The sequence below is a fragment of the Pteronotus mesoamericanus genome, unplaced genomic scaffold (genome assembly GCF_021234165.1).
Source record: "Pteronotus mesoamericanus isolate MK-2021 breed Mesoamerican mustached bat unplaced genomic scaffold, CSHL_Meso_final contig_1193, whole genome shotgun sequence".
NCBI lineage: Eukaryota > Metazoa > Chordata > Mammalia > Chiroptera > Mormoopidae > Pteronotus > Pteronotus mesoamericanus.
Window position 1 is genome coordinate 2,678,931 of NW_026555039.1, and position 117,494 is coordinate 2,796,424.

The 117,494-nt window shown below is 65.1% G+C and overlaps 4 protein-coding genes across 6 annotated transcripts; 3 read left to right on the forward strand and 1 right to left on the reverse strand.

Annotated features, from left to right (window-relative positions):
• The first annotated feature begins 3,612 nt into the window (after window positions 1-3,612).
• Window positions 3,613-39,475, forward strand: CFAP74 (cilia and flagella associated protein 74). Its single transcript, XM_054583737.1, has 38 exons — window positions 3,613-3,700; window positions 4,001-4,085; window positions 4,218-4,361; window positions 5,397-5,495; window positions 6,304-6,408; window positions 6,872-7,045; window positions 7,634-7,744; window positions 8,033-8,135; window positions 8,869-9,026; window positions 10,050-10,248; window positions 11,336-11,524; window positions 12,586-12,759; window positions 13,224-13,342; window positions 14,472-14,538; window positions 14,962-15,051; window positions 19,293-19,457; window positions 20,501-20,657; window positions 23,966-24,030; window positions 24,509-24,631; window positions 26,860-26,981; window positions 27,901-28,029; window positions 28,432-28,519; window positions 29,035-29,208; window positions 29,797-29,930; window positions 33,345-33,621; window positions 34,639-34,737; window positions 35,374-35,540; window positions 36,016-36,147; window positions 36,336-36,445; window positions 36,565-36,620; window positions 36,726-36,845; window positions 37,068-37,223; window positions 37,877-38,006; window positions 38,131-38,285; window positions 38,471-38,607; window positions 38,707-38,863; window positions 39,053-39,187; window positions 39,374-39,475. Exons 1-38 carry the CDS (start codon window positions 3,613-3,615, stop codon window positions 39,473-39,475), a joined length of 4,995 nt encoding a protein of 1,664 aa, XP_054439712.1.
• Window positions 39,476-41,685: 2,210 nt separating this feature from the next.
• TMEM52 (transmembrane protein 52) lies at window positions 41,686-43,491 on the forward strand. Of its 2 annotated transcripts, none has more exons than XM_054583479.1 (5): window positions 41,686-41,785; window positions 41,872-41,915; window positions 42,032-42,073; window positions 42,646-42,824; window positions 43,012-43,491. In XM_054583479.1, exons 1-5 carry the CDS (start codon window positions 41,717-41,719, stop codon window positions 43,164-43,166), a joined length of 489 nt encoding a protein of 162 aa, XP_054439454.1. In that variant the 5' UTR covers window positions 41,686-41,716; the 3' UTR covers window positions 43,167-43,491. The 2 variants fall into 2 exon arrangements, with proteins under 2 accessions (XP_054439454.1, XP_054439444.1); XM_054583469.1 differs by having other exon boundaries at window positions 42,921-43,157.
• Window positions 43,492-43,797: 306 nt separating this feature from the next.
• Window positions 43,798-70,855, reverse strand: CALML6 (calmodulin like 6). Its single transcript, XM_054583749.1, has 4 exons — window positions 70,685-70,855; window positions 44,348-44,522; window positions 44,136-44,286; window positions 43,798-44,046 (listed from the first exon to the last, which is right to left on the reverse strand). The coding sequence occupies exons 1-4, from the start codon at window positions 70,853-70,855 to the stop codon at window positions 43,875-43,877; spliced, it is 669 nt and encodes a 222-aa protein (XP_054439724.1). The 3' UTR covers window positions 43,798-43,874.
• On the forward strand, window positions 59,820-116,608 carry GNB1 (G protein subunit beta 1). 2 transcript variants are annotated; one of them, XM_054584094.1, is made up of 12 exons: window positions 59,820-60,071; window positions 85,777-85,825; window positions 98,570-98,669; window positions 101,770-101,808; window positions 103,246-103,352; window positions 106,510-106,573; window positions 107,373-107,535; window positions 111,302-111,368; window positions 112,711-112,912; window positions 113,497-113,713; window positions 114,752-114,867; window positions 115,447-116,608. In XM_054584094.1, the coding sequence occupies exons 3-11, from the start codon at window positions 98,613-98,615 to the stop codon at window positions 114,856-114,858; spliced, it is 1,023 nt and encodes a 340-aa protein (XP_054440069.1). In that variant the 5' UTR covers window positions 59,820-60,071; window positions 85,777-85,825; window positions 98,570-98,612; the 3' UTR covers window positions 114,859-114,867; window positions 115,447-116,608. The 2 variants fall into 2 exon arrangements, with proteins under 2 accessions (XP_054440069.1, XP_054440078.1); XM_054584103.1 differs by having other exon boundaries at window positions 115,450-116,608.
• Window positions 116,609-117,494: the final 886 nt, after the last annotated feature.

The window sequence follows — 117,494 nt, forward strand, 5'->3', positions numbered from 1 at the left end:
TTATATTTTTGCCTTGACTTAGGTTTTTGACCTGATCCTTTCTTATTTTCTTGTCAATTTTTCAAGGTTCTTAAGGCGACTCAAATACAGTTCTCTGCCGCATTTTTGGTTGCTTTCAGCGTGCTGGTTGGCCGCTGGCTGGACGCATGACCAGAGTGGGAATTCCAGCTGCTGCTCTCACGCTCGTTCAGCGAGTCTCTGGGTTTGATCCTGCTCAGGGCCGGGGTTTTGGGGCCCAGGGGTGCCGCCTGCGGGCGGGTTCCCAGGGGTCCTCTGCTCCCCATGCCTGTGGCATTGAAACCATCTCTCCTCCCGTTGGCCTGTCCCTGGCCGGTCACGTCTTGAGGTGACGGAGTCCCCCACTGCCGTTTAGTGACGACGCAGCGGGGACGGGACCCCTGGTCTGGAATGGTGGCCCGCTCCGGAGGCTCGGCGTGCGCGGGGCTGCCCCGGGCTGTGCACGCCTGACGTTCCGCTTCCGGCCCCTCGCCACCTGCGGGGGCATCGACCAGGCTCTGCGAGGTGAGCGCCTGGGATTCGAGAGCCCAGAGCCAGTGGCGTCGGCCACGTGGTCTCTTGCGCAGAGCCTCCGAGTCCTGCCCTCACGCGCTCGTCGGGTGCCAGGCTTTCCAAGGGGCAGGAACCCTCTTGGCATTTTACAAGGTTCTTTCAAATTCTGCCACTCGGGACTTGAACGCACATTTGTTTCTCTGTAACATTTTAAAAAATTAATTATGGCATTGAATTATTGATGGCTTATCTGGGAGACACTATCAGGCTTTGAACGTCTTTTTCAGTGACTTGTCCTGAAGCAATTTCTAAATGAAGCCACGAGACACAAGCTTGTCGGCAGGCGTAGGGTCTCGTAGGGAGCATCGGCAGTTACGGCCCCGTGTGTGCCAGGTTCCCGCAGGCGAGCTGCCGCGTCCGCGACGTGGGGAGTGTGAGGAAGGCTCTGGGGCTCAGGGAACCGGCTTCGGACCGTGGCCGGCGCGAGCCTTCTCACAACCGCAGGCTGGAACGCACGCTCGCCTCACATGCCCATGCGATCTGTCCTCACAGCCTCTGCCCCCGCGTGACCGCCCCCCGAAACAAGCCCAGCAGCATCTCCCCGGCCCCGGCCCCGGCCCCGCGCCCTGCCTCTGCGCCCGGGTCTGACGTCGGTCGTTTCACACGGTGCCCTGGGGGCCCGCCCGCGTCGTCCCAGGCCTTGCTCCTTTCTATTGCTGAGCATCATCCATTGACGGAGTGCGTCCCAGCGTGTTCGTCCGTCCCCGCGAGACGGACGAGTGTTCGGGCCGTGCCAGTCAGGGGCTGTTGCAGACCAGGTCCCGCGGACACTGCCACACGGCGCTTCTGCGAGCTTGCTCGCTTTGAAACCGCATTTCATTGGTGGCGCCGTCACAGCTGCCCCGGTGTCCGCCCTTTGCCCTCTCCGCCCAGCACTGCCACCCCCTCCGGCCACCCCCGCCCTTGTTCAGGCCCGTGGGTCATGCGTGTAAGTCCTGCAGCTGCTCCATGTCCTAGTCCATACTGTGCACCCCCCGGCTGCCCTGTGACTCCCTGTTTGTACTTCCTAATCCCCTCCCCGCTCACCCATCCACCCCCACACCCCCCTCCCATCTGGCGACCATCAAACCGCCCGCCGTGTCCACAGTTCTGTTCTTGTTTGTACAACGACTGATAAATTGTTCTTTATTTCAATTAGCATAGCCTTCGGTTCTGACAGGATCTTTTTTATTGCTGCTCAAGTCCTCACGCAGTTCCTTGAGCATCCTTATAACCAGAGTTTTGAACTCTGCCTCTGATACAGGGCTCATCTCCATTTTGTTTAGCTCTTTTCTGGAGTTTTGATCTGTTCTGTCATTTGGGCCATGTTTCTTTGTCTCCTCGTTTTGGCAGCCTCCCTGTGTTGGTTTCTATGTATTAGGTAGAGCTGCTTTGAGTCCCTCTCTTGATAGCGTGGCCTAAGGTAGTAGGTGTCCTGCACGGTCCCGTGGTACAGCCTCCCCTCTCACCCAAGTTGGGTACCCGATGTGCACCCTCCGTGGGGGACCAGCTGTGCGGGGCAGGGTGGCGGTGCCCCGACGTGGTCTGCAGCTGCCCACTGGGTGCGCAGGCCCTGGGGTTTCGGGGGGTGCAGGCCAAGCTCAGCCCCCGCCTGTGTTCTGCCCGGGGCCGTGCTGCCTGAGCCGTAAAACAGCCTGAGGTGGCTGCTGCTTGTGCTGGGCTTGGGGGTTCCCAGGCGAAGCCAAGCTGTGAATCGAGGCTGCTGCTGCTTGTGCCAGGCCCCGGGCCACTTAGCAAGACGGATGGGGGCTGGGGACTCACTGAGGCCGGCTGCCGCTTGTTTGGGAGGATTCAGGAAGTTGGGAAGCGCGAGCTGAGACCAGCCATTCATATGGAAAAGGTGCAGTTAACAGCTTGGGTGGGCCAGTAATTTAGGTGGGTCGGAGTTGGGGGGGGGGGGGGGTCTCCAGGCAGGTCACACAGTGTTAGTCAGGTTGGTGGAGTCTCAGATATGGCTCCAGCCTACCGGCTCTGTGGGGGGAGGGTTTAGAAAAGGGACAAAGACCTCTGATCACCTTGATGTCCGGCACCCCAGTTCCTCCCTTTAGGCCACGGGTGCCCTTCAAGCGGCCGCCCCAGCGCTGGAGCTCAGAGGGAGTGAGTCTGAGCAGGAGAGGCCGTGTGTGGGCTCTTTAAGAGGACCTGCTCGGGGCTCCAGCAGTTTCTCCCACCAATTCAATCCCCTCTGCTCTTCACAGCTGGAAGTTGTGGGGCCTTATCTTCCTGGCACTGGGACCCGGAGCTGGGGGGCTGGTGTGGGACCCGCCTCTTCTGCGTCTCGGTGACTCCTACCAGTCTGGATGGTTGTGGTTTCTTTCATTCCGTAGTTGTCAGACTTCCATTCAACTCATTTCCTGACAGTTCTGAGCGGCGGTTGCTCTATAACTTGGTTGTGACTTTGATGTGGTCGTGCCAGAAGGTGAGTCGGGTCTGCCTGTGCCGCCATCTTGACCAGAAGTCAGCTTTTGTCAACATAGTTTTGTAAGGCAGTCCGCTCCGTGGGGCTCCTGGGCCCCTGGGTGGCACAGGTTCACAAGCAGCTGCCCGCCGTGTTCCAGGGCGCCTGTCGCGTGGTTGGCCGCCGGGCGGCAGCGTGCCAGCCCCCTGCGCCCCGGCCCGCACTCAGCCCCGGGCAGCCGTGGCCGCGGGCGTTCTCAGGAGCGCGTGGCGGCACCTCCTGCGGTTTAACTTGCGTGTCCCTAGCGGCCGCTGACGCTGCAGCCTCGCGAGCGCAGGGCTGTAAGCACGCCTTCCCTCACGGCGCCTGTTCCGAGCAGCCTGCCCCTCCCAGCGGGCGTGCGGGCTCCGGCTCGTGGTGTTGAGGAGCTCGTCGTGTGTCCTGGCGGCCAGCCCCGTGGCGCACGAACACGCTGCAGATGTTCACCTGAGCCCAGGGCTTGTCGTTTTGTTTTCTCAATGCTTTTCACTAGGGAAGCTGTTAATCCTTATGAAATTCAATTTTGTAGGTTATTTTTTTTTAATGTATGCTCTTGTTCACCTGTATTTTGTAATCCTTTTTCTAGCTAACTCCTGTCTCCCAAGATGGAAGAAGGTGCTCGTCTGTCCCCCGAGGTGGAGCGTTTGGACCACGTCCCACCTTTGGGGGGCGGTGCTACAGGTCTGCTCACAAGTAGCGCGCATTGTAGCACAGAGGGTCGCGCTGGCCTGAGAACCAAAGGGTCGCCGGTTCCATTCCCAGTCGGGACAGAGGCTTGGGTGGCGGGCTGGGTCCCGAGCAGGGGGCGCGTGAGCAGCAACCACACACCAATGTTTCTCTCCCTCTCTTTCTCCCTCCCTTCTCCCTCTCTAAAAGTAAATAAATAAAAATCTTTAAAAACTATTTAAAAAAAGATTTATTCTTGAATTTAAGTCTTAAATATCTAGATCTGCTTTTTTTAATTTTTTTTAAACCTCTCACCTTGATTTCTAGAAAACGATGGGCTGGAGGACCCGGAGTCCAGGGTCGAAGCTCCTCCTCGGGGAGCCAAGGGCCGTGCCGACTCGGGGGACCGCGGGTAACAGGCAGGGGTGGGCCGCCGCCGTCCCCGCCGAGCCTCGGGGCCTGGGGGCTGGGCTGGGGCCGGTGGGGGCGAGTCACCCAGGGTGTGCCGGCCCCGGGCGGCAGCTGGCGCCCTTCGTGCGTTCAGTCCGAGGAGCGCGCAGAAGGCCGGAGCGGACCAGAGGGAGCAGGCGGCCGCCCAGGGCCACATCCAGGCCTCATGGCTGCGGAAGGAGCTGAGCCGCCTGGACAAGCTGCGCGCAGACCAAGAGCTCTTCATTCAGAAGACGAGGTGAGTGGGGTCCTCGGCCTCCGGGCGGTGGCTTCCCGCGCCTGCCTCTGGGTCCTGCTGCTCTGGCCGCCCCGGTCGCTTCCCAGCCTGCTCAGCAACAACAGCCACTGTGCGATCCCCAGACGTCTGTGAAGAAACGGCTCAAACACACGGGAAAGCTGGAAACAATTGCACCGCGGCCCCCGCGGGCCCCTCCAGAGTCGCTGTCGGCCTCTGACCACTAGTCCCTGTGTGTGCACCTCTGTCGGGCTGGTTTTAGCTGAGTTCCTGGGAAGCAACTTGCAGACATCACACCTCTTGACCCCTGAATAGTCAGCGTCGCCTGACATCCCAGACCCTCCTCTGTGCGGCCTCAGCGCCACACGCTCCCAGCGATTCGCTCCTGCCCCCCAGGGCCGCTGCTTCGAGGATTTTTTTTTTTTTTTTTTTTTTTTTGAGAAAGGGGAAGGGAGAGAGGAAGAGAGGGAGAGAAACATCCATGTGTGGTTGCCTCTCGCACGCCCCCTACTGGGGACCCGGCCTGCAGCCCAGGTACATGCCCTGACTGGGAATCGAACCGGCGACCCTTTGGTCCACAGGCCGGCGCTCAGTCCACTGAGCCGCACAGCCGGGGCTGGTGCTTTGAGCTTTCTGTTGTGACTGAGGTGACAGGCACACCGCAGAGTGACATTCAGAGCCAGGAGCCGACGCAGGCCCCACGGCCTGGCTGTCCCGTGGTCTGCGGTCTGGACCCCTGACAAGGTGCGGCTGGTGCCCGCTGTGCGCCCAGGCCTCCCGGGGAGCCCTCAGGGCCTGAGCCCCTTGTTGGGCCGGTTCACGGCCACCCCCACCTGGGCACAGGTCACACGGGCGGCCCCTTGGCAGGGCTTTCAGAAAACGGACCAGACCCTGCATGCAGGGCTGGCTGTCGGAGAAACCCCTGACCAGGAAGAGACGGTGTGGCCACAGCCACTGGCCACGGCCCCTCCTGAGGCTGGGCAGCGGGCCGAGGGCTGTGTCCACACCGCTTCCCCGGATTCTGGCTTCCGATCCCAGAGAGGAGCTGCATGCGTGCTGCCAGCGGATGGACGCCATCGCCAAGCAGCAGGAGCACGTGGCCGCCGAGGCAGCTGCAGAGAGAGAGGCCAACAACACGTAGGTCCTCGCTCCGGCGGCCGGCGCGGGGGGTGGGCGACCGGGAGGCCGGGAGGAGAGAAGCCTCCCATTAAGCGCGAGAAATGGACAAACCCAGAGCAGACAGCTGCCACCAGGGGGTGAGGAGGGCGGAAGCCGGTGGCCGGGGAGGCTCCCTGAGGGGGTGACCCCCAGGCTGGGCCCGGCTGAAGACAGCAGGCTGCTGCGATTGGGGAAGACTGCTCTGGGCCGTGCGAACGTGACCCCCCGGGCCACCCAGAAGTGGGGCCGGTGTCCTGGAGCCCGAGCCGGGAGCTGGCAGGGGACGACCCTGGGACTGGCTTTGCCCCGTGAGGAGGTCCCACGGGGGTCTTGGGGGCCGCCCGCCTCTCTGTGCCGCCCACCCCTCCCTCCCCCCCGCCCCCCAGGTGGAAATGGCTCCCCCTGAGGTCAGAGCCGGCGGGGATGGTGGCACAGTGTCCGGGGCGCCCGCGGCGCCAGGACGGGGAGGGGGTGACGTGCGAGAACTCACAACCCGCACGCTGTCTCGGTGGCGATGGCCGCTCGGCTGCTTCCTGGCATTCACCGAGGGTGCTGGGTCCTCCCAGGCCCCAGATCTGGACGGGCCTGCCACTCCGAGCAGCTGCCCACCGGGGGGGACCGGCCCCCGCCCTGGAGAAGCCCGCGGAGAGCCGGGGAAAGGCAGGCCCGGGAAGGCGCTGCTGGGCCTCCCGGAGGACACCTGGCCTCGAGGCCCGGGGGCCCTGCTCTCGGTGACTCGGGCCCTGACACGCTGCCCCCTGTCCCCTCCCGCCGCCGCGGCACTCAGGGCCGCCGCGGGCCGCCTCCAGGCTGTGTCCCGACGCCTGTGCACCGAGCTGCAGGACGAGAGGGACCTGCAGTCGAAAATCCGGGCCGTGCTGAGGGAGAGCGAGTGAGTGCGGGGCGGCTCCGCTCCACCTGCCCGTCTGTGTTGAGACCACAGGTCCACGCCCTCCGGCCCGTCCGCGCGGCTCAGCCCACCCCTCCACCTGCCCGCGTCTCCCAGGACGCCTGTCCTGTCCCAGCGCGGCGGGAGCCCCTTTCAAGGGTGGTGTCTCCCACCTGGGCCCCTGGATGCTCGCAAAGTGGAGACCCAGGTTCCGGCTGGGCTGCCCGCAGGGTGAGGGAGGCTGGGTGGGCGGTGCTGCGAGCGATGGGGAGCCCCGGTGTCCGGCGATGCGGGCCCCAAGGGCTCGCGGGGGGGCTGACCCACTGGGGTGCCCGACCCACTGGGGTGCCCACTGTCCACTCGTGGTGCGAGGAGCCTGGGCCCTCCCGGATCCCTGCGGTGGGTGCTCAGCCCTAGGTCGCCAGCCCCGTAGCCAACATAAAGAAAAGTGCCTCTCCTTCGCAAGGAGCGCCCTGTGGCACATCGAGATCCAGGAGGGCCAGCTGGAGGCGGCGCGCACGTGTGCCCTTGAGGAGGCGGAGGCCGCCTGGAGGCGCCGGCAGGTGCAGGCGGCCGAGCGGCTGCGCAAGGAGGCGGACGCGCAGGGGAGGGCGGAGAGGAACCGGCTGCTGAGGACCAGGTGGGTGGCCTGGCCCCCGGGCCCTGGACTTGCCCTTCCTCAGCCCTCCGGCGCCGGCTCCCCAGCCGGCTGGTCCCTGGTCCTGCGCCGCGGCCCGGCCCCTCCCCAGCCCTCCCCGCGGTCCCTCCCTCTGTCGCCTCACGGCGCCTGCACGTCCCGTCCCTGGCTCCCCAGCCGGACGGGCACCCGTAAGTGTGCACAAGCCCCGGGCCCCCACGCCCCCACCCGCGGGGGGGGGGGGCGTCTTCCCCTGGTCCCGGGTGCGCGCGCGCGCCTGCCCCTCCACTCCCAGCCCCTCACTGTCACTCGGCTCTTTGTCCAGGGGCCTCCGAGACCCCAGGAGGCCCCTCCCCCGCCGCCCCACCCCGCGCTGGGCCCCACCTTCCTGCTGCCCCTGTGGGTTCCGGGTCCCCTGGGGTCCTGGTCCCTGTGCTCCCCACCCCGGCCCAGCCTGGGTCAGAGCGCCCCTCTGGGGCTCCCCGGGCCTTCACGGGCCTGCTGCCCGCGGCGCCCACTCCGTTGGCGTGGCCGGGGGCCCCGGGCAGGAGGGCGGGCACGAGCCGGAGAGCCAGTGGTGCGTGTGTGCAGGCACGCGCTGCGCCTGCGGAAGGAGCACGGGCTCCGGCACCAGAAGCTGCAGGAAGACGCCAGGAAGAGCCACAGGACCGCGGTGCAGTTCCTGAAGGCCTCCCTGGGCAGGTACACGTTCTGGGGAGGGCGGGGCGGGGCGGTCCAGGCCCCCCTCGCCTGCCTTTGTTATCAAGCAGCCACGTTAGCCTATGAAGGAATAAATCTGTGTCTTTAGTTTTGGGCCACTTGCCTGTGTGTCCAGAACGGGACCCCAGGACGCACGGGCCTCCGGCCCAGAAACACGGGTTTCAGGCCACGTTTCCCTGTAGTTTGCCCTCAACCGCCTTGCTTTGTCCGCGCCCTTTAGCACCCTTGCACTTGCGGGGGCCTGCCCAGCTCACAGCGCCCCTCCCCCAGGGTGCGGGAGCAGGAGCGGGAGCAGGAGCTGCAGGCCCGCGAGCACCTGAGGCGGCGCATGGACGCCGTGCTGGCCCTGAAGAACAGCATCGCCGCCAACCGGGTGCGTGCCCGCCATGCACCCAGCCCCGGCCCTCCCACCGGGCGGCCTCACCCCTCAGGGCCCCAGCCTAGCCCTTCCAGGCAGCAGTCCCCGCCCTCCCTCCTGAACCCCGCTCCTCGGAAGTGCCTCCTGAGTCCTCATCGTGTGACGCAGTCACTCCGGGGACGCACAGGGCGTCTGCCCCAGGCTCCCGGGCCAAGCCCAGGCCGGGCAGGAGGAAAGCAGCAGGGCTGTGCCCCTGGGGCTGAGTCTTGTGGGAAGAAAGGAGGCAAAGGACCAGGGCTCGGGCCCTGCCTGGGGCCTCAGGGTGTGAGCCGGTGAGGACAGGAGAGACGGGCGGGGCGGGGGGGCGGCAGAGACGGGCCGGGGGGGGGGGGCAGAGAGGGTGGGGGGCAGCAGAGAGGGCGGGGGGTGCAGAGAGGGGCGGGGGGGTGGCAGAGAGGGGCGGGGGGGCAGAGAGGGCGGGGGGGTGGCAGAGACGGGCCGGGGGGGGGCAGAGAGGGGCGGGGGGGCGGCAGAGAGGGGCGGGGGGCGGCAGAGAGGGCGAGGGGGGCAGAGAGGGCGGGGGGCGGCAGAGATGGGCTGGGGGGCAGCCTGTGCAAAGGCACCAGGAGAAGCGCGGCTGGGCCGGCCGCGGGGCAGGCTCTGGCCAGGCTGCGGGCTCCGGGTGGTGAGGGCTCCCGTGTGCGAGCGCACCTGTGGGGGCTGTAACCCAGTGTTTTCTGCCCCCCAGGAAACCCTCCGGAAGTTCCAGGCGTGGGGCCAGGCCAAGGCAGTGCTGGCCGAGCAAAAGGCCCAGGCTGAGAAGCAGGCGATTCTGGCCCAAGGCGGGGACGCTTTCAAGCGCCTTCTCCATCAACACCGGCGCCAGGAGCTGGAGGCCCAGAGCCGGTGAGGCTGCAGGAAGGGCCTGCCTGGTGGGGGGACACCCATGTGTCCCTGGGCCTCTCCCAGGACAGGCCTGTGGGATGCACCCTAGAGCTTCCGCCCGCCCCCATTCCTGCCAAGCCTCTCCCCCCACAGGCCCCTCCCTCCACCGGCCCCTGTGGAGACCCGCCCCCCCCTCCCCCGCAGGCAGGGCCTGTCCTGGGCCTGGGGTGCTCCTTAGGCACCCCCTCGTTGCCCCTGGCACTAAGCCCCGGGTTCCTGGCCCAGTTCCGGAGCTGCTTCCCACCCGGCTCGCTGCCCCGCCCCAGGCTCTGGAGCCGGGAACCCAATGCTCAGCACCCTGGGCAGGACGTTCTGGTCCCCCAGACCAGAGCTCGGAGCTGCCTTCTCGGCACAGCCTGCTCCCCTGTTCTCCCGAGAACCCCCCTGGGCCCCACCGGTCCCTGTACACAGGTCCCCAGGCTGCGGCCTGCCCTGAGGGGCGCGGCCCCCGCGGGCCTCCCACCCAAGAGTGGGGTCTGCCCCGCCCCCTCCCCAGCCCTTCTGGAGGGCCCGTTGCCCCCACTCCCAGCCCCCAGCCCGCACTCTCCCAGGGGCCTGCTGTGAGGCTCTGCCCAGGTGTGGCCCCTGGTCCCCTCGCTGTGAGAGATCCATTGTCCGGGAGTCGCGGGGCCCTGGGCGTCACCTCCAGAATTTTGCCACCATCCACCCTGGGGGCGGAGGGTCCCCAGGCAGCTCTGCCAACCCCCCAGCCCCTTAGCCTGGGGCAGGCCTGTGCAGGGAGGGTCCGGGGGAGCTGCTGAGGGAGGGAATGGCCTCAGCGCCAGGCACAGGGGCCGCTCACGAAGGGCCAGGGCTTGTGGGGACCTGGCAGGCGGAGGGTCAGGTCCTGGGTGCCCGGGAGCAGAGGGGTGGGGGGCGCGGCACCACTGGGCTGGGGAGGGCGGGGAGGGCCCGGCCAGCGAGCGGCTGCCCAGCTCCAGGCCGGAGGCTGCGCGCCTGCTCTCAGCCAACGGGGTTTCCCAGCGCCTTTGAGGAGCAGCAGAAGCTCAGGAAGCAGGAGATCGTGAGCCGGATTTTGAAGGAGGCGGCCGAGGAGGACAGGAAGGGGAGGCCGCGCTCTCCACCCAAAGCCGCCGCCCGGCCAGCGCTGAGAGACAGGACCTGGGACTACCTGGCCGACCTCAGCGAGGGGAGGGCTCCCGCAGCTCCCTGCTGCCCCGTGGTGAGCAGGCCAGAGGCTCGGCCCTGTAGAGGAGCAGAGGGACCGGCGGTCGTGGGCGTCCTGGGCGACGTGGGGGCGTCACGGGGTCACCGCGTAAACCTCGGGCAGCCTTGTGTCCCGACCCACAGCCCGAGCCGTGGGGGGTGTGTTCTGACGCCCCACCCCTGCCCTGTGGCTCCCTCGGAGGGCCTGGGGTAGTGTCGCGCGCGGGTGGCAGGCCACACGGGGTCTACCTGGAAGCTGGCTTGTCCTGGGTGACAGCGCAGGTGCAGGGGACAAGACCCAAATCACTGTGCCTCATCAGCCACGGGAGCCACTGGCTCAGGCCACCTTACCTGTCCCCGGGTAGCAGGTGAGGCCAAAGGCCCGTCACGGGCCACGGGCCAGGGCAGGGCCAATCAGAGCCGCGTTCGCCCCACGTGCGGGTAGGCCATCGCCCGCCACCGAAGACGGAACCCCCGGGAGCCACAGCCTCCCTCCCGCCCCCTTCCCACTGAGGCGGTCGGTAGGGCCGCCCCCTGAGGGCTGCCGCCTCACCTGTCCCGGAGGGCGTGGGCCGCGCCGGCAGCAGCCCCTCCCGCGCCTCCGAGTCCTCGCTGCGACGGCAGCGACCCCGGCACCTGCGCCCCAGCCGACCCGCAGCCAGCAGCACCCCTCGGGCTTCTTCACGTTCCGCCCTGCGGGGTCTTCGCGGGCGTTTTAGGCCTTTCCCCGGCCCGGGGCTTCGCTCGCAGCCACCCAGCCCGTCCCCTCCCGCAGCCTCTGCCAGCCGCCCCCGGGAGCCTCCGGCCCCGTTCCCTGGGAGCCCCTCCGTTCTCGTCCCTCTGACGCCCCGTCTGGCATGGGCCCCGCACTCTGTCCGGTCAGCCACCGGGGCTGCTCTGGCTGCGGTGTTTTCAGGGACAGCCAGGGACCCACGCAGCTGAGGCTCACGGCCGTCAACGAGGGCGCCTGTGTGGGCGCTGGGAAAACTGCCACGATGCACGGGGATACTTACATCGCATCTTAGATGGAAGAAAACCTACCCGATGGCATGTGCCCTGGTCTCTGGGAAAGCGAAAGAGCTTCGTTTCCTTCTTGCTGACAGAGCCAGCCCCGCGTGCGCCTGCCCAGCCGGAAGGGTGCCGTCGCTCCGGGGCCCGGACTCTCAGGGCTGGTGGAAGGCGTCTCCAGCGGATCCTTCCACGGGGACCCCAGGGGCGCCGGCCAGGAGGACAAAACACTGGCTGAGCCGGAGATCCCCGGGCTCTGGAACGAGGACTACGAGTTGCACCAGGTACTCGCTCGTGTGCTTCTGAGCTGTGGGCCGTCGGACGCCAGGCTCTGTCTTTCCTCCCGTCTCCGCCTTCCGCGTGTCCTTCGGCCCCGGCGCCCTGGCTCTGGCCTGGCCCACGCTGCGGCTCTGAGGCCTCTCCCCCCAATGGTCTCCTTTCTCCCCTCCCAGGGCCCCCAGGACCCCGTGCTCACGCCACGATCTCAGACCCACCCCCAGCCTCGTCAGGTGGCCCCACACTCGGGGACACGGCCGCGGGGCTCCAGGGCGGGACAATTCCTGATCTTGCTCTGCTTGGTCTTTGGTGCACGTTTCTAGAAAAAGGCACAAGTTCAAAACTTCCCCCAAAGCCCCTTTCAGGGAGCGGCGCCCGTCCAGAGTGCGGCGGTCCTGACTCTAGGGGGGCGGACACAGCTCCGCAAGCCGGGAACCTAGCGCGTGTCCAGGCCCCTGTGGCTGTGTCCCCGCGCCAGCCGGCCCCGCCCCGCGTGGCCCCGCCCACCCTCCGTCTGCGTGCCTAGTGGTTCCTGCCCCCTTGAGGGCCAATCACGTTGGTGCTGCTGGTTCAGGGGACACCTGTGCTGTCCCGCAGGGAGCAGAACAGCCGGGCCCGGGGGCGGGGGTGGTGACACCCCGCTCTGGGGCCAGCGTCAGCCCCTGCGACTGAGCCGGGGTCCCGGGTGGACCCGCAGGGCTCTGAGGAAGGCAAGACCCAGGGGTGGCTCTCTGGCTGCGTCCGGGAGGCCCCGCATCTGTGCTCCTGGCGAGAACGGTGCTGCCTCCAAAGCTGCTGGAGAACTGTTTCTTGGACTGATTCTAAAATCCAGAAAATTCCTGGCCTGCGGTTGTTTCCTGGAGATCCGCTGGGATCCTGGCTGTTGCTGCCTTTTCTCCTTCTCCAAAAGGCGGCCCCTGACTGGCTCACGCCGGGGGCTCTCCCATGGCCTGCCCTGCGGCCGCCTCCCCACCCCCCTCCACCCTGCGCCCTCAGGGTCCAGAAGGGGGCCCCTCCCCTGGCCAGGCCTCACTCTCCAGGCCAGGCCGCTGTCCCTGTGAATCCCCAGGTGCCGGAGGAGGGCGTGGACCGGAAGCCCGTGGGGGGGACCAAGATGGACAAGGACATCCTGGCCCGCACCATGGCGCGGCTGCGAAGCGGGGTGACCCACAAGCAGGTGGTGTCGGGGCGCGAGTTCAAAGGCTGCCCCTTCAACAGCAAGCCCAAGGTCATCCACTTCAAGGTGAGTCGCAGCCGGTCACAGAGGGGTGGGGTCACAGCGCCGCCGGCCTCTCCCGGGGCTGGGGGTGGCTGGGCTCCTCTCCTCGGGGTCGGACACCGGCCCCCGGCAGCCTCGGCCTCCTCCCTGGGCTGCGGGTCTGGGTGGCGTGTGGCAGCGCGCGAGCGCGCAGGTGTGGGCTCTGCGGGGCAGGGGCTGGGGGCCCCAGGCTGTTGCCCGCGCGCCCGCCACGGCCCGCGCCCGCCTCTGGTCCCCAGGAAGCTGCCGCCTCCGCGGGTCCCTCCAGCCAGGCGCCCCCTCGCCCTGCTCCACGCGCCCCACGGGGAGGCAGCCTTGGACGTGTCGGGACCTTCCCCGGGCGCCGCCCGCGGCCCCCCGCCTCCCGGGCGGCACAGCTGGGTGCCCCCAAGCATGCGCCGTCACGGCCGCTGGGACGCCTCGCCTAACAGTTTCCCCGGTTTCTCGAGGACTTCGACGTTGGCAAAGTGTACAAGAAGAAGATGACGCTGACCAACGCCACCTACACCATCAACTACTGCCGGCTGGAGGGCGTGGACGAGCACCTCAGGGACTTCATCCACATCGAGTGAGGGCGAGGACGGCCGGGGGGCGCGGGGCGGGGCTGCCAGTCCTGGCGGGGCGCAGGGTCGCCCCGAGGCCCCTGCTCCCCTTTGTCTCCACCGTAGCTGCCGCGAGTGGTGCTGGGAGACGCCGCCCTGCGCTGGGCCTGGTGCAGCTTCGTTTCCTCGGGCCTGCCCCCCGGGGATTCCCGCTCGGGAAGCGTCCCTTTCTGCTGATGCGGCTCTCCCCCGGCGCCACCGGTGCCCTGGTCCCTCCGGCCTGGACCCGCTGTCCCGCCCCAGCCTGCCCCGTGCCGGCGGCTCCCGGGCCTCCGCGCCATCGCCCAGCTCGCCCCTCTGTCGAGCTCCCGACGACAGGGCTGCCGGCAACGCGGCTCCCCAAGCCTCTGCTGCTGCTGCCACGTTTCTCGTTTCCGAAAGCTCTGAGTTGCTTTCCGAGCTCGCTGGGTGTCTCCCGCGTCTCGTCCCTCCTCCCGTCAGGAGCCCTGCGTTTGGTGGGCGACTCCGCGGCCCGGAGCTCGGGGCCCTGGCCCTGTTGCTGCTGCGCTGGCTCCTGCCTGCGCTTTCGCGTCGGGGGGACCCTCCCGGTGGGGCCCAGGCCGTGGGGACACTGCCGGCCAGGGACACGTCGCTGTGTGACATGCTGAGCTTGTCTGTCCGGACACAGCCCGTCAGGCCGGCCGCAGCCCCGAGACCATGGGCCTCGAGTCTGAGGGTCTCTGGGGAGCTGCCACCCCCTGCCCCGCCCGGGCCAGGACACTGGCTCCCCGCGAGTCTCCCGCAGGGCTCTTCCCCGACCACGGGCTCCCCCGGCCCCCGCCCCTCACATCGGTGTTAAAGCGCTAGGCCCTCGCCTGGCGCGCGTCCCCAGGGCCACCGCGGCGGCGGCTGCCCCCACAGCAGCGTTCCCTGTGGAGCCGGCTCCTGGGGGCTTTTCCCATCCACTCATTCCTTCCACCGTCTGTCCATCCCTCCGTCTGTCCGCTCACTCGGATGGTGCTGCAGGGCCCCCCCGCGGCCCGAGCCCCGGGAGGCAGGGGGCTCCCCGGCCCAGGGCGTGTGGCTGGCGGGCGCGGCGCGCGGCCGCCTCCGGGGAGGGCTGACCGCAGACGTGCCGTGTCCTTGCGTCCGCAGCTTTGACCCTCCCGGTCCCATGTCAGCCGGTATGTCCTGCGAAGTGCTCGTCACCTTCAAGCCCATGGTGCGTGTCTCAGTCCCAAACCAAAGACATAGAAGGCAGCTTTTCTCAGCCCGTCGGGAGGGGGTGGGGGCGGCTCCGGGGACAGGCGTCGCGAGGGGGGACGGGCGCCCAGCCTCTCGGCGGGCTCACGCGAGGCCGTTCTGCGGTTTTATTTCTATAAAACGGACTCTGTGTGTCCCTAAGTGCCGGACAGGGCCGCGGGCAAGCTGTCCAGCCCAGTGGCCGGCAGGTGCGACCCGCGTGGCCCTTGTGTCGGGGAGTCTGGGGGGGGGGCTGTCCTCCAGGCCCTGGCCTGCGTGGGACCCTTTGGGCCCTCAGCGCTTGGCCGGCAGCAGGTCCCGGCCCGGGGCCCAGACTGTGCTGTGTCACGCGTGCCGCCGGGGAATTCACAAACGTTCGTGCTGGTCGGGGCCTCGCTTTCAGATCAACAGAGACCTGGAAGGAAGTATTTCGTTCCGGGCTCAGACTGGCAGGTTCGCTGTCCCGCTGAAGTGCTCCATCAAGCAGTGCTCGGTGAGCCCCGGGGGGCGGGCGGGCGGAGCGTACGGGCAGAGTGTGCGGCCTGGAGGGGCGGGAGGGGCGCGTCTCCGTCCTGGCGCCCTGGCCCCGCAGCAGGAGCTGGGGCGAGGTCCCCGCAGCCGGCCTTCGGCAGGGCCCTCCGGGAAAGGCGGCGGGCGCAGCCCAGGTCGGAGGAGGCCGTCCCAGGGGGCCCCGGGGCGCGCCGGGAGCCGGGTCCTCTGTGCAGCTCGGAGGCGCCCCTCGCACTGCGGTCTCCGCGCCACCCATTGCACCCCGGGCTTGTTTCCCTTTGAGCTGGAAGTCAGTGTTTTCTGACCCTTGCCAGCTATTCCCCCTACACACCCCCCGCCCAGGAGCACCGGTCTGCCCCCGGCCCCCAGCCCGGTACTTCAGACGCCACGCGGCACCAGCTCCTGCGGCCCCTGCCCCCTCGGCTCCGCTTCCCGCCCCCGGGCCGTCCGTGGGCCGTGGCCATGCCCTCCTTTCTGCCGGCCGCGTGCTGCTGCGTGGCGTGTGCTCCACGGGCCCCGCACCTGCTCTGCTGCCCAGGCCGGGGGAGAGCACACCCAGGCCGCCTCCGCTGCTCCTCCGTGGCGATGACGCCACAGCAAACGTGGGTGGTTGTCTCCTCAAGATGCGGATTTCATTTCCTCCAGATAAGCACCCGGCAGTGGGAGCGCTAGTCGTAAAGCAGCCCCATTTCTAATTTTCTGCGGACCCTCCAGGCCGCTCTGTGCAGCGGCTGCCCACCCGCGTTCCCGCCCACGGTGCCCGAGTCTTGCCTCCCCGACCGCACACACTCACGCACACGTGCTGGTCGCGGGCCTGCTGACGGTGGCCGGCCTGGCGGGTGCGAGGCGGTGTCCGCGTGCGCCCCTCTGACGGCCAGCGCTGCTGAGCGCCTTTGCGCCGGCCTGCTGGCCTCTGCCTGGCCCTCTGTGGGGAAGCATCTGCTCGGGTCCTCTGCCTGCTTTGGTATCTGTATTGCTCAGTTTCTTGCTATTTGGATGAGTTCTTCCTGTGTTTTGGATCGTACCCCCTTATTAGATACATAATTTATGAATTTCACGTTGTCCAGGTGCCTTTTTGTTGTGTTGATGATTTCCTTCACTGTGCAAAATTGATTTTTTTTTTTGAGATTTTATTTTTAGAGAGAGGAAGGGAGGGAGAAAGAGAGGGAGAGAAACGTCATTGTGTGATTGCCTCTCACGCGCCTCCAGCTGGGGACCCGGCCCGCATGTGCCCTGACTGGGAATCGAACCGACGGGTCTGGGCGTGCAGGCCAGCACTCCGCCCACTGAGCCCCACCAGCCGGGGCGAACTGGTTCTTTTTCGTTAAGAAGCATCCCCAGCACAGGGAGCAGCAGAAAGAACGTGGCGGCCATCGACGCCTGCGCCCGCTGGACCCCTTGGTCGGCCGTTCCCCGTCTGCCGCCCCACCTGCCCGTGCTGGTCCCCTTCAAGGGGACTCAGCCACCATCCGGCGCCCGTGCTCCCCGTGAAACCTGAGCCCCGGACACGCCAGGGCGTTCTCCGCCAAGGCCACCCCACTGTTGCCCCCAGTGAACTGCTCGGCGCTTGGCCCTCGACGCTGCCCAGCAGACAGCTCCTGAACGCACAGCCGGACCAGCCGCGCTGTGTCCCCCGGCCACAGGCTGCTGGCGGCCCAGGGGCTCGGGGCCGCCCTCCCCTAGCGACTCGCAGGCCAACGCAGATCGCACGGCAAGGCCTTCCGTCCCCGTCCCCGTCCCCGTCCCCGGGCAGAGAGCTGCCCCACAGGCCAAGGGGGCGGGGGAGGGAGAACGTGGTCTGATACTCTGCACGGGCAGCACTAACAACCCTCCTCACTGTCACTCAGGTGCGCCCAGTTGTCCCCAAACCACTTTTATTCCTGTTAATTTGGAGCTAGGTTACAATCAAGATCACACATGGCGTTTGATTACTACGTTCTTAAGTCTCTTTTTCCTTTCCTTCCGGCTTTTATTGCGGTAAAGTACAGTAGCATAGAACTGAGCATCGTAACCATTTTTAAATGCACAGCGCAGTGGTAACACAGGCACTCACGCGGCGGGGCGGCGTCCCTGTCCGCTCAGGCCCCTGCGTTTGCAGAACGGAGCCCCGCCCCGCCCCCCGCCCCCCGACTTTCTGCCTCCGTGCCCGCCCCGCCCCGCCCACCGCTCTCAGTGCCTCTCTAAGTGGCCGCGTGCAGCGCTGGTCCCTTCGCGACTGGCTCCAGTCCCGTCCCCAAGGTCCGTCCCTGCTGCGGCGAACAAACGACAGGATTTCTTTCTGCCTCGGGGCCGGTGGACGCGCTGGCTGCTGTCACAGTGCCACTGTTCTCTGCGCCGCGCGGCCTTTCCGTCCCTCATTTCCTGCATCCCTGTTTTTGGGGGTTACTTGGTTTCTGTGGTGAGATGTTTCAATCCCTTCCTAATTTCCGCGTATGGGTCCTCCGCTGCTGCTTTCTGTGCGGCTACCGTGGGGACTGCATTGAACGTCCTAGACTTTTAGCCCCTGTCAGCGGCTGCAGACCTCGCTCCTGCGCAGCCGCGTCCCTCCCCTTCCGGTTGTCAGAGTCATCGGTGGCATCGTTACATCCTGTGTCCAATAACAAACTAGTAATTTTTTATATCCTCACCCGAGGACACGCTTATTGATTTTGGGGAGGGGATGGGAGGGAGACAGAGAGGGAGAGAAACTTCAGGGTGTGGCTGCCTCTCACACGCCTGCCCCCCCCCGCCCCTCCCCGCTGTTGGGGACCCAGCGCGCAACCCAGGCCTGTGCCCCGACTGGGAATCGAACTGGTGACCCTTTGGTTCTCAGACCAGCGCTCAGTCGACGGAGCCACGCCAGCCTGGGCTAGTAGGTTTTTATTTTTAAAAAAGCAATGAGTTAAAAAGCTAGTGTTACTGTAACTTTTGTTTGTAACGCCGCAATTTGCTTTCTACGCAACAGACAAATGCATTTTAAAAATTCCTAGTTTGGCCCTGGCCGGTGTGGCTCAGTCCTGTGCTCCAAAAGGTTGCGAGTTTGATCTCCGATCGGAGCACATAGAGGAGGCAAGTGATGGATGTTTTGTTTGCATCTCTTTCCCCACCCCCCACTTCCCCTCTCTAAAAATCAAGGAACTTTTTCTTGGATGAGGATTTTTTTTTAATTGTGTCAGTCCCTTAAATGACGGAGAAACCAAAACGTGGAGCTACAAACCGCTGTGGCCATGACGCTGGCTGCCCGGGCTGCCCACGGTCACCTGCCCTGATGTCCTCCGCCCCATAGCGCCTTCCTGTCACTCGTGTGCTCCCTGAGCGTGTCTTGCAGGGACGACGCCCAGCGGCCCTGGAGGGAGCCCCCCGCATTTGTGCCCGGGAGGGTCTCCGCCCCGCCCCCCGCGCTTCTGAAGGCCAGGACCCCGTCTTCCCGGGGCAGCGCTGTGCGCAGCTGCATCCGGCGCTCGGCCCTGGAAAGGCCCTGTGGCCGCGGGCCCCCCCCCACGCCATCCTGCCCCGACCCAGAGGCCCATGTCGCTCACGGGGCACGGCCTCAGCACCTGTCCCCTTGTGGCTTCTCAAGGTCTGCTGGCCCGTAGCCAGGGGACAGTTACCTGCCCACCTGCCCTGCGCGCACCACGCTGCACGCACGCACCCCTTCATTCCTCGTTCCTGCTCCTCGCCACCCAGAGGTCGACAGGGCCACCTGGCTCCTCGCGGTCTGCGTGGGAGGTTTGCGTTTCCCGGGCTTGTCCGTGACTCCCGGGTTCACGGGTTGTTGGCCTGTGACTGCTCGTGGTTCCCTCTCGTAACCACTTTCTTGCTGTAGAGTCAGTAACATCCCCACTTTCATTTCTGATTTTAATTCAAGTCTTCCATTCTCAGTCCACCTGGGTAAAGGTTTGTCGGTTTTGTTGACCTTTTCCTTCATTTTCTCGGTGGCTTTTCTGTCCTCTGTCTCGTTTCTCTGTTCTCATCTGTGTCGTCTCCTTCCCTCCGGGAGCTTTGGGTTCAGTTCCTTCCTCTTGCCCGGTTTCTTAGGGCGTCAGCGAGGCGCTGACGTGAGACCTTTCTTGGTTTCTGCTGTCCCCGGGCTGTGCGGACCCTGCCTGTCCTGCCGGGAGCCGGGCGCAGCCCCACCGGGGGCAGGCAGGGCTCCGCGTGCCCTCCGGGCTCGGGGTGACGGGGGGGCGGGGGACCTTGCTGCCGCCCTGCACCGCGCCCGGCTCACTCGGTGTCTGTCGGCAGCTGTCCCTGGACAAGGAGCTCATCGACTTCGGCAGCTACGTGGTGGGGGAGACCGCGTCCCGGTCCGTCACGCTGACCAACACCGGGGGCTTGGGCACCAGGTTCAGGGTCCTCCCGGCCTCCGAGTCCTGCGAGATAGACATCTCCCCGTCGGTCCTGAAGCTCGTGAGTGTCCCCCTGCCCGGGCGGCAGACAGCGCCGCCCAGCGGCTGACCACCCGGGTTGGGGGGTGGGGAGCGGGACGCCCCAAGTCGGGGGGCTGGCCTCGCGAGGAGGACCCCAGGGGCGGCCAGGCCGCAAGGGCAGTGGCCGCAGGGCCGTCCCCCCTCGAGCATGTGGTGACGGGGCCGGGGCCTCCAGGCCCGTGAGCCCCACGGGCCCCGCTCGCCAGGCGCCCCCCCAGCCCCAGAGGCTGCGCGGCGGGCGAGCCAGCGGGCCCTGCAGACGGCTCCCAGCACCCCCTGAGGCCTCGGGGGAGCGGGACTTTGCCTTTTTAAAACACGTCCAAGTTGGTGGGCACGTCCCCACGCGCAGCACTGAGCTCTCGCTCTGCAGCTGTGTCTGCCGCCTTGAGGGCTCTCGGCAAAGGCCCCCGACGAGTTGCCCCCTCGGAGGGGCAGAGCGGGGGCCTCCGGGCGACGGTCGGGGCGGCCGCTGCAGCAGAGGTTGGAGGGGCCGGGGGTGGTGGGGAAGGGGGCGGGCAGGGGGGTCACAAGGCCAGGCTTGCCGGGTGGGGACCGGGGCCCAGGCCCCGTGGGGCCCCATTCGGACACTGGCCCTGTGTCCTTCTGGCGAGAGTCAGCCTGGACGGCGGCTCTGCCCGAGCAGTGTCCTGCCTGTCGATCCCCCTGCAGCCCCTGAGCCGCACGCGGGCAGCGCTGCACCTCTGCTGCCGGCACAGGGACCGGGCAGCAGCGACCCCCGGGAGCAGAGGCGGGGCTGGACCGCCCCGGGCCTGCAGCTGGACCGCGGCCAGGAGAGTGCCGAGCGGGCGCCTGCAGGGGCCGCCCCGCTCGGGAGGAGAGCAGGAGCCTGCGCGGGCCCGGGGCGGCGCGGGCAGGGCGGGCGCCGCCAGGCGGCGGGGGCATCGACAGGCTGGAGTCAGCAGCCGCCAGCCCGCGTGGCCCTCCTGGTGACAGGGAGTCCAGGCAGCTGAGTGAGGAAGGCAGGTGGACAGTGGCAACAAAGGGGTCACGTTCTCCTTTTAGAGCAGCATCTTCACGGACGAAGACAAATTTTGTGAGAAAGGCACCTCCAGTGTCTGGGAGCAGCAGTTGGAAGTCATGTCCTCCCAGTGGGACGTGCTCAGCCAGAAAGAGCCAGACCAGGGGCGCCCGAGGGAAGAAGACGAGGGGCGCCCCGCAGGTGAGCTGGGGACCGGAGGCCCCGGGGCAGCCCCGCCGGAGCCCCCCGGCCCCGCCCGGCCCCACGAGGCTCTGATGCGCAGCTCAGGGCCCAGGGCTGGACAGAGCGGAACTTCCGGGGGTTTAGGTTCTTTGTTTTTAAAGATTTTATTTATTTATTTTTAGAGAAGGGAAGGGAGGGAGAAAGAGAGGGAGAGAAACATCGATGGGTTGCCTCTCGAACGCACCGTGACAGGGGACTGAACCCACAACTCGGGCCTGGACCGCGCCTGCGAATTGAACCAGTGACCTTTCAGTTTGCAGGACAACGCCCAACCCACTGAGCCACACCGGTCAGGGTTGGAAATAGGGTTTGGATTTCTACCAAAAAAAAAATCGATGGTGTGACTGTCATAGCATTGAACCCATGGACTGTGTTGGGGAGAACCAACATCTTAACAGCGCTATTTCGAGCCTCGCATGTGGCACACACCCCCGTTTACTGAAGCCGCCTCTTTTCCCTCCCCCCAGGAATGTTTTGCAGTTTACAGCAGTGATTTTACACCAGCGCGCACTGCAAGAATTTTAAAACATGCAACACCCGCCTATTGAGTCAGGGGCGTTCACCTTTTTCCCTCAAACTGTCAAACAAGAAAATGGCAATAGCCAACTCAATAGCCATCTGATGCGAATGAATCAAAATTATACCTGTATGTTTGTCAGATCAACCAAAAATCTATTTTTTGGTGTGCCACAGAATTTTGGTAATGCGTTTGTGTGCCGTGAGATGGAAAGGATTGAGAACCGCTGGTTGACAGCCCAGAGATCCTGGACGTTTTTGGTTGGCTTACACAGTCTCAGGGTCTTTGACTTTTCCCAGAGAGTGTAACCTATTTCCATTTATTGCAACTCTCAGTAAGAGAAGGGACCCCCCTAAAAAACGGAATTGTCCTCTGGAGGGCGGGCCCCTTGCTCTGCGTGCCTCCCCATGGGCAAGTGTCCCAGCCACCCGTCTGGGTCCGCGCGCCCGCCGGCGTTGTTGGGAGAGGCCGCGTGCGGCTCCAGGGAAATCTTTTTGAGACTCCGCGTGCTCTCCCGTTTCATGAAGGGTGGTTTCTGAGGGCATCTGCTGGCACCGCGCTGAGCGATCCGTTGTTTTTTTTTTTTACCAAAAGCGGCGTCACCCCCGTGCCCCACCCTTCCCATTCACCCCATCTCTCCTCAAGCAGCTTGTTCTTTGGTTCCCTGGATGAGACGTCCTCAAAGAAAAACGCGTTGCTGATGTGGAGGAGGTGAGACAAAATGATGGCAGAGGCACTAAAAAGTATAAAAATTGGTGCATTCAAAAGCTGTTTTGAGCAGTGGATAAAAAAGTCTCGATGGGTGGGCGGCCTCAGGTGGAGAGGACTGTGAGGGTGACCAAAGTAAAATACACAAATTTTTATAACTAAATTGTTTTTTGGGTCCCCTCTTGTATATTTGCATTTATTTCCCTCCATCTTATTTTGTGCTTTCTGTTGGTTCTGCCTTTTTTCTTTTCATCTCCTTTTCCGGCAGTTTAGTCTCTGCTGCTTTTCATACTGATGAGTGCCCTGGTCTCCAAAGTGGTTCCAAAACAGGGAGCCACGCCCTTCCGGAGCCATCGCTGGCCACCTTGCCAGAGGGGCCGTGTCCCCAGGCCTGTCCATTGCACAAACATGCGGCGTGATCGCAGGGTTTGGGGGTAGGTGGGGCTGCTTCCGACATGAAAATACATCCCGAAAGAGTGAGATCAAGTAGATTTGGACAATCCACCAAATAAAACTTCCAGAAGTAAGAATATGGTCCTTGAAAATGAAACCCAGTCAGTGCGTAAACTGGAGATTAGACATTGCCGAAGAGAGAATTAGTGAACTGGAAGACAGACCCAGAGACCATGTCCAAATGCGGACCGAGAGACAGGTGGAAACACGGAAGAAATGGCATGAGCCATGGAAGACAGAGCGAGATCACACTTGCCTGCAGGAGTCAGGAAGAGGCAGAGCGCAGAGATGCTCGCCAAGCGTTTCCGAAAACGTCGGAACACCGCGCACTCACACTCGGGAAGTGAGTCAATATTCCGCCTGACAGAATGAGGCAGGCGCCTGGAGCAGAGACACTGGACACAGAATCAAAGAAAACTTGCCGAGTCACCGCGGGGCCCAGCTCTAGCACTTAGGAGAACGCACCGTGTTCTCCACGAATGGGCCGACACGGGGGCCCCGCCCCCGCCGGCGAAGCCACGGCCCCAGCTCGGGCCTGGGCTGTCCTGGTGGCCACCCCCCCCCCCCGCAGCCACCTTCCCCGTCCCAGGTGACAGCTGTGGCCTCAGGGCCAGGTGACAAGCCGCCAAGTTTTAGGAGCCCCGCTGCCTTCACAGCTCAGCCCCAGAAGCGGGGCACAGCCCTGGGGGTAATAATCCGGCCGCAGGGGGAGTCCTGGGCGCAGAGCCCGGGGCTGGCTGCGGTGACGCAGCGGGGCCGACAGTGGCTTGGAAAGGACGCTGCCCTGGGCCTGGCCCGTCCAGCCGCGTCTGTCCACGTGCAGTCAGCAGAAACCCTCCTCGGAAGAGAGGGAACAGCCTCTGTTTTCAGGCCTTCCTGATAAATGGCATGCTGGTTCTTGGGGTGCCCCCTTGAACCCCAAGGGGCGGGTCAGAGTTGGCAGCCCACCCATGGGCTGAGAAAATTGGAGAAGACCAGCCGCATGCACACAGAAGAGTTGCCGTGAAAAATTAGGCTATGAAATTTGATTATAAAACTCCTTGAAAGACAATCTGGTTTAGAAGTGTTCAAGACTTCGCAGTGCGGGCGCTCCACCAGGTCACCAGAAAATGGCGGGCGTCGGGAGGGGCTCCCCCCAGAAGGCGGGGGGCGGGGGCGCTGCTCCCCTGCCGGGAGCCGCCCCTGCGGCCACTCCTCCCCCTGCCCCAGCCGCCCCTCCCCCGGCCATGCCCACTGACAGGCATTTTGCTGTTTCCTCATTTTAACACAGGCCCCACCTTTGAGCCCATGTCCCCTCCTCCTGCTGGAAAGTAAGCCGCACAGGCCGACCGGGGTGCGCGCTCCCCGCTCAGGCCGCTGCCCCGCCCTCCCCTCATGGGGGCTTTGGGCAAACCCCCTCCCGCCCATTCCCTGCTCGCAAGCGTGGGCCCCCACATGCCCAGAGCAGCAGGAGGCCTGCGAGGACGAGGCCCTCCCTGTGGGCTCCCTGGCTTTGGGGGGGGGGTTGGCCATGGCTCCGGTGAATCTGGGCGGAGCTGCCCCCGCCCTGCCCAGCCAGTCCTCCCGTCTGAAGAGCCTTCTCTTCCAGAGTCAGAGGGAGTGGCGGCCATCACGTTCTCCAACGGTGAACAGGGGGAGATCTCGCTGGGGGACGTGAGTGCGGCCCGCCTGCCCACAGCCCACCTTCCTCCGGCCGCGCCCTCCCGGTCCACTGCCCCCTTCCCCAGCTGGCCCTTCCGTGGGACCCGAGCCGGACTAGACTTGCTTGGCCACTGGGCTTGACTCCCCCGGGCAGCCTGCAGTCTGAACCCCGCCCGGCCGCCCGTGCCAAGCTCGGCCTGGCAGCACCGGAGCGGCCGGGGACGATTTCTGGGCGCAGGGCCTGCCGAGCCGAGGGGCGCGTGCTGGCGGCGGGCGTGCAGCCCGCCCCGCCCCTCCCCTCCCTCAGCCGGGGTCCGGGGCCGCACGTCCTCGTAGGGCCCGTGTCTGTGTGGCCCAGAGGACGATGCAGGCACGTGGGTCCTGCCATCGCTCACCCTCCGGGGGACACAGCCTGTGGTGGGGACGGTCGGGGAGGCCTGTGTGGAAAAGGGAAGCCGACGGGCCCTGTGACACGTGTCTTCCCACGCAGGTCACCGAGGGCGAGATCGGCCCCTTCAGCTCCGTCAAAGTGCCCATCACCTTCTCCCCAGTCACCCCTGGAGCCGTCCAGGCCAAGTTCAAGGTCATGTTCAAGAACCGGCAGTGCCCAACGGTGAGCGTGCTGCAGCTGTTCCACACACGCCGTCCGCGCAGCACAGCCGCCCGGGGCGGCCGCCCGTGTCTGCCACGCCTGGACCGCTGGCGCCGGGAGCGAGCCGTGACACACGTCCATGCACCCCACACACACGTCCACGCATGCACGCTCCTACACACAAGTGCACACACGTCCGTGCACGCACGGCCCTTGCTCTTCATCGCTGGAAGTGCCTTTCTCCGTTTCGTGGGGAGCTTTTTACTCATTACTTTCCGTCGCTTATTTTGTACAAGTCTATGAAGTTATGCTCAGGTGACGCCCGCGGACTCTCGCTAAAGCCTCCTGCGTGGCTGAAGCCGAAGGCGAGGCTGAGTGTGGCGACGTGTGCGTGGGCAGCCGTGTGCTTGCCGCCGGGCCCCGCCCTGGCCGTCCCTCGCGGCCGTGGTTTCGCGGGCGGTCCTTCCTCGTTTCCGCGGGGGCCGTCCCGTGCTGCGTCGCTGCCGGCGCACGAGGGCTCTCGTCGCCTGACCTTCCAGCCGCCCGAGCGTGGGGGCCGGGCCGGGCCCGCTGTCCCGCCGGCATTTGCTTCCCGGGCACGGCCGCCCTGTCTTTCCAGCATTTAGCATCTTTGAAGGAACCCCATTTGTCTGCTGGCCCCGGGGAGCATGCACTGGGTCCCGCTCCTCCCCTCGGGTTTGGCGTTGATTTTACCTCATTTTTTCCTCTGTCAGTTTCTTGGTTTTCACTGGTTCGCTCAAGGTGCTGTTTATTGCATTTTATCTCATGAGTTGGAAATGTCTTGCGTTCCACGGCCAGCCCTCCCTTCCCAGCCCGCAAGGCTCTCTTAAGGGTCTGTTTCGTAGCTGGAAGGAGGACAACCCCAGGACAGGCCGTGTCCCCAGCGGGGCTCCCCCCGCGCCTCTCAGGACCAAAGTCAAACGCACCTCGGGCCCCCTCTTACTTCCCGCTTTCTTGGCCCCGGACTCCTGGTCTCACTCAGCTGTCGCGAGAGTCCCTCGCCTCCCCTCCGGCCGCGCCGCCCCGCCCCCCGCCCCCGAGGCCCCTGCTGGCTCTGGGCCGCGGCAGCGAGTGCTGCAGGCCGCGCCACGGCCCGGCGCCCGCACCGCTCACAGCGCCCGCACGCAGCCTGGCCCGGGGCAGGGCCTGGATTCTGAGCGCGCCTGCCGGTCTTCGCGAGCTGGGTCCTGCCCGCCCCTCTGGCTCTGAGGACGCCGCCCACGGCCGGCCGGCCCGTCCCCTCGCGTCACCAGGACACGCCCAGATCTGCCCATCTTTCCCGCCCTGGCTGGACTCCTGTGTGGGCGGGGCCCCCGTTGCTGCTGCCCATCTGCCTCATGGACCCTCCAGAGTTTCCCTCCCTGTCCTCCAAGCCTCGGGTCTTTCTTTAGCCTGGCATGTCACATGTCACCTTGTCACCTGCTCTCCTGGCCACTGCCAAGGGCTTCCTAATGGTCCCCCAAGGGAGCAGGGTAGGCGCTGCCCCTGGGCCAACAAGGCCCCTCCAGCGGCGGCCGCAGACCAGCACAGCCCGCCCTAGGGACGCGGACTCCTGGCTCCCAGAAGCTCCACCCTCGCGGGCGTGTTTTCCGTTTATTCTGAGGGATCGTTTGTTCCTGGCCCCAGAAACTGCCCCCCTGAGGCCTTGATCTGGCGGCTGACATCGTCCAAGTGTCATGGGACGGCAGGTCATCGGTGGCAGGGCGGTCCCCGTTTCGTGCCCCCCGTCAGTCCTGGCGTCTGGAGGGAGCAGTCGCCCCCCGGCCTGAGGGGCTGCCAGGCAAGAGGCCAGCCCACAGGACACCCACGAGCCCCGCCTCCCAAGGCCGGGGGCTCCCTGGCGGGGGCGGCGACACCCTTCTCTTCCCGGGTCCCCTCAAGTCTGCAGGCTTCCGTCATGATTTAGTTGCGAAGGTTTCGTGACGTGTCCCCCTGTCTGGGCAACGCGTGACTCCGCAGCAAAAGCATTTCTCAAACGGCTGACGTGTCGGCCGTTTGGAAGCTGCGTGGTGGACGCGGGGCAGTCACAAACCCTCCCTTCTTTGTCAGAAAATTTTTATAGTAGGAAAGGTTTTCGTAATCACACACTGTGGAAAGTGCTGTGGAACTCTGAAACGTGGCCGGCTTAGCCACTAACGCTAGTTACAAAATCCGTCCTGCTGAGCTCTTTGTAAACACCGCTTTGCTGGTGCAAGTGCACGTTGCTAAACGCACACGTTTGACTCCAGTTGCATTTCGAAGTCATCGGCGTTGCGATCGACGTGCCGGTCTGGGTGCCGAAGCCTGATGTGGACCTGAAGATATGCATGTACGACCGGCTGTACCAGGACTCCATCCTCGTGCACACGCGGTGAGCGCGGCCCCCCGAGTGTGCTCGCCTGTCCCGCCCTGCCGCGGGCGGACCCAGGGCCGGGGCTGGACGCAGGCCCCGCCAGCCCCGGGGCGGGCGGGCGGGCAGCTCCCGGGGACGCCTCCGAGGCTCTGGCCCGCGCCCCGCGGTTCCCAGGCGGATCCGGAAACAGCCCCCCCCACCCCCTGGGCAGCCGCCACCTGCCTTCCTGTGGCTTCCAGATCCCCCCACCTGCGGCATGAACAGAGATCCGGCCGTGTGGCGAGGGGTCGGACGCGTCACTGGGTCTGGCAGAGACTCAGGGCGGCAGGGGAGGGAGCTTCTTGGGCAGGAGGAGCCCCGGGGGCCCTGGCGGGGGAGACGACATCGCGGAGCGCGGTGCCCACAGCTCCTCTGGCTGCCCCGAGCCGGGAGCAGGGGCAGCGCCGACAGGAGCTGCGGCCACTGACCGGGCCTAGCCGCCCAGCGGCCGCCGGGCACCCTGGGGAGCTCGTGCTGGGGGCAGGCCGGCGGGCGGGCACGCGGGGCCCAGCCTGTCCCAGACTGTGCCTGGGTGGGACGAGGGCAGGAGCCGGTCAGGCGGGGGCCCCACCTCCGAACACCCCCCCCCAGCCCCCTCTGACCCCAGACCCCACCCGGCCTTCGCACCCGGCGCCTGCCAGCACGGGGTCTTCCCAGAAAGCGCTCCGGTTTCTGAGGACCGACGGGGCCGTTCCCGTCACGGTGTTTCCATTTATAAGAATCCCCATCAGATCTCATTGCAGGAAAGCCGGCCCCTAAGGAGCGGGCGCGGGTGTCCCTGCTCTTCCCGTTGCAGCGCAGCCTGGTGGGGGGTGCCGAGCACCCTGGCTGGCGGGGTGGGTGGAAGCGGCCAGTCCTGCAGGCGGTTAAATGCCCCTGTGCCCCTCACACGCTGCAGGTCGAAAGCAGCCCTTCGCCTGAAGTTCGAGGTGTGCAAGGAGCTCAGGGGCCACATGGAGCTGCTGCCAGAGACGGGCTACATCCAGGCCCTGTCGTCCTTCTCGGTGCAGCTGAAGTTCCTGCCGCGGTGAGCCGGGGTGGGTGGGGCGCGGGGTGGGCGGGGGCAGGGGGCACGGCACGCTCCCCGGGAGGGGTCCTGGCGCAGAGAACGGGAGGCTGGTGCCACGGGTCTTTTGTAGCTTTTGTGGGATTTTTTAATTCATTGATTTGAGAGAGAGAGAGAGAACGTTGGCAGTGGGGAGAAACATCAGTTCGTTGTCCCACGTGTGGACATGTCACTGGTTGCTGCTGGTCTGTGCCCTGACCGGGGATTGAACCTGCAGCCTTGGCCGGCCAGGGCAACACTCCCGGCCACGGGCCCGCCCGGCCAGGGCTAATTGTGTGATTGAAGAGCACACCGTGGTCGGTTTCGCTGTTTTGCAAAATATAAGCAAGAAAAGTGCCTGCGAGCACCTGCCGTCCCTTCCAGACACTCCCTCCCCGAGGACGCGGGCCAGTATTTTGACAAAGAGAGCAGAGTCCTGGAAGCCCCAATGGTCATACGGGTAGCCGACCAGGTCTGTGGGGGCTCCTGGAGATGCTGGTGCCCTTGGGGGGCAGGGGGTGCTCTGGCACGGGGCTCTGGTTCCAGGGGCCTGGCCTGCCGATCTGCCGCCTGCCCCAGAGGCCCCTGCACAGTTGAGATTCAGCAGGGGAGAGGGTCGCGGATCAGAGGTTCTGGGTGCGGCCCAGGGTCCCCTGCACCCAGCCGCTGTGCGCCACTCACTCACAGGCACGCCCGCTCACACCCGTGCACACGACCCTCGTCACTCTCAGACGAGCCGTGCGATCCTGTGCTCATGTGCTCACTCACGCGCCCCTGCCCCCACCCCCCCGCCGAGCGCCTCTCTGTGGCAGTTGCTTCCAGTCCTTCCAAGTCCAGGGGCGACAGGCGAGCGGGCTCTTCCAAGGGGAGGATCGTGTCCGTGAGAGGGTGTGCCAGGGCCACAGCGGTGCTTGTGCCGCGCTCGTTTTTGGAAACAGTTGTAAAACCTGTATGTGACCAGAGACGTGCTCGCCCTCTGCGCTTCAGATCAGACCAGTGGAGTTCACCGTCCACGCCATAGTCACCACCTCGGACTTGGAGCTGAGCCCCTCGGAGGTGGACTTCGGCTACTGCACCGTCTATGAAGCTGTCAGGGCGCCCATCAGCCTCTACAACCACTCCCTCCTGCCCCAGGAGTTTGGGTTCGTCGGCCTCCCCAAGGTGCCTCGGGCCAGCAGGGCGGGCGGCGGCCGGCCCTCGCGCACGCTGTGCCCACCTCCGGTCCCTCTGCCCAGCCCTCGCTTCACGCCTGTTGCCCTGGTCGCGGCCTCACCCGGCCCTTCTCTGCCCCTCCCTCCCTCGCTCCTTCCCTCCGGCCCGCAGCCCCGCGGGACCCCAGGCTCCTCTGCCCTCCCTTCCGCTGGACCTCTCGCCTGCCCGGTCCTGCAGGGTGGCCAGGACGCAGCCTCCACCCGCTGCGGACCCTGCCGCCCATTCTCAGCACACGTGTGTGCTCACGCACACTGACACGTGCAGGCACAGGCTCATAGGCATGCTCACACGTGTGCACTCATGCATGCTCACGTGTAGACATGCACATACACTCCAATGCGCATGCACTCACAGACAGAAACATTAATACAGACACGTACACTCATGGGCTTGCACGCATACACATGCTTACACACTAAACACCCACATGCCACACACTGCCACGGCCCGGCTGCACGTGTGTCCCCACAGTCCCCGTGACACTCCCCAGCAGCGGACCGTGTTGTCACCGAGGTGCCCCCGGTGTTCCGTGTGCAGTGTGTGGACATCCAGCCCAACGACGGGTTTGGGACCATCCTGCCGCTGGAGACGCTGGAGTTCGACCTGATCTTCCAGCCCACCCGGGCCAAGGCCTACAGCTTCGAGCTCGTCTGCAAGTCCGAGATCAACCGGTGAGGTTGTGGGTTCAGTCCTGGCTCAGGGTGCATCAGGGAGGCAACTGACGGATCTCCCTCCCTCCCTCCCCCTCCCTTCCCCCCGCTCTCAAATCAAGAAATGTATCCTCGGGTGAGGATTTTTAAAACAACAATTTTAAAAAAAGTCTGCGGAGTCTGACAGCAGCCTGAGTTACTTTTTCCCTTGGTGCCTGAGGGACCTATGTCTTCTTATTTTATGAAGTCGCAACCCCACGACTTCATAAAAACACATGTTCGTGTTGGTTGTCCCGGACGGATTTTCCTGGGTGCACAGCGTGTCTCAAATCTTTGCTTCGGGCACGTTCCCTTGGGTTTTGTCTTCGCTGCCAGCTCTGGTTCCTCTGGGCTGCGGCCGTTGGCGGGTCTCCTTTGCTCCTTCCCCACTGGCGCTGCCTCCTCGTGGCTTCTCTTGGCTCCTTTGCCTTTCAAGCGCCTCGCCTTCCTCCCTCCCCTTCTCAGTCTCAGGGGACCCGCTGCGTTGCCTGTTCCCGGCCCCCGGCCCCCGGCCGGTTCCCCGCTCTGAGTTACTGCCTCCAACGGCGCTGTTTCCCTGGGCTCTGACCGCGCCTCCCGTCGCCTGGCGCCGGCGTCCGCTCGGCCCCCTGTGCGTTCTTACACCGCCGCATCCCTCCTGCGCGCAGCCGCTGCGGCAGGTTGTGTTATCCAAATAAATGTGATTTGCTCCCTACACTCTTTGTCTAAAACCTCTACTCCTGATCTCGGTTACTCTGTGTGGTCTCCTCGCGGGCAGGCAGTTCCGAAATTTCAGGAGGGGCCCGGACTGCAGCCGGTCTCCCTCCGTGGCTCTCGAGCGCCCTCTGCAGGGCGTGTGCGTGACGTGCTGGAAAGCTCTGCACCCTCCCGTCTTGCTTGGGCGCCGGCTTCGCGGATGCGGGACCTCCGCGCCAGCCCCAGGGCCACCCCGCCCCCCCGCGGTCTCATCCTCCACGCATTGATGCACGTTTTGTTTTTAGGTTTTCCTCCAACTTTACGTTTTTGTCATTGATCCACGTTGGCACATCTAAGGGCTCGATCTGGATGTTAAGTTTGAGGGCTTGAGAGTCATCAAAAGCAGTTTAGCAGGAAAGTCCTAGCTCCAAACACATACAAAGAAGGGCGTTTGAAAATCCACAATCCAGCCTTTTCTTTTAAAACTTAGGCCCCGACCGATGTGGCTCCGTTGGTCAGGCACTGCCAGCAAAGCCACAGGTCGCTGGTCACTCATTGCGGGTCAGTCCCCGGCCGGGCCTGCGTGGGTGGGGCAGCCTGTGGATGCTTGTCTTGCACACCCCCAACCAGGGGCCTGGCCCGCAACCCAGGAAGGCGCCCTGGCCGGGAACGAACCCACGGCCCTCCGACTTGCCACGGACACCCAGCCCCCAAGCCACGCCGGCCAGGGCCCTCCCCTAGCTCTGAAAATAAGTGTTGCAAATAAAGTCTCTTAAAAACAATTAGGAAAAGAGCATAGCAAATTAACCCAAAGAAATGAGAAGGAAAGACGTAACGAATGGGAATCGGTGAAACAAAAATCACGTGTTCAACAGGAAAGCAACAAAACTGTCTTTTTCTGTAAAGATTAGTAAATTCATTACTCTAAGCAAGACCAATTAAAGTGAAAAGAGAGGAATCACAAGTCACCGGTCTCGGGGATGAAAGGTGACGTCACCACAGACCCCATGGACGCGGGGAGACGGGAACGTCATGAACAGCCTCATACCAGTTGCTGGGACGATTTGGATGAAGTCGACACGTCTCTCAGAAAACACAACTTGCCAAAGAAGAAAAAGATGGAAAATCCAAATAGCTGAACATCTCCCAAGGAAATCAAGTCCAAAGTTTAAAAGCTTCCCACGATGCAGAGAGCAGGTGGCCGACACAAACCTCCCGGAGGACGGAAGGAAGGAGACCTGGCCACCTGCGCAGGGTGCCGCGGGGGAGGGGCGGGCCCCGGGGGGTCGGAGGCGGGCTCCGGGCCAGCCAGGCTGCTGCCACGCCGCGCCCATGGGTCCTCGGGGCCTCGGCCACGGCCATCGGCCATCAGCCGCCCGCGAGAACGGACGAGGCCGGGGCTGCTCTGACCGAGGGCAGCGGCCCCACCGGCTCCGCCTCGGAGGTTAGGCGGAGAGTGTCGCCGCATGGGGTCAGGGTGGGGGACTGCGTCTGACCTCAGCGGTGCAGGGCAGGAACAGACATCTTAAATGCCTGCTGCAATAGAAGCGTTTTATCAGCAAATGTGGCATCAACAGTGTGTCCTGGGACGACAAGGAACGGCCCCCAGTCTGTCCTCGAGGTCCTGCGTCACGCCTGCTGCCTCTGGGCCGCAGGGAGCCCAGCTGGGCTCTGTGACGCAGCCCCCCGCGGGCGCGCGCTGCCGTGCCTTCCCGGCCACAAAGTGACACGGGACCTGCCTGAGGTGCCGGAGGAGCGTGGCCCAACACAGCGTGGGGGGCAGGCGGCGCGCGAGCTCTCGGCGTACGAAGTGGCGGGGTTCACAGGGTTGAGTGGCGCTGGGGGGCGTCCCCGTTCCTGCCCCAGGGAGAGGCGAGAGGCCCCGCGTCAGTCATGGGGATCCAAACCAACTGGGAAACAACAGCTCTGCCCACCTTCCTGAGCATGGTGACATTAAACGTGGTGATCGTTACGCCTCCTCGATGCTTCTCGGTTAATTGAGCGGTAACAGTAACTTCAAAGATACGGGAGCCTGTGGCCGCAGCACAGAAAACCCTGCTCTGAGCCCTGGCCGGGCAGGTCTGTCGGTCGGAGCGCCGGCCCACGCACCGAAGGGCTGTAGGTCCGCTCCCCAGGCCGGGCACAGCCCTGGGCTGCGGGGTCCACCCTCCGCTGGGGCGCACGGGGGGCAGCCAATCTGCGTTCCTCACGTCGCTGTTTCTCTCAAATCAGTACATGCAGCCAGGGTGCGGATTTTTAAAACCTATCTTGGAACAGCATTTCAGCGTGTGGACGGACACCTTTTGGTCACAGACAAGGGTGGCAGGGTGGGTCACACCACCTGAAAGCACTGAGCACGGCACGCGACGGGGAGGAAACCCCGCGGAGGGCGCGGCGGGGGCAGGAGCTCAAAGGAGACACGCAGGGTCGACGCCCAGCGGCGCCGGCCGGTCCCTCTTCGTGATGGGCAGTGGGGGGGCTCGCTGGCCGCGGCGCGCGGACTCCTGCGCTTGGACTTCGGGGGCGATTTGCCTGCTTCCTGTTCTTGCAGCCTCCCCCGGGGATACGTGGGGTTTTCTGTTCATTTGCTTGTTCTGTGGGGGACAGCGGCCCTCAGGGCCCCGGGCGCCCGCCCGCAGGGGCTGGGCTTGGCCTGCTCGGCGCCCCCCACGCCCCGCAGCCAGGCGCCCGCGCGGACCTGCCTGCACCGGCCACTTGCAGGCGCTTCAAGCTGACGTGCCGGGCCGTGGGCGTCCAGCCGCCCCTGCAGCTGTCCCACCACCAGGTCAAGTTCGCAGCCACCTCCTTGTACGACACGTCCGTGGCCACCCTGTACGTCACCAACCCGCACCCGGGCGCGAACTCGCGGACACACCCTGCGCCCGGGGCGGGCTCCGGGGACGCCCGTCCCACGGGGCCCACGTCCTTCGAGTTCCTGCTGCCCCCGGGCTCGCCGATCACCATCTCGCCCTCCGTGGGGACCGTGCTGCCGGGGAAGGTGGGTGCGGGCCCCGCGGGGGGCGCCGGCGCCACAGCAGGGCTGGGTCCGCTCTGCCCGCGCCGGGACCCAGCAGGCCGGCCGCCGCGGCAGGGGAGAGGCCCGGCCGTCCAGGCGGGGGCGGAGCCCTCGGGGGGTGTGCCGTCCAGGGACCGCAGAGCGGGGGGCGCACAGGCCCAGTCGCCAGGGGCACAGGGCGTCTTTCGCCTCAATGGACTCGGGGCCCCCACTCGGCTTCTCCTGAGGGGGCCCCCAGTCCGCGTGCCCCCCAGGCCGACGCAGCCTCTCTGAGCTTCGCTCGTGGCCTCCATGACCCCCGAGAGCTGGGGCAACGGCACTGAGACCCGCTGGCAGGACTGCGTGGGGGGCACGCGGAGGTTCTGGGGGTCGGAGGGCCCCCGGGGTTTCGATCAGCGGGGTTATTTGAAACGCACTTCATCACATTCTGCAAACGCTGCTGAAGCAGTGGGCTCCACAGGGTCATCTCTGCGCCCCCTCTGTCCCCTGCCGGCCTCTCTCCCTCGCTTTCTCCACCTCCCGTCCCTGCCTCTCTCCCTCGCGGCCCCACGCACGCCTCAGCCCCCCCAACACGCGTGGCGCGCCTTTGCCCCTGGGGGCCCCGTGAGCCCACAGGGAGCTTTGGAAGGGCCGCGGCGCCGGTCAGGCAGGCCGGGTGCAGGCCTCGCCCCCAAATCTCAGAGGTTGAGAGTGGAGTTTCCTTCCTCCCTCGGGCTTTGTGGGCCGTCCGGGCTCCTGGGCGTCCAGGCCTCCTTCACGGGCCCCACCCTCACAGGCAGGACGGGCCTGGTGAGCACACGCTGCAGCCCAGCCCAACCTCTGGGGGGCGCGGTCAGGGAGGCCCTCCTGGGGGGGGCACACGAAGCTGAAATCCCCAAGAACAGACGGAGACCCAGGCCCGAGCGCCAGCCCCGCCGGGGAAGGGGCGCAGGGGAGCTGGGGGCAGCGGGCTCTCAGCTGGGCGGGCGCTAGAAGGACCCCCCGGCCCTCTCCCCACAGAGGTGCCTGGTCCAGGTGGCCTTCCGGCCCGTGCTGTCCAGCGAGCTGATCCGCCAGCACGCCATCCAGGCCCTGACCAAAGACGGGGAGATCAAGCTGGTGTGTGGGGAGTATGGGAGGGGCGGCGGCTTCCTGCACAAAGGCCCCCGAAAGACACCCCCTCCCCTGCCCCGCCCCGGGATGTCCCCAGAGGTCACAGCTTTTTCTCGGGAGGCCCCTCCCTCCTCTCCTGGAAGCATCACCAGGCAGGGCCGCCCAGAGGGAGGCTCGGGAGCAGGTGAGGCTTCCCCTTCGCGCGTGGACGGCAGGGGGAACAGGCGGCACAGCAGAGGAGCCAGCGTCCAGCGGCGCCGCCAGCCGGCCTAAGACTGCGAACTAGAGAGGCGGACGGGACGGTCCCGCCCGGCAGCCTACAGAGGCCGCCCTGGCGGCTGCAGGTGGACTCCCGCCGCGAGGGAGTCCGAAGGGGCGCCCGAGCTGCCTGGGGCGGGGGGCGGGGCGGGGGGGCTGCCGCGCACTCCCCAGTGCCCCGGCTTCCCTGCGGACGGAGGCGGGCACTGGAGTCAGCGCCCTGGGGCCCGCCCCTCCTGGACGCCCCTGGTCATCGCTGCCCCGGCCCCTGCTGCCCGCCGTCCTGGGGAGCCGCCTGCGGCCGGGGTCCCCAGCGGCCCCGCGCACCCCGCGCACCCCAGGCCTGAGCGCTGGGTGCGTCCATAGCCAGCCTCTCACCAGCAGCTCCGCAAGGACACGGCCACCCCAAGGAGGGACCTACGGAGACAGTCCCTGGCGGTGCAGCGGGGGCAGTACCGAGACCGGCTCTTCCGGGCCTCCACCTCCCTCGCCCTGGAGCTGCAGAAGCAGGACCTCAAGTTCAGGTGGGCGCCAAGGAGGCTGCCAAGGAGGTGGGCTCCTCCGGTGGGACAGCGGGCCCCGCAGGCTGCCCAGGGTGCTCCGAACCGCGCTGGGGCCTGGGGTGGGGCTGACGTCAGGAACGGCTGGATCCAGGAGCCGCCCCGAGGCCCCTCGGGCTCTTCCTGGGCACGTGCCCCCCGCCCGCTCCCCTGGGCCGGTGTCCCTGTGGAGAGGCTCGCCGCATGGGCTGGGGGAGACGCTGCCACCCGACACCCACAGCCCCGGCCTGCCTGGGTGGAGAGTGAGCCCCCGAGAGCTCAGGTGGCCCGGAGTCTCCCGCCAGCCCCAGACCCTTCCGGGGGCCCCAGGAGCACAGCTCCCTGGTCAGGCGCCCGACCAGGGCTCTGGGTCGGGGCAGCTCCCACAGGAATCGGGGAGGGTGGGGCGCGGGCAGGCGAGGCCTGCTGGGCGCCCGGGGGGCCTTGTCGGGCTCAGCACAGGCACCACTGGCCGGCTCCGTTCCAGTTACGAGTACGAGGTGGCCCGGGCCGCCCTGACCAGATCGTTCCAGGGGCAGTTTGACAAGTTTGTGGTGCCCTGTGTCGTTGCCAGCGGCGACGTCCAAGACAGGAAGGGGTCGGAGCCCCTGAGCTTCAGGTGGGGCGCCCCTGGCCGGGCGGGCTGCGGTCCGCCCCGGAGCCCCCGTCCCTCTCCCGCCGCCCACCCAGATCCAGGGCCTGAGACGGGGGGCCCAGCGGCTGGGGCGGGCGGGGCCCGGGCGAGGGGGCGGCGGGCGGCGGGGGCGGGGGCGGGCACCGCGCCTCAGCACACCCTGCCCCCTGCAGTCCCCACAACACCCTCTACTTGGAGCTGTGGTGTCCAGCAGTGGCGCCGTCCATCATAGTGACCTCTGACAAGGGCAAGACCGTCTCCAACTTCGGAGAAGTCGCTGTGGGTGAGTCCCGATTGGGCCCAGCGCCCCACCCCCTCCCACAGGAACCCAGACCCAGGCACTACCTGGGCCCCACGCCCACGCGGGCCTGAGGCTGCAGCCCGAGTCCCAACCCCTTTCAGGACACCGAGGCATAAAGAAGGTTTCCATCCAGAACATCACCTCCGAGGACCTGGCCGTATCCGCGCCTGCTCCTGGCCTGGGGGCAGGGCGGGGCGGGGCGGGGCGGGGCGGGGGGCGGCGGCCCGGCCCTCCCCATGTCTCCTTGACAACAGGCCCTCAGATGGACTTCTCTGTGCTGAACCCCAATGGCCCCTTCGTCCTGCTGAACCCCATCAGCAGGCTGCCCGCGGGGGAGACCCACGTGCTGGTGCTGTCCTTCTCTCCCCGGGAGAGCATGCTGGTGAGGCCCCGGCCCGCCCGGCACCCTGCGCCCCACGCTCCGCGCTGCCTGCCTGCCGCCACCCTGGGCTCGGGCCTGCTCCACCGGCTGGGCCCTGCCCCTCCCCGGCAGTGGGAGCAGCTGGGCGGTCAGAGCAGCCTCAGCTGCAGGGCCCCCGGCCCCGGCCACTCCCGCAGTGCCTGACCGCAGTCTGCTCCATGCTGAGGGACATGCTGTCTGCAGGCCCAAGAAACACTGGACATCATCACCAAGAGAGGCACGCTCTCCCTGACCCTCATGGGCACCGGCGTGGCCTCCATGATCACGTGCTCCATCCAAGGGGACGTGCTCCACATGGGCTACGTGATCGCCAGGGAGTCTGTCTCCTCCACCTTCCAGGTGAGGCAGCTGCCGGGCCGGTGCCTGTGCTGGCCTTCCGGGAGGGGCCCCGCCCTGGAGGGACTGGTCACCTTGCCTTGGTCGGAGAGCCAGCGGGGGTGCACAGCTCACCCCCCAGCAGCGGCCACCTCTGCCGCCCGCCCTGCTCTCTCCACTGCCGGGCCTCCTGCCTCAAGGTCTCTGCAGCGCAGTCCCTTCTGGGCAGAGGAGGAGCCCAGTGCGTGGCGGGGGTGGGTCGTTTGCAGGCTCCCTGCTCTGCCCACTCACACTGCCCTGTGGGCAGGCCTGGCTCCCAGGCCCCTCCTGCGTCCCGGGCACCCTGGCCTCGGGGGGTCAGTGCTCTGGCAGGAGGAACACCTGCTTGCTCGTCAGACTTAGGCCGGGTCCTGGCAGCGGAGCCCAGAAGGCAGACTCCGGGGAGCATCCGCAGAGGGCGCTGCTCTCCGGGGAAGGGGCGGAGGGTGGGGAAGAGGCAGGGCAGGACGTGCGGAAGGCTGGCCTGGCTGCGCAGGGAGCCCCGGGGTCGGAGGCCACCACGAGCGGCCCGCCGCAAGGCGGGGGACAAAGGCCTGGAAGCGGGCAGCAGAGCCCGCCGGACGTGGCAGCAGCCCGCGGCTGCGGTGGGCCAGGCGCTGACGGCCGCACCTCTGCAGCTGCAGAACAACTCCTCGCTGCCCATCAAGTTCTCCATGCGGCTGGACAGCCTCTCCAGCACCCGGCACGAGGACCGGCAGCAGCTGCCGAGGTTCCTCACCTCGGCAACCCAGCGGACAGACGTCGTGGGTGAGCTGGCAGACAGGGGAAGGGGGAGCTCTGGACGGGGCCGGGGGGGGGGGGGGGGCGGGGGGGGGGCAGGGCGGGACCGGGGCCGGTGCGGGGCGCGGGGACAGCCATGCCCGGCCCGCAGGCACGCAGAACCACAGCGGCCAGAGCGTCTTCAGCGTGGTCCCGGTGGAGGGCATCTTGGACCCTGGCGCGGTGCAGGACTTCACCGTGACTTTCAGCCCGGACCACGAGAGCCTGTACTTCTCCGACCGGCTGCAGGTCGTCCTCTTCGAGAAGGTGCGGCTCCCAGAGCCCAGGGGGCGTGGCCTCGCTGCTCCTCCCACGCAGGGGGCTGGACGCTCCCCGCCCCGCCCCGTGCCCCACCGCTCCCCACCCCTGGGGACGCTGAGCCCAGTGGGGGGTCGTCAGGAGAGCCGGTCCGCCACAGGCCACAGAACGAGCCCACCATGGTCCTGCCCCAGAAAGTCTCCCAGCAGATCCTCCTGAAGGGCGCGGCCCGCGAGCACATGATGTTCGTGGAGGGCGGAGACCCCCTGGACGTGCCCGTGGAGTCCTTGACCGGGATCCCCGCCTGGGACCCAGAGCGCAGAGAGGGTGAGCCTCTGGGGGCGGGCGTGCTGAACGGAGCCTTGGCGAGGCCCAGCTCCCCTCTGTCCCCCACCGCCCCAGCCGGCTGCTCCCCGCCGGTCCCTGCCAGACCCCAGCCAGGCCCTACTTCGCCAGAAGCAGAGGAGCCGAAGCCTATCCTGGTGACCCTGGACCACCTTCAGCTGGACGCGGACACGCCAGCCCCACCTGCCACCCGTGAGCTGCAGGTGGGCTGCATCCGGACCACCCAGCTCTCCCCAAAGAAGGTGACCACAGCCCCGCCCCGCCCACCCCAGCACCTCGGCAGCTGCCCTCCTGCCCCCGGCAGCCCCAGCCCACGTCGCCTGGCCGCTCACAGGGGTGGGTACTGAGAGGGTGGCAGGGCCGGCCCCGCCCATCCCCTGCCCCTGGGGCGCGAGCCTGGGCCGGGTGGCCAGCGGCTCCGCTGCCCGCAGACCGTCGAGTTCAGCCTGGACAGCGTTGCGGCCCTGCAGCACAAGGGCTTCACCCTCGACCCCCCCAGGGGGACCGTGGAGCGCGGCCAGACCAAGACCATCAGCATCTCCTGGGTGCCGCCCGCCGACTTTGACGTAGGTGCCTGGGCCAGAGCCTGCGGTGGCCGGAGGTCGGGCAGGGGGCCCCTCTGCCCACCCGGGGGGGGGGCTGCGGAGTGGGTCTGGGCGGGCGAGGCGGGCGGTGGGGCAGCGGGACAGCAGGCCTGGCCGGAGTGCTGTCGGCCAGCTGAGTGTCCTCTCCTCGCTCCCCACCTGTTGCAGCCGGACCGCCCGCTCCTGGTGTCCGCCCTGCTGCAGCTCAGGGGGGACGTGAAGGAGACCTACAAGGTCTTCTTCATAGCCCAGGTGCTGACCGGCCCCTGAAGCCACAGGAGCCTCTCCTGCGGCCCTGAGCCCTCCTGCCCACCCCCCGGAAGCCCTCCCCAGTCCGTGGGCCAGGCCAAGGCACCCATGGGCCTGGGACCCGGGCACCCCCTGCGGGGCCACACAGCCGAGACGCCCAGCCCTGGACCTGATGCGCCCCAGGGCCGAGAGCTCCCCCTCCTGTCTGCCCGCTCCTGCCTGAGCCCCTCGGAGCCCCGGCCCCACCGGCACCTGCCCAGTGCAGGGAGGAGCTGTCAATAAACCCTCCGGGAGCTCCGCGTGCTGGTGTGCGGTCTGTGCCACAGTGGGTCGTTCCCGGGTCTCGCAGAATGAGAGGTGGGGATGGGGCCCGGAGGGCAGCTCCCTGCTCCCCCCCCTGGCCAAATCAGTCCATAAAACACTGAGCTCCACCTGGGAGACTCTGAGGGACCTCTTGGAGGGCGGGGTCTGGAGTTGGGGGGGCAGACAACAGACAGCAGGGGCAGGGGGAGAGGCCCAGGGCGGGGAAGGAGACTCCAAAGCCAGGGGCCCTGCACCCTCCCTGCTCCCCCCAGTCCCAGGATCCCTGACGACCCCCAGCAAGGAGTGAGCGGAGGCCGGGACACTCCCAGCCAGGGCCCAGGGTGGGGCCCGCGCAGGGGTTCAGCCCCCCTTCCTGAGCTGAGTCCGGGCTCAGCTCAGCCCTCGGGCACAACTAGCCCTTTGAAATAGAAGCCTCCCCTCCCAGGCCCACGGGACACTCCCAGGAGTCAGGGTGGCACCCGCGCCCCAGCCCCTGCCTTCTGCAGAGCAGCAGGGCAGACGCGGCCCCCACAGAGCCCACCCACGCCAGGCCCCACCAGGACCGCGGCCTTGGCTGGGCACAGGCTCCGGATGCCAGCCCGCAGCGCCCTGCTGGCCCCTGTTTTCGTCGCCCGTGGGGCCTGGAAGCATGCCCTCTCCCTGACCGTGAGCCTGTGACAGCCACCCCAGGGCAACCCTTGACAGGGCTGGGTGGGCAGACCCAGGTTCCGTCCTACCCCTCCCTGGCGTGGACCTGCCAGAGCCCAAGCCGCCGCCTCGCCCTGTGGCGGCAAGATGAGAAGGCAGGGTCCTGCAGACCGGGGCCCGGCCCCAGGAGCAGGCTCTCCCTGCAGGCCCTTCCTGCCGCCTCCTCCTCGGGCAGGCGGCCAGCAGGAGGGGCAGGCGCTGTCCTCCAACGCCCAGCCTGGCTCTCCTACTAGGGGGCCCTGGTACCGAGTGGCCAAGGTCCTGCCTGAACTCGCAGCCCACCCTCCCTCCCGCTCCTGAGCTGGGCCTCGAAGGCACTTGAGGCCGGAGGAGGAGGGAGGGCCGGGCTGGAGGGGCGCTGAGAGTGGCCTCACAGCGGGGGGCGCGGGACAGCTCTGGGGCTGGGCCCCGACAGGGGTCGGGGTGGAGCAGCAGGTGCCTGGCAGGCCCTGGCCGCAGAGAGCCCAGGCGGGGTAGCCCTGCTCCCCAGAGGGTAGTCACCCCTCCAGGGGCAGAGATGCGTGTGGAATGTGCTGGGAGCAATGAAGAGGCAGCAGAGCAGCCCCAACAGGGCGCCGAGCCCGGTGGGCTGAGGGGCGGGAGCTGGGGGCTTCCTGGGAGAAACGGCCCCCAGCCTTCCCAGGCAGGATGGGCAGCGGGCGCCCGGCCCAGACGCCGCAGCAGCCACCTTCCCCAGGGGGAGCTCGGCCTCCCAGGCAAAGTGCGCCCGGAAAGCGGCCCGCAGCCCAGGACGCAGGAGGGCCAGAGTCGAGCTCTGGTCCCCGAGGGCCAGCCCCGCGCCGGCCAGCGTGCGCCTGCGGCGGACCTGTCGCTGACCAGGCCTGGGGCGCGCCAGGGGCTCGCCCGGCCTGTCGCAGCCCTTCGCCAGGAGCACCGGAGCACCAGGGCGTGCCCCGTTTGGCCGCACCGGTCCTGGCGGCCACCTGTTCCGGCCACCGCTTCGCAGCCCGACTGCCGGACAGGCTGAGGGTTTCGCGCCTGGGCCCAGAGGGCCTAAGATCGGGGACGAGGGGAGACCGACCCCGCGCGGGCGGTCCTTCAGGGCGGGGGGCGGGGCGGGGCTGGGCGCGGCCGCGGGGCGGGGCCTCTGGGGGCGGGGCCTCCAAAGTTCGCGGCCTACCCTGGGTGGACGCGGGGGCGGGGCCACACGGCTGGGGCGGGGCTGCTGCTGGGCGGGGCCTCCATAAAGCCGCGGGGCGGCCGGGCTCGCGCTCCGGGTCCGCGCCCAGCATGTCCGCGGGGTCGCCGGCCGCCCGTGGGCTCCTGCCGCTGCTGCTGTCGCTCCTGCCGCTGCCGCAGGTGGGTCGCCGCGCGCTCGGCTTGGGCTCCGCGGGGCGGGTCTGCGCCTGGCGCGCCCGAGCCCCAACTCATCCCTGTCCCCGCAGGTGACGCTGGGCTTCTCGGACCGCAGCTGCGACCCCTCGGACCAGTGAGTGGGAGGCGGGTGGCGGGAGGCCGCAGGGGCCTGGCCCCGCCCTTTGGGAAGGCGGGGCGGGGCGGCTGGCGGACCGTGCCCGCCTGCTCCAGGTGATGCCGTTCCCGCAGGTGCCCGCCCCAGGCCCGCTGGAGCAGCCTGTGGCACGTGGGGTAAGTGGAGGCCGCGGCGGCGCGGGGCCGGGTCCGCGCTTCCCCGGGGCCAGGCTCACCGGACCCCACACCGCCTGGTTCCACGGCTGAGCCGTGGCCAGCGCTGTCCCCCTCCGGGCCGGCGATAAGGCTCGGGGCCCTCAGCCGCCTGGAAGGCCGACCCCAGCCCCCTGCCTCCCGCACCGGCGGCGGCCTCCCCCTGTGGGTCCTGCCCCAGCCCTGGGCAGGCCGCTCCTCCAGAGCCCGCTTGCCCGCCTCCCGCTCCCTCCTTCCCCTGTGCTGAGGGGACTCCTGTGAACATGGTCGCTGGTCTGAGCACAGGATTGTGCAGCCGGCCCAGGACAGTGTGTCCTGGGAGTGAGCCCAAGGCCGCTTGTGGCCAGCCCCGGAGAGACAGCCAGGGCCAGCACCAGGAGGCCAGGGCTGGCCAGCGCCTCAGCCGGGCTCTGACCAGGGAGGCGGTGTCCTGCCTGGACAGCCAGCCTCTGGTTGTCTTTTCCGCGGTGGGTCCAGCCGGGAGCCGGCCCCGAGTGGCGGGGTCGTCCAGCGGCAGGGTCTCCCCCCCCCCCCAGGCTGATCCTGCTCGCCATCCTGCTGCTGCTGCTGTGCGGGGTCACGGCCAGCTGTGTCCGGTTCTGCTGCCTCCGGAAGCGGGCGCACGCCCAGACGCACCTGTCGTCAAGGCCCCAGCCTTGCGACCTGACGTTCATCCCCATGGACAGCGACAGCCCGGCGCACAGCACTGTGACCTGTGAGCCCGGCACCCCCGGCCGGTGGCCCGCCTGCCTGCGGGGGAGTGGGGGCGGGGCCAGACCCTCCCACGCAAACACTGTCTGCTTCCCTGCAGCCTACAGCTCCGTGCAGCACCCGCTGGGCATGCGGCTGCCCCTGCCCTTTGGGGAGCTGGACTTCGACTCCGTGACCCTCCCCGCCTACAGCCTCTACGACCTCGAGCTGCCTCCCTCCTACGATGAAGCTGTCAAGGTGGCCAAGCCCGGTCAGGAAGAGCCGCGCCCTCAGTAGCCAGCCCCCTTCCCAGGGCCTCAGGTCTGGAGACCCCGCCAAGGCCGAGGAGCCGAGCCTCAGAGCCTGACACCGCCAGCTGTGGCCCCGGTGCCCCTCAGGGGGGACGGGGAAGCGGAAGGTCTCCTGAGCTCCCAATGGCACCGGCCCCCTCGCGCTCCCAGGAGACCGCAGCCCACCCTCAGCATCCTTCCCCAGGGAAGGCCAGACGTCCAGCACATTGCTGCAGCCCTGGCCTCGTTGCCGTGCGACGCCAGGCAGACACACGCGTGAGTGCGCACGGGCTGCTACGTCCAGCCCCGGCCCCGGCCCCGGCCCCACCCCAGCCGGCCCTCTGCCAAAGGAAGCCCCGCAGGCCTAGGCCTCCGCAGCTTTTTGGAGAGAATAAAGTTTGTACCTAACTGGCGTCTGCCCGTAGGAAAGGGCTGGGGGAGGGGCTCTCGGGCAGCCGCCCCCAGTGCGGGCAGACGGGGCGAGTGGCAGGGCTCAGCCTGGGCCCGGCCCCACCTTTGGGCTGCTGTTGTGGGTGGTGTCAAGTGTCACAGCAGAAGTGACGGGTTGCGTGCCATGGGTGACTCTGGAAAACTCTCTCCCGCCTCCAGACCCACGTCTCCACGAGGCTGGAAACACTGAAGCACACAGGGGTCAGGTGGGCGCGTTTATTGGCCGCATCGCTGGGGCGGGGCCGGTGGTGCGGGCAGTGGCTCCTCCACCGGGCAGGCCGCCCACAGCCAGAGCAGCTGCTCCTACCGGACTAGCTTGAAGGACTCTCCGGTCATCATGGCCACGAACTCGGAAAGCAGAGGGCGTGACAGCAGCCTGGCCGGCCTGGGCTGTGAGCTCCCGGGGCCCGTCCCCTGCTCACCCTCGTGGTCGTCCTCATGGCCTCCTCCATCAGCTGCCCCGTGTCCACCTCACTGAGGGGCTCGCCCGCGTTCATGAGCACAGACCTGCGCGAGGCCGGCCCCCCACCATGAGTGGCAGCCCGCGGGGCGCCCGCCCTCGCCCGCCCTCGCTCGCCCCACCAGCCCCGCCCTGCTCGAGTGTGTCCCGGTGGAGGCAGCCCTTGCCCTCCTGGTCGAAGACTCGGAGGGCCACCCGCAGCTCGCCCTCCTGGTTCCGGGCCTTCTCCCAGGGAATCCCCGTCGGGGCCAGGAAGCTGTCGCAGTTGAAGAAGGCTTTGCAGGGAGCTAGGGCAGGGCGCACCCCTCCCACGCAGGCGGTGGACCCCGGGCCCCGCCTTGGGCTCACTGTCTCGGTCCACGGCCTTGGCCATGGAGGTCAGCTGGCTCTCTGTGGGGTTGGTGCCCAGCCGGCTCACGAGCCGCTCCAGCTCCCCCATCGTCACCTCCCTGTTGCCCTCCTCGTTGAACATCTCGAAGACCCCCTTGTACTTGGTGGCCTGCGCGGCCACCAGGCTCTCTGTCTGCAAGGATGCGGGGACACGGCGGCCTGCTCCACGGGGTCCTGCTGCCCTCCTTCCAGGGGACATGTGAGGCCCCAGCAGGGCGCGGGGCTCAACACATCCTTCAGAGCTCGTGGTTCGAAAGGGGGCCCCCAGCCCTGGCAGGTGCGGCTCCGTGGACGGAGCGCCGGCCTGCGAACCGCAGGGTCGCCAGCGTGATTCCCGGTCAGGCCTCAGGCCTGGGCTGCGGGCCAGGTCCCCAGTAGGGGGCGCACGAGAGGCCACTGTTTCTCCCTCTCACAACGATGTTTCTCTCCCTCTCGGTCTCCCTTCTCCTCTCGCTAAAAATAAATTAAAAAAAAAAAGGAGGCCCCAGCCTGGAGCTCCAGGATGAGGGGCAACAGGCAGCGGGCCCTGAGGGATGAGCAGGGCTCCGACCGGCCGCTGAGGGGGACGGGCACTTGAGCTGGGCTGGGTGGGGGGCGCCAGGGGCCCAGGGGCCAGGGCACGGGGCCGCGGCAGTGGGCACACGGTGAGGCCAGGTGAGGGGCACCTGGGACCAACGTGGGGAGGAGCCCCGCCCAGGTCAGGGTGAAGGCTCCAGGGCAAGGGGCTTCCGGGCCTGCACGCAGGCAGGGCTTGGGGACAGCCCAGCCCCTGGCCACCGCCTGCCTGCCCCCACCGTGGCAGCTTTGGGAAGGGCTGCTCGGCCCCGGCTGTGCCCTCTCCGTCCAGCCTCACGGAACTGCTTCCTTGGGTTCCCAGGGAGACCCTTATAGCCCCAGGCCCAGCCAGCCCTGTGCCCGGCGCCCCAGCCCCCAGCCCCCAGCCCCGCCCCAGCCACCGCCAGCAGCCCGCCACGGGGGCTCTGCCGGAAGGGCCTCACCATGTCTGTGGCTGGCTGAGAGGACACTGCACGGCGTCGCTAGAGCTTCTGTGGCAGAGCACGGGGACGGGAGCGGCGCGTCTTCGCTGGGCCCGGCGGCCCATGGCCCCCGGGGTCCAGATTCCGAGAACCTTTTATGGCCAGGAGATCCTGCGGCCCTATTTAGGGACAGGGCTGGCTCTTCCCCACAGGCCCCTCCTGGCCCGCCTCGGCCTGGGCACCGCCCGCCCTGGGGCCCCCTCAGGCCCTGAGTCCCCGCCAAGGCCCCCGCCCCGGCGTGGTTCTCCCAGGGCCGCAGCAAAGATGGACACCTCCGGCCGAGGGCAGTGGAGGGGCTGTCCCCGCTCTGCCGCCTCACCTTCCCTCCCTCCCTGTGGCAGGACCCTCGCCGGCCTGTGAGGGTCCTCGCTGGCGGCCCGCCCCGCTCAGGTATCGCCCTCAGGGCCGTGGGGACCCAGCACCAGCGCCGCCAGCACTGGCAGGTGCTCTAAGCCGGGGGAGGGTGTGAGCGCGGCCAGGGGTCTGCAGCCCAAGAGGAGGACAACTTCACCTGGCTGGGGGTGAGGGGGCAGAGCAGAGCGGGCCGGGGGGCCAGACTGGCCACTGCGAGGCCAGGCCAGCTTTCCTCTGGCCGGCAGGGGCTACCCTCAGGGAAACCCGACCTCCCTTCCACTCAGAAGAGCAAAGCTGGCTCCTGAGGGGGCCAGGTGCCGGCCGTTTAGTGAGCAGATGCCACAGCAGCACACATACCTGCACACGCGTGCTTGGCCCTCAGACACAGGCACCCCCCCGCAGGGCTCCCAACGCCCCTGCTGCTGCTCAGGGCTGCTGCTGCTCCCCCCGGGCACCGAGCACAAGACCTGCTGAGGGGCCCCTCCCACGCCCTGCAGTTCCTGCCCCGAGAGGGTCACTGTCACCCCCTCCCCCGCCACGTGCCATCCCCCGGCGTCCTGCTTGTGTGGTGCGCACACCTGCCCCGGCCTGTGGCTGCTTGATGAATCTGAGCAGGTGAGCCATGCCCTGCCCCCGCCACCGCCCGCTGCTCTGCCGGCTCGGCCGCCAGGGAAGCTGAAGCCACAGGGCCGCCAGCTGCTGAGGCCGCAGATTTGTGCTGACAGGGACAGGAGGGCCCCAGCGGGCGCCAGGCCACCGGGCGGCCGGGCGGGGTGTTGGCGGGGAAGAAGCCTGCTCCGGTTCCCTCCCTTGCACCATGCGAAGACTCTCCCGCCCTCCCACCTGAAGATCCCCGCGACAGGAGCCAGCAGTGCAGCACCGCTCCAGTGGGCCTCTCTGCACTGGAAAGAGCAAGCAACCACAGCCCGCGGAGGAGGCAGCGGAGGGCACAACGCGGGCGGCCGGGTGGGGCAGCCGGGGCCTCAGGGCAAAGCCGGGCGGCCTCTCGCCACCCAGCCAGGCTCCGGCGCCGGGAGTTCGCTCCAACGCCAGCCCGGACCGCGCTGCGAGGCTTTCTTGTTTTCATGTACCTGTTGATTACAGTGGTGGAGTCTGCATGAAACATCACTCTGCAAAAGGCGGGAACATTTGTTGACCCTCAATGACGTACCGCACTCTTTTTGTTTGTTCTCTTTTATTATGTGGGAGAAACACACATCACATAAAATTCGCCATCCCAGCCATTCTGCAGGTGGAACTCAGAGGCAGCAGGCACGTCACACGGCTGTGCGGTCGTCACCGCTGTCCCCTCCAGAACTTTCCCTCTTCCCCAGCTGACACTGATTCCACTTAACACTCGCCCCAGCCGCTCCCCAGCCCCTGCACCGCTGCCTGCTCTGTCTGCATGGGCCTGCCTCCTCCGGGACCTCGCGGGAGAGGGATGGCACGGCGCGTGTCCCTCTTGTGCCTGGTCTGGCTACTCCACGGAGCACGTCCTCAAGGTCCGTCCACGCAGCAAATGTCACAATGTCCTTCATTTTGTAAGGCCGGTTAATAACCATTCCATTGGGAGTTGTGTTAGAATTTTCCACCAAAATACAACCAATTATATGCAGATGCTGTTATTGTAGGGATTGGCTCACGTGATTATGGAGTCCAAGACCTCCCGGAGCTGCCGGCTGCGAGCCGGAGACCCGGGGAGCAGGCGGTGGACTGAAGGGGCGGGCGACGGCCTGAGAACCAGGAGCGCAGACGCCCGAGGGCAGGACCGGACGGAGGTCGCGGCTCAGACAGACAGACCTCGCGGCGCCTTTGCGCTCCGTGCGGGCCTCCAAAGCTCACCCGGGGCCGTCCACGCTCTCGTTCGCTCCGTCCGCAGATTCAAAGGCTTCTCGAGAAGCCCGCACAGACACCGCGCCCCATTCGGGTCCTGCGGTCCCACTACTTGCCGGGCGCTCGGCCCCGTCCCTTCGCTCGGCCCCGCCCCGGCACCCTGACGCGTCGTTCAGCCCCGCCCCCGGTCCGTCGCTCGGCCCCGCCTCCTCAGTCCTAGGTTTTGCCCGCCGAGGGGTCGGTCCCAACACCCGGCCCCACCCCGTCGCCGGGCCTCGCTCCCGGTCCGGCGACTCCGCCCCTCTTGGTCCCGCCTCCTTGCGTCGGTTGGTCGTGCCCTGTCACTCAATCCGAACCCGGAAGCGGTGCGCCAGGCGGCCAGTCCGCGCGTCTGCACCAGGCGGCGCTCGTGGGCCGCGCGGAGGCGGGGCGGGGCGGGGCCTGGCGGGGCGGGGCGGGGCCTGGCGGGGCGGGGCCGGACGGATCCGGGCGGGGCGCCGGGCCGGCCCCAGTTCCGGGTCCCCGGCGGTGGAGGTCGGTCTTCGCGGGCTGGAACCGGGCAGGGTCTTGGTCCGGGAAACGCACCCGGACCGCGTTCGGCCCCTCGTTTCAAAACCCTGCCCTCCAAGCCTCACTTTGGGTTCCCACAATCGCTAGGACAGAAAAAGGTGTAAACATCCCTTTCCTTGTCCCATAGGGCAGACGACAGCCCCGTCCGAGGCGGGAGCAGAGAGTGGGTCGGGACGCCCGCTGCGCGGTTGTGGAGCCTTCTCCCGACGCGACTTCCGTGCCTGCAGACACGTCCCCAGGCGGACCCCGTGCGCAGCAGGGCGGGCAGGCCCGCTCCAGGATGGCCCTGCTGCAGGGGCCTTGGCCTGGGCGTCCTGAGGCTCCCTGGCCTGCTCAGCAGCCTGGCCCGCCGCCCTGGCCGGCCGAGTGTCCTGGGGGTGCCCCTGCCCGGCGCAGGCCCCTGGCCTCACCGCTGCTCTGGGCCCCGTGTCCCTGTCCCTGTTCCTCGTGGGGTTCAGAGGCTTTTGTTTTCTGGTGGCTCCCCCTTATCTTCCTCTGTCTTTGTTTAAATGCGACGACAGCAAGGTCATTTTGTCCAAAAGCTAAAAGTTTGTTTTCAAGATTTTATTTATTTTTAGAGAGAGGAGAAGAAAGGGAAAAGAAGGAGAGAAACATCGTGAGAAACATTGATCCGCTGCCTCTCGCACGCGCCCTGACCCGGCACTGGACCTGCCACCCAGGCCTGGGCCCCGACCGGGCATCAAACCGGCAACCTTTGCACTTCGCAGGCTGATGCCCAAGCAGCGAGCCACATCGGTCAGGGCCAAAGCTAAGGGGTTTTAAATGCATCGGGCGCCTCAGATCCCTCTGCAGCTGCGTTCCCGAAGTCTCAGCAGCCGCGGAGGGGAGGGTCCTGGCGGTCTGTCCTGCACAGAGGGCAAACGGAGGCTCGAGGCGGCGAGGCGCCTTGCCAAGGGGACTGCCGCCCGCTCTGCGCGGAGCCTAGCCCTGGGGCGGCCCCCATGGGCCTGTCGGGGGCAGAGCCAGGCGGCAGGGAGGATGCACAGCCCTGGCCTCACGGTGCCCCAGGTGCTACCCTGACAGGGTTGACCCCCAGCCCCTCACCCTCTGGGGGGCTTCCTCCCCTCCCCACGGAGGTCCCCACACCTCAGTGCCAATCCAAAATATGACACGCACACCCCCTACCCTCGACCACCTGGGGCTTTGGGAGGGGCAATGGGGCAGGACAGACAGGCCCCCGTAGAGGTCTGATCTGGGAGCCTGAGCAACCCCCAGAGGACCCCAGGGCAGGCCGGGGACGAGCCCTGGGCAGGTGCCCAAGGGACAAGCCGGCACAGGCTCACCTGACGTCACAGCGACAACGCAGGGCCCCTGGCTCCAGGTTGCGTCCCTGTGGGCCCTCCTGCCCCCGCCGCCCTGCCTCCGCTGGTTTCCAAGCCGTGCAGGCCCAGCGGCCCAGCAGGGGCCCCGGGGTGCTCCGGGCTCCGCCCAGCACCCTGCTGCCTGGGGCCCCAGCCCACCGCCGACCGCCTCCTTCACCTTGGGCCTCCTGCCCTCGGGGACCCCGAGACCACCCCTCTGGCTCCACCCTCCCCAGGCCCCTTCCAGGCACACCTTGCATCACCTCCCAGGCGGCCCCTGGGCTGGGCCTCAGGCGCAGCAGGTTCTTGAAAAACAGCCCGTAGGCCCTGGGGCTCACGGGAGAGGAGGCCAGCTGCGCCTTCCAGACCGAGGTCCCCAAGGAGGGCCTGCAGGACTGGGACCCCTGAGCTGGGGACTGGGCCTGCTGCAGGGGCCCTGGGCTGCGATGGCCCGGCAGAAGGGCAGTTGCTGTCCCCTCCCTTGCCCAGGGCCCTTGCTGTGTGTCCCGCCTGACTTGGGGCAGAGCCTGGTGGCCCAGGGCAGGGGCAGGCAGGGAGGCAGAGGGATCCAGGGACGCCTTCCCTTCCAGCTGCCCCCTGGCCCAGCGCACAGCAGACACAGACATCCCCACAGCCACTGGCACCCTTTCCCGCTTCAGCAGGCGGCTGAAGGGGCTGGGCTGCCCCAGGTCATGCCAGGCCAGGGTCACCCATGGGGCAAGGGGCAGGAGGACCACTGCCTCACCTCCCAAGGTGGGGAGGAGAAAGCACAGGAGGGGCTGAGCTTTCCCGCTGCAGCAGCGAGACCCTGCACCCCTGTGCCCCCGGCCCGGGCCTGGCTGCCGAGGCCGGAGCCCTGAGCCCTGAGCCCTGAGCCCGCCCCAGGGTCCCACACCAGGGAAGGCGGAGCCCGGAGCCAGGAGCCCTGTGGGGGCAGGGGCCTCCCGTGGCAGGAGCACCGGGGTGGAGGTGGGTGACAGGAAGGGCCCCTCCTTCCTGCTGAGGTGCCCCAGGCCCGGCAGTCATGGCCCCAGCCCCATCCTGCCTCCTGGCTGCGTTCAGACCCCCTCACGGAGGCTCTGCAACCCTGCAGCAGACCCCGCTGTCCTGGCCATCTGATCCTGTGGGGGTTCTGAACTGGCCACCCCAAGATGTGCCTCGGTGGTGTGGATGTGAAAAATGTCCAAACCCGGAGAGAATTTTTATGAGTTTATTGGAGCCAAACTGACAATTGCCGGGGAGGGGGGGCAGAATCTCACGGGGTTGAGGAAATGCTCCAGAGACGGGGGCGTCTTTGCACCTCATTAGACAGGAGGGAGGGGGAGGGGGGTTACCGGGAGCCGCCGCAGGGGGCGGGAGAAGGCGGGGCGGGAACCTCGGGGACGGGATGACAGGCAGAAGGGCCAGCTGCGCCCCTCTCCTCCGCGGCGGGGGGGGGGGGGGCACAGGGCAGTGAGCACGAACGGGAGGCCCCGCGGGGCTGGCGGCCCCGTGCCAGCAGGGGAGCTGGAAAGGGTGCGACTCTGACCTGCAAAGAAAGGTCTGTGACCTCGATGCAAAGGGACCGCAGACAGCCTCCCTCCCTCCCTTCCCGTTCACCTTTGTCAAGTAAACATTGACCCTTGTCAAAGAAGCGAGGAGCCTGGGACGGGCCACCCGCTGTGACGCCCCGACCCGCCTCGGGTCAGGAACGTTCAGGTCCCGCGTGGCTACCGGCGACGTCTGACTGGGTCAGGCCCGCGCAGGCCGCCCCTGGGTGGCTGGGTTTCATGTGCGGTCCCCAAGCAACTGGGTTAAAGGCGAGAGAGCAGCTCACGCCCGTCCCTGACCTACCTACGAGACCGGCATTAAGGCCTCTCCCAGGAGCGACGATCAGAAGAGACTTCCTTTGGCCTCTCTGCCTCTAGGGCAGAACAGGTTCTTACTGAGTGATCACTAAGCGCCTGCTGCTCTTGTCACCCTGCAAAGACCGTCTGAAGCCCCCGGCACGTCACCTGGTCCCCAGCTCGGGACGTCTCACGAGCCCACGCTCCCTTCCCAGCTGCGGACCCCTCATGCCTGTGGGTCTCGGACTCTCAGGTTTGCGGGGCTCCCACACACATGTAGGTCTTAAATTTGGTCATTTTCTGTTGCTCATCTGCCGCAGGTCTCTGTCAGTATCACACCAGCCAGAAGAACCTTGGGCGGAGAGGGAAGCTGCTTCCTCCCCCACAGCCCTTTGTCTGCAGCGTCTCCACCCCTCCCTGGGGTTCTCCTCCTGCTCACTGGCTTCCCGCTCTCCCCTTGCGGGGACACCTGTGGCACTGGGCCATCCTGGGCTGCACTGGTTCCCCCGCGGCTCTTCCCGGGCCACCACGCCCCTTCCCCCTTCTCCGCTGCCAACTCAAGCGTCTGGGGCTAGAAAGGTCCGGGGCCCGCACACTCGCCTGGGGCCCTGACACCTGCCCCTCCGCATGCGCCTGGCTCACTGCCAGTGGAGCACCCCTGCCGCCACCTTGCCCTCTCGTCCCCGGCACACAGGGCCCTGCCCGGCCTGCCCCGCACCCCACACTGCCCTGCGCGCGGCTCCTCCTGCCGGGGGGACCGCGCGCCGCTCCCAGGTCACGCCCAGCAGGCCTGCGTCCACTCCACCGTGGCCCTGCACGCGCTGACTGCCACGGACCGGCCAAAGGACTGAGGCGGCCACTGTCCGATCTATGTTTTCAATTTTTTTATTTTTTAAAATGATTTTATTTACTTAATCTTTAGAGAGAAGGGAAGGGAGGGAGAAAGAGAAGGAGAGAAACATCCATCAGATGCCTCTTGCACGCTTGGAGTGCAAGACCCGGCCCACCGTCGGCCTGGGCCCTGACTGGGAATTGAACCAGCGACCTCCTTTGGTTCTCAGGCCGGTGCCTCAATCCACTGAGTCACACCAGCCAGGGCCAGTTTATCCTTTTTTTTTTCCAGAGAGTAAAGTTTTTATTCCCTCTCCAAGAAAGGAGAGTGGGACGGGTGGAGAGATGCACCAGCCCTGAGGGGCAGGGCCTGGGCTCCAACTGCATGGTAATCGGATTAAGGGGGGGCGGTGCAGCGGGGCGGGGGAGGGGGGCCCTGGCCGTTGGCGGCTTCAGAACCGAGGCAGCCACCTCCTGCCTGGGGCGGCGGGGACGTCGTGAGCAGTTGGTCAGTCACCTTCCGTTTTGCTTTTCAGTCATTTCCACTCCTGGAGACAAGCTTCTTCCTCAACATCGACAAAAGGCATCTTGATGGGGGTTCGCCCCGCAGCTGACGGGCGGGTAGGGTTCCCCACACGATGGATCCCGAAGGCAGCCGCGGGGGAGGCTGTCCGCAAGGTCCGGGGAGACGGAGCAGGGCTAGAGTCCTCTCTCGGAACCGCACAGAGACGGGGCGGGGGCGAGTCAGGGGCGAGCTGTCGCTGCCCGCTGCCCCGCTGGCCGCACGTCTCGGGAGGACGGAGGAGAGCGCGAAGTGGAAACATCCCCGCACGGGCCACCAAAACGTGAGGGTGGTCGATGACGCAGGCTGTGAACGAATTCACAAAGGGAGGAGAAAGCGTAGAGAAGCAAGTTTTTATTTGCTCTCCAAGAAAGGACAGCGCATGCTCCCGAGAGAGCCCACCGGGTATCTGCGAATCAGCTCTCTGACACGGGCCTGGTGTCCAGGCTGCACCAAGAACCCCCACAGCTCCACACAACCACAAACACACAAGTCCAAGTGTGGGCACAGGCCCCCACAGACACTCCGCCAAAGAAGAGGCCCACAGGCCCACCAGCCGGGCGCTCAGCAACACCTGTGGCCGGGAAATGCAAATCGAAGGCCCGAGAGACACCACTTCACACCCGCGAGGATGGCGGGGGCCGATAAGGCAGACGGGGACACGCGTGAGCAAGCACCTGGCTCCCTGCGAGGGTGGCGGAGGACAGCGTGGCGCGTCCTTCGGCTGGTCGCGGACCTGCCCCGTGATGCCGCGGCTCCACGCCTAGTAAACACCCAAAAGCATTGAAAACAGATGTTCAAGCAAAACGCGCACAAGAGTGTTCGTGGCAGCTCTGGTCATGTCGGCCAAAGGTGGAAACAGCCACGTGTCCGCCAGCAAGAGACAGGGAAACGAGGCGTCGTCTGTCCCCACGGCGGAACGGTACTGTGTCAACAAGCCGCGAAGCTCCGACCTCTGACACTCGCTACGGTGTCCACGGGCCTGGGAATGTCAGGCGCACACGCGAGGTCACGCGCGGCTCCCAGGACCGGCAAACTCACGGGGGCAGAAGGCAGGCCGACCCGCGGTTGGGGGGTCTGGGGGTGGGAGTGGGGAGCGGCGCTCACAGGGAGGGCTTCCCTCGGAGGAGGTGACAACGTTGTGGAACTCGACAGACGTGGCGGTGGCACAATAAAGTGAACGTGTGCCTGTCACTGAACTGTGCACTTCCAAAGGGTGGAAATGGTAAGTTCTACCACAATGTCAGACAGGAAAGGGGTGATGAGACAGAGCCCTGTGTAGCCAACCATCAAGTCCCTGGGAGGGCTTGAGAGCCCCTCCTGCTTAGGGGGTGGGGGCCGCCGTGGGGAGAAAGTTCCTCAAGGAGGCCCCTGGGCTGAGCAGAGGGTAGGCTGGGGACCGGGGCGCTTCGGTCACGGGGCTGAGTCCCTGCCCTTCTCGGGACCATCCCTCCAGGTCTGTGACCTGAGAAGAGACCAAGGGGCAATCAAGACACAGTGTCCAGCCGCGGCGGGTGCGGCTCAGCGGACCGAGCGCCGGCCTGCCAACCAAAGGGTGGCCGGTCCGATCCCCAGTCAGGGCACAGGCCTGGGCTGCGGGCCAGGTCCCCAGTGCGGGGCGCGCGAGAGGCAACCACACAGGGATGTCTCTCTCCCTCTCTCCAGCCCCCCTAAAAATAAATAAATACAACCTTAAAAAAGACCGTGACCAGGATGCCGTACCAGAGGACAGGGCCACCTCTGCCGGGCAACCGGGGGCCCCGAGTGTCAACACCCGGGTGGCAGATGTGCCGGGGGCGGCAGCGCGGGGTGCAGGGGTGCAGTGGGAGCGGCAGCCCCGGGCCCAGGCGGCCTGGAGGGTCCTGTCCCTGCCCATCGGTGCCACCGCCCTAGCTGTGCCCCGCCGGCGCCCGGGGAGGACTGCCCTGCCCCAGGGCACAGCCCCTCTTGGAACCGTCCCATCAGACGGCCCCTGGTCAGCGTCCTTGGGGCGAGAGGGCGGTTCCAGGGCACACACTGCCGCCCTGCGTCTGACCTGGCGGGGCTGGCAGGGCAGTGGCTTGGGGAGGCTCTGCCGGCTGTGCCCTTCTGTGGCCCCTTGGCAGGCACCCCGGGGCTGGACGGCCCACCGTCCCTCAGTCCCCGGCTGGCGCCACCGGGGCAAGCCGTCTACTCGGCAGGTCCTGGCCGAGCTGAGCCGGGTCCCCGGCGCCCCTCCCCCCGGCAGGGCCCTGGAGACCAGGGTGGGTCCAGTGGACGAGTTCCGGGGACCCCCACGGCTGTCACCCTGCCGGCCCCTGCTCCGTCCACACTGACGCCTGGGGGAAGGCGGGTGCAGGCCTCGGCCCCTGTGCCTGTGCTTCCTGCCGAGGCCCCGCTGGAGTAGGCCCAGGCCTGCAGGCGGTACCTGAGGACAGGAGGCTTGGGAGCAGCAGGGCAGGGGGCCCAGGAGGGGGCTCAGGGGCTCTGAGCCCCACGGCCCCGCGGGCGCAGCGGCTGGGCCGCCAGCCCTCCCTGTGCCCTCATCCCTCCGGGCGCCTCTCCGGTCCGCGTGAGGTGTTGGTGCCTGCGTGGGCCCCTCCGCGACCCTCCAGCCCTCCGTCTCTCTGGCGCCCTGAGCGTCTGCACCACACGGGCAGGGCCCCCGGCCGGCCAGCCAGGCCGGGCCGGGCGGGGTCTGCGGCTGGGCAGGCGGCTGCGGGAAGTGCGGAGAACAATCAGGGCCTCCCTGCCAGGGAGCCGCCCTGCAGGACGGGAAGTGCGGGGGAGGAGGAGGGGTGGGCCGAGTGCGGGCCTGGACTGCCCCCTGGGGCACCCTGGAGGCCTCCACCCTGGGAGCCTCCCAGGTTGCTGTGGGGGGTGGGGCAGAGCCCGCCCTGCCCAGCCCAGCCTCCCAGGCTCTAGCCCCTGCATCCGGCTGGAGGGCCCAGCAGGCCAGAGGCGAGGGCCAGGCCTCCAGGCCGGCCGGGAGGAGCCAGGAGGGCGGCCCCATCCTGCTTGCAGCCAGTGGGCAGGTGGGGACAGCTTTGTGTCCCCTGCCCAGCTGCTCTCCCCCAGGTGACGGCACAGCGCGTGGCTCTGGGTGCTGCCTGGGGTCCCAGCAGGGCGACTGGCTGTGTCCCCTGCATCCCCTGCCCCCAGGAAATCTGAGACAGCCCTTTCACAGCTGCCCCGGGCCCACTCGGACACCTCGGGGCCTTCAGGGTGATGCGGCAGCTGAGCCGGGGGTGGTGGGAAGCCACTTCCCCGCCAGGCAGAGAGAAGGGAGAGGAAACCCCGTGGGGTGTGGGGAACAGAGCCAAGCGGGAGCCTTGGCAGCCTGAGCGAACGCCTGGACCCAGCCATGCCTGACACCCGCCCGTTCGCACGCGGGCCGTTCGCTGGGCCTGTCTCTTGCCTCTCTTCCCAGAAGCTGGTTTACGCTTCTGCCACTCGCCACCCTGAGTCGTGACTGATTCTCCACGCTCCCGGTTGCATCCTTCTCTGTTAGAGAGGTTTGTGTCCCCAACAGAGATGTCTCCCTCTGTGAATGGTGACGTGGACGCCACAGGGCAGCCCAGGGCCTGCAGGGAGAGCACAGGCAGCTGCCTCCTCCAGGAGCCGCCGCATCGCCCGGGAGGCAGCTCAGGGCTTTGCTGAGTGGACGGTCCAGCTGGGCGCTGCCCGCCTGGGATGGTGGCCTCCAGGAGGGGCAGGAAGGGCACCGGGGCCTTCCCTCGGGTGTCTGCTCCAAGGCTGGGGCGGGGAGACACGCCCCCTGAAATGCAGCTGCTCCGTGCTTACCCACCTCCATCTCTCGGTACTTTCTGGTCCCCCCTGGTGGGTCATGAGCAAAGTGGGTGACCAGGCAGGTGAGGCGCTCGGAGGTCAGGTCAGCGGAAGCACGTTGGGGGTTCGGAGGACAAGGAAGCAGCCACACTCTGGGGCAGGGAGGGGCTGCTTCCACCGCATGGGGCAGGGGGGAATTCAGGGGCCCTTTGGGGTGTGCTGGGAGCCAGGGGCAATGACCCGCACCCTCCCCACGGTGACCTGGTTGCCACAGCACCAGCCTCTCCGCCCCTGATGCCTGTGGCCTCACTGGCCATGCCCACCTTCTCCAGCCTTGACTCTTCCTGGGGCTCTGAGGGGTCAGCCCATCCCCCCTCAGCACCCACACAGCTCTGCGGGCCCCCTCCCGCCCACCGTACCAGGGACTTTGCTTGAACCTCGCTGTCCCGCTGGCCGGCCCACCTACAGCTGCCCACCTGCTGCCCCTGCGCCTCCCCCGCAGACCCTCCAGCGTCCAGGCGCTGCACACCCACGGCGCTCGGCCCAGAGAAGGGATCTGGAGCAGCCCCCTCCTCTCCGACCCTGTTCGCCACCAGCCCTCCCTCGGGAAGCCCGCGGGAACTGACTGAGCGCCTCCCGGATTACCTACATTCGCTCCCTCTGCCTGCCTTCCCTGTCTTCTCCTCCTCCTCCTCTGGGGCGGGAGGCAGGGCCAGGCTGCTGTCTCACTTACCGGACGGACGCGGAGGCCGGCTGCTCACGTGACGCAGAAGCAGCCCGGCTCGGCAGGACCGGACAGACCCTGCGGGAGCACCCCTGGGGCCCTGAGACCCTTCAAAGCCAGGCTTGGCGTGCGGCCCAGGTGGGCCCCAGTCCTGTTCATGCGCACAGATTGTCTGAGTGATTCACATTTAACAGGACCGAGCTCTCCGTCAGACCAGCTCCCGCTAAAGAACAGATGGGGTGGGGGGGGGTATCTAAATTATGCATTTGCGCCCCCCCAGGATTTCAGTGAAGGCCTGGCACTCGGCTGAGCCCTTGGCTGCCTCCTCCCCTTGTGGGCGCTGCTCGCCCTGGAGCTGCCTGGCCGGCCTGGGTCTGGCTGGCCGGGTGCAGCTGTGGACTGGGGACCACAGGTTGACCTCTAAGCCGCATGTCTCCAGAGTAGGGGCGTGTGGCTGGGAAATCAGACGCCTGGGTTCCTGGCTGACTGGGCAAGAGGTCCCCCGATCCACCACTGGCTGATTGAGGCCCCAGGGAGGCGGGGCCCTGGGCAGCAGCTGGGGGCCAAAAGCTGCAGGGGGTCTGGGCAGGAGGGGGTTGGGGTTGGGGAGAGCAGGCTCCGCACAATGTCTTTCACATCCTTGAGGTCCGAAGGGCCCCGCCTGGAGGCTCCTGAGGGTTCCTGAGAGCCGGCCAAGGCCCAGGGCATGTGTCCCCAAGGCCAGATAGCCCTGCTGCCTGGGACCCTTCAGAGCACGTCAGGGAAGGATGGAGCCCCGGGCTGCACAGGGGATCTGGGCCTGAGGACCTGGGTCCCTGCTCCTGCCCTCCTGCCTTCCCCTCAACTTTGCCCCTCACACCCTGTCCATAAACACATAAAGGAGGGTTTCAGGTCGGGCCGCGGGGCAAGTTCCAGCGAAGGCCCGGCCACACCCTGTAGACTGACAGATTAGCTGGGGTGCCAAGGGCTGCCCCCGAAGTCCTGGGGCAACTGGCGTGGGCAGTAGTAGTCCAGCGGCCCTGCCCTGCAGCCCGGGGGTCCCTGGAGATGAGTCTGACCGGGATCACGGTGGGAGCAGGGGAGCCCTGAGGCCGCAGCCTGGTGCTGGCCAAGGACCTGGGCGGGCAGAGGGTTCTGAGGCGTCCCCCACGCCTCCTGACACCCCCACAGCAGCACAGAGGTGTCCACAGAGACCGCTCCCCCCCCTGCTCTGCTGCCCAGTGGGCCCCCTCCTCCTCCTTTCCCGTCCCTTTCTCCGGAGGAGCCAGGGCAGAAAAGAACCGTGCACGGAGGAGGACGGGGGACCTGCAGTTTGCGGAGGGGCCGTGGGCGCTGCCGGTGGTTTTAAGCAGAGGAGCTAAGCAATCGGTTCAGTCCTGGCTAAGCTGGGGAAGGTGAATCTCCCTGGTGGCGTGGGGGCCCTGATGGCTCAGCGGAGGTCACAGTCACTGGGGGGTGAGGGGTGGGGTGTCTGGGACTAGGGGAGGCTGGTCACCTGCGCGGGACGGTGTGTGTGCACCTACCGGGCTGCACTGACTGCAAGGACGGGTAATGACACCGGGGTAGCAGTAAGCGCGCCCGGAGGCCAGAGCCGGGCTCCTACGGAACCAGGGTTCTTGGAAGAAAAGGCTGAGTTCAGGGTTGGGGGCGGGAGCGCCTGCAGTGAGCCCAGTGCACACGCTGTGCCAGGCGTTGAAGAAGGGCTGCAAGGATGATGGGGACGGGCTGCTGCGTGGAAAGGAAGGGCCGCTGACATGGGCAACAGTCCTGACTGCGGGGGACAGGGTCCCTTGAGGTTGTGGCCTATGTAAGGGGTCAGCTGGGTCGCTGGCATGTCCTCCAGTTCCCCTGCCCCCAGCGCCAGGAGGGGAGGGAAGGGCAGGGGGCCCAGTCGGTGGGAGGTGCTGGTGGGGGGCGGCCTCGGAACCGGGAGGCGGAGGTGCGCTGGGCTGGCGAGGCGAGCGGTGGCCCCATCTGACCCACCCGCCTTCTCGCCTTTCCCGTCGGGGTTTTCCATCCCAGCGGCCCCGCTGACGTCTCAGCAGCACCTGCCGGGTGGGCCACCTCTCCTCCCGACAAGCTTTCCCGCGGTCTCACCGCTCCGCCCAGGCGGCCACCCCACAAGGGCCACGCAAGGCGGCGCTGCCCGAACCCCACGAGTCTCGCGGGCTCTTCGGAGCGCCGGCCCTGTCCACGGCGGCGGGGCGTCCGGGCCTCGTCTCGACCGGGCCCCGCTGGGCCGCCGCCGTACACGGAGGAACCGGCAAGCTCTCTGGAACCCACAGGCCTGAGGGTCAGACGGGCTGCGCGTGGGCGGGGTGCGGGGCAAGGCAAGACTCGGCTCCCACCCTGCGGCCTCCGCCCGCGTCTGCCTGGCCGGTCACCGAGCCGGTCAGCAGCGAGAGACCCGGGCCAGCGCCTGGGGCGCGGAACGCGGCAGGCCTCGGTGGCCCCGGAGCCGGTCCCCCAAGGCGCGGCGCGGCGCGGCGCGGCGCCTTTAATTGGCTCTCAGGCGCGGAACCGGGACAGGGAGGAAGCGCGCGTGCGCGCGCGCGCCGGGCCGGGGCCGAGGCGTGCGTGCGCGCGGCGTGCGCGGTGACGCGGCCGTGGGGTTTCCCGAGGCTGCGGACAGGGGCCGCCGCGCCCATCGATGGCTGGAGGCGTCTGAGGGCGAACGGAGGCGGCGGCGGCGGGCGCGGGCGCAGAGTGGAGCAGCCGCCGCGGGACCGGACCGAGCCTCGCCGCGCACCTGCCGCAGCGCCCGCGGAACGGCCCGAGCGCGACCACCTCCCGGAGCAGCGGCGAGGCGGCCGAGGCTACGGGGTGCGGGCGCGGCAGGCGGGACGAGCGCCGAGGTGAGCGCGGTGGCACCGACCCCTCCCGGCCTCACGGCTCCGGCTCTGCTGCCCCTACCCGGCGACCCCCGACCCCCGTCGCGTCCCCGCTCAGCTGCCCGCCGGGGCCGCCCCGCCCCCACCCGCTACGGGGCCGCGTCTTCCTGCCCCGCCCGGGTGGGGTCTGCGGGGTGGGGGCGGGCGCGGTGGGGGCGGGCGGGGACCCTGCGGGCGTGGGCCGGGGCCGGGGTCGGGGCGAAGATCCGCGGCTCGGTGTCTCAGGTCCGGGGCTGGGGGCTGGGGTCTGGGTCTGGGGAACTGGGGCTGCCGCTTGAGTTCCGGGGTTCTGGGTCCTGGTTTCTAGGTCGGGGTCCGCGGTCAGGGCCCTGGGTTGGGGTCCGGGGTTCCTATCCGGGTCCGGGGGGTCGGGGTTCGGGTTCTGGCTCGGGTTCCAGGGTCCTGAGCTCAGGGTCGGTGTGCGAGGCCCTGGGTCCAGCCCGGCCTTCCCGGGGCTGTGCGCTGGGCCGGGGTCTGCGGCCCGGCCCCTCCCGCGCGCCGGGCCGCCGGGCGGGAGAACAAAGGCGGCGCCGCTGCTGCAGTGGGTGTGGGTGCTCGTCCTTTGCTCGGAAGGACGTCGTGGTTTAGGTGCCCCTTTTCTGGCGACTCTGAAGTTCGGGCTTGGGGACGACACGATGGAGGGGGGGAGGACGATGAAATGAGGAAGCGGGGCCCGGCCGGCGCGGCCGCCGGGGACATTCGGGGGGAGCGAAGGCAGAAGCGAAGCGCTGTGCTGGAAAGCCCAGAACAATAGCGACTCTCCGCTGTCTTCGTTTTTACTGGGAAGTGAGCGGCGGCCCCACGGCGAGCCTTTTCTCGTTTTCTCCCTCGCGCGGCTCGGGGCTTGCGTGCGGGGCAGGTGGGCGGGAGGGGGACCCGAGGTGGGCGGGAGGGGGGGCCAGGACGCCCCAGGGGTCAGGGCCTGGCCGGGGTCCCCGAGCCCCGATGAATGGCCGGGAGCCCAGGCCCCGCGACAAGATGGCGCGGCCGCCGCCGCCTTTGTCAGCGTCGCGCGCTCCCGGACCCCGCGGCCGCCGCGCCGGGCCTGGGGTTCGCGAGGCGTGACTCTGAGGGACCTGGGCGGGGGACCACGTGCGGGCGAGGCGTCCTCGGGCGGCCCCAGCGGGCTCCTCGGGGGCCGCGGTCGCGGTGGGGGAGGGGCCGTGCTGGCAATTCCGCCGGGTGGAGGCCCAGCCTTCGGCCCTGAAAGGCCCTGAAAATCCTCCTCGGCTTCTGCTCGCGAATTGATGGCTGGTTCAATGGGTGTTCGCAGCTTAAGTCCTTTCAGCCACACGGGTAGCGCGCGAAAGTCGTGGCCTTGTCTGCTCGGGGCCTCTTCGTTGAAGCTCTTTCCGACCGCGAGGATGGGGATCGGTGCCCCCGGGGGCCGCGGCGGCCGGCGCGTCGCTTGGTGCGGACGGGAGCTGGGCGCCTACGAGCCGGGGCCTGCGCTTCTGGCGCGGGCAGTGTGGTGGTTTTCTGTGTCTTTCATTTTGCCGCCCATCTGATAACTGGTCTCAAGTATTTGGTCACTGAGAGTCCCGTAGGAGATTTATTACTAGCTAAGAAAATATGTAGGTTGTTTTCACGATTAGCAAATACATGGAAGCGTGAGCTTTGTGAGGGATTCTTTCTAGATCCTGGGTAAGGTCCTCAGAGCGTCATCACCGCAGAGGTTTCTGCATAACTTCTTTGTTCCCTAATTTGAAGCTGTAGTCTTTTTTGGGGGGGGAGGGGGTGGAAGGGTTTTTTAATATGAAATTCAGGTTTGCGTTTGAGTTGTAGTAAGATGGGGTTTGATCTGGATTATTCCGGAAGGTACATATTGCAAAAAGAAAGCAAACAGGCAGTTCCTTTTTTGCTTCCTTGCTCGGACTGGGTTTGTGGCTGGGGAGCGAGCTGGTGCCACCAGCAAGGAGGTGGGTGCGACACCCCGCTCGGCGGGGCTGGGGGCCCTCGGCTGCCTTCGTCTCCCGAACGAGGGGCACCCAGAAGTGGGTGGAGCTGGGGGGCAACCCCGCCAGGCCCCATGGGGGGAGGGCAGCTTCTGGAGGCTGGAGGCCAGGCCTCTCCTTCCCGAGACTCCCCTTGTGGCGGGGCTGGCCCGGCAGCGCTGCCTGCCTGGCCCGGCGCTTTTGGGGCGGGCGCACCCCCTGGGCGGGAGCTTGACTCCCACAGGGCAGGGCGGGCAGGGCGGGCAGGGCGGGCAGGGCGGGCAGGGCGGGCAGGGCGGGCAGGGCACCTGGCCCAGCGCCCCTCCGCCCCTCCGCTGCGTGCGGAAGGGTTTCTCTCTGGTGCCTTGAACTGCCTCTGGTTTTCAGGGGAGCTGGAACCAAGTTTCCTCAGATTTAATCAACCCCAGGAGAGATTTCAAAAGGCTGGGCTGCCATGGGCTGTGGAGTGGGGTGTTGTCTTCTTTTAAAAAGCAAATCTCTTTTCAACAAAATCTTTTTCACATCTAGTCACTTCGGTTTGTTTGTTATTCACTGGTTTGATGGAAAGGTTTTGTTCCTTAAAATATCTTCTGAGAAAGGTCTTCAGGGCGTCTGTAGACTTACCTATTCTAATGAAGAGCATTGATTTTATTTCAGACACGTGGTATTGGCATTTATTAGTTTTTTCATTGGTTTTTTTTTTTTTTTCCTCTGCCCAAAAGATTTGGCTCATGCTGGTCTCTAGATTGGATTAAGCTGTTACTGTGCACAGACCTCGGCTTTTAGCATTAGGGGATTGGTAATAGATAGTCTCAATTTCATTATCTGGGCCTGGCCATATGGCAGGCCCTGTTATTTTGAAACCCCTGTTCAGCGTGAGTCTAGGAAGGCACTGAACGAGAGGCGCCAGGGTTTTGAACCCGGTCTGCATTCTGTCTCAGGCTCGCGCTCGGTGCTCGGAGAGCAGTTAGCGAAGCTCAGAAGCGGACGGATCGGTCAGGTGTGTGGTTGAGCGAATGTACAACGAGGGGATAAAAACAAATTCGGGTTGACACGGAGGTCAGAGAGATACGGTGCAAACCTGCCGGTGGAGCAGGGCCTGAGGGAAGCCGCGGCCAGGCGTCTGCGGGGGGCGTGAGCGTCGAGCGTCGGGGCGTCACCCTGGCTGTCCCGGGGAGGACTGGAGCACCACTTGTTTCTTCCCTTTTTCGGGTTGAGTGTATTGGGTGACATTGGTAATAAAATCGCCCAGGTTCCAGGGGTCCAGCTCTGTCACACGTCATTCACCTGCGGCTCGGAGTGCGTGTACCCCGCCAGGACCAGTCCTCTGCAGCCGTGCGCAGCCCCGGGAATGCGGAGCTGGGCAGCCTGCCCGCCCTGGGGGCAGCACTGGCGCCAGGGCCTCCGGACTGGGGACCGTTGCCCCCGCTGCCCCCGCCGCCCAGGGCAGCGCGCTTTGTGTTTCCTAAAGACTTAAGTGAGCATTTCCTCATCTGACTTAGCAAATTACAATTCTGGCCAAACGCCATTTCTTTCTTTCTTTTGTTACAGATTTTATTTATTTTTAGAGAGGGGAAAGGAGAAAGAGAGGGAGAGAAACGTCCATGTGTGGTTGCCTCTTGCACACCCCCAGCCAGGGACCTGGCCCACAGCCCACACATGTGCCCTGACTGGGAATCGAACCGGCAGCTGTTTGGTTCACAGGCTGGCGCTCAATCCACTGAGCCCCACCAGCCAGGATGCAAAAAGTCATTTCTAAAAACGTAACAGTTTGAAAGATCGGGTTGAGATCATCTGAGGTAATGCTTAAGAGAACATCCAGGTGAACCTGTGTTGCCTTTGATAAACGCTGCTACGGCTTGGTGATTAGCGGCTGCAGGCTCACAGTGGCACTTGGGCCGGGGTACCCCGGGCGGACGTGTGTTTCTCCGTGTTCCTGGGCCTGGTCCTGGGGCGGCTGTAAAGTGCATTCCCAGCTGGAGCTGTTTGTAGAGAACGTCCCAGGGACTTGAAAGTGACTCCTGGGTTCTAGGGCGGGAGGGAGGCTCCTGTTTCTGTCAGGCCCACGGGTGCCCGCGGTGGAGGGGGGCCCTGGCTCCAGGACGTGCCTTGCAGGTTGGAGGGTGCGTGTGGCCTCTTGTTGCGCTACCTCCTCCCCTGCCCCCGCTCCTGGGGCGTCGCTGTGCCTGCGCGGCCTTGCTCTCGCTGCCACCGCGTTCGCTGACATCACAGGGGGTGACTTCCTGAGCCACTTTCCTTCTCGGAGAAGGGCGTCACTTTCACTCCAGGGCGTGGGCACGTGGAGCAGCCTGACCTCTGTCCCCTGTCTCCGCTCCCTTCGCTCCTTGAAAGGCTTCCTTTATCTCTGTAGGGTGACTTTGACCCTCAAGTTCATTTTGAAAACTGGTGAAATTATTTACTTTTTAGAGATTGCACCTCTCCCTTTATGAGGCTGTTTTTGAATTTCACAGAACTTTTTCTGGCATTTTTTTTAACCACCGCAAGTCGCATCTCCTGCCGCCCCCATTCACCCCTCTGCCTTGGCCTGCGCCCCCACCCTCCTCTTCCTCTGGTCGCCACCGGGCTCCGGTCTATTTTAGGGGTTTGGGGGGTGTTTTTTGCTTTCTCCCTCTACCTTTCCCCCAGCCCCCCGCCCTTCCCCTCTGGCAGCTGGCAGCTGGCAGCCTGCTCTCGGTGTCTCTGAGCCTGTTTCTGGTGTGTTCATCAGTTCATCTGTTCGCCGGAGCCCACATGCGCGTGCAGTCACGTGGCGATCGCCTCGCTCTCTCCAGCTGCTTTGCCGAGCGCCCCGCTCTCCAGGCCGGCCCGCGCGTGCTGGCGCACAGGTAGGGGCGCCGCCTTCTGCAGGGCCGCGTGGAGTCGCGCTGTGTGAAAGCGCCGCAACCCCTTGGTCCGCTCGTCTACGCTGATGCAGACTCGGGCCGCTTCCACCCTTGGCTCCTGGGATTCTTTGGGCAGCTCTTGCTTCGCCAGCCAGTGACAGAATGAAATGCTCTCCACCTGCTCTCACAAAGTCTGCGGCTGCACGTTTGTTGGACGCGCGCCCCTTCAGCCCTTCTCGTCGGGGGCCGAGGCTGAAAGCTGTCGTGGAAGGGCCGTCGCCTGGGATCTTCCTGCGCTCGCGGCTTCGTGGGGAGCCGGACAGTCGCCAGCGGGCTGTGGGCAGCAGCCCTGCTCTGGTTTAGCGATGGCTTTCCGGGACGGTGAGGCCGAGACCCGGCGGCGGGTTCAGGAGCAGCCCCGCCTGGCGGGCTGGCACGGGCCCTCACGCAGCAGCCACTCGCGGCCTCCTCCTGCTGTCTGGCCGGCACCCGCGGCGGCGCTGGCTGCGGGAGGGGCTGGTGCTCAGCAGCAGTTTATCGGGGTGCAGGGGGCGGGGAGAGCGGGCTGCCCGCCCAGGGAGTGGCTGGGCTCAAGGGCTGGAGAGAAAGGGACCTCAGGAGGCCTGAGCCTTGGTCCAGACTCCGTGCCCACGTCTGAGGGCTCTGGGAAGCCTGAGGAGCATTTAAGGAGCAAAGTGGCTCAGTCGGGACCCTCACGTGGACTCCAGCTCAGACGTGCTTGGCCGGGCGGGAGCCTGGGGGCAGATTCCAGCCGGGGGGGCTGGGGCAGCAGGGACAGGGTCAGGGCAGCAGGCAGAGCTGGGGCCAGAGGGAGCTGAGCAGAGGGCAGGCGGGCCAACCACAGGGGCCTGTCGTCCTGGGCAGCTGGGTGGCTGCTTTGCATTCACTTTGCGTGTTCGGTGGAGAGGGGATGGTTTATGCATCCTGGGCTTGAGGGCGCGGTCCCACGTCCTGCGTCCAGGGTGCATCCCTCCTTGTACTTCCTCTTCCTGTCCCTGCGGAGCTCCTCAGCGGACCCTGTGGACAGGCAGCCGCATGCCGGGCCCTCTGATCCCATCGGTCTGCGCGGCCTGCCTTGCCGCCTTCCAGCCCATCGCTCCTTGTGCCTTGTCACTCCCGTGTCACCGGCCCTGAAGGGGGACGCACGGTAGGGAGCTGTTGAGTCACTGACTGTGCGCGTGGGGTGCGGCACTCTGGAGGCGCGCTCTGAGTTGTCTGCATTTAGAGGGGGGCTGGAGCCTTGGGAGGAATCACCACTTAGAGCAAGAAGCCTGCAAGTGTTTCCTGTGCGCCCCTGGGGGTTGCGGGGACCTCCCCCCAACCTCGCGTCCGAGCCAGAGTTGGGAGCCTACGGCGGCGGCGTGCGTGCGGTGGGGGCTGGCGTGGTGGCCTCAGGGCCGAGGTCAAGCCTGGCGAGCAGTGACCGCGGGCATGCGGACTCGTGGTGAAGAAGTCCAGTTTCATCCAGTGTCCGGCCAGGACGGACGGCACTGATGGCGACCCTGAGCCCTTCGTTGTCCTTGCCTGTGTCACGAAGTGGGGAGTGCGCACAGAGCTGCCCCGGGCCGCCGCCCTGGGGCCTGGGGCGGAGAGGGCAGCCGACACACGGTGGCTGTGGGGGCAGGGCCGTTGGCAGCAGGTGCTTCCTTGAAAATGACGGAGCAAACCAGACACTTCAGGAGTGACGGACGCTGTTGGTAGAGCAATGGAGTCAGAGCTTTCGAATGGAAAGGCGGGTGTTGGAAATCGCGCCTTTGCTGCCCTGAGCTGGCGGCCTCCTGGGACTGCGCGGCCCCCCGTGAGGCAGGGGTGGTGCTGACAACACTCTCGTCGGCTGTGCCGCGAGCTCGCCAGCCCTTGGGTGATCGGCTCCCGTCGGCAGCCGGCACTTTCCAAGCGGCCGGATGGCGCGACCAGCTCGGCAGTAGGCCCGCGCTGGGCTGGGAGCAGTGCAGACCCACCTGCGGGCACTGCCCACGTGGGGGGCCTGGCCGTCGCGCCCGTCAGACACGGCGGGGGGAGCCCCGCGGCCTTTCCCGACCTGGCACTGTGCGAGGCCGAGTTTTCCTCATGGGTTGGTCAAAAAGCTTGTTACGTTTTGTCGGGACGATGGCTCCAATAATGCTTAGTTGTCTTTAACTTCGTTTGAAACAATTTTGTTAGGTTGCATTGTGACAGCTGACATATCAGCGTGCATTTTTTAAAAACTCGTCAAAATTGATGTTTTATGTAGCCACTTTATTGTTGAAGATGGAAGAAGATGCGTAACATTTTTGGGGTGTTGTGTTTTTATTATTCCAAGAAAGGTAAAAACACAATGGAAATAAAAAAAAAGATCCGTGCCGTGTATGGAGAAGGCGCTGTGACCGGCCAGGCGTGCCAGCAGCGGCGTGAGAGGTCATGGCGCCGTCGGCCCGCTGGCCACGGCCCTGTGCCGAGGGGCTGCCGGTGCGCTGGGCGGTGCCCTGCGGTTGCCACCGGCCAGAGGCGGCGAACAGACACAGGAGACCCACAGAGCAGAGTCGGCGGTGGGAGTGAAAAACGTGTCTTATTTTATGGAGAAAACCTAACGGGCCATTTGTCCAACTCAGAATTTGGACCGGAACGAGACACCGCGACGCGGCGTGTGTGGAGGGGACGTCAGCAGCGTGTGCACACGCGTGAGGCACTGCTCTTCTCGCCCAGTTACTTTTCTTGTCATTTTGTGAAAGTGATATCTATGGTCACATGTAACAGGCCGTTAGACCGCACTAGGCCGTCCCTCCGTTTCTGACATGGTGGACAGGGCCCAGGACCCTCGGTCATGAAGGAGGCAGCGGCCCGCGACCTGGCTCCCTGCGTGGCGGCCTGGCCTGGCCCCTCTCGGCGGTGACCCAGGGCGCCCGCAGGGACCAGGGGTGTCCTCGGCAGGAGACAGCTCCCGTCCTGGTGTGCGCCCTTCCCTGGGGAGAGGAGCCCAGAGGCTCCAAAGGTCGGAGGCCTGCTGGGGTAGCTTGAGAAGGGCCGGGGAACAGCACAGGGGGCGGCACTAGAGGACGGAGAATGGGACCAGAAGGGAGGGGCCGCGGAGAATCGGAGGTGGCCCAGGAGTCAGCGGGCAGGGCCGCCTGTCCGCAGTGGGCGCGGGGCTTGTGCGGGAGGGGTGCTCTGGCGCGCCTCGCTCTCCCTCAGGGCTCAGAGCGAGGAGCCCGTGAGCAGGGAGGGGGCTCCTCCAGGGCCTGGCAGGGCCCGCGGGCAGCTGGTGGCGGTGGCATGGTCTCCCCCTGGTGCGGCACAGGCGCTGGGAAGCGCTGTGGGGGTGGCTGGGGTCTGCTTGCACAGGCGGCCGTCGGGGAGGTGGGAGGCTGGGGAGCGGGCCTGCGGGGAGGAGCTCACCCCGCCCCGGACCCCAGCCCAGCCCCGCCCCGCACCCGGCACTGCCGTGGCAGCGGGTCCTGATGCTGTCCGCCTGTCGCCGGGGCCCCGCGGACGGAGCGGCCTGTGGCTGCGTGCGGCCCACAGGTCAGCTCTGAGGCCGGGCATCAGCTGGGGCCCCGGCCAGGAATCCGTGGAACCGAGTTTGAACTCGAGTGGTTCGCCTTCGGGGCCTGGGCCCGCAGTCACCACACCAGGCCCCTCTGCCAGAGGCCACCTCCCGCCCGTCCCCTCCGTCCCCTCCGTCCCGGGACTTCCGCGTCTGCCTCGCCGGCCGACAGGCCGCTCTTGTAGAACCCCTCCCCCACCCCCAGCCTTGGTGCCCTTTTCAGCCTCTGTTCTTGTTTTCCTCTTTTTAAGTTGAGCTCCCGGGACAGGCGCGTGGTGTCCTGCCTTGGCGCCTCCCGTGGTCTGGGTCTTGTTTTCAGGGGGCCTTGTTCCAGTTCCCCCCGCCGAGGCCACCAGTGTTGTCCTGTGAAGGTGTCCTCTTCAATACTCCCGTTTTGTTGTCTGTTTTTATCTTTAACTGTTTTTATAATAAAAGTGTTCAGCCGTAGTGTGTGGGCAGGAGAGGAAAAGCGAGGACGAAAAGCACAGCTCCTTCCAGGACGCGGCCGCGTGCGGCTGTGGCGCTGCGCTCGGCCCTCTGGGTCGCTCGGGGTGTGCCAAGGTTCCTGCCCCCCGCGTTCTGAACGTCACCCGTTGCCGCTGCCTCGCATCGACTGGACCTGCCGCCTGGGCTGGCCGTGCCCACGCCCTGGGTTTCCAGGTTCCGCCAGCGCCCTGCTCGGAGGCCGCCGCTGGTGGCCGCTGGGCTCTGGCTCCGGGCTTCCTCCTCTCAGCGGCCTAGCACCCCTGTCCCCGTCCCCGTCCCCACCTCCAGCTGCTCCAGCTTGGCTCTGAGGTGCCGCTCTGTTGGTTTCCTGTGGAGGCTGTGCCCGACGGGCGCACACGGAGCGGCTTGGAGCAGCGGACCCTGTCCTCTCCCGGGCTGGGGGCTGGGAGTCCAAGTTCAAGCCGAGGGGCAGCAGGGCAGCTGCCTGGGCGTCACAGACCCCCCTCCCTGCCCCCCGCCGCCCTCACAGGGGTACCTGGCATTGGGTTGGGACCCGCTCTCGCTCGGCACAGCCTCCTTTTAAGTTAACCGATTATAGCTGCAAAGGTCACCGTTGCATGTCCCAGGTGGACAGGAATTTTCGGGGACCCTGTCCAAGCTGCCGCAGTGCCCCAGAGCTTTGCCCTCGGCCCTGTCTCCCCAGCGTCCCTGCCCTTCGCGTCCCAGCGTGGAAAAGAACGTCTCAGTCGCAGGCTGACGGAGCCGCCCCGGGCCTCACTAGCTAAACTGGGCCGCCCTGGGCGGGCCGGCGGCTCCCAGATCGAGGTTCAGGGTTGGAGCTCGGGGCGGGGGCGGGGAGCCCCCAGGAGTCCCTGTGCCTTGGAGGTGAGGAAAAAGAGCTCCCCGGAGCGGCCGTGGGCTACGGCGGACCAGCCCCTCCATGCAGCCCTCTCCCCGGGTTCCCGGCCCCTCAGCCCGGGGCGCCTGCCCGGTCTCCTGGAGGGGCTCGGCCGTGCCGGCCGTGCGCGCCCCCGAGTCCAGCCTGTGTGCAGGGCTGTGTGCTGGCGGTTTGGTGACTTGCATTGCTGTCTCCGCCCCAGCCTCTCTGACCTGCTGTCTCTTCTGCATCTGTCCACTTGGCATCTCCATTCTTTTTGCTGTTTTCACCAGTGAGTCTTTTTCTTGCGTATTTAAGAAAACTTTTTTTTTTTTTAAATATCAATTTTAGGGAGAGAAGGAAGTGAAGGGGAGAACGAGAAGCATGGGTTTGCGGGTCCCCTCGCCCGTGCGTGCGTCGGGTGCTGTGGGGGGCGACGCTCTAACCCCCGGGGCCGCCTGGCCCGGGGCCCTTGAGTCTTGGATCCTTCAGGTCTCAGCTTGAATGTCGCCGCCTCAAAGAGCCTTTTCCCAGTCACCGCCCGGCTCTTGACCTGCTCTCGACTGCGCGGTCCCTGCCTGTGTGGTGTCCGCCTCAGGGCGGGGCCGCCCGGCTGTGCGCCCATCTCCGGCACGGCACCCTCCCGTCCGCCAGGGCACCCAGGACCGGGCCGGGCAGCGGCCAGAGGAGAGCCCGAGAGGGAGGAGCCGGCTCCTCGGTGTTTTCCTGAGAACAGCCGGGGTCTGTGGGTCGGGCCCACGTAGCCGTCGACGGGGTGTGGGGTGGGTTTCGGGGTGGCTGCTGTGGACCCAGAGGCGAGAAGGGAAAGGGGGCGTTCCCTGGGAAGCGGTGGGATTGTGGTGCCCAGCGCCGAGCGGCAGGTGTTTCAGATGTGCTTGTGAGTCAGCAGGTGCCTGTCCCGCCCTCTTTACGTGCTCTCCGGGCGCAGAAGTGGCCACAAAGGGTTCCTGCCACCTGCACCCGGGCGCACGCTGGGAGGGCGCCAAGCCGGGCTGTGCGAAGTCTCCTCTGTCTCCAAGCAGCTCCTCCGCACAGACGCCTGCCGTGCGCTGCAGCGGCGCTGGCCGGTCCCAGAGCCGCATCGCCGGCCTCTGCGGCGGTGCCGGGGAGCAGGCCGAGGGTCGGCGGCGCTGTTCGGGCAGAACGCCCGCCGGGGACGCGCCCACTGCGCTCGGCGTCGACGCTCAGGACTCGGGGCTCGCGGTCGCTAGGCGACAGCACCTCGGCCTGGTGTTGGGTCTGAGCGCCTGGTCCGCGCGGACGTGGTGCGCTCGGTTGGGGGGGGTGCGGGCGCGAGAGGAGGGACCCGCTCCCAGCAGCAGTGCGATTCCCTGACTCCAGGGAGGAGCTTTTTGAAATATTAAATTTTTTTTGAAGATTTTATATGTTTTCTTGTTAAAGGTTTTATTTATTTTGAGGGAGAGGGGAAGGGAGGGAGAAGGAGGGAGAGGAGCCTCGACGTGCGAGGGGAACGCGCATCGGCCGCCTCTAACACACCGCCAGCGGGGGGCCGAGCCGCGTCCCAGGGCTGCGCCCTGGCCGGGAGGCAAACCAGCGACCTCTTGGCACCCACCCACCCGAGTCACACCGGTTATGGCAATACAATCAATTTTTTAAAACACTTGGCTCATAGCTGCCACATTGGATAGCACAGTCCGAGGCTGAGCGTCTGGGTCGTCAGGAGCAGAGATTTGGGAGGTCCGAGAGGCCTCCACGTACAGGGGCTGAGAATTTGGGAGATGAAAACCTACTCAGAAATTCCGCTTGGCAGCCGTTGCACAGCCGAGGTTAGGGACCTGTGTCGCATTGTGTAAATCTCGGGGTACTCATCACGCGTGATAAACGCACGCTTTAAATGTAAGAGAATGGGTTGTATGTGGGCTTGGACCCCGGCTACTGAGATGCGCTTTTAACTGTCTCATCGTCCGGCTTTCTCACCGGCCGTGGCTCCTCGGCCTGCTGGCCTGGGAGCGGCTGGCGCCGCCCGGGGAGCCAGCCTCGTCGGCTGTGGCCCGCGGGCCCTCTCCCTGGCCGGGAGCAGGGCAGCAGGCCCCCTCTGCTCCTTGCGTCTGCCGGGTTCCGTGTGTGGGGTGACTTCCACCGGCTCAGGTCGAGGTACGGCCCGCACCCAGCCCCCGCTGTCCTTCGGGGACCAGGGGGGCGCGGGACGTGCAGGGACACCAGACGCCGATGAGGAGCAGGGGCGCTCCCCACGCCGGGCTCTCAGGTGTTTACGCGCCTCCGGGCGTGGGGCCCCTGTCTTCCCGTTTGTCCCCACCGCTGCTTGTCTGCAGTCATCTGTGTTTGTCACAGCTCAGGGTGGGCTCCAGGGACACTGCCAGCCCCAGGCGCCGGCAGCGCCGAGGCGAGGAGCCCTGGACGCATGGGTGCCGTGGGGCCGCCTCGTGCTGCCCCCCATGACCGGGCTGTCACAGCGGCCGTGGGCTCCCCGTGGCCGGCTGGGCAGGGCTCCGTCCAAGGGGTCCCCTCGGGTCTGCTTGGTGTGTGTTGGCTGCGCCTCCCCCGCTGGCCCCCTCCGGCTGGGCTGCTCGTGGCGGTCGGGCCCTGAGGAGGCAGGGGCGCGGGGGCTGGGCCCCTGGGGGCTGCACTCGGGGCTGACGCGCGTCCCGCTCGCTGTGGTCCCTGGGCCACAGCGAGCGACAGGGCCGGGCCGGGCCGGGCCGGGAGGGTCAGGAAACACAGGCTCGGGCTCTCCATGGGAGGAGGCGCAAAGCCCCCTGCCAGGGCCCCTCTGCCGTGGGCCTTGCGCGGCTGCTTGAGGGTGACCAGTCTGTGTCAAGGTCGCTGGGCGCCGGTTCCAGCAACGGGCTCCTCACGGCATCCGTTCCATTACTTCTGTTTATCGAGCACTCGCCAGGTAATTATACAGAGGTGCTTGGTGGCAAGTACTGGGCCGCGGCAGCCAAGGCCGGGGGCGGGGGGCGGTGTGGCTGAAGCCCAGTGCCCTGGCGAGCTCGCCCAGGGCTGCGCCTGGTGAGCGGGGTTCTGTCTGGTCAGAGCCGTCTCTGGCTTGCGGACCCGGCCTGGTGAGGACAGTGCCTTTTATAGTGTCCCCACTCGGAAGAAAATTTGGATTTTGTGGAGGGGGGGTGCAGTGGGAAGCCATCGAATGGTTTTACGCAGAAGTGACCAGCGAATTTGGCCCTGGCTGGATGGCTCAGTGGGTGGAGCATCGTCCTGCAAACCAGAAGTTTGATCGCCTGTCAGGACTCGGGCCTGGGTTGCGGGCCAGGCCCCCAGTTGGGGGCGCCTATGGGAGGCAGCTGATAGATGTTTCTCTGCCTCCCTTCTCTTTCCCTTCCCCCTCCCTAAAAATAAATGAATAAAATCTATAAAAAGCCCCAAGCTGTGAACTTTAAGAGATTGTTTAGATTGCCAAATGAAGAATGGATTTTTGGGGGGAAACAGAGACAAGGTTGTAACAAGGAGGCTGAAGAGAAAGGCCACGTCTGGCTAAGGACGGGCCCGAGGGACGGGAAGGCCACAGACAAGTCCCTCCTCCCTCCGGCCTCTGGCGGTGGAGGCCGCCCTGTGCTGGCGGGCAGGAGGGACCGGACACGGGACTCGGGGCGGAGGGGAGCCGGGGCGGCACGGGCGGCACCGAGATGAGGCCAGGGGGGCGGGGCAGAGCCGAGCTCAGAACCCGGGCTCCCAGGGGGCCTGAGGCAGCCAGGCGCGCAGCATGGCTGCAGGGTGTGCTGGTCTGGCGTCCGCCCAGGAAGCCCTAGGTGGCGTTTAGGGTCCCGTGATGGGTGCCGTGAGCTGTGCATGGATGGGGGCAGCAGGGAGATGCCCAGCCAGGCGAGGTAGGTGGGCCGGGAGGGTGCCAGCTGCTTTGGGGGCTGGGTGGGGCTCCGGTGCGAAGGGGCGGAGAGGCTTCTCTTGGGCTCAGGTGAGGCTGCGGGGGCGGGGGGCGTGGGGAGCGGGACCCCCGTGCGGGCTGCCCTGTGGGCTGAGGAGGCAGCCTGTTCAGATGTGGCTTCAGGAAGTCTCCTGTGAAGGAGGCAGGGGAGGGCTCAGGAGGGGCGGGGCGGGTGGTCTCCGGACTTGGCCCCGTGACTGGGCCCTGGGGGCTTGTTAGGTGCTGCGGGTTCAGCTTCCCTAACAAGCCCCCAGGCGCCTCTGCTCTGGCTGGTCCCTGGGCAACCGCTGAGACACCTGGTAGAGCCCGAGAAAGCCAGGCGTCCTCCGCGTGCCGCCGGCCTCGGCTGCTCCTTGCAGCCTGGCCCTTAGTGCACCCCCCCTCGCCAGCTGCACCGGGCAGCCGGGGCACGGGGAGCCCCCTCCCCGTTCACCCCCTTGAGGTCGGGCAGCACTGGGCGTCACCGTGAAACCTGATTTGCTTTGTATCTGAGACGTGGGTTGAACCCGTGCCCTTGCAGCAGAAGCCCCTCCTTGCAGTGCCAGCAGCTGCCCTGTGTGGGGCAGAGTCCGGAAAGGGGCTGACACCTCGGAGGGGAAGGTTTGGACGGTGAGATTGGGAAAGACAGCTTCGGGGGCGGGGGGGCGGGGGGGGACGGGTGTGACCTCCACCTGCCAGCCTGTGGGCCCTGCCAGAGCAGCACCCCGCGTCCGCGCCAGTTACCGGGGCTGCTCCCGCGCTTCCTCAGGGAGGCGTCCGAGGGGTCGGGGTGCCAGCGGGGCCGGCTCCGCAGTCAGCCCCCCGTGGTGAGGCCGACGGTTCCTCCCTCCCCGCCCGGGTCCCTGGGTGCGGCCTGCGGGGGTGGGGCCGCCCTGCGCCCCGGCCCAGCCCAGTCCGTCCGGCCTTGGGGACTCCGGGCTCCCGGCGGAGGACGCCACCGCCCCTGGTGGGGGGTGGGGGTCACAGTGCTGGTCTGTAGTGAAGCCCTCGTCCTGAACGTAGTGCTCGAGTGAACGGCACAGTGGCTTTGTGGTTGCTTTATGGTGAAGGTCTGTTTCAGTGTCGTTACAAATTGTATCAGGAACCTTGAGTAACATGTCTCAGGTGATTCCCTGTGGTCAGAGCAGACAGAGCAGAGGCTCAGGGTGAGCGCCGCGGCTCCGGTTTTCTCATCAGTAACTCCGCCTCCCTCGCGGCGATTGTCAGCGGGCGCCGGAGACAGGCAGCAACCTGGCCGTTGGGTCGGACGCGGGCCTCCCTTCCGTTAGGCTGGTGAGTGAAAAGTGACAGCAGCCAGCACCACAAAAGCAGTCTGGTGGGAAGGATTTACGCCTTTTTGCGCGCGCGCGCATGCGTGAGAGTCAGATGGGAAAAAACGTGTTTTTTGGTGTGCTGCAGAATTTTAGTCATTACTGCGTGCCGTGAGATGAGGAAGGTTGAAAACTGCTGGTTTATAGACATGAAATTTAGAAAATGTTTTAGGGTTCTTAGGCAGACAGACCAATGCCACCGTACAAAAAAAAGATGCTATTTACTTATTTTCAGAGAGGACGAGAGAGGGCGAGAAACCTCGGTCGGTTGCCTCCTGCATGCGCCTTGGCCTCGTGGGGCGACCCCCACCGACCTGAGCCTCGCTGGCCAGGGCCACGCCATGTCCTACGTGGTTGTTAGGCCTGAAGTGCCGTCCTTTTTAATAAAGAAACAGGCGTAGCATAAGGCGTCCATGAAGAGAACGTCTGGGGGGCTGAGGAGGGAAAGGGAAGCTGCTGGGACCAGCACCCCTGCTTTTGCGAGGAGTTGGTTCTGTAAACAAAGACAAGGGGAAACGCCCTATGAGCTGCGCGCAGCAGAAGCCCCGTGGAGCGCAGTCGGGGGGGACAGAGCGGTCCAGACATCGGTCGTCGTGGGACTTCGGGTCGGATTGGCCTTTTGGGTCAGTTGGAAAAGGAGGTTTGTAACATACAGGGTGTCGGGCCGACTTGTAGTCTGTCGGAAAAAATGAAGTTGAAAACTGAATCACACAGCACATGCAGACTCCGGGTGGCTTAAAGATTGAAGTGGAGACATTAAAACACGGAAGTGTTAGAAAAATGTGGGGTGAGATATTTTATAACCTTTGAGGTAGGGTGTGGAGGGGCGGGTTTCTTAGTATGACACCAAGGCCCAGAGCCGTAAAGATTATCTGCAAAGTGCTCGGGGCAGACCTGTAGCGACAGACACCTGAGAGAGGACCTTTGAACTATGGTTCAAAGGCAAGCAAACTGGAGAAAGTGTTAGAAATACACAGGATGTATAAAGGGTTAAGAGCTGCTGTATAAAAGGTTTCCAGAATGAATTGTTTCAACAGTTGTATCTTTAGGAATACATCCAAAGGGCAGAAAAATAAGAATGTTTACTACAACATGAGTTATAAAAACGGAGTATCAAAGATGGTCTCCTTCAGGCCGGGGTGGCGTGGCTCAGTGGCCGAGCGCCGGCCTGTGAACCCAGAGGTCACTGGCTGGGAGCCTGCGAGAGAGGCAGTGACTGCTGTTTCTCTCCTTTTCTTCCCCTTTTTCTAAAAATAAATAAATAAAATCTTTGAAAGAATAAAATACTAAAAGTGGTCTCCATTAGAAATTTTGGCGTAGAAGCCAGAATTTTGGCGTGGAATCTGCGTGCACGCACAGAGACGCCCTCGCATCTGCTGCCTCTTGGCCGCGCCGGAGCACTTGGGGCGCTCGGGTGGGAGGGCCGTCTCGGTCGCCCCCGGCGGGTTGGGTGAAGGGGCGGGGCCCGTGGGCGCCCTGCAGCTGGCCACACGGCCTCAGGTGGCTCTTTGCTGGCCTGAGGAGGGAACCCCAGGGTGCGGGCGGGCGGAAGGATATGTGTCAAATGAAGCCTGGAAGCAGCACAGACCCCTGTGTGCTGTGAAATGTTTCCTGGGGGTTGGTGGGGCAGGACCGTGTCGTGAGGCCCTGTTTTCTCTGTGCGTTTTTGTGGAGAATTGGCCAAGATCCTAAGTTGGAAAAAGATCTTTCACTTTGTTAAGAAATACAAAAGCAGATTGTGTTTGAAAGGATTGGCCGCTCTCTCAAAGGTGGCATGGCTGAAATGAGCGTATCGGGCCGGTTTCGTAGTTGGAGGACATTTACTTCTGTTGGTGGTTTTGACTGAGGCCTGACTCTCGGCCGTGGCCGTCAGGGTACCGGACCTGCGCTGGCCGCGCCCCACGCGTGGCACCGTCACGCCTGCCCACACGCTCACTGGCCTCTGTGTGGGAAGGGGGGCCATGGCCGCCGCCGTTGCGGACACAACCCCCACGTCGAGGCTTTGGCAGTGACGGCCCTTCGCAGTCAGTCTGTGCCGGGCGTCACGCGGGCCTGCGGCCTGGCAGGCAACCAGCGGCCGCGGCCTGGGGGCGCCCGCCGAGACGTGCTGCCGGAGAACACGGGCGCCGTGCGCGGCGGGGCCCTCCTGAAAGCGTAGCGTCACGGGGAGGCCGCCTGCGTGCGGAGTTTTCAGCGTCGGTTGGCAGGTGCGCGGGGGGCTGCGCAGGTGCGTGCGGAGGGGCAGAGCGGACGGGCAGGAGGGGCAGTGGCGGTGGCCGTTTCCAGGAGCAGGCAGCTCAGACGTGCAGGTGGAGCTCCTGCAGCCGCGAGGCTCCGAGGTGCCAGCCGCCCGCTGAGAGCCGGGCAGGGCCCTGGCCGCACGCCAGGGGCTGCGGGCTCAGCTGGCCACGGCCGCCTTTCTGTACAGCCTACGAGCTGAAAGTAGTTTCTGCGTTTTATTTTCGTTATTTTTTAAAGGTTTGATTGATTTGTTTATTTTTAGAGGGGAAGGGAGAGAGAAAAAGAGGGAGAGAAACACCCGTGTGCGGTTCCCTCTCATGTCCCCCTACTGGGGGCCTGGCCTGCAACCCAGGCCTGAGCCCTGACTGGGAATCGAACCGGCGACAGGTTGGCTCGCAGGCCTTGCTCGGTCCACGGAGCTCCACTTGCCAGGGTAGTTTTTACATTTTAAAGTGGTTAAAAAACACCAAAAGAAGAATCTCATTTTGTGACGTTAGGTGACATTCGAGGTCCTGCCCGTCGACGTTCTGCCGGAGCGCAGCCCCTCCTGCCTCTGGCGCCCGTGGCACCCGTGGCACCTGTGGCAGCAGCGTCAGCAGTGGGGGCCCCGGCGGCCTGCAGACCTGGCGCGCGTGCCCTCCGGGCTGCCCCGGAGGGAAACCCCCTGCCCGCTGTGAGCTCCGGGCCCCTGTGTGGGGTCACGGCCGTGCGGCCTGCACAGAAAACACGCTCTGTCTTGTTTTCCGTGCAAGTTTTCCCGACATCGGTTATGTGCTGACATGTGCTAAATAAGCTCAGGTGGTGGGGTATTCTATACACAAGAAAGAGGAAGAGGTTTTCTAAATTTTTCTGACTTAAGTTTCCTTTGGAGCCTCACTGCGGCGGTAGAAGCTTGCGCTCCGGTGGCTGTGCCGCAGGCGGGTGCAGGGCGCAGGGGTCCCCCGTGGGCTCCTTTCTCAATTCCCCAGTGGCTGACGGGACGGCAGGGCAGGAGAGGCGTCGTGAAAGAGGCTTGTCGGCCCCTGAGCAGGCCCTTCAGTGGGGACTTCAGTGAAACCTCACGCTGTTCCTGGTGTGTCTGCTGGGGGGGCCAGTGTCCCCGTCCCCTGTTCTGGTGCCGCAGCCTCTCCTGTGAGCCCACTGAGCTGCGCCAGTGGTGAGGCCGCCTGCAGTGTCACTCTTGCCGGCCGTGAGTTACCGGCCTTTTTTCCACGCCCCGGGGGCCCTGCCCCCTTCAGGCGAGCCGCGGGCAGGGCGTGGCGCCCTCTGCTGGTGGAGCAGGGGCTGCGCGGCCGGCGGGCCGTGCTCGTGTCGCCTGCGAGGTCGCGCGTTGTGTCCCGGGCCTCTGCAGCGGTGTCCCAGGCGTGTCCCATGCCGCGGGGGAACTGGGGCTCCACGGCTCGCAGTCCGCCTGAGCTGGTCACTGCATATCCCCATGAGGGGCCTCGCCAGCATCGGTAACGTGGCCTCTGCAAAAATGAACTTTACCATCTCAGAGGCTCGGCTTAGAAACGGGCCTTTGGAAGGTGGCCTGTCAGTGTTCTTGGCAGTTGTGCCGGGTGACGTGACATCACAGTGGTTTGCGCGGACAAGTGACCGCCTCTGTGAGGTCCACTCTGGCTGCCGCCCTTTCCCCAGATTTTGACCCAAGTGGGTAAGACAGTGCGGAGAGTCCTGAACACTTTTAAGGGGAGGAAAAGAAAACGTTAACAGATACTGTAGTTGCCTTTTTTTATTTTAAAATGTTTTTGTACTTAAACTTATTAGTCAGTTACTTCTGCTGTTCCTACACATTCGTCTCCATTGTCCCGCCGGCACTGTCCCCGGCCCCCCGAGTCCCTCCCGGCTTCGGCCTTGTCCGTCGGCCTCTGTCCGCGTCCCTGGACCTGACCCTCCCCCTTCTCTTCCCATCCCCCCCACTGGTTACTGTCAGTTTGTTTTTTCTTTCAATGCTGCTTATCTTTTTCTTGTTTGTTTTGTGGATTAGGTTCCACTTACAGGTGAGATCATATGGTATTTGTCTTTCACCCCCTGGCTTATTTTGCTTAGCATATATTTTTAAAAATTAAAAAAAAAATTTTTTAAGAAGAGGGAGAGAAGCACTGGTGATGTGCGAGAGACACCTGTCTGTGGCCGCCTCCCGCGCGCCCCCTGCTGGGGGCCTGGCCCGCAGCCCAGGCCGGGCCCGAGGGGCATCCAACGGCCACCCCTTGGCTCGCAGGCGGCGCTCGGCCCCCTGAGCCCCACCAGCCAGGCGTCCTTTCTGTTTTTAGGGTCATGTGTAGCCGCTGACCTTAAGTTTTACTTGATTTACCGTTGACCCTTGCACCACGCAGGCTGAGGGGTGCGGTCTCTCCTTCGCAGGTGAAAATCTGGGTGTAACAACAGGCGGTTCCCCACAAATGCACATTCCCAGGCACCGAGTTGACCCGTGAGCGGCCTGGGCTTGGGCTGCGCGGGTCGGGGGTCGGCCGTGCGCACCTGCGTTCCTGTACGACTCGCTGAGGGTTACTCGTCACACACAGTTCGGGACACGGGGCCACGGTGAAGAAGTAAATGCTTCTGTGCCATATTTTACTGTGTGGAATGCGCCCTTTTTGCCCACATTTTTGAGAGAAAAATAAGGATGTACATTATACATGGGAAGTACTGATTCCGTACCTATAGATTTTTAAAATCTTTTATTTGTGCTTACGTGTTAAAAGTGTAACTCTAGAAAGCAGTAACGGTATCTGTATGCAAAATAATACCCTGGAATACAGTAATTGGTTTTGTTTTAAAAATAATACGTAGAAAATTGAATTAAAAAATTGAAAGATTTTTATCCTGAAAGTTTGGGCCAAAAACATGGGTGCGCATCACACGCAGGAGCGTGTTACACACGGCGAAACACGGTGACTTAAAGGGGGAAGGGCGTTGCTCCACTACAGATACCAGGCGTTCCGTGGCCGCCCCGCGCCCCGGGGACGCCGCCCCTGGTCGCTCCGGCACCCCCCTGCTCCTGTCCCACGGCCGCCGGGCCTGCCGCAGCGGGCGGCGTGGGGCTCCTTCCGGAGACGGAGCCACAGCTGGCAGTGGGCCGTAGGGGTGGGGGAAGGGGTGGTTTGGGGCCGTGCGCCTGGTGGGTTTTTAAGAGAGCGTTGCGGGGCAGAGGGAAGGTGCCCCAGGAGGCAGCTGGCCCGGGCGGGGTGCTGGGGCCGGGCCCTGCTCCCCGCGGGCTGCGCGCCGGTCGCCTCGGGACTTGTCAGCTCCGCCCCCCCGCCGCCCCGTCCCGCCCTTGGGTCCGTCAGGCCTCGCCAGCTCCCAGGGGCGTCTTGTCTCCTTGACAAATGGAAGAGCCTTGACTAGACCAGGTAACCATTTGCGGGGGAGAGATGGGGGGATCAGGAGTCATTTTACTTTCTCATTCCTAGAATTGAGCGTCTCTCGTGAGGTGCAGTCCGCAAACAGACTTGAAGGCAGAGAAGCTGATGGCGGCTCCACCGGCAGCAATGCCTGACATGGCTGGAGGCCAGAGTCCGCCGTCCGCGCCGCCTGGCCGGCGGGAGAGTTTTCTGGGACGCTGCCCTCCGTAGGGTCAGCGATGTCTGAGCCTCTTTCCTTTCCTTTCTGAGTTAGTGCTATTCTGGGCTTTAAAAGAAAAACCAGCTATTGTCAGAATTAATATTCTGACAACGCATCCCCAGCTCACTCATCAGCACATTAGGTAGGATGGGGAGGAGGGAGAACCGTCCATTCAGGAAGGGAGCGAGCCTCCAGCAGGTCTGCGGGGGGCCACCGGCAGCAGGGCCTGGGCTCCCACCCTGAGCCTGGACCGGGAGGCCCCCGCCCCCGGCTCCCTGCTCAGGGCTCTTGCCGCCTCTGTGGGCTCACGGGTCAGCAGGCTCTCGGTGTCCAGTTCTGCGGAAAGAGGATGCCCCCTCCCCCCGTCCTGGCCAAGGAGGCCTCACGTTCTCGGAGGGGCGCTTTCCTCCTGCACGGGGGACCGGGGCTTCGTCACTCCTGCTGTGGCGGGTCGTTTGTTTCATTTGCTTTCTAATTCTAATCAATAACTTGGGTGGAATTTTCGTTATTATAGCCTGGCTTTCTGATATTCTTGTGACTGAGGAGTCTTTGATCAAGGAATTTTATCTTCCTTGAGTATTTCTTAAAGATTAATTACGCTCTGGCCGGTGTGGCTCAGTGAACTGAGTGCCTGCGAACCGGAAGGTGGCCGCCGGTCGGATTCCTGGTCAGAGCACAGGCCTGGGTTGCGGGCCAGGCCCCCCGTTGGGGGCGTGTTTATCGAGGTATCTCTCTCACGTCGATGTATCCCTCTCTTCCTCCCTCCTTTCCCTTTGCTTCAAAGTGACTTTCTAAAGAGCCAGGTGCTTATACTTGTATACAAGGGTCTGTGGCCCATGAGTCAACCGATGAGATGCAACCTTATGCGGCGTGACCAAGATGACGCAGCTCACGAAACCTGCGTTTTCGTGGTTTGAGGCAGGGCCTCCGCAGCGGTGGCTCCAGTGTCCACGGTGGTCAGTGTTCCGTTGGACAGTCTCAGGGGAAAGAGGCCCGCGCCCCGGGTAGGTGCTGCGTGTTTCAAGAACTCGCGAGCGCACCGGCTGGGAATCGTTGGCCCGGCCCGGCCAGGGGCGCTGCGGGAGATGTGGCGGCCACTTGGAGTGGGGCCGCGGGGCCTTCCTGAAGGGCGCGAGGTCGGAGCAGGAAGCCCTGGCTCCTGAGCCCCGCGTCGGGGGCCTCCTCATCCCCCCTTTGGAGCGAAAATACCCCCGGCAGCTTCCCAGACTCTCCGTCTTCGTTCTGACCAAGATGGGATCGTGAGGCGTGTGGAGTCCCTTTCTGGAATCCGTGCAGCGTGCGCTCCGCTGCTTCCCAGCTCCCAGTGTGGCCGCTGGGAGGTCCCCGCCGCGGACTCCTGGCCCCCCCCAGGGCACTGCTCTTTCCATCGGGGAGCTTTGGGGTCTGACTTGGTCGTGGGCGCTCCCTCTGCTGGGAGGGGCGCCTCCTCCCGTCCTCCGCGCCGGTTTGCTGCCCTTCCCCACGTTCACGCGTGTTCCGGGCTGTGTGTCCTTAGTGCGTCCACGAGACGGGGCGGGTGCTGAGCTGGGCCCCCCCCCCCTGCCCCTGCTGGGCCGACGGTGCAGCCACTTCTTTACTGCAGGGCCCCAGCTGTTCACTTGGGCCAAACCTGCGCCGGGGGGCGCGTTGGAGCGGCCTCCGCAGGGCACACTGCGTGGTGATATTTTTCTGCAAAGAATGAAAAAGTAATTCTAACCTAACTTTTCTCCCTGAAGGTGCACTGTGTCCTCTGTGTAAACCGTAGTGAAGTGTCTTTAACAAACACAGGAAAGTACAGGATGTTTAAAAAAAACGAAACAGAACGTGATTAGAAATTAGGAACGAGCAGTTGTGGTTATGGCCCGAAGGGCTCTGTGTGGGGGCTGCCGCGGCGCCGGTCCCTCCGTCCGCCACGGGGGGGCGGTGCGGGCCTGCGGGCCCGGCTGCTGCGGCCCCGGGGAGACGGGCGGCCACTGTCCTCGGCCCCGGGAGGGCGCCGAAGGCCTGTGCGTGTGGCCAGGCGCCGAAAGCGACCTCGTGTGGGGTCCGCTGCACGCTTGTCGGCCCCCTCGTACGGGCAGATGTTCGCCTTCTGCCTCGGGGATGTGGAGCGGCCTCCTGCGAAGTTGTTCTCCTCTGTGGGCAGGTGGGCGGGCGGCTGTCAGCCTGGTTTCCTGCTCGCAGCGGCTGCGAGAAGCCCCCTTCCCTTGTTCTTCGGCCGGCACTTCTGTGAACAACCCCGCGGCACCGTAAGGTCGAGGCAGCTCCCTGTGGCAGAGCATGGGGTATGGGGAGTGCGGGCGCTGAGCCAGACACAGCCCGGCTGGGCTGGGCGACCGGGGAGCTCCTGTCCTGCTGCCCTGCGGCCCTCGGTGGTGACGAGAGGCTCGGGAAGCGCTCCACGGTCGCCAGGTGATGAAACGGGCAGACGGGACCGGCCCGGGAGGCGACCACGTTGGAGCCTTGTTGATCCGCAGCTGCCGCTCACGGTCAGAGCAGAGCAGCGGGGAGGTCCTCCAGCGTTTGGAAATTAAGTTACAGGTGACGTCAGAAGAGACCTTAGCAAATGTTTTCATTTGTATGAACGTGAAAACAAACTTAACACTTGTGGGACAGAGAGAAGGCAGTTCTTATGGGGACATTTGTAGAATTATAGGCTCTCTGCAGAAGACAAAACGGCCCCAACTAGCCTGGCCCAGTGGGTTGGACATCGCTCTGCAAAAGACTGGGGATCGGTTCCTGGTCAGGACACAGGCCTGGGGCACAGGTTCACGCTGGGCCGGGGCGCACACGAGAGGTGACCGGTCAGTGTTTCTCCCCTCCCCCGCCAAAAATTAAATAAATACAGTCTTAGGGAAGAAAGAGAAAGCACGCGAAAGGTCTCGCCAGTCCGAGCTTCCGCCTGTAGAAGCTGGAAGGGGCGCGCGCTGCTGGCAGGAGGGAGCAGGTGGGCAGCAGAGGCTGGCGAGGCCAGAGACAGGCAGGACACGGGGTCACGAGACTGAACGCTGGGCCTGGGAGAAGGCCGGGGTGCGGCCCCGCGGCCCGAGACAGCGAGCTTGCGGTGAAGTAAGTGGATTTGGAAGTGGAAAATGAGATGCTCATTTGTTTTGAGGGGTGTTTGGAAAACCCAAATGCCTTGGCCGTGCCGTCAGGTCAGGAGCTCGCTGCTGCGCCCGGTTGTCCTGTGTTGGGCCGTGGAGACGTCCGCAGACGCTTACAAAATACAGTGATTGTCTCTGACTTCAACTTTGTCATTTCATCTCTTGTTTGATAACTTCAAAGGCATGTTTTTAAAAAATGTGTATTTGCCTCAATTGACGTCGGCGTCCCTTGACGCTTTGGAAAGCTGAGGTGCAGCTCAGCAGGCACCGAGCGCCGGCGCCCAGGGACACGCGGCCATCGGCAGCCACGAGGGCCGCGCTTGCTGTTCTCTGTGCCTCTGTGACCCGGTTCGTGGATGCAGGCCGCCGTCCACACCCACGGCTCCTGCCCGACGCCCCCAGAACGGGTGTTCTGCGTGTTCACAGCGGTGCCTCACAGCCCAGACCTCAACGTCGGCTCCGTGGTGCCTCATCCACGTTCACGTTTAAGTGTCCTCAGCTTCCCCGCCCTGCCCCATGCGCCCCGCTCCGCCCGCCTGTGGGGCAGGAGGCAGGGGCTGGAGGCGGGGCTGGCGCGCTGGCCCTTCTTCCAGACCCCGGGGCCACCTGTGTCCCCTCGGCGCCACAGGCAGTCTGGACGTTTGCTTTAGTCAACTGTTGTTCATCGTCCCTCCTGTTTCTCTTGGGAAGACCTGAAGGATCCGTGTGTGGCGGGTGGAGTGACTGTGGCGACCGCGGGGGCCCCAGGGACGTGTCATGATGCCTGGGGTGTTTGGCTGGCGCCGCTGGGGAAGCAGGGGCACTGGACGGGCAGCCCCGCCACACAGAGCAACCGCGCCGAGGCAGGGGGCCCTGCTTTCGACCGTGGCCGGTCAGTGCAGCCCGCGGAGGGTGCTTGCTGGGTCTCCATGGCCTCCAGCTTCCGTGTCCACGTGTGGTGTGGCTTCGGTTTTCTGAACCATCTTTAATGGAACTTTTCCCTGTCCCTCCCCTTTTTAATTTTTTTTGTTTGTTTTTAGATTTTTACTTACTTTTAGGGGGAAGTGAGGGAGAGGAGGAGAGAAACATGTGTGGCTGTCCCTTGCAGGCCTGTGCCCTGACTGGGAATTGAACCGGCGACTCTTCGGTTCACAGGCCAGCGCTCAGCCCACTGAGCCGCACCAGCCGGGGCTCTTCCTCCCCTCGTTTGGCGTAACCTTCCCGTGACGGAACACGAGCGTTTTCAAGTGAACCAGCCACAGTGCTGTGCAGCCAGCGCCGCTGCCTCGCCCGGGAGGCGCTCCCGGGCACCCTGCCTGCGGGCGGGCCTCTCTGGGGTGCCCTGTCCTTGCCGCCCTCCAGCCCGTGGCCGGCTCTTCCTCGCGTCACGGGGTGGTGGCGCCTCCGGGCCTGCCTCCTCCCTAGGGCTGCACGGCACGCGCTGCAGGTGGGCCCTGCCGCCTGGGGTCGTCGCCCCCGTTCGCCGGCTGTGAGCCCACGTGCACGCAGACCTGGCGTCCGTTTGGAGGAACTGCGGAAGCACCGGGAAGGGTTTGAAACTCGGTGCCTGGGAAAGGACAGCAGATACTGCGGGATGGAACGAGAGCTAACTTGCGCTGGTTCTGGCTGCGTGGTGTCCGCCTCCACCCCAGGTGCCGCCCGGACCCTGGGCCAGGCCGGTGGCCCCGTGGCTGCGGCGGCCGGGCCTGCTCCCAGGCAGACTTGCCCGCACTTGGCGGCCTGGCCAGTGGCTGCTTTGACGGTCCGATGAGATCCTGCCTGCGGGGGAGGGGAGGGGCAGGTCCGGACCCGCGAGGAGGGGGCTGGGGAAGGGTGGGTTTCCGTGCTCCTTCAACTCTTGGGAGGGCTGATCCTCACACCTGAACGCCGCGCAAATGTAGCCTTTTCTCTGTCTGTTGCAGACACTTTTACATGCATTGGAGACTGGACCGGAAACACTTCTGAATTAAGGTAATTTTGATATAATTAGTCTGTGTCAGTTTTTACAGAACATTATTTAAATTTCTTCTTGGTTTTTTTCTTTAAACAACCTGGTTTTGCCCTGGCTGGTGTGGCTCATTGGATTGAGCACTGGCCTGCAAACCAAAGGGTCGCCGGTTCGATTCCCAGTCGGGGCACAGGCCTGGCTTGTGGGCCAGGTCCCCAGCAGGGGGCGCGTGAGAGGCCACCACACATGGACGTCTCTCTTCCTCTCTTTCTCCCTCCCTTTCCCCTCTAAAAATAAATAAATAAAAACTTTAGGAAATAAAAACAAACCATGGTTTTTCCAATCCCTCTTTTTAAGTCCAAAGTTGGCTTTCAGAACAAACTGATACTGAGATGTGTGTGTTTGTTTCTTCAAATCTGTCCTCTCCCGAGGACATTTTTTCGTTGCTTTTTTAGAGAGGGAGGAAGGGAGTGGGGGAGAGAGACGTTGACACGAGAGAGAAGCACTGAGGGGCTGCTTTCTCATACGAACCTCGACCTGCGAGCGAGCCTGCAGCCTGGGCGTGTGCCTGGACCCGAACTGAACCTGCAGCCTTTCCGTTTACGGGAGGCCCTCCAGCCAGCCAGGCCTCACCAGCCAGGGCAAGAAGAAGCGTGTTTTCTCCGAAGGGCCCCCACCCCGGTTCTCCGCGGGAGGGGCTGAGGTCCCAGAGGGGACGGTCTGCGCCCCCGGTGGCAGTGTGTCCCTCCAGCCCCGCTCTCTGGAAGCAGGAGCCCTTTTCCAAGTTGCCTCTCCGTTAATGGGCAGCAGATGACACAGCACGAGGTGAGGCCCCACGACGGGGAGGGGTCCTGCGCGCCTGGAGGGGGAGCGAGAGCAGGTGGTCCCGTGTGCGGGGCGGTGCTTCGCGGGCGGGTGTGGGCTCTTTCTGTTGTCAGTGCACCTCTGTCAGTTGAAACAATTTTAACTAAAAAAGCAAAGTCAAAGATAAATGAATGGGGGGCTTGAACAGTGAGCATCGTAAGCAAAAGCTGAACCCGACACCGAGGACAGACGGGCACCCTGGGTGAGCCCGAGCCCTGAACGCGCGCCCCCGGGGCGGCCTCCGGCAGGAGGCCTGGAGGGCGTCAGGCAGGGCTTTCTCCACCCCAGCCCCGAGACGGCGTCCCCTGGGGGCTGTTAGCGCACGGGGCTCCTCAGAAAGGGGCGCCTCGCGGTCGGACAGTGAAGGGCCCGGCGGGCGGAGAGGCGCCTCGTGTCCAGAACGAGGGACGAGCTCCCAGAATTCAGTGTTAAATGACCGGCCTGGAGAAAGCACGGGGTTTGAACAGACACTCAGCAGCGGCCTGAGCCCGTGCAAGGGCGGCGAGATCGTGAGCCTCCGGGGCCTGCGGGTCCACGCCGGCCTCCGGGCTGACCTGCCACTGTCTGTCCGAACGCCTACAGCACAGGCCGGGCTCGCCAGCTGCCGTCCGGCGCGGCCGCGGGGGACAGCCCGGCGGTTTCTTCCAGGGTCGGGCCCGAGCCCGCCCCGCGCGCTCCGGCCCCCGCCCCGCGTCTGCCCGGGAAAGACGAAGCCGCCATCCGCGTGAGTCTCAGGAGTCACGCTGAGCGAACGAGTCCGAGTAGACAGGATTCTAGAAAACGCCAACTTGTGTTGGTGGCAGAAAGCCGATGGGCGCTGCCGGGGGGCGGGGGCAGCGTCCGAGCGGCCGGAGGCGACTGGGGTGCCGGGTGTGCTCACGGTCCTCCTCGCGGGGGCCCCAGGGCCCGCTCGGGCGCTCCCGTCGTCGCCCGTGCCCCGCCCTGCGGAGCCCCGCGTTGCGCTGCCGCCACTGTGGCCTTGCTCTCTGCCCGAGGGCAGGGAGCGCGCGGGCGCCCCTCAGTGGAGGGTCTGGCCCCTGGCGCCCGTGTGGCAGGCCCAAAGGGCCGTGCGTGTCCCTGTGAGGCCCGCAGCCTGGGAGTGGCGCCCGGCCCGTCTCCACTCTAAGGGCCAAAGACGAAGGCAGCGGCCGGGAGCTTGGGGGGCCACGTGGGGAAGAGGGAAGCAGGGGCCGGACGGGCCCGGACATCCGGACATGCAGCCCCAGCCACGTGTGGCCCCGCCTGCGGCCGGCAGGCCCCGCTCCAGCAGGTGGGCGTGCGGGCGGGCAGGCCGAGGCCAGCTCTTGCAGGACACTCACGTGAAGGCAGAGCCTGTCTCCCGACAGCGACGTGTCTGACGACGGAGGAGGGAGCGGTCTCGCCCCAAACCCGAGGCTCGCAGCCCCTCGGGCTTGGGGGGGCGGGGCCGGCGCTGCCCTCGAGCACGCCCTCCGGACCTTCCTGGGGGCACCTGCGCGTCCTGGGTGGCATCCGTTGTGGGTGACGTCGGGCTCTGAGACAGGTGGTGTGGGACTTGGAGCCTGGCCTCAGCGGGTTTGCAGGGTTGGATTTTTCGACCACCAAGTACGAGCTGTGCTCTGCGCTCGGCCCTGAAGCAGGAAGAGGCGGCAGGCTGACGAGGCCAGGGCAGGAGAGCGGGCCAGGGCTTCCCGAGCCGTTTCCTGTGGCTCTGGGGCCGCGCCCTAGGCGAGGGGACCTCAGGGCGGCCCGCGGCCCGGGGCGTCCCCGCCCTCCGGCCTGCCACCGTGAGGGCCAGGGAAGCCCCTCGGAGTGACAGGGAGACGGGGGGCCCCGCACTGGGGATGAGGCTCGTCCACGTCAAGCTGTAAACATGAGGGGAGGCCCCCAAAACCGTTTATTTATAAAAAAGTTGTATTTCTCACGTTTAAACTTCTCAAAGTCCTTGCCATCTGATGCAATATGCCGATCAAGGCATTTTTTTCTGCTGCTCAAGCAGGTTTTGACTCACCGATCCTGACGCCTTTCAGTGCTCCTGCCGTCTTGTCTCGCCTCTTCCATGTCGGCAAAAAGGTCTCCCTTTGAGGACTTTTTCATCTGGGGAAACAAAGTTGCTTGGGGTGGGATTGAGTGCAGGTCATGGGGGTCACGATTTGGGATAAAAACTGCTGAACACTCCACGTGGCGTGGGCAGGTGCGCTCGTGAATCATCTGTCATGACGCAGGCAAACACGTTGAGTGTTCAAAAACACATTCCCTGGAGCCGAACGCAGCCCCTCACAACGACGCCGGCTGGCGCGCTGTCCCAGGAGGCTCCCGGAGCACTCGCCGAGCGCGGCACGCCTGGAACGCAGTGGTCCCGCCCTCCAGAAGATAATGCTGATATTTGGGGTCCTCCCTTGTACATACCGATTGAACTTGTTTTATTTTTTCACTTCGTAACCTGGCCACTGGGCAGTTCCGCCACGTGGCTGGGTCGGAGGTGCTGACCGGAACAGGGCCGTCCGGGCGCTGCGGGGGTGGGGGGCGCTGGGGGCTGGGGGCCCGGGCCGACGCCGCCTCTGCCCCCACCTCCAGGAGCCCATCCCCCAGCGGGCGGGTGCCGGCCTGGGCCCCCTGGGGTGTGGCGCGGGGCCCTGGGGAGAGGAGAGGCTCCGCGCCGCGGCCGGGCTGGGCCTCAGTGCCGGTGCCTCGGTGCCGGCTCCGAGCGGCGTGGCCCAACGGCCCGCCCTGCTGGCGTGGCCCAGGGACAGGTGGACGGGGAGGTGAGATTTCCTTCTGTCGGGCGCTGCGTCGCGGCCTGGCCTGCTTAGTTCTGGAGGTGGCCCAGTCAGAATCCCAGCCGTGGGCCGGCTGTGGCCCCTTCCTCTCGGTACCACGTGGACAGTTGCGGGACCTGCTCTGAGGGTGGCGGTGACGCAGGGACGTCACACAGCTCGGCCCCGGAGTCCATGGTGCATCGGTCACCTCGTCATCCTCGTGCATCTAGGAGTCCGGGGTGAGCGCACGGATGCTTGCGGAGCCAGCTCCCCCGAGGGACTGTGTCTGTCACCGGTGTCCTCTGGGCACTCAGCACAGACGGAGGGACGTGAGCCAGGTGCGGGCAGCGGAAACCCAGGGTGCAAACCAGGGTGCTGCCGTTTCCTGAGCTCTCGCTCCGGCGGCTCGCCTGGCGGGAGGGCAGCCAGGCAGCCGAGGTCCCGCGGTCACGCCGCTCGGTGGAAGCGGGTGGCTGGTGGCGGCGGGAACCACGGGGCCACGGGGGCGGCCGGGCGTTCAGAGGCCGACACACGGACGAGCGGGCGTCGCGCTCGCAGTCCCCGTGTGTCCAGGCAGGTGCGCGCGGCAGGCCGGCTGAAGTCGCGGTCAGTGTTGGGGGGAACAGCCGAGGACAGCCCCACTCCAGGGGCGAGGCTTCCCTGGACGCACGTCGCCCCTCAGACCACGTCAGCAGGGGGCCTGCTGCGCTTGGAGCCCCGGGGAGGGGGGGCGGGCGGGCGGGGCACAGGCGCAGAGTCTGCGGTGGACGCGGTGCTCGCCAGGGCGAGCTGCGCGCAGGGTGGGGGCTCGGGGCTGGGCTCCCCCCAGGTTCAGCAAGTTTCCTGAACAGGCACAGGGTTCAGCAGCAGCGTTTCAGCTCCTTAGTGCAGGGACTGTATTTGGAATTTTTAAAATTTTGCGCGATGTGTTTGTTCCTCGTCAGGTTTCACAGCGGCGTGTTCTGAAACGTACGTTCCCTGTCCTGACGCAGGAAGGGCACCTGCCGTGAGGGGGAGCCGGCTCAGGGCCCCGCGCGCCGGGCTCCTCCTCGGTCAGTTCTCTCTACAGGGAGCGTGGGGGGTCTCTCAAGAGCAATTTGCTTTACCTTTTTTAAAAAATATATTTTTTTAAACCCTCGTGCCAGGATGTATTTATTGATTTTAGAGAGAGAAGGGGGGAGTGAAAGAGAGAGACGTCAACGTGAGAAACAGCGACCGCTGGCCCCCTGCACGTGCCCTGGTCAGCGACGGGGCCCACAGCCTGTGCCCGTGCAGGCGAGGTCCGGCCGGCCGAGCTACCCCGCCAGCGCCTGCTTTGCTCTGTCGCCAGACAGGAGGCGAGCTCTGCCCCCGGGCCTGAGGCCGCGTCTGGCCGGCGCTGCCTCCGGTGTGCCTCCTGTCACTGAGCCAGTCGGCGCCACCGCCGCTCCCTGCAGGGACGTCTGGGCTCAGCAGGGACTTCCTGCCGGACACGCTGGGGCCTCACCGTCTCGGTTTGACTGTCAGTCACTTTGTGAACGGTCTGTGGGGGTTTGGTTCTGGTTTGAAAAGTGCAAGAAACTTTGCTGAAAAGGTAGCGAACGGAGGCGGGGGGCCCCGTGTGTGCAGCGGCGCCGAGCTGGCGGTGGGCGCTGCGTGGCCCGCATGGCCCCAGTGCTCGTGGCGCACAGCAGGCCAGGCAGGGGCAGCCTCCCGGGCACGGCCCAACACCCACACCGCGCGGGCGCGAGACATCTCGTGGAGAATCCGCATCAGAGAGTTGAGTTGAGACAGGGAAACCCCGCGAGAAAGAACCTCAGGCGCTGAGGGCGGACGGCCGACACAGGCTTTGTGCCGGCAAGCGCGGCGCGCCTTTGAGCGCAGACCAGGGAGGACGGCCAGTGGGTGCGTCCTGCCAGGCCCACGCGAGCGCCAGGGGCTGGGCCCCCCCGCACTCGCCGCTGCTATCCGGGGACCGCATGCGAGCCGGCCGCCTGCCTCGTGTCAGCTGGGCTCTGCTGCTTCTGACTGGCCGGACGCCGACTTGCCGGCGCTGCGCCCTCCACACTCACCACGCCCCGGCTGGCGTGCGCAGTGGGTCGGGGCGCCGTCCCGCGAACCGGGAGGCCGCGGGTGTGCCTCTTGGTCAGGGCAGCGTCCCTGTGCAGGAGGCCAGGAATCAACGTTTCTCTCCGAACACCCCCCCCCCCCGGCCCCACCTTCTCTCTAAAATCAACAAGCGTGTCCTCCAGTGAGGGTTTTAAAAAATAATATTTATTTATTTATAACTTGTGTTTCCCTAGTGACATATGATGTGGAGCATCTTGTCACATACCTGTCATTTTTGGTGAGACGTCTATTCAGCGCTCTGCTTGTTTTTTAAATTTAATTTTGTCTTTTGAAATACTTTTTATTGTTTGATTATAGTTGGTGCGCAATATTATGTTCGTTTCAGTCGTACAACTCTGTCATGAGACGTCGTGTGAATTGCAGACCGGTCCCCCGGCAAACCCAGCGCCCACCTGAGGCCGCATGTGGTTAACTGCCTGTGTCCCTGGTGCTCTGCGCCGCACCCCAGGGCCGTTCTGTGCCGACCAACCTGTGCTGCTCCTCTTTTAAAATTTGTATTTAGAGGAGAGAAGGGAGGGGGAGCGAGAAACGTCAGTGTGTGGCTGCCTCTCGAGCGTCCCTCCTGGGGGCCCTGCCCGCAGCCCAGACCTGGGCCCCAGCTGGGAATCGAACCGGCCACCCTGTGGTTCGCCGGCCGGCGCCCAGTCCCCTGAGCCGCACCAGCCAGGGCTTGTACTTCTTTTTTTTTTAATACACTCTACTGTTCGTGCTATTCCAGTTGTCCTGTTTCTTCTCTCCCCTTTCCCTGCCTCGGCCCTGCACCCCGTCCCCCCAGCATCCGCCGCCCCCGGCCTTAGGTCATGCCCGTCGGTCGTACACACGAGCTCCTCGGCGTCTCCGTTTCCTCCGCTGTTCTTTACCTCCCCCTGCCTCTCTGTGCCTGCCATTTACGCGTCTTACTCCCGGCACCTTCTCCCGCGTTCTCCCCCTCTGCTCTGATCTCCATTTCTGTGATTCTTCTTTCTGTTCTAGCGGTTTGCTTAGTTTGTTTTTGCTTTTTTCAATTCAGTTGGTGATAGTTGTGAGTTTGTTGTCATTTTACTGTTCATAGTTTTTGATCTTGTTTTTCTTGGATAAGTCCCTTTAGCATTTCATGTAATGAGGGCTCGGTGATGATGAATCCACCTGCCTCCCATTCTAAACGACAGCTTTGCTGGGCAGAGCAACCTTGGATATGGGTCCTTGCTTTCTATCGCTTTGAAAATTTCTTTCGACCCCTTCTTGCCTGCAGTTTTTCTTTAGAGAAATCAGCTGACAGTCTTATGGGAGCCCCTTTGTAGGTGGCTCTCCCCTTTTCTCCTGCTGCTGTTAAGATGCTCTCCTCACCCCAACACCCCAGCAATGTAATGGTGAGGTGCCTTGGCGGGTGCTTCCTTGGGTCCGGCTTCTCTGGGGCTCTCTGAGCTTCCTGCATCTCCTGGGAGTCTATTTCCTTGGCCAGATTGGGGAAGTTCTTCCTTATTTGTTCAAGGAAGTTTCCGATTTCTCGCTCTTCCCCCTCTCCTCCTGGCTCCCCTGTGATTCGGATGTTGTGATGTTTAGTTGCCCCGGAGGTTCCTAAGCCTCTCCTCATTTTTTTGAATTCTTGTTTCTTCATTCCGTTCTGGTCGAATGTTTATCTCTTTCTTCTGCTTCCAGTTGTTGATTTGAGTCCCTCTTTCCTTCCCTTTTCTGTTGGTTCCCTGTATATTTTTCTTGGTTTCACTTTGCGTAGCCTTCACTTTTTCTCCATTTTGCGACCATAGGCAACCAACTCAGTGAGCATCCTGCTTACCAGTGTTGCGAACTGGGCATCCGATAGGTTAGCTATCTCTTCATTGTTTAGTTGAATTTTTCCTAGAGTTTTGATCTTTCACGTGGGCCATATTTCTTTGTCTCCGCTCACCTGTTCTGTTGGGAAGGGCGGAGCCTCAGGGACCCACCAGGCAGGGCAGCCCAGGGCGCTGCGCTGGGACCCTGTGTGTGTGGGGGGGGGGTCCGAGCGGGAACAGTGCCGCTCGCTCAGCTCTTCCCTGGCTTTCGGTCACTTCCCCCACTTCCTACGAGCAAATGGGGCCCCTCTGGTGCCGAGTGCTGGGCGGGTGGGCTTGTGTGCATTCTAGGGCCCGGGGGGTCTCTCCAGCGGACTCTCCTGCGAGGCCGGGAGTCCCTCCCGCTGCTGCCTCCCCCACAGATTTTTATAGGCGGAGGCTTTGAGGCTTCCTTTTCCTGCGCTGAGCCCCGGGTTGCGTGGTCTGCCCTGCTCCCCAGCTCGTCCTCCCGGTTTACCCCACACAGGTGCGGGGCCGCTCGGGGCGCCGCCTCGCTGCGCACCCCCTCCAGCCCGGCTGCCCCTCTCCGCCCCTCCTGCCTGTCTGGATGAGTGTTTCTTCTTCCGCTCCTTGGTGTCCAACTTCCATACGGGTCAATTTTCTGGCAGTTCTGGTGATGTTTTGTTTTTAAATTTGTTGTCCTTTTGGTTGTGTCAGGAGGCAAAGTATATCTACCTGTGCCTCAATCTTGGCCGGAAGTCCCTATTTATTTTTTATTTTTAGAGAGAGAGTAAGGGAGAGAGAAAGAGAGAAACGTCGATGTGTAAGAGATACAGCCATCGGTTGCCTCTGCCCCCAACCAGGGGTCCAGGTTGCCACGCAGGCCTGTGCCCTGTCTGGGAATTGAACCAGCGACCATTCAGTTTCCAAGCTGGCGCTCACCCCGTTGAGCCACACCAGCCGGGGCTGATGCTGATTTTTACTGCTTTTGAAATCTGGATACATAAGTGTCCAAGGTCGGCCGTCCCTGTTCAGACTGGCCCGGGAGTCGCGCGGGGCTCGCCCTCAGAGCCGGCCGCCATGGCCGGTGGCCTTGTTGCCCCTGAGGACGGCCACGCCAGCCCAGAGCCGGTGCCTGTGTGGCCAACACTTTCAAAACCAGGGGCTCAATAGCAGACCTGATGCACCTATAACGTAGCCAAGTAATGCCAGGAAATACTGGTTTCTTTAAAAACTGAATTGAGAATGGTCAGATACAGGTAAAAACAATAGTACATAATGGCCCAGCTCCAATATTTACATAATTTTGCCACTTTGGTTAAATCTACTTCATTCTTTCTTCCTTTTTATCTTGGAGTGTCTTAAAGCAAATCACCAAATCTTACTTCAGTCGTAAGTAAGAAGCATTTCTAACTAAACAAAAGAACAGCCGCTCCGTCCTGCCACCAAACCCCCAGACCACATGCAGAGTTTCCTGCTTTTCTCTAAAAAGTCTGTCCTGGTGGATTTTGAGGCGAGAGCCTAAGTCTCTAACGCCGTTCCAGCTGCGTCGGTGGGACGTCGGGACGTGCATCGGGGCCCCTGAGCCGCCCGGGTCCTTCTCTGGTTCCTTTCCAAGCAAGTTTCAGGCCTGTTGTTTTATTTTCTTATTATTTTTTAATCCTCTCTGGAGGATTTTTAAAAATTTCACTTGAGAGAGAGGAAGAACGAGAAACATCAGTGTGAGAGACATTGATGGATTGTCTGCTGCGCGTGTCGGACCGGGGACCGGCCCACGGCCTGGTGCTGTTCGGGCGGCGCCGCGCCAGGCGCAGGCTACGGGCCTCCGAGCACCGGCCCTCCTTGGAGGAGCAGCACGCCTCTCGGCCCGCGGTCCCGTGTGGCCTCCTGTGCTGCGGGAGCCGTGCGACGGGGGGCTGCCCTCGGCCGCTGGGTTTGCACTCTGTCATTTTGGGAGGTTTACTTGGATTTGGAAATGACAGAAAAGCACAAAAGCTGACACTGGTTTCAGTTCCTCTGGTGCTTGTATCAAAATGCAGCTTTGCGCTGGTGCGAGGCCTCGAACGCCTGCCTGCCTGACGCTGGGGGCGCCGGGGCCGGCTCTGACCTCGGGAGCTTCGGAGGCGACCGCCGCAAACCCGGCGCCGCGGCCAGGCTGTGGGCGCCGCCCTCCTGAGACCGGCGCCATGCGCGTGCCTGCGGCTGCCTGTGGGGAGGTGCACGCCACCATCTAGTCACGGAAGGGCTGTCGGGACGCTGTCCAGCTGCCTGAGCCAGCCCCCAACGCGGCCTGTGAGGGACAGAGCCGCTCTGACGGGGCAGTAAACGCCGGAGCGGAGGTGGGTCGGTGACGGTCCTGTTCCCCGTAGGTGGCAGAGTCAGGCCTTGTGGTTACTTTCCGACACGTTAACATACTTGCAGCGTGGGAGTGAGGGTGTCACGCGTGGGGGCGCCGTGCCGCCCCAGGCTGCAGGGCCTTGATGAGATGAGCGGGCGACGAGAGCCGCTCCGGCCGCGGCTGCGCGACCTTGGAGTGAGGGCCCCGCGGAGCGGCCTGGGGCGGCGCCGCACGTGCTGTGACCGGGAGGCAGGTCGCTTCGCCTGTGTGCTTTTCAGGGTCTTTGGTTTCTGCGCAGGGTGTTTCCCCAGCGGAAGTTGTAAACCCAGGCCGGGCCGGGGCGGGTCACAGGGGACAGGCGGGCACCTCTCAGCGCCCGTCTGAGCGGATTAGACGGTCAGTGCGCTGAGTCAGGCCGGCGGGGCTTAGCAGAGGCTTTGACCCAGGAGGGAGGAGGCGCCCCGGCCATGCGGGCCTGGTGGTGGGGCTGCCCGAGGCTTTGGGGGACCGAGGGCAGCGGAGAGAAGAGCGGGCGCAAGTAAATGTAAGTCAGACCTTGGAACGTGCGTCCGGCGCTGGGAAACCACGGGAAGATAGGACCAGTAATTCTAAGGAAAAGGGTGTGTTTTTAAACGTTGTAGGAGAAAGTGTATTTTATTCTCTTAAAATAGCTACAGGTACCACCAGTTTGTTTGCATTTCATGTGTGAGAAGCGGCACCCACATCTGTCGCCCGTGTTCGTGTTGTTTTCGGCGACCTGGTGAAGGTTCACGGCGACCGGCCTCTCCTCACTGAGCGGAGTGGAGAGGACGTGAAGGCTTCCGGTCCGGGGCCCAGACGCGCCGTTCACTTCTTGGAAGAAGAAGCAGGAGACGTGGGAGATGCCGTGGCACTGGATGCTGCCCGTGGGCGCTGCGCGTCTCCCGGGATGACCGCTCGTGGCGTGTTCCCGTGTCCGTGGACGGGAAGACGCTCACATGAGCACAGCTGTGTCCTCGCTGTGGACCCGGAAAGAGAGCCGGCGCCCTTGTCACGCTGCTCTGCGCCCGGTTTCCGCTGAGTCTTCCCAGGGGAGGGCCGGGGGAGGCGTCGGCGGCGCCGGTGAGGGGCGGGGATGCCCGGGGTCCTGTGCGTGTCCCCTGGGGCCGGGCTGCCCCGTAGGTGTGCGTGCGCGGCAGGGTGTCCCGGGCCGTGCCCTCGGGCGAGCGGGCCGTGCGCTGGCGGCCTGTGTCCCTTACTAGGGGCCGTCCACCGGCACGAAACTGTTTTCCAGATGTGGTTTTAGGAAACGCACCTTTGACAGGGAGAACAAAGGCTGCCCCTTAGAGTTTTAGAAGGTCTGACTGTGGACCTCTCTCCTCCCCAGGCTGCCCGTGTAGACTGGGCGGGGCCTTCCGGCCCGGCTGTCATGCAAGTGGGACCCGGAGCGCCTCTTCCCTCATAGTTGGCAGGCGTGGGGTCGGAGCTCTTAGCTGAGCCCCCGTGAGGGGCTGAGATCGAGAGGCAGGGTCCGCCGCCCACTCCCTGGCCCAGGGCCGCGCAGCCGGCCTGCTCTGTCCGGGCAGCTCGTCCCGGCACCGTGGCTCCCAAACCACCGCGAGGCCCGTGCGCAAGGTGCGTAGGTTCAGTGCATTCGTTTTGCCGGCTCCGGCTCCGGCTCGGTGGCCAGAGGCTGCCCTGGTCAGCCTCCTGCGGCGTGTGAGAAAGGCCTTCTAACGCCAGGAGGCGCGTCCGCACAGACCCCGGTCGTCGCCCCGCCTGAGGGTGGGCACCGGGCCTTTGCCTGAGGACTCCAGCGTCTCCGAAAGCCTTTCCTTTTACTCGGCTCCTACGGCGTCTGTTGTGTTCAGGCCTTCACTTAGAAACTGCCTCGCCGCCAGTGTCCCGTGAGGGTCAGAAGCTGTGCTGCTGGCTCTGGCCGACAGCGGGAGCGAGGCCTTGCGCCGACTCTGGGAGGCTGAGTGCGGAGGCCTGGTCACGGGGGGGCGGGGGGGGGGCCGGGGGCAGGCAGGGCGCCCCGCCTGCAGAGCTGTCTGTGCAGAGCTGGGCCCCTGTCCGGTGTGTGCTCGGTCTGTGCTCGCTGGGAGGTGCTGTGCGGCGGGGGGCGCAGGTGGTCCCTGAGCCCGACAGGACACCTCAGTCTTTTATTTAAAAATTATTTTCTCGTCTCTTGACACTGTTGTTGTTTCCTGCGGTGACGTCACAAATTGCTGCCCCTGGAGCTGACGCCTGCACTCCGAGAGGGCTGTCCCTGATGTCACGGGCCGGGGGCCGCGTTGGCCAAGCTCCCCGGTGACACCCACGTCAGTGCGGCCCTTCCGGGCAGCTGCTGGCGTCAGAGCTGTTTCTGTGGCCGCGCCCGGCGTGTCGCCTTCCCCAGAGCTGTGCTGCGGGCCCCGCCCTTGGCCGCGTGCTGCTCGCGGTGCCCGCCCGCCGGCCCCGGTGGCCGGGCTGCCGGCACGGGGCCTGGATGGGCCTGGCCTGTCGGGGCTGTGGTGGTGGCTCTCAGTCCGCTGGGACCCAGGGGCCGGCGGGACACTCGCCGAGCCCTGAGGAGCCGCTGGGCGTGCGCCGACGTCTGGGCAGCCGGGGTCCTGGGCTGTCGAGGTGCCTTTGCGGCACCGGCGTGTCAGGCAGCCGCCGTTCCCGCGTCCTCACCTGGTTTTCCTGGGAGCCCCAGTCCAAGCGCCGGCCTCGGCTGCTTCGGCTCCCGGCTGAGGCCCAGACCCGGCCTGCAGAGCACCGCGAGACAGACCTTTCCTGTCTCACCGCCGTCTTCGAGTTACCAGGGAGTGGCCGCCGCTGCGCAGAGCCGATGAAGAGCAGGAAGGGCCTCCGCTGACCCGGGCCCTGGGGGCCCTGGCGGCCGCCGCCCCTGCTGCAGAGAGAACCCGCCAGCGTCGGGGCTGCAGCCCTGTCTCGCCCACCCGTCGCCCCCTAACTCCGCTGCCTGTGTCTCTGTTTCAGACGCGACTCTCTGCGGTGACTGGGGAGCACCCGAGGCCGGAAGATGAGTGAGCTCGACCAGCTGCGGCAGGAGGCCGAGCAGCTGAAGAACCAGATCCGGGTGCGTAGCCGCACGCGCTCCCTGTGCGCGTCCTCTGCCTTCCGGTCCGGTCTTGGGAAGCCCGGGCTACAAGGTGGCGCGTCGGTGTCTGGGACTGAGGCCGAACCCTAACGGGCCCAGGATGCACTGGTTCCAGACCCCATTTTCGGCCTCGTCCATTCCCTTTAGGGCTTTGTTTTCTAGTATATCATTATTTCATACGTAAAAATGTTTTCATGTAACTTAGAAGCATTTTTCTTTACATATTTTTCCTTTTTTTTTTTAAATTTACTGATTCGCGCAGGAGAGAAACATCGACTTGTTGTTCCTTTCACCTGCGCAGCCATTGGTCGATTCCGGGTGCGCCCTGACCCAGGACTCCAGTGTGGAATGCAGGCGGGTCAAGATAGGCCTCTAGTCAGCTGAGCCGCCCGTGCGGGCGCGCACTCTTTTCGTGACCTTGGCGTTAGCTTCGTGGTGCTCGTGGGGTCACTCTAAAGAAGTGGCCTCGGCCTCTGTCCCTGCACCTGCTGAGAGCAAGACACTTGCTTAAAAATAAGTGTCGAAAACAACAAGAGCCATTTTGGGAGTGCCTGATTTGTTTTTAATTTTGAAAAGAGGTGTCCCCCAGAAGGCTGTTCGAGTCGATGGCTCGTGTAGGCTGGTAGAGCCAGCACACCAACCGAAGACAAACACAGCGTGCGCAGGCTGGCCACCCCTGCGGGGAGCGGTGCTCGCCGAGCTCGGGCACCCTCGGTTCTGTCTCTGACGGGCCATGGTCCCGGGCAGCGCCAGGAGTTGTTTTTTAATTGACTGATGGGATGGAGGGAAGGGCGGCCAGAGACAGGCAGACATCGAATTGTTCCACTTAAGGCCGCGTTCCCTGGTCGATTGCTGTGTGCGCCCTGACCGGGGGCCAACCCCACAGCCTCGGTGCACGGGGCCAGCGCCCCAACCCACTGAGCCGCTTAAACCAGGAAGGTTTAAGACGGGCGGAGTAGCCGACTTACAAGGAGTTGGTGCTGCTGTCCTCCAGTTTCGTAAGGCAGTCCTTTAACAAATTTTTTTAAAGATTCTTTTTATTTACAGAGAGAGGGGAAGAGAGGGAGAGAAACATCCATGTGTGGTTGCCTCTCACATGCTCCCTGCTGGGGACCTGGCCCACAACCCAGGCCTGGGCCCTGACTGGGAATGGAACTGGCGACCTTTCCGCTTTTTGGGATGAAGTCCGATCCACTGAGCCACGCTCGTTGGGCCTGTGAGGCAGTACTTTTAATGAATATTTTCCAGAGAAACACTTAACACAAGCGGGTGTTCCTGTTCTCGGGGATCTCGGGTGCAATTCACTAAAGTAAAAGGGAACAGGTGGAATTAATTTTTAACAAGCTGTGTCTAAATCAGCGTACCTAAGCCACCATTTCAACGTGGAGTTAACATTTCCATTATTTTGCATTCTTTTTTACACACAGTCTTGCGAGCTCAGCGTGTCTCACGCTGCTCGGCACAGCCCCGGTGGCCTGTGCCCCGGCTCCCTCGTGGGGCAGCGGGGCTGCCGGCCTGCGCCCTCTGCGCGGGCTCCGTGTGCGGATGCTGGAGTTGGGCGGCCTCTGCTCAGCGCAGGGATGGCAAAGGCCGGGGCGTCCATTGCACTGCGGGGTGGGGGGCTTTCTTTTAAAGAGGGAAGAAAACACCTTTTTCTCCGCATCGCCCCGAGGAGTGCGCCCTCCTTAGCGAGGACGGCGGCGAAAAATGCCACATGGCGTGTGCAGGTGCAGGCCTTGTAGGGAGTGGCTGTGCCCGCCTGTGCCCACAGGCAGCGCCCCCTTGGGGGCGGAGTAGGGCGAGGGCTGACAGGTTAATGGCTGGGACCCAGTGCCCGAGTTAAGGGGCCAGAAGAGGGGGACCCTCGGTGACATTTCTCATCACAGACACTGCGAAGCGTCTGCACTAAATGCCGCGCCCGCTGTGCGTCACCTCACCAGCCCGCTCCGTGGGCGTGAAACGACGCTCAGGGCTCTGACCAGCAGCAGCTGCAGAGACGGACCCTGCAGGACCCGCTGCCGCGGGAGGCCGGGGTGCTGGCCCCGGGGCGGGGGGTGGGGGCGGCGCCCGCCCGCGCGCAGTCTTTACTCCCCTCTTGCTGTTCATCAGCCACGTGGGTGCCGCCTGCGCGAGGAAGGGGGCGGCCTCTGTTTTAGGGTTTGGACACTCGTCAGGGTAGCTCACGTCCTGTGGTTTGTTTTTCCTGTTTAAAGAATTCTTGTTTCTTCTTCTAACTAAAAGCCACCGGTAGCATCCACAGGAACGGTGTGCGGAAGCTGATCTCGAGCTCTGCTGGGCGTGTGGACTCACTGAGGAAGCACCTGGGGCTCCAGGTCTTCTGCCCCTGGCTCCTCAGCCCCCAGGCTTAGGTGGCATGGAGTCCCGAACACACAGCGTTCTGTTTAATTGTGTAATTTGTTAAACAACATTGTGTGGGAAGTTGGAAGCTAGATCTTTGGAACAGTTACGACAACCATCTCTTTGAATCCGTTTCCTCGTTCTTGGCTGGCGAGCCTTCCCGCCAGCTGTCCTTCTCTTGGGACCGGTTCCTACACTCACGTTTCAGCTCTTTTAAAGCTACTGTCTCATTTTCATTCCTAACGTGTGGCTCTTTGTAAAATACACACTAATTGGAGCTGTCGGGATTTCTTTTTCTGATGATTTTGATCACCGAGGGGCAGCGGGGCGTCTTGATTAGCTCTAGCGCATCCCTTTGTAGTTCTTGCTGGCGCGGCAGGGCCATCTCCTGGGTGTGAACCCAGGCCGCAGGCAGGGCTGCGGGCGCCCTTCTCTGCGTGGCTTGGAGACAGCTCTCCGTGAACACAGCCCAGTGCGGGGCCTCGGCGGGTGGGCAGGAGCAGCGCCCAGCTCTGGGGCTCTCTGGCGCCCCCGGGTTCCTGATTCCGTGTGCAGAGTGCGGGTCGGGCGCGGGCTGCGGTTTGCCACATGGGGACCCCCGTTGCCCACCTTTTGCTCCGGCTCTGGCAGCACCCGGAGGCTCTCAGGAAGCTTGGGACGTGGGCGTCGGACTGAACGCACCTGAGGTTTGACTAATTTCCTCTGTCGCTGTTCCCTCTAGGATGCCAGAAAAGCCTGTGCAGATGCAACTCTCTCTCAGGTGAGCACCGTGCCGGCCGGCACCTCCTGCGGGCCCGGGGGACGGGCGCCAGGCTGGGCTCTCCCCCTCTGAAGTCGCTCCCGTGCGGGCGTGGGCGGCCGTGTCGTGGGACGGAAGATGCAGCGTCTCTCGAGCCTGAAACGAGCGCTCACTGTTGTAGTGAAATGTTGCAGCCCTAAAGGAAGGCATTTTGGAGCTTCTCTCTTTGAACAGATCTGCCTCAAAACTTTTGAGAGGGGGAGAGGGAAGCGTGGCCGTGTGTTCCTGCCCTCACGGCTGATGCCTGTCTGTGCCCCGGCCACTACGACGGTCTGACCAGCGGGGCTGCCCGGCCAGGGCTCTGCCTCGGGACTTCTGTTTCTGAAGTTCCCGGCAGATCCTCAGAGCTGGGCCCCCGCCGCTCCCTGCGGTTTGCCCCAGGCACACGCGGCAGCCCCGGGCCCCGGGGCCGAGGGGGCAGTGCCGCCCCTTCGCTGGGCGGTGGCCACGACAGCGGGCGCCAGCAGGCAGATGGCGGCGCGTGCACACGAGGCCAGTGCTCGGCCCTGGGAAGGGGGCACGGGGCTGTCGTCGGAGGCTGGAAGGAGACCCTGGGTGGCCAGGGGCTCGAGGGCGCACAGGGCGTGAGTGCTCCGTGGCCGTGGGGGGCGGCGCGTTCTGGAGTGAGGGAGAGGCAGTACCGCGCCGCGTGTTACTGTGCGCAGTGCCGCGGGGTCGTGTACCTAAAAGTGGTGAATGTCGCCTCGTTTTAAAAATTATTATTTGTGTCCAAGTCTTTGAACACCAATGTGGGGGACAAATTTTATTTCTGCTGAGGATGATTCATTTTTTACAACACCCTAATACTTACGGGACGCACGCTAATTGGGGTCAGGCGACACGTTGGGGAAGCGTCGCTGCACAGGAGTTCCGGGACTGGAGGTCTGCGGTGCGCCTCGGGCTGCGGGGCTTTACGCCCGTTGTTCTGATGCCGCTGTTCCCTTTCTCTGCCCCAGCTCGCCCTGGTACTCGGCGGTGGGTCCGGTCGGCACATGGGGTTTTGTGCCGCTGCGGCAGGCGCGCGGTAGATGGTTGCTGGCATCTGGGTCAACAAGAATGCGCAGGCTGCGTGCGGTGCGGGAGGCGGGCGCGGCTGGTCCGGCAGGCAGTGGGTGAGACGGAGAGAAGAGGGAGGGTCCGCGGGGCCGGCACGATGGCGCGGCGCCTGCCGCAGGCAGTGAGGTGGAGAAGCAGGTGCCCCTGCAGGCCGGGCCGAGCAATGGGCCTCTCAGGCATCGCGGAGGGAAGGCAGGCGCCCTGTGAACGGGGCGGCCTCTCGGGGGAGCTGCCATGGCGGCGGGGGGGCCGGCGCCGCGGTGGGAGGCGCGGGGGCAGAGGGGCTGAGAGCCCGGGGAGAGGTCCCTCTGCAGAGCGGTGACCCGCGGGTGTGTGTTTCAGATCACAAACAACATCGACCCCGTGGGGCGGATCCAGATGCGCACCAGGAGGACGCTGCGGGGGCACCTGGCCAAGATCTACGCCATGCACTGGGGCACGGATTCCAGGTGCGTGTCGGCGCGGGCCAGGCGCGCCTGGGACGTTCGGGACCTGGCCCGGCTTCCTTAGGGACCCTCTCCCGAGGGCGTTCGCTGGGCCCTGGAAAGGGAACATGAGGGCGCCGCTTGGACGCCTGGATAGGCCGGGAGCAGGCGCACAGGGCACACGCCCGGCCGGAGTCCCCCCGGCCCCGGCCCCTTCCGGCACGACCCCGGCCGGCCCCTGGCAGCTCTGCTCTTTCTTCCCCGCCCCTGTTCTCCCGCATCCACAGCCCAGTGCCCGTGTGGCTTCGGGCGGGTCCTGGCCCCAGCGGGAGGGTTGAGGGGGCTGAGCCCCGGGGGAGCCGCTGGCGCATCCCCGGCGCTGGGCACACCGTGCTGCGGGCCGTGGCCCGTCGGCCGCCGCCCACCCTCCGTGGTCTGAACGGGAGTCCCCGCCCCTGTTCAGAGCCCTCACGCTCTGGCCGTGCCCGCCCCCGGCCTGGGGCCGCCCTCTGCTTCCTGCCGAGGCCGCCGCTCCCCCGAGACCACTGGACACGGTGCCGGCGTGTCCGCGCCTGGGACATGTTCCCTCAGGTGCCCACGGGGCTGACGTCATCTTCGAGGAGCGTCCTTTCTGATGTTCAGCTGTTGGGGGTGACTTTTCAGCTTAGGTTTTTCTTTGTTGGTGAAATTCTCTGCTTTCCAGAGTGTGAACAGCTTGGGACACGAGGCTCTGTCTTCAGTTCTGTCCTGTGTCCCACACGCTTTCCAGTGCAGGCGCGAGCCGAGGCCCTGCTGGCGAGGGCGGCCAAATCGGGACGAGCGGAAGAGGAAAGTGCCCGTATTAATCAGCCCACCTCAGGAGTTGCGTGTTGTGCTGCGTGTAACACGTACCTTTTGGCCCAGGTTTTTGAGAGAAATCAGGGTGCGCATTACACGTGGGTGTGATGGTTGCGTAACCCCGTGTGTGGTGCACACAAAGCTGGGTGCGCGTCCCACACAGCGAAATGCGGTGCCAGAGTAGGTGCCGACCAGACAGTCCATGGCTGCTCGGCCCTCCCTCTGTTGAGGGAGTGTCATCAGTGTCCTGGCCGGACGTCTGTGGCCAGGCGGCCCCCCCCCCGCGCCCGCTGGCCCCCGGAGCCACCCTCAGGCCTCTGCCCGGGTCAGGCAGGCTTCTCCGCGAGGCCACACGTTGCCCTGCCCCATGGGGCGACCGGCGCTGCAGGCCGGGCACGGGCAGCTGTGCCCTGGAAGGAAGGCTGGCGTGTGGCCAGAGCAGCGGGCGGGTGGGGCCAGGCCCCCCGTGTGGGGAGGAAGGGCAGCAGGAGCGTGAGGCCGTCCAGAACAGGGTTTTAAAACTTGGGACGCACGTGTTCCTTACGTCACCTTCGTGTTTTCCACCTGCACAGAGGTCATTGCACAAGACTGTCCGGGGTCAGGGGGTTGCTCAGAGCACAGCCTGTCGTGTGTGCACGGGTCACGGATGCTCGGGGTCGCACGCGCTTACGCCGGGCACGGCGCGTTGGCTCCCGCAGCCGCAGAGAGACCCCCCGGGGGGGGGGCGTTTCTCTCCAGGTATAACGGGCTCAGCACTGTCGTGAAATTAATTATACTTAAGTTCTGCTTTTTGAGGCATTTCAGAGTCTATCTCAGTGACCCGATCAATGTGAGACTTTTCCTCCAGTTTCTGAAGTTTCCTGCAGTTCTGTTACGGTTGAGAGCGAAGCCCCACGAACCTGCTGAGGCCCCGGGGCCGCTGTCCCCTGAGTAGGGAAGGCCCTGACGGGGGACGGGGGGGCCTTCCGGGGCCTCTGTTCTTTGTCGGGTCCCTTCCTTCGTGGCCTCCGCGTCAGTGTGGGTAGCGCCTCCCGGGGACTGTCTGCTGCTTGGCGGAAGGTTCTGAGAGGCAATGGGTCCCGGTCTCCAGCGGTTCCCCCCGGGGGTTACCAGGCGTGTATCTTTCCCCACCTTCTGGAGGATCAGTGGGCATTAGTGTTCCCGTGAGCCCCGCGCGTCAGCAGATTCTAAGCTCTCTGCGCGGGAGCCCTTCTGAAGGTGACCCTGCCGGAGGGAGAGCCTTCGCTGTGCTGGCCCCCAGTCTGGGCGGGGGGCGGGGGCAGGCGGTAGACGAGGCCCCGCCCCTTTCCCAGCAGTCGCTGGGTGCCAGCGGGCACGTGGCTGAGCCGAGGCGCGGGGGTTTGCCGGGCGGAAGCGCGTCGGGGAGGCGGCGGCGCTGCACCCGCTCGCGAGGTGAGTTTCGTGAGGGGCTGAGGCGGCCTCACTCCGTGCCGAGCCCCTTGTGGACACCCGGTGCCCCGGAGCCTGTTCGTGGATAAAAGGTCGAGGGTAGCAGAGTGGCTTGGGTTTTACTTCCAGGTTTTGATCTGTTCAAGTCAAATGTGCTTGTGGCTGAGGTGGCTGAAACCTGTGTGTTTTGATAAAATCTTTAAAATTAAAACTGCCATCATCCGCCGCACTGACGCGTATCCGTGCAGAACGGTGAGTGTGGCCTGTCGCCACCCCTTGAGTGGCTTGTCCGGAGGGTGTGGGCCCCGCGTGGGCGTCCTTTGGCGCTGTCCTGGGGCCGTGCCGCAAAGCCTGGCAGAGCGGCGTCTCCGCACAGACCCGCACAGAGCACGCGTGCCCGGAGCAGGAGAACAGGGAGCGCTTCTCCTGTGGGCCCTGCACGGCTCTGTGGCCCGTCACCGCCTGCCCGTCTGGGTGGCCGGCCTGGGCATCTGGGGTGTGAGAGACGCCGTGTACTTGGACTGTCTGAAAGTTTGTTGCTTCCCCCGTCCCGACTCTCTGTGTGTTGGAATAGAACTGAAAACGTGCACCATGTTATTTTCTGCCGCCTTTGCCTCTGGAAAGGTCTGTGTGTCTCCGATGTGGTTGATCGTGAGCGGGAACCAGACCGAAGGGGTCACCGTTGGGGCCGCCGGGGCGCGGCTTTGCGATCGCTCTGCCTGAGCGCCTCGAGCCCGAACAGTTCCCTGTGGGGACGTCCTCTTTCACGCTTTCAGTTGGCCTGGTAGTGAGAGCTCTCGCTTCTGGCTTACAAATGAGCGTGCTTCGTGTCCCGCACACGCGGCGCGGAAGCCCAGGCTCCCGGACGCCGGTGGGGCTGCTGCCTGCGCCGTCGCACTGCGGGGTCCTGACAGGCTGCTTTGTGTCCCCGCAGGCTTCTCGTGAGCGCCTCCCAGGACGGGAAGCTGATCATCTGGGACAGCTACACCACCAACAAGGTAGGAGCCGCCGCGCCCTCCCTGCCGGACCGCCTGGCTTCGCGTGGGGCTCGGGGCGGCCGCTGGCCCACGGCACCAGCCCCCGCCGGGCCAGCGGCGGCGCTGCGGTCGTTCATCATTGCATCGCCATGCGGGTGGCAGGTGCTGGCTCCTTCGTGTCTCCAGGAGACGTGGGTTCCAGTTTGCGCTCCCTCAGGAAGTCCCATGTTTTACTTAAAAATGTAGCGATGTAGCTGCTCATTTAGTTATCGGTTTTTACAGGACATGATCCGAACAGCACTATACTTTGAAGTATAAATTAAAGTGTTTTAAAAATGTAATCTAAGGTTGTATCTCATGGAACGAAATAGTACTGTTATTTATCCAAACGTGTTGAAAAGAGCAAATGCAGCCGCGTTTTGCCGGCGAGCACGAAAGCGTATGAAGTCTCGCCGCCCTTAAAGTCGCTGTGTCCAGAGCGCAGGGCGGCTGTGCCAGGGCCGATTGCAGTGGTGGCTAGTGTGGCCACCTCAGGAAAATATTTTGTCCTGTGAATCATTTTAGAGCCATTTGGCGGGCCGATGGCGTGCTCTTTTTTTTTTTTTTTTTTTAAACTGAGTGAATGTATTGCTAGCAGAGAAGCCTTAAACTTCTAGACTAAAAGAGCGAGGTCTCCTTTTATTTAACACTGAAGCAGCTCATTGTCAGTTTCGGCTTAAATGAAACTGGATTAAGGTGCAGCCCAGGGTCCCCGATTAATCCCCGCCCGCCGCCGTGCCGGAGCCTGAGCCTGCGCGCCCGCGTTTCTGCCTGCGCCTAGGTCCACGCTATCCCCCTGCGCTCCTCGTGGGTCATGACCTGTGCGTACGCCCCTTCCGGAAACTACGTGGCCTGCGGTGGCCTGGACAACATCTGCTCCATTTACAACCTGAAAACTCGCGAAGGGAATGTGCGCGTGAGCCGCGAGCTGGCTGGACACACAGGTACGTGCCTCCGCCGGCCGCCTTGCGGCACTTCGCCCGCCTGCCCGCAGGCCTGCGCCCGCCCAGGCGCCCCCTCTGCTCTGTCCCTGTGTGATGGCACGGGCTGCGGTCATGGCACAAGCGCCCTGAAAGCGGCTCCAGAGGCGGCCGTGACCCGCCTCCACCGGGAAGAGGCCGCGGGGCCCGTGCAGGGGCCGCGGGGTGCACACGGGCCCTCAGCCCTTCGCCGCGCAGCTGGGCTCCAAGGACACAGCCTGTGTCTGTCAGCATAGGCTGGTCGGGGCTGACACCTGACGGAGCCGGCAGCCTGTCGCGGCGACTGCGCGTGTGCGTGCACTGGGAAGTGAGGTCGCGCCTGTGTGGCGTGCCAGGCAGTGTGGCTGGAGTGTGCCTCAGGCCAAGGCCCGCCGCCCTGTTCGGAGCCCCTCCCTTCCGCCCTGCCTGGCTCTCCCTTGAGTCCGGTCAGGCCTTGCTTCATCGCCCCGGGCGGCGTCAGCAGAAGCCCGTACATGGCGATCCGCGCCGCCGCCCGGCGGACGGGCCGTCCTGTCCTGGGAGACCTGCGTGGAGCTGCGGGGGCGCCTGCATCCGGCAGCACGGCGCTCACGTGCCCGTTCCCCTCCTCGCTGCTGGGCCGTCCGCGTCCCTGGCAGCAGCCCATGGTTGGCGGCTGCTTCCCGTCGGTTCTGCCCGTCTCTGCCTTTTTCGTGCTGTTGGGCTCCTTTCTCTTCTGTGGGACTTGATGTGGTTGGATTTAGCTCTGCTACCTCACCACCTACCCTCCTATCCTGCCTTATTTTAAGATTTTATTTATTTTTGGAGAAGGGAAGGGAGGGAGGAGGAGAGGGAGAGAAACCTTGAGGTGAGAGAGAAACAGCGACCGGCGCCTCTCGTATGTGCCCCCGCCCAGGCGTGTGCCCTGACCGGGGACTGAACTGACAACCTTCCGCTCTGCGGGATGACGTCCCCTCAACCCTGGTCCGGGCCTAGCCTGCCCTTCTTCGGGGTGACTTGGTTTTCTAGAATTTGGTTTGACTTTGTTCTTTTTTTGGTGTCCTCTTTGCACCACTTTCAGTGGTTTGTCTAGGACAGGGTGTGTCGGTGACGTTGCACGGTCCCTTCGGGGGTCCCGCTGTGTCGGTTCGTGGAACGCGCAGGACCCACCGCGCAGCCGCAGGCCCGCGTCCTGATCCCCGTGGGCCTCTCACGGGTGAGGCTGCCACGCACGCCAGGGCCTCGTCCTGGGAACGCCCCCGGTCAGGCCCTGCGGCCCGTCCCGTCCGGCCTCTGGCGCCCGCTGGCAGGGGGAAGGGTGCCCTGCAGGCCGTTCATGGCAGGCGTTGTGTTTACCCCTGAAATTTCTGTGTGCTTTTTTAAACAGCGGCCCCATGTGTCTGTTGGTTTTCCCGGGGGTGGTTTACTCCGGGCACACCGGCGTCCCAGAGCGTGGCTTCGGGGCGGCCCTTGAAGTTCGGGCCCACCAGTCCCGGCCGCTCACCCCGAGGCTGGTCTTGGCGGCTTTTCCTTGAACGTGGGCGGCGGTTTCCTGTTTTAGGCCTTCCAGTGATGCGGGCTTGTGTCCTGGGCACGGCGGGCGTCGAGCTGCGGGCCGGGTCGCACCTTTGGGGGCGTGATTCAGCCCCCCTCGGCCCCTCCTTTCACTTTCCAGTTGGAGTTGCCCAGGAGCCCCCCCCGAAGGTCACCCCCCGCCCCCCCGCGTGCTCCCGTGGGGGCGGCTCCCCTCTGGTCTGCGTCTGTTTCCAGCCCCTCGGGGAGCCGTTTGTATACGGGTTCAGAGCTTGGAGGTGGGGGCGGGCGCGGGTCACCGCTGTGGAGACGAGCCACTGCCCCTTCCCGGGACCGGGCGGGGCCCTGCCAGCCGAGGGGCCTTCCGTTTGTGAAGAGAAAAGCGCGCGGTGTCTGTGGCGCCCGAGGCCGGCCTGGGCCGCGAGAGCGAGCGCAGTGCCGACAGCCCGCCGTGCAGGGCGCGGGCGTCCTCCGCCGGGGGCCCAGGGAGCAACTCTCAGCGGCTGCGGTGGGACGTTTTCTTTTTTAAAAAAGATTGTATGTATTTATTTTTAGAGAAGGGAAGGGAGAGAGAAAGGGGAAGAGAGACATCCGAGTGGGGCTGCCTCTTGCGCGCCCCCTGCTGTTGGCCTGGGCCTCAGCCCAGCCTTGTGCGCTGACTGGGGATTGGACCCGCGACCCTTCCCTTTGCAGGACGGCGAGCAGCCCGCGGAGCCGTGCCGGCCCCCGCTGAGTGTTTTGTGTGCAGGGCCTCAGACCCAGTGCCTGTTTGCTTTTTCCTCGGTGTGCGAGGGAGGCCGTCTTCCCGTCATTCTGCCCCAGGGGCGGCAGTGGGGCTTCTCTCTGGCAGCTGGTTCGGTGGGACGTCTGACTCGGGCCCTTTGTGGTGGCGACCCCGGCTGAGCTGCTCCCCATCTCCGGGCCGGGCCGTGGAGTCGGGGTGCCGGGGTGCCTGCTCCCAGCCGAGGCCGTTGGCCCCTGAGCTAGTGTCTCTCTCCCTTCCTCCCTCCCTCTCTCACACGCCTCCCTCCCCGGCCCCCCGCGTGGCGCGCGCAGGCGACCCCGCCCCTCCAGCCGAGGCTGTCTCCAGGTCCCGCTCCGACCGGGGCCGGCCCGCCCCGCTTCACGGGTGCCGACGGGTAGCCGAGCCGCTGTGGCCCCCAGGGCCCCGCCGTGAGGTGGGGCGTTTCGTTCCTTCACCCCCGCTGCCTTCCCGCTCCTGCGTCAGCTGCCCCGGGGCGGTCGCCCAAGGCCCAGAAAGTGCCGGCCAGCGCCCTCGGCCCGGGGCTGGCCGCTCTGGGCGTGGTGCCTGGTGCAGGGAGCCCGGGACGCCCTGGCTGCCTCTCCTGTGCTCCCAGGGCAGACGACCACGTGCTGGCGGGGGTGGGGAGGGCGCAGGGCCTGTCCGTGGGCCGGCTCCAGAGTCGGGGCTCCAGAGTCGGGGCTCGGTGAGGCCGCGCGAGCAGGAAGTCGTGGTCTCCTGGGAGATGGGGCAGGGGGCTCCGTGCCTGCCGGGGGCTGGTCATCAGGCCCGCGTTTCAGTGCAGGCCACTCCTGTCCCAGCTGGGCCGTGGTTCGCCGGGCGGTCCTGGTCTCGGTGGATGTCACGTGGCCCCCGGAAGTGCGAGACCAAACGTCTTTTTTAGACACATAGGTGGTGTTTTGAAGTTGTCATTTCTAAATACTTCTCCTGTGGGAGCCAGTTTAGTAATTATTTGTTAAATAAATGCTTTGCTTTCCTGACATTCTCACTTCCAGATCAGAGCCTCTGGGTTCTTCTTTGCGTGTGTTTGCTCTCGACCTCACTGGCTCTCGGCAGCGCTGCCCGTGGCACTGCTGAGGGGGCGGGGGGCGCCCTCGGGCCGGGGCCTGCTGCCCTGCTGCCCCGCCCCCTGCCCTGGTTCTCAGGGCCACTGACCTGAGAACAAAGCCCAGACCCTGGTCAAAGAGAGCCCAGTGGGGAGAGACCCAAGTGCAAAGCGGCTCTTCTTTGCCTGTCCCGGTTCCGAAAGCTGGGGCATCTCAGCAGGCGCCCTGTGCCCGTGGCCCCCCCGTGTCCTCAGGCTCGGCCCGGCCGTGCCGCCGACGCACGGACCTCCATGCTCCCTCCTGCCCACGGGGTGGGGGCCGCCCGAGCCCTTCGACTCCCGCAGGCCCTGCTGCCCGCCAGGCGTCTGCCAACGAAGTCACGGAATCGCCGGGCTTCCGGCTTCAGTCCTTGTTGGGGTCTGTTTCCCAGGTTACCTGTCCTGCTGCCGCTTCCTGGATGACAACCAGATAGTCACCAGCTCCGGAGACACCACCTGGTGAGTGCCCCACACGCCGCCCCGCACGCCCTCCCGCTGCGCAGTCACGCCCCGCAGCGTCTGTCCCGCGACACGGCTAGGGAGCCGCCCTCCCCGGGCCGTGGGAGACCCGTTGGCTCGTTGGGCTGCGAAGGCCCGGGAGCCCCCCGGGCAAGCGTGGTCGGCTGGGAGCTGCTGCGCGAGGCTCGGCCCTGCCCTTGTGCGAGAAGTGCCTCCCCGCCCCAGGGGCCGCCGCTGGGGCGGGCGCATCTGTCCCGGGCGAGGCACCGTCTCCTGTAGGCGCTGGGCACAGCCCTGAAGGAGCAGGTGTCACGGCTTCCAGCATGTGACACCAGGTTTCGGAGCACTGACAGTTCGTGCCCTCTTTATAGATAGAAGCCCGCGTCGGTTTTCACTTGTGGTTCCAAACCACATGGTTTAGGGGGTCGGGCAGCAGTTTCACGCCACTTTAGACGCGTCCGTCCCTGAGGGGTTTCCTGCCCCTTGGCGGCACCGGCCCCCAGCTCCGCGGGCAGCGAGGCCGCCCCGACTCCCTCATCCCGCTCGTCCCTCCGCAGGGTGGTTTGGTGGTTTTTCTATAAATGCCATAGGTTCACAGAAGATGGTTAGTGTAGACGTTGAATGTTGTGGAAGGACTTCTTCACTACAATAGGTTTTTTTAAGCTTTTCCTTCTGAGCAGTTTTCTGTCTGCTTCCTCACAATGTCTTGCTTCCGTCCTGGGCCCCCTGGGCCCCGTGGCCCCGCGCCGCTGAGGTCAAAGCCGCCTGGCTGGAGCTGTGCTGCCCGAGCGAGCCGTCCGTCTGCAAGGCTGGACGAGGGGCGTGCTCGGCGGGCTCTGGTCGGCTGCGCTGGCAGCGTCTCCCTGGACGTCCTGTGGCGGCCACGGTAGCCCGGGCAGCGGGTGCCAAGGCCTGTGCCCTCTGCCGTCTGCAGCGTTGCTCCGAGCTGACGGTTTACCTGGCGTTGCTCCCTTCCCCCGCTCCCTGGCCTGCAGGACCCCTGAGGGCACGGAGCTGGCGGATCAGACAGGGCCGGTCCTCTGCCCTGTCCTGCAGCCTCTCGAGGACCCACGTGGCGCCCTGGGGTGTGGGCAAAGCCTCCGGGGTGTCCCTGCTGTAAGGAGACAGAGGCCTCCTCTTTGGTTATGTTGGAGTTGACCTGGAGCCTAGTTACTCAGACCTGTGGCTGGGTTTTTGTTTGCATCCAGAGTCACGTTGCCAGTGTAGGTTTGTCTGAAGTAAGGGGCACCGTCTGACCGGGGTCCCGGGTGGTCTGAAGGACACTTCGTCGCTGTCTCCTGAGACAGCGCGGTGACTCTGCCTGTGCCGTCTCCCGTTCCAGTGCTCTGTGGGACATCGAGACGGGCCAGCAGACGACCACGTTCACGGGGCACACCGGGGACGTGATGAGCCTGTCCCTCGCTCCTGACACCAGACTGTTTGTCTCCGGTGCTTGTGACGCCTCAGCCAAGCTGTGGGACGTGCGAGAAGGGATGTGCCGGCAGACGTTCACCGGCCACGAGTCCGACATCAACGCCATCTGTGTGAGTTGGGGACTCACCTGTGGCTCAGGGCCCTTCAGCAGCTGCTCACACGTCAGATCAGTTGCTAAGAACCGCAGAGCACACCGTCTAATTCTGAAGCGTTTGTTTTGTTTTCTCTGTAAATATTTCCTTATTTACAAAGTCTTCCTGGAGAAAACTGGGCCTTGGGGGGGCCTGTCCTTGGGAGGCCGGTGCGTTCTGCTTGCCTGTGCGCGGCTGCCTTTCCTGGGGCGCCGGGGACAGTCCCCTGAGCGGCAGCCTCGTAGGCAGGGCTCCCCCTTCTCCACGGGACCTGGACTCGTGGGGCCTGGCCTTGAGGGGAGCCACGCAGATAGGTCTGGTGGGCCGCCCCCCACCCCCCGCCTTCTTGCGGGCGCCCACGCTGGGGGCTGGGGGCGGCGTGCGGGGCGCGGACGCCCCGTGTGGAAGACGGCCCCGCGTCTGCGGGCTCCCCCAGGGCCAGGCCCCAGCCCTGGCTGACTCTCGTCCTGTGCCGGCCACGGTCCTGCTTCTGGGCAGGCGGCGTTTTCCAGTCTTTGCCGTTTGTGCCTTGGCGCACTCTCTCAATTTGTTTTCTTCTCCAGTTCTTTCCAAACGGCAATGCATTCGCCACCGGCTCGGACGATGCCACCTGCAGGCTCTTTGACCTTCGCGCGGACCAGGAGCTCATGACTTACTCCCACGACAACATCATATGTGGGATCACCTCCGTTTCCTTCTCCAAGAGCGGGCGCCTCCTCCTCGCTGGGTACGACGACTTCAACTGCAACGTCTGGGACGCGCTCAAAGCTGACAGGGCAGGTAGGTGACGGCCGGGCCTTCCTGTGCGTCCTTCCGGTGGCCCTGGCCGGCCGGCACACGGACCAGCTGAGGCTTCCGTCGTCCGGCTGGGCCGCCTGGCCGCGCCTACCAGGCCCTGCGCAGCCCCACGTGCCTGAGCCGTGCCAGGGACAGCCCAGGGCACGGGGCGGGCGGGGCGTGTGGCTGAGGCTGCCAGGCGCCCGGCGCCGGAGTGTGGAGCCCGGAGCCCCAGGGGCTGGCGCGGGCCGGTCCAGCATGTCACAGCACAGCCTGTGCCGGCGTGAGCAGGGCGGCCGTCCCGTCCCGCCCCGCGTGGGGGTCGCGCCCTCCGCCGCCCTCCCAGTTGTTGGGCGGGACGAGGGTTCGCAGGCCACGCCTTGGCTTCTGCTTCCGGCCCTGCCGGAGCCTGCTCGTGCCCCAGGCCCCCCCCCCGTCCCGCCGCCTGGCGAGGCAGCAGGGGAGAGCACGCCTGCCCTGTGGAGCTCCACGCAGTCACGCGGATGAGGACTGGGGGGCGCCTCACGGCAGTCGGCCCCCAGGCCCTCAGACTCCCTGCCCAGGGTTGTCGACGCACCGACCGCCCCCAGCGGCCTCTGACGCTGGCCCCCGTGTCCCATGCTCCGGGCCCTGCACTGGGCCCTGAGGTCACGGCCCCGCGCTGTCCTGTTGTGGCCGCCCTGCGGTGGCGGTGGCTTGGGTGTCCTTGTGTTTCCGTCCCATTGCCTGTGTGAGCGCCTCCTTGGTGAGGGCTTGGGGCAGGGGCCCTGAGCAGTACAGGGGTGCCGTGCCGTGTCCGTGACGGGCGGGCGCGTGTGGCACAGGCGTATCTCAGTTGTGGTTGGGAGAGGAGCGCGGACCCCCATCCACCACGGGAACCAGCCCCCCCCCAGCCCCCGAGGTGCTGCAGGGCTGGTCTGCGCGCGGGGCACGGGGTCTGCCGCCATGAGTGCCCCGTCCGCCTGCCCTGCGCTGTCCCCGCGTCACGGTCAGGCCGGACCGCGCATGTGGCCCCGCGGTGACCGCTCTCACTCGCCCCAGGTGTCTTGGCTGGGCACGACAACCGCGTCAGCTGCCTGGGCGTGACCGACGACGGGATGGCCGTGGCGACAGGGTCCTGGGACAGCTTCCTCAAGATCTGGAACTGACCCCGGCAGGTAACGTGGCGGCCGGGCCCTGCCCGTGGGCGGCTCGCGGGTGCTGGGTTTGCTGGGCACGGAGCCGACAAGGAAGGGCGGTGGGTCAGCCCCTGCTGGCCGCTCGCCCAGAGGATGCCGCAGCTTTGACGACAGGTCTGCACTGAGGTGCGCTGTTCTTTTTACATTTTTGAAAGATGTATTGCGGTGACGTTAGCTCATAAAATGACGTGGGAGCTGGGGGTCCGTTCTGTCGTCCATGCTCTGGGCGCCGCGTTGTGCGCCCAGCGCCCAGGCCGGCCCCCTTCCCTCACCCCTTGCCCCCCGTGTCCCCGCTCCTGCCCCGCATTCGCCCCGCCGTCCTCTGTGTCCGTGGGCCGCTTCTGTTTCGCCCTTGGCTGGATCCTGTCACCGCCCCGCCCCCCGGCGGCCGTCAGCTCCTCTCTGTCTGTGCATCTCTTTCTGTTGGGTTCGCTGGTTTTGTCTGTCCGATGCTGTGGGCAAGGGAGCTCACAGCGCGTCTTCTCCACCGGCCTGTCCGCTCAGCCCGGTGCCCCGGGCCCCTTGTTCTGACACTGTCCTGAACTCTGTTTGGAACAGCAGGTGCACGCCACGGCGACCGGAGACCATTCCACCCCGAAGCGTTCCCGTGATAGCATTTCCAACCCCTACTAACGTGGGCGCCCTCCCCCCGAACTTCAAAAGGGCAAGATCTTTCCTTCACTCACTGCTGAAACCAAGAGCACAATCCCACGAAGAGAAGAGTCTGTGTCCGCTCGACGAGCCTGCGTTCCTCCCGGGACCATTGTCTTCGTTTGCCTTTTGTCTGAATGAAGTTAAAGGGAAAAACCACAATAAAGATGTTGACCAGAAAGCCAGCCTGGGTGTCCTTGTGACAGACACACCTGGTCGCTCGTTTATTTGGGTTTTAGATCAGTGATCCTGTTTCGTGATGTTCCTGCAAAACAAGTTGAGGACTTTACCTTGTAATCGGTTCTAAATTTCAGGTCGTGTTTGTAATGGATTTTGAAAACATATTTCCTTTTTAAAATATCTTTATGTTCAATAGTTCAACAGAGAGTCTAGTGAGGTCTCTCTGAAATTGTTAATGATGTAAATTTAGTCCCTGGCTTTTTTTATTTTTTGTCTAGTGTCACGTAATTGTTGCGCACAGACATGGCACAGAAAGCAAGCGCGGGACTGAGCACAGGCCGCTGGTGGTCGTGGACGCGTGGTGACCGGCAGAGCCCAGTCAGCTCCCTTCTCCCCGCCCCCGCCCCCGCCCCGCCTTCTCCGCTCGGTTTCTGCTCTCACCTTGGGTTTCCCTGTGAAGTGGGGGGAGTTCGTAACAGCAGCCTAACACTACCCGTGCCCACCCCCACCGTCAGAGCCTCTGTTTTCGAGAGAGGTGCCCGTCCTGTGCTTGGATAGTGAGTCAATTATTTGTGTATGAAACAATGTACAAATCAATGTTTTGAAAATAATGATCTCAAACTTTCTAAGTTAAATTTTAAAAAATTTGATCGTTTGCCATATCGGGTGGGTTAACTCTTAGACTCGCATGCTGTAGAAATGCTCAAACGTGCATAGAGGACTCTGTCCTTAGATGTTCTTTTTCTTTTAAGAAATAACCTCTTTAAAGTTGTAACCATTGCGGCTCTACCCACTGTCGTTGCTACTCTGCACGCACCGGGAGCAGTACAGTGAGCAGCTCGACACGCTTGAGTAGCAGGATAAGTCACTGTTTTCTTTCTTTCTTTCTTTCTAAAAACAAGTCCTGTTCCAAATGACCGCTGTTGCAGTCTGGGGGGCGGGGCAGGGGGCGGAGGCGCTGGCCCTCCTCCAACCGCTCCTTGCGGCCCGTCTTGCGGAACCAGCCGTGGGCACCGGAGGCCTCCCCGGTTTCCTGCTGCCTTGTCTGCAGCAGCCTGTGGGCAGAAGCACCGGCCCGTCCCGCCCGCCCGCCGCCTCCCGTGTGGGCGCCGCCGCAGCCGGGCCCTCTCCGCCCATCCTCTGTAGAGCGCTCTGCCCTGCCCTTTTGTATTTAATTTTCAGTCACTGTACTGCAAGGAAGCTGGATGCAAGATAGACCCTGTATTAAACTGTACTGTTATTTAAGATGTAATAAAGCAGTTTGACATGAGGGACTCGGGTGTGGCTGCTCATTCGCCTATTCGCCGGCGGGGTGATGGGCGGCCGCTGTCCCTGCACAGTCGGGTCTGGCCAGGGGCCCAGCCGCCGTCGCCTGCCGGGCCTTCTGTCCTCTTCACGGAAGGTCCATGGAAGGAGAGACGGGCCCCGCTGGCGGCCTGGCCCCTGCAGCCCTGTCCCCCACTCGCCCCCCTGACTGTCCCGTCCCGGGTGGCTGTCCTGTGTCCCAGCTGACGGCCCGTCCTCCGGTGCGCCCCGAGGTCTCCCAGCACAGCACCCCGGGACAGGCTCCTCTGACCACACCCTCCCTCCGTCTGAACAGGAACCGTGTCCTTAGAAAAAGACGCATCTCCCACCAGTCTCCCAGAGCCAGCTTGAGCCAAGGAGGGCAACCCCCACCCCAGCGCACGGCCCCTCCTGGGGAGTCTGGACAAGGCCCCCTGTGGTTCTGTGACACCGTGTCACGGGCACCCTGCTGTCCCCCGACGTCCAGCCCT

Bases quoted from the DNA above. Each gene is read 5' to 3' on its own strand.
- CFAP74 (XM_054583737.1), top strand. From the start codon at position 3,613: ATGGAAGAAGGTGCTCGTCTGTCCCCCGAGGTGGAGCGTTTGGACCAC. The intron at 29,209-29,796 runs GTGCCTCGGGCC...TTCCGTGTGCAG, and splicing joins GGTTCGTCGGCCTCCCCAAG to TGTGTGGACATCCAGCCCAA. The intron at 29,931-33,344 runs GTGAGGTTGTGG...GGCCACTTGCAG, and splicing joins TGCAAGTCCGAGATCAACCG to GCGCTTCAAGCTGACGTGCC.
- TMEM52 (XM_054583469.1), top strand. From the start codon at position 41,717: ATGTCCGCGGGGTCGCCGGCCGCCCGTGGGCTCCTGCCGCTGCTGCTG. The intron at 41,786-41,871 runs GTGGGTCGCCGC...CTGTCCCCGCAG, and splicing joins CGCTCCTGCCGCTGCCGCAG to GTGACGCTGGGCTTCTCGGA. The intron at 42,825-42,920 runs GTGAGCCCGGCA...GCTTCCCTGCAG, and splicing joins GGCGCACAGCACTGTGACCT to CCTACAGCTCCGTGCAGCAC.
- CALML6 (XM_054583749.1), bottom strand. From the start codon at position 70,855: ATGCGGCTCTGGGACCGGCCAGCGCCGCTGCAGCGCACGGCAGGCGTC. The intron at 44,523-70,684 runs GTAAAGAGGGCG...GCATCCTTGCAG, and splicing joins CTTCTGCGCCCGGAGAGCAC to ACAGAGAGCCTGGTGGCCGC. The intron at 44,287-44,347 runs GTGAGCCCAAGG...GCCCTGCCCTAG, and splicing joins CAAGGCCGTGGACCGAGACA to CTCCCTGCAAAGCCTTCTTC.
- GNB1 (XM_054584094.1), top strand. From the start codon at position 98,613: ATGAGTGAGCTCGACCAGCTGCGGCAGGAGGCCGAGCAGCTGAAGAAC. The intron at 112,913-113,496 runs GTGAGTTGGGGA...TTTCTTCTCCAG, and splicing joins CCGACATCAACGCCATCTGT to TTCTTTCCAAACGGCAATGC. The intron at 113,714-114,751 runs GTAGGTGACGGC...CACTCGCCCCAG, and splicing joins GCTCAAAGCTGACAGGGCAG to GTGTCTTGGCTGGGCACGAC.